Source organism: Bos mutus, chromosome 3 (assembly GCF_027580195.1).
Source record: "Bos mutus isolate GX-2022 chromosome 3, NWIPB_WYAK_1.1, whole genome shotgun sequence".
Lineage (NCBI taxonomy): Eukaryota > Metazoa > Chordata > Mammalia > Artiodactyla > Bovidae > Bos > Bos mutus.
In genome coordinates this window covers 63986080-64130258 of record NC_091619.1, presented here as the reverse complement: position 1 = coordinate 64130258, position 144179 = coordinate 63986080, and the positions used below count along the sequence as shown (strand labels likewise).

Here is a 144179-nt window from a genome sequence, read left to right as displayed (position 1 = left end):
AACTTCCTTATTTTGTAATTAAAACCAAAAATTTGCTAGCTTTAATATTTTAATTACTTTGGGGGCATAAGTTTGGGGAATAAGGAGAAGCTTTAAGTAAATTCAAAGAAAAAATTGCCTATTTATAGGAAAAAGGCTTTAAAAATTATTAAACACTTTAGATCATTTATAAAATGCTTCTGTGGACATCAAATGGTTCTACAAAACAAAATTTTGATTATTTGTACATAAATAAATCAGAAACATATGAACTAAATTTCACATAAAATACACATGACTTCAAAATTTAAATGTAAAAAAACTCTTGGCAACATTTATTTTGGGTTTGGTAAGACACAAAATGTGTTTTGGCTTTGGTAAAACCGCAGATATTTGAAAAATATTTTGAAGTAATCACCAAACCCAAAGTGTTCCTAAGTTAGCCTAGTGTTTAAAAACTTTTTACTGTGATGATGCCTGATGATTGATCATTTATCTCTTTTACTAAAGAAAAAAGATTCAAATATAAGAACTTTAAGGAAGTTCAAATTTTCCTTTCCTGGTGAATTGCTAGAATTTGAAAGCCCAATAATTTAACAGGCATGCTATTTATTTAAAAGAAAAAACCTGCAGCAGCACTATTATTGCAGTTGAGCTATAACATTCAAGGATAAGCTTCTTCCATTCATACCTCGTATTTCCTCTTAACATTTGAAGAGAGCTTGAAGGTCACCTCATCTGTCTTGGATCATTCCTGATTCCTGCTCCTTTCCCTCCTCGTCTTTTTCTGCTCCTCTTGCTCTTCCTTTGGTATTTCATTGTTTTCCTTGGGTATATCTCAGTAATCATATCCTTGGTCCCATGTTGGCAATTGCAAAGTAGGCAAATGTCAATCTTAGTTCCCTTCCATTCCAGCAAATGTATTGCTCTTCTATAATCCTTAGCATCTCTCCAGATGTTCAGTGTTCTGTAGCTGTGCACAATCTGCACTCTTTTACTTAAATCCCCCACTGTGGAGTTCCCAAATCATCCTCTCATCAAAGTGTACCTTATGGACAGTGTTGGAAATATATTGCATTATTTAATTACAGTTTCTCAGATTACTTTGGTAATGAGATGGTTGGATGGCATCACTGATTCAATGGACATGGACTTTGGTGAACTCCAGGAGATAGTGAGGAACAGGGAGGCCTGGTGGGCTACAGTCCCTGGAGTCTCAGAGTCGGACATGACTTAGTGATTGAACAACAAAAACAACATTACTTTGTTGAAGAAAAATGGCATTAGACTTTAGTTGGAGAGTTTCTAATAAATCTCTCTTATGACTGTTGGTACAAGCAGCAGAATTCCATTTGAGCTAGGATAAAGCAGAAAGAGGATATATGCATAACTTACGGTGCCTACAGATTGCATAGTAGTTACAACTGGAACCAGGGGATGTAGTGCTATCAGGCCTTTCCTGTGTCTGTCATTAACTACTCTTTGGATGAGTTTGTATCATTTTTCTCTCCTACAGACAGGTTTTTACTTCTTTAGGCTACAGGGAAGAACATCGCTCATATAGCTTCTGAATTTACTTGTAACAATTTCAACCACCAAAAGACAGACTAAATTTTTCTTTTGTTCCAAATTCTAAACTTTAGAGGCAGAACTTTTTTTGATCAGCTTGTTTAAGGTACTTACTCTCACGCTAGTCAATTTTAGGGTATGGGAATCATACGCATAACTGTGACTCCCAGAAGCTATTCTTTTTATCATGCAGATGAGGCTAGGTGGATGTGAGGAATCATGGTGCTTGGAAAAAGAGGGGCTGGGGAAAAATCCTGAAGATACACACTGTAAAGTTTGCTCACATTTAAGTATTAATATTCTTAATAAAGAAAATTAGGGTATATCTTATTTATATATTATTTACTTGAAACAATGGATTTCTAATATAGATTTTATTAGGCAATCCAAGCTGGTAGAGTCAAATAAAGAAAAAAGGGGATATATAATACTGCTCTTCATGTCATACATGAACATAATGACATAGTCCATGTAAAAACTCTTTTGTTAAAAACTTGTTCAGGTTTTAATTTTCCTTGTTGGAGGAAAGATTCATAAATGTTCTGATATTCTCATTAAAGGTAGGACATTATCCATTCAGTTCCTTGTATAAATCTTTAATGAATACCTCAGACAATGTGTTAGGTAAGAACCCGGATATAATTAAGATAGCATTTACTCTGAAGTTGCCCATAGTTTATTAGGAAGTCTAAAGCTCAATATTCAGAAAATTAAGATCATGGCATCTGGTCCCATCACTTCATGGGAAATAGATGGGGAAACAGTGGAAACATTGGCAGACTTTATTTTTGGGGGCTCCAAAATCACTGCACATGGTTATTGCAGCCATGAAATTAAAAGACACTTACTACTTGGAAGGAAAGTTATGACCAACCTAGATAGTATATTCAAAAGCAGAGACATTACTTTGCCAACAAAGGTCTGTCTAGTTAAGGCTATGGTTTTTCCAGTGGTCATGTATGGATGTGAGAGTTGGACTATGAAGAAAGCTGAGCACTGAAGAATTGATGCTTTTGAACTGTGGTGTTGGAGAAACTCTTGAGAGTCCCTTGGACTGCAAGGAGATCCAACCAGTCCATCCTAGAGGAGACCAGTCCTGGGTGTTCATTGGAAGGACTGATGCTAAAGCTGAAACTCCAATACTTTGGCCACCTCATGCGAGGAGTTGACTCATTGGAAAAGACCCTGATGCTGGGAAGGATTGGGGACAGGAGGAGAAGGGGACAACAGAGGATGAGATGGCTGGATGGCATCACCAACTGGATGGACATGAGTTTGAGTGAACTCTGGGAATTGGTGATGGACAGGGAGGCCTGTCGTGGTGCGATTCATGGGGTTGCAGAGAGTCGGACACGACTGAGTGACTGAACTGAACTGAATATTAAAAATATCACACTGTATCATGCCAAGTACAATAATAGAAGTCTGTATCAGGGACAGTTCAGTTCAGTTCATTTGCTCAGTCGTGTCTGAATCTTGGCAACCCCATAGACTGCAGCCTCCTGGAGTTTACTCAAACTCATGTCCATTGAGTCAGTGATGCCATCCAACTATCTAATCTTCTGTCATTCACTTCTCCTCCCACCCTCAATCTTTTCCAGTATCAGGGTCTCTTCAAATGAGTCAGTTCTTTGAATCAGGTGGTGAAAGTATTGGACTTTTAGCTTCAGCATCAGTCCTACCAATGAATATTCAACATTGATTTCCTTTAGAATTGACTGGTTGGATCTCCTTGCAGTCCAAGGGACTCTCTAAGAGTCTTCTCCAATACCACAGTTTAAAAGCATCAATTCTGTGGCCTTCAGCTTTCTTTATAGTCCCACTCTCACATCCATACATGACTACTGGAGAAACCATAGCCTTAACTAGAGGGACCTTTGTTGGCAAAGTAAAGTCTCTGTTTATAAATATGCTGTTTATGTTGGTCATAACTTTTCTACCAAGGAGCAAGCATCTTTTAATTTCATGGCTGCAGTCACTATCTGCAGAGATTTTGGAGCCCCAAAAATAAAGTCTCTCACTGTTTCCATTGTTTCCCCATCTATTTTCCATGAAGTGACGGGACCAGATAACAAGATCTTAGTTTTCTGAATGTTGAGTTTTAAGCCAACTTTTTCACTCTCCTCTTTCACTTTCATCAAGAGGCTCTTTAGCTCTTCTTTGCTTTCTGCCATAAGGGTGTGTCATCTGCATATCTGAGGTTATTGATATTTCTTCCAGCAATATTGATTCCAGCTTGTGCTTCATCCAGCCCAGGGTTTCTCATGATATACTCTGCATGTAAGTTAAATAAGCAGGATGACAATATACAGCCTTGAAGTACTCCTTTCCTGATTTGGAACCAGTCTGTTGTTCCATGTCCAGTTCTAACTGGACAGAAATCTGTATGCAGGTCAGTTACTTCCTGACCTGCATACAAATTTCTCAAGAGGCAGGTCAGGTGGTCTGGTATTCCCATCTCTTTCAGAATTTTCCACACTTTATTGTGATCCACACAGTCAAAGGCTTTGGCATAGTCAATAAAGCAGAAATAGATGTTTTTCTGGAACTCTCTTGCTTTTTCAACGATCCAATGAATGTTGGCAATTTGATCTCTGGTTCCTCTGCTTTTTCTAAATCCAGCTTGAACATCTGGAAGTTCACAGTTCATGTATTGTTGAAGCCTGGCTTGGAAAATTTTAAGCATTACTTTACTAGCATGTGAGATGAGTGCAATTGTGTGGTAGTTTGAGCATTCTTAGCCATTGTCTTTCTTTGGGATTGGAATGAAAATGGACCTTTTCCAGTCCTGTGGACACTGCTGAGTTTTCCAAATTTGCTGGCATATTGAGTGTAGCACTTTCATAGCATTGTCTTTTAGAAATTGAAGTAGCTCAACTGGAATTCCATTACCTCCACTAGCTTTGTTCATAGTGATGCTTCCTAAGGTCCACTTGACTTCGCAGTCCAGGATGTCTGGCTCTAAGTGAGTGATCACACCATCGTAATTATCTGGGTCATGATCTTTTTTTGTATAGTTCTTCTGTGTATTCTTGCCACCTCTTCTTAATATCTTCTGCTTCTGTTAGGTTCAAATCCTTTCTGTCCTTTATTGAGCCCATCTTTGCATGAAATGTTCCCTTGGTATCTCTAATTTTCTTGAAGAGATGTCTGGTCTTTCCCATTCTATTGTTTTCCCCTATTTCTTTGCACTGATCCCCGAGGAAGGCTTTCTTATCTCTTTTTGCTATTCCTTGGAACTCTGCATTCAAATGGGTATAGCTTTCCTTTTCTCCTTTGCCTTTTGCTTCTCTTCTTTTCAAAGCTATTTGTAAGGCCTCCTCAGATGACCATTTTGCATTTTTGCATTCATTTTGCTTGGGCATGGTCTTGATCCCTGCCTCCTGTATAATGTCACAAACTTCCGTCCATAGTTCTTCAGGCACTCTGTGTATCACATCTAATACCTTGAATCTATTTGTCACTTCCACTGTATAATTGTAAGGGATTTGATTTAGGTCATACCTGAATGTTTAGTAATTTTCCCTGCTGCTGCTGCTGCTGCTAAGTTGCGTCAGTCGTGTCTGACTCTGTGTGACCCCATAGACAGCAGCCCACCAGGCTCCCCATCCCTGGGATTCTCCAGGCAAGAGTACTGGAGTGGGTTGCCATTTCCTTCTCCAATGCATGAAAGTGAAAAGTGAAAGTGAAGTCACTCAGTCGTGTCTGACTCTTAGCGACCCCATGGACTGCAGCCTACCAGGCTCCTCCATCCATGGGATTTTCCAGGGCAGGCAAGAGTACTGGAGTGGGGTGCCATTGCCTTCTCCAAGTGGTTTTCCCTACTTTCTGCAATTTAAGTCTGAATTTGGCAATAAGGAGTTCATGATCTGAGCCACAGTCAGCTCCCCATCTTGTTTTTGCTGACTGTACAGAGCTTCTCCATCTTTGGCTGCAAAGAATATAATCAATCTGATTTTGGTGTTGACCAACTGGTGATGTCCATGTGTGGAGTCTTCTCTTGTGTTGTTGGAAGAGGGTGTTTGCTATAACCAATTCGCTTTCTTGGCAAAACTCTATTAGCCTTTGCCTGCTTCATTCTGAACTTCAAGGCCAAATTTGCCTGTTACACCAGGTATTTCTTCACTTCCTACTTTTGAATTCCAGTCCCCTATAATGAAAAGGACATCTTTTTTGGGTGTTAGTTCTAAAAGGTCTTGTAGGTCTTCATAGAACCATTCAACTTCAGCTTCTTCAGCATTACTGGTTGGGGCGTAGACTTGGATTACTGTGAATTTAATGGTTTGCCTTGGAAACAAACAGAGATCGTTCTGTCATTTTTGAGATTGCATCCAAGTACTGCATTTCAGACTCTTTTGTTGACCATCATGGCTACTCCATTTCTTCTAAGTGATTCTGTCCCTGTACCAGCGACAATAGTGTATAAAGGATGGAAAAATACAATGATTTTTTGTGGATCAGGGGAAGCCACAGAGAATGGAAAAGAGTTCTGCCAGGAAACTGAGAAGAAAAGGCACTTTAAAGCAAAAGAAATGTGATCATAGGCATAAATTTCTGAGACAATAAAGTCTGTGAAGAGACCCCAGACAAGATCCTGACTCTAAAGAGATGGAAGTTACTTATGAGTATTCATTCTCATTCTTTTGTGTTGTTGTTGTCCCTTTAAAAAAAATCAACTTCTGGACATATGTACTAGTTTGGTAAGTTTGTCATAACAAAATACCACAGACTGGGTGGCTTAAATAACGGAAATTTATTTCCTCACAGTTCCGGAGGCTAGAAGTCCAAGATCAAGGTGTAAACAGGTTTGGTTTTTCTTGAGACTTGTTTCCTCAGCATGAAGACAGCTATCTTCTCACAGTGTCCTGGTGTGGTCTTTCCTTTGTGCATCTGTGATGTCTGTTTGTGTCTTAATCTTGTTTTCTTATAAGGATGCCTGTCAGATTGGATTAGGGTCCACCCTCATGGCTTTGTTTTAATTTAATTAGCTTTTTAAAGGCCCTACTTTCCAATACCGTCATAGTCTGAAGTACTGAGTTTGGGCTTTAAGCATATATATTTTGGGGGGATATAATTCAGCCATAACAGCACTATTTATGAAGAATGATAGAGATAATTTGAACCTCTGGGTAATGTTGTCTTCCTTCAGAGTGAATTTACTTTCACTTCAGGGAAGCAGTTGGAACAGGGGCAGACCTCTTTAATTCAGTCAAGGGTTGAGCTGAGTAGGAGCTGCTCTTCAGCTGTAAGTAGTTCCACTTCATTTCCACTTCTAAGGTACATGCTTCCAAGGACCCACTTGAAAGCTTTGTTTTCCAAGACCCCTCCTTCTTAATGGGTCCTGGGTTTCCATTTTTGTCCCTTCTGACCTTTAGCTGCAGGTTTTGAATCAGTAAATGACTCATGAGGAATAGTAAGAACAGATTTCAGACTAATTCCTCTGTGTTTTCCTTCTCTTGAACTTCCACTGCTGCTAACTTACTGATACCCTCAAGTAGATTTTTAAAAAATAATAATGAGTCATATGGAAATATACACATTACCATATGTAAGATAGATAGCCAATGGGAATTTGCCTTATGACTCAGGGAAATCAAACCGGGGCTCTGTAAACCTAGAGAGATGGGATGGGGTGGGAGGTGGGAGGGAGGTTCAAGAGGGAAAGGACATATGTATACCTATGCTGATTCATGTTGATGTATGGCAGAAACCAATACAATATTGTAAAGCAATTATCCTTCAGTTAAAAATAAATAAATTTCAAAAAAGGAAAAACAAAATAATATGCCAAGTTGTTTTTTTTTTTTTTTTTTTTTCTCAGCAAGAAGATAGAAATTAAACAAGCCAGTCTATGTTTTCCAGAAGGAGAAACCCCATCCAAGTCCCTGAAATCAATTATTTGAATACCTCTTAACCAAAAAATCAACCAAATGATTGGTTTTCTAATTTATCTTTTACCAAATGCCTGTGTTTCTTTAATATTTATAAAACTTTATATTGGATAAGATAATATTAATACTTTTAATTATGGTTAGAGGTTTTGAACAATGTTAGATGTTGATGAGTTTTCATTCTTTTTTTCATAACAGTTTTTAAAGGAATGTTGAGTTTGTCTCTCCCTGAACTCCATGATTAAAAAGAGCCAAGGCAAAGGTAGGGACCCTCTACTAGAAAAAAGAAGAAGAGTCAATCTGAGCTCTATTTCAGCTGTCTATGTAAAGAGCAATATTGCATAGGAACCTGGAATGTCAGGTCCATGAATCAAGGCAAATTGGAAGTGGTCAAACAAGAGATGGCAAGAGTGAATGTCGACATTCTAGGAATTAGTGAACTGAAATGGACTGGAATGGGTGAATTTAACTCAGATGACCATTATATCTACTACTATGGGCAGGAATCCCTCAGAAGAAATGGAGTGGCCATCATGGTCAACAAAAGAGTCTGAAATGCAGTACTTGGATGCACTCCCCAAAATGACAGAATGATCTTCTGTTCATTTCCAAGGCAAACCATTCAGTATCACAGTAATCCAAGTCTATGCCCCAGCCAGTAACACTGAAGAAGCTGAAGTTGAACAGTTCTATGAAGACCTGCAAGACCTTTGAGAACTAACACCCTAAAAAGATGTCCTTTTCATTATAGGGGACTGGAATGCAAAAGTAGGAAGTCAAGAAACACCTGGAGTAACAGGCAAACTTGGCCTTGGAGTACTGCCGGGAGCCGGTGAGGCATTCCGCTCGTGACAAAGGTCATGAGGAAGGAGGCTCGGCATACGCAAAGGCGGGATCGAGGCTCAGGAGTCCGCCCGGATATTCTCGAGCATTTTCCCCCCAAAAAACCAGAGTCTGCCTACTTTATTGCTTTGTGCTCTCACCTCTGACTGGGGGCTGTCCCCTACCACCATCTCGCTCTCTCTCTGTTGACAGAGTTAACTTACAGCTCCAATTAATAAAGTTCCTGGGCAATTAGGAGTGTTTAAATCCAAACCCCTCAGATGGCTCTCTAACTCGCCTGACAAGTTTACCCGGACTCCTGCAGCTATGCATACGATTGTTTACAGTCTCCTAGCCTCCAGAGGCACGGGAAGCTTAAGATATTCAAATAGCTTAAAGCCTCTCAGAGAGTTAAAAACTGTCAGAATAAACTAGTAAAGGATTTCATTGATGAGTCAATGCTTGTTGCCAAGTTTTCACATCCCCTGAATTGTATCCTTGAATGTGTATTAATTAATAGTTGGTATATGGAAAAAAATAAGTAGTGGCCTTGGTGTTAGTAACTTTAGACCCTTAAGGTAATAAATTCTTTCCTTTGTTGTAAACCCATTACACATCCGCCCTATAGGAATGCAATTTTATCTTTGGAAGATGGTGCCAAACCTTAAAATAATTACTCTTAGAGAAAATAAGTCTTTGTTGATAAGTCCTTGTCAAGAGTCATAAAATGTTAGTAGGCCTTCTGGCCAGAAGATGATGTAAATCACCTAAACCATTTGTATACGATAAATTTGCAGGAAAGAAACCTTGGTTTTTGATAAGAATCAAAGACTGCTGACTTTGCATCCCCTATTATCCTCTATGTGTAACTTAGGGTATAAAAGCCCCTGTTAAAAATAAAGCTATGGGCCTTGCTCACCAACGCTTGGTCTCCCCATGTCATTCTTCCCTTTAACTTCCAGCTGAGTCTCCATCTGGAGCGCAGAACCCACCACGCTTACTAATTATGCCTGGGCTTCTAAGACCCACTCGAGAAGGTGTCTAGGGTGAGGCACCTTCCGCTATTCGAGAGGGCGCCTGCAGCCTACGTAAGTGGTGCAAACTTCTTGTCTTGAAGTTTTATTGGTCTCCCATGTAAACCAAGCTACTCAGCCTCTTTTCTCCACTGAATTTTCCTACTGAGCTATCCTCATTCTATTATTCTTTATATCTCTAATTAGCATATAAATAGTCGCCTAGGCCGTCTCTCCTTTGAATACCCTGGATCAGCTGGGGCTGGTCCCCAGCAGAGTACAGAATGAAGCAGGGCAAAGACTAATAGAGTTTTGCCAAGAAAATGCACTGGTCATAACAAACACCCTCTTCCAACAACACAAGAGAAGACTATACATGGACATCACCAGATGGTCAACACCGAAATCAGACTGAATATATTCTTTGCAGCCAAAGATGGAGAACCTCTATACAGTCAGCAAAAACAGGATCAGGAGCTGACTGTGGCTCAGATCATGAACTCCTTATTGCCAAATTCAGACTTAAATTGAAAAAAGTAGGGGAAACCACTAGACCATTCAGGTATAACCTAAATCAAATCCCTTATGATTATACAGTGAAAGTGAGAAATAGATTTAAGGGCCTAGATCTGATAGATAGAGTGCCTGATGAACTATGGAACGAGGTTCGTGACATTGTACAGGAGACAGGGATCAAGACCATCCCCATGGAAAAGAAATGCAAAAAAGCAAAATGGCTGTCTGGGGAGGCCTTGCAAATAGCTGTGAAAAGAAGAGAAGTGAAAAGCAAAGGAGAAAAGGAAAGATATAAACATCTGAATGCAAAGTTCCAAAGAATAGCTAGAAGAGATAAAAAAGCCTTCTTCAGCGATCAATGCGAAGAAATAGAGGAAAACAACAGAATGGGAAAGACTAGGGATCTCTTCAAGAAAATCAGAGATACCAAAGGAACATTTAATGCAAAGATGGGCTCGATAAAGGACAGAAATGGTATGGACCTAACAGAAGCAGAAGATATTAAGAAGAGATGGCAGGAATACACAGAAGAACTGTACAAAAAAGATCTTCATGACCCAGATAATCACGATGGTGTGATCACTGACCTAGAGCCAGACATCCTGGAATGTGAAGTCAAGTGGACCTTAGAAAGCATCACTACAAACAAAGCTAGTGGAGGTGATAGAATTCCAGTTGAGCTATTCCAAATCCTGAAAGATGATGCTGTGAAAGTGCTGCACTCAATATGCCAGCAAATTTGGAAAACTCAGCAGTGGCCACAGGACTGGAAAAGGTCAGTTTTCATTCCAATCCCAAAGAAAGGCAATGCCAAAGAATGCTCAAACTACCACACAATTGCACTCATCTCACATACTAGTAAAGTAATGCTCAAAATTCTCCAAGCCAGGCTTCAGCAATATGTGAACCATGAACTTCCTGATGTTCAAGCTGGTTTTAGAAAAGGCAGAGGAACCAGAGATCAAATTGCCAACATCCGCTGGATCATGGAGAAAGCAAGAGAGTTCCAGAAAAGCATCTATTTCTGCTTTATTGACTATGTCAAAGCCTTTGACTGTGTGGATCACAATAAACTGTGGAAAATTTCTGAAAGAGATGGGAATACCAGACCACCGGATCTGCCTCTTGAGAAATTTGTATGCAGGCCAGGAAGCACCAGTTAGAACTGGACATGGAACAACAGACTGGTTCCAAATAGGAAAAGGAGTATGTCAAGGCTGTATATTGTCACCCTGCTTATTTAACTTCTATGCAGAGTACATCATGAGAAATGCTGGACTGGAAGAAGCACAAGCTGGAATCAAGATTGCCGGGAGAAATATCAATAACCTCAGATATGCAGATGACACCACCCTTTTGGCAGAAAGTGAAGAGGAACTAAAAAGCCTCTTGATGAAAGTGAAAGAGGAGAGTGAAAAAGTTGGCTTAAAGCTCAACATTCAGAAAACGAAGATCATGGCATCCGGTCCCATCACTTCATGGGAAATAGATGGGGAAACAGTGTCAGACTTTATTTTTCTGGGCTCCAAAATCACTACAGATGGTGACTGCAGCCATGAAATTAAAAGATGCTTACTCCTTGGAAGGAAAGTTATGACCAACCTAGATAGCATATTCAAAAGCAGAGACATTACTTTGCCAACAAAAGTTTGTCTAGTCAAGGCTATGGTTTTTCCTGTGGTCATGTATGGATATGAGAGTTAGACTGTGAAGAAGTCTGAGTGTCGAAGAATTGATGCTTTTGAACTGTGGTGTTGGAGAAGACTCTTGAGAATCCCTTGGACTGCAAGGAAATCCAACCAGTCCATTCTGAAGGAGATCAGCCCTGGGATTTCTTTGGAAGGAATGATGCTAAAGCTGAAACTCCAGTACTTTGGCCACCTCATGTGAAGAGTTGACTCATTGGAAAAGACTCTGATGCTGGGAGGGATTGGGGCAGGAGAAGAAGGGGTCGACAGAGGATGAGATGGCTGGATGGCATCACTGACTCGATGGACCTGAGTCTGAGTGAACTCCGGGAGTTGGTGATGGACAGGGAGGCCTGGCGTGCTGCGATTCATGGGGTCACAAAGAGTTGGACACGACTAAGTGACTGACCTGAACTTATCTGAATCTTGAGAGTGGGGAGACTAAGGAGCAGAGGACCCAGGAGGGGACAGGAATAGGGAGAATTTGGAGGTCTAAGGAGGTTAGAGTCAGGCTTCCCACAGTCTCTCATTGGAGGACCATATATTTCTGACAACTGTATAAAAATGTTTAAGAAAAAGTTTTTGGTTAATAGATGCATTTGGTTAATTTGACAAATTGGCATTTAGCAGATTGATCCTCAGGCGGAGTAGCCGTTTGCAATTATTGATATTAATTAGGGTGCAGGATACTATAAATAGACTCCAAGATATGGGAGATTAATAAGATTGAAATGGATATTTCTTTCATTTAACACTCTGAGCCCAATGTTGATAGAACAGCTCCTTGATATTCAGAAGCCAGGCTTTGCCATCCCAAGGTTTTGGCCTTGTGTAAATGGTCAGAGAAGGGCCAAATTATAATCATGGTGTTCATATCACAGTGGGGAGGACAAAGCTGGGACAAAGGAGAGTACATTTATCTATTATAGGGACATGGAGTGATAGTTGCATGTATCACTTTTGCTGTAACATCCCCCTGACCAGTACTTGGTCATATGGCCACAGCTAGGGCCATGGTAAGCTGAGAAATGTAGTTTCCTTTCTGTATGGCCATGGGTAGTGACCATGGGTCCAGTTAAATGCAAAGATGTTTTGAGTAGAGAAGAGGGGAAATTGTTATTGGAGACACTATGCAGTCTTTGTTACTCTTGACCAAGAGCAATCTTTGTACAACTTGGTTCATATTAATGTTTATTCATTATTTTGGTAAGACTTTATTGACAGCCTGTACTGAGGGACACATGCATACAGCCCATGCCTTAAAATACTTACGGTTGGTATGTGAAAATAACTATAAAAAAGTAAGTGTAAAACAGTGTCTTAAGTTAGGGCTCCTGGGAAATACACTCCAAGGTGGAGTTAGCTGGGGAGTGCACTGGTCGGTCTCTGTGGGGAAGTGGGAGAAGAGAATCAAGCAGTGAATGGAGTTGAACTGTTTTATGTCCTCCCAGGAGCTCAGGAGCAGGAATGGACATCAGAATCATCTCATGTTGAAGCAAGAGGTGCTTTGTATCCTATTTTTATCGACTCATCCTGGATTTGAGCTGGCCTAGGCAAATTTCGCTGGGGGCATTCAGCTGAGACTCAGCATCTCAGTTCTAAAGTGGCGATCTGGACACCATACACTACAGCGTGGTGCATGGTATTATGACTCAGTGGTGGAACTGGGTTAGGGTACCAAGAGTGAAAAGGCACATGTGTGCATGTGTGTGTAGCACGTGTGTCTGTCAGTCAAAGTTTTCATAGAAGAGATGATGAGGGGAATGCCTTCCAAGATAGGGGTTTATCAGGTAGAATAGAAGCAATGGCATTCTAATCAGAGAGAGACACATAAGCAACGACAGGCACCTTTAAGGAAATGTCTGTCACTCATGTGGCTGGGAGTATAGGTTATAGGAGGAAGAGAGGAGGAGAAGAATGGTGAGGTGATGATAGAGGATGAAGCTGCAGAAGTAGTGGGAACTAGATTAGGGTTGGCTGTGGTATGCTCAGCTGTTTGCATTTTATTCTAACAGCAATGCAGGCTTTTAAGTAGAGAAGTTGTTGTGTCTTATGAAGTTGTATTAGTCACAGTCGTGTCTGACTCTTTGTGAGCTGTAGCCCACCAGGCTCCTCTGTTTATGGAATTTTCCAGGCAAGAATACTGGAGTGGGTTGCCATGCCCTTCTCCAGGGGATCTTCCCAACCCAGGGATCAAACCCAGGTCTCCTGCATTGCAGGTGGATTCTTTACTGTCTGATCCCCTGCTGCTGCTGCTGCTAAGTCGCTTCAGTCGTGTCTGACTCTGTGCGACCCCATAGACGGCAGCCCACCAGGCTCCCCCGTCCCTGGGATTCTCCAGGCAAGAACACTGGAGTAGGTTGCCATTTCCTTCTCCAATGCATGAAAGTGAAAAGTGAAAGTGAAGTCGCTCAGTTGTGTCCGACTCTTAGCGACCCCATGAACTGCAGCCTACCAGGCTCCTCCATCCATGAGATTTTCCGGGCAACAGTAGGGAAGCCATTTAAGCAGAGGAGTCTCAATCAAATTGACTTTAGAAAGATTATCCAGGCTCCTGGATGAATTGGAAGGCAGCAAGAACAGAGGCAAAGAGTTCAGTTAGACACAATTACAGTAGCTTGAGTTCTTTTCTCTAAATTTTGAGCATCTTGAAAGCAGGAACTATGATTTTATATATATATATATATATATATTATATATATATATATACACACACACACACATACATACATCTTACATACATATTTCAAGATATATGTCCTTCATGCTTTCAAGATATATATATCCTTCCTTGTGCGTGTGAAATAGCTTCATTATTTTATATGCTTAAAAGTAGTAAAACTGCAAGGAAAACTCTTTAATTCAGATGTTCATTGTTTAGACCAGCTTTTTAATTTGCAGATTTCTATTCTAGATGAGGTCAGAGTAGGAGCAAGTATAGAGAAGAGAACTCACATTTGCTATTTTTCTTTGCAGGAAGGATGGGGCCTTCTCTCTACCAACTCTTTTGAACAGCCGAATTCCTGTTGCAGGGTACTTTACTTGGCTTCTCCCCGCCGTTTCTGTGTTAACTTAGGGAATGGTATGCTTTGTTAGGAGGCTAAAATAGATGATAAATTCAATTTGCCTAACCATTCAAGGCATTTAATCAATAGAGGCCAGTCAATGCAGTAGTTAACTAAATTTTTTAGTTTTTATTATTTTTATGGGGATTATAAACATTCCTACTTCCCTTTTCTGAGTTCACATTACACTGTGATTACCTGTTATTTCTCCCTCTGTTGCCAGTTATAAGCCCTTTTTGAACACGATTCTTGTCAATATTGTTCGCCTAATGTTTTCTCAGTGACACCTCAGGCGGTGTATCATTTACTTGCTGGACTCTATAAATATAAGAGAAATAAAAGTACGAATTCTCCAGAAAACCTAGTAATAATAGAAAATGTTTGTGTGGATCTTACCTATGTGCCAGGAGCTGAGCTAAGTATTTTAAGTAGATCACTTACTTTCAGCTTTGAAATAAATCTTTAACACAGTCTATTCGGTTCAGTTCAGTTGCTCAGTCATGTCCAACTCTTTGCAACCCTATAGACTACAGCACGCCAGGCTTCCCTGTCCATCACCAACTCCTGGAGCTTGCTCAAACTCAGGTCTATTGAGTCGGTGATGCCATCCAACAATCTCATCCTCTGTTGTCCCCTTTTCCTCCTGCCTTCAGTTTTTCCCAGCATCAGGGTCTTTTCCAATGAGTCAGTTCTTCACATCAGGTGTACAGTTTTAATGTACAACCAGGGAAAATAAGGCACTGAGAGGTCTGATAACTTGCCCCAAAGTCCCACAGTGTAATAGACAAGGGGCTCAGAATTAAAACCTGGGGTCTCTGTCTGGGGCTCCACCTTTAGCTCTCATGCTATTCAACCCTATTTTATGAGTTGCGTTTCTGGTGTTTATATTTCTGGTGTTTAGACCCTTTTTGTTCAGCACTATTTCTAGGTTGCTGAACTTTCTTCTAAAAGGGAGGATATTTTCTCATATATTCAGCATTGTTTTCTTAAGGATAAGTCTAATTTCTCGACTCTGACATGGTGCAATTTTCTTTATGTTCATCTCTTTTTATTAGCTTTTAAAATTTTGACCTTCTTGAAATTTTTTCAATTGGTGATGGTGAACCCTTTATTCACCATCATCAATTTACTAGTGTTTTAAAGTTCCCTGGTCCTTTGTAAGCTCCTTTCTAAGGGTTGAAGTTAAATAAAACACATCCTCATAGTACATACACGTTCCATCATTGTATATATAATATTCTGAGTTCATAACTGTGTTTCCGTTAGACTGTGAGTGCCTTGAGGGAGTGGACATCATGCTGATGTCTCTCCAGGGATGAGCGTCTAATAAATAGTGCATGACAACCAGTGTTTGGTTATCGAATGGAAGAGTGAGTGCTGCTTTTGGAGGTGTAACTCCTTTGGGTCCCCATTTAGATTGCAGATCGTCTATCCCAGAACTTACTTGATATCTGATATGACAATGAATTGGAATGAATTGCTAAGGTAGACTATGAATAATTTTATTCTGTGAATACTCGTAGGTGATACTCTTGATTTCCTCAAAACAGTAATTCATTCTCCTGATGCTGAGAATATATGACATTAAACACTTGTTTGGACACATTATTGGTTAAGTATTGTTATATAGACTCAGCTTCAAAATAAATGAATTTTCTGTAACTCAGGGAGAGACACAGATCTCAAACTACACAATCACATTATCTTCTTCAAAGAGGCTGATCACTATCATGAGCAGTCTGATCATGATAAAAAAATTTTTTTTAAGACTTGAGTTCATTTGACATGGAAGACAAGAATTAATGGATACTTCATTGATTTTATGTGACTGTTCAGCCCATGTGTTCTCTAGGTCAGCAATTTGATTTCAGCATTGCATCTCACTCAGTTGGTTCTAGCAGTGGGACTGATTTTCAGATAAGAAGCCCAGAGGATCTCCTATGATTTTTTTTGCATTTCTTAAAACAACAGAAAATTCAAGGAATGAGCTTCTTTCTATGGATAATGAAGAAAAAAACGGTTGGATAGTTACTCTTTGGCTTTTGACAAAGAAGTGCAACTGGAGTAAAGTTTATATGTGAAAGCTGATTAGGAAAAGGAGCCCCTGGCACTGCCTGTGTCACCCTAGCTGGAGGCAGCCAGGCTCACTGTGGGTCCTGTAGGACCTCTGCAACTCCTGGCTGTCTTGTCTGAACCATTCAAATTTAGGACTGAAGAGCTGATCCATTGTTATGAAATAATCTATCGCTGTCACCATGCTGCATTATGATTTTAAAAAACACTCAAACTTTAATAAGACACTCCTTTCTTCGATTTCTTCAAAGGACTGGGGGAAGCCTCTGACTCTAATCTCTTCTTAGGTTATTTCATTCATGCCCATGGCTTTAAAATCACCTATACTATGACTCATAACTCTTCCTTGATCTCCAAACTTGTATATCCAACTACCTACCCTCCTAATGACCCACTTGGATGTTTGTTGGAGTGAATGGGTAGTTGGAGATGAAAATCAATTAAATTTTGAACATGAGAAACATGATATTTCTATTAGATGTCAGATAAAGTTTGCAGAGGTAGAAAAGTTTAAAAAAGCCCAAGGCATCCAACGTTTAAGGGTCAATAGGGGAGGGGGCCAGTAAAAGAGATTGCAGAGACACCCAGAGAGATAGGAAGAACACCAGGAATTGGGGCATCTCAAAACCAAGTGAAGATTGAGCTTTAAGAAAATAGTCACCTTTCATACTCTACCAGGAGCCAGGGCAAGGTGAAGATTACAGATGTGACCATTGTACTTAACAGCATGGAAGTACTTACATTGTTGTACTTGACAGGGGTGGTGATGGTGGTGGTTCAGTTGCTAAGTTGTATCTGAGTCTTTGCAACCCCGTGGACTGTAGCCTGCTAGGCTCCTCTGTCCATGGGATTTCCCAGGCAAGAGTACTGGAGTGGGTTGCTATTTCCTTCTCCAGGGGATCTTCCCAACCCAGGCATTGAATGTGGGTCTCCTGCTTGGCAGGCAGATTCTTTACCACTGAGCCACCTGAGAAGCCTCAACACAGGGGTAATACAGTGAGACTGACAAACAATTTCAGGGTTGTGGGAAGACAGAGCCAGATTGAAGTGGATTCTATCATGAATTCTCAAATCAGTAAAGCAAATGGCAAATTCTTTATGCTGTGCAATTTCAGTTTGTTAAAACAAACAATGATAACAAAGTTTCTTCATAAATGCATATATGTTTGCATAGATGGAAGGGGATGTGGATCAATATAAGCCATGTTATTAACATTTGTGACCTTACAGAAGACATCCTTAGACCATTGCATTTCTTTACAAGGTACAGTGAATACGCATATTTATTTAATTAAAAATTAATAAAAATGTTGAAAAGAAAAGGGAATGGAGGATAACAAAGTGGTGACAGGGTACTTTGAGACTTTTTGCTAAGCGTTGTTGTCAAGCAGAGCAAGGATATGGGACCATAGCTGAGGGTGGGTGAGGTCCAGGAAGGAAGAGCTTAGAGCATGTCCAAAATGCTTCAGGATGGTTGAATAGAGATGGTAAGATTGAAAACACAGAACAGGGATAACTGCAGAATAAGGTTTGGGGACGATGCCTGTGTCTTAATCTCCTAGTTGAAAAATGATCACAGGAAACAAGACAATTCCAGCCCTTGCTTTGTGGAGTCGTCTTCCCTATACTCTACAGTGTTTCAGTGACAGAAAGTTGAGGGCTTTGAGGTGAGCTGAGAGAGGAGAGCTATGCTCTCCTCCTTCCTCCTCCAATGGCTCTCACTCATCCCTTGGTCCAGACATGTGACTGTGGTAATGCCTTTAGTCTTTATCATATTTGAATGTTACCACATTTCCCTCAACCCCGTGTTTCAATTCCATACTTCTGTTTTCCCCTGTCTGTTTTCTTTATACTGTAAATCTGCTTGTATGACTAAGTAGGTTTTACAAGCTTTCATGGATGATTTATATACTTTTGTTTGCTTTTATTGGAACTTTTCTGTTAAGATATTCTGTTATGAGGAATCTTTATAAATCCTTGAGGGCTAAGAAATTTCTCATCAATAGTGTGTCTCATTCTTTCCGTCTCTCATCTCTCATGTAGAAATGGGTGGGAGAGTTCTTCCTGGTGACTCTTTACCCAACAGAAGGAATCATTATGAGAGTTCTTGATCAAGAGAACAGAATGACAAAGGTCTTAGTCTTCACTACTTGAACAACTTTCAGGCCGTGACATACCCTAACCCCTGCTTAAATACTTGATAAGCAGACATTGATTCTTTAAAAAACAGATTAATAATTTGAACAACATGTTTAAAAAAAATTTGCTGTTTTAAATTAGCAAAGGCAGTGTAGCAAGAATGCTACATCATTAAGTGACACTCCAGCTATTATTTTTACGATGCCTATTCCGGTTGGGGAAACTGGCTAAGGCTATGTTGACTTCTTTCACACTCTATATACGTTAAAAGATCTTTCCACACATTGACGGAAATATTACAAATCTATGCCACTAAGAGGAAGAGTTGTAAAAAATTGGATTATCTGGAGAAAAGAAGAATAAATGCTACATGCTTGATATCTTAAAACGTTGGAAGAACTCTTGCTTATAATAGGAATAAACTTATTTTGCATGGCCACTGACTGGAAGTTACAGGGAATCAGATTACAGCTCAACACAAGAACAAATTCTCTAACAATATCGAAGTCTTCAAAATCTTCCTGGGAATCTTTAGGTCATATCATTGGAGACATTTGAATATGGAATGGTAGAAGGCACCGGGAGGAGTATAATTCAAGAAGACTAAGAACAGGCTTTGTGGTTAACCTAGAAAATTAAAAATGCTATTTGTTAAAATTTTTTGGTTACAAAGAATTGTGTAGACTTTGCAGATATGGGAACCCTAAGAGGAAAATACAAATCATCTTAATATAATCTTAGTACATGAAGATAAGAACCAGTAATATTTTGATCTGTAGGGTATCCCTATGTGGCTGTTTTGGTTACTTCCTGCTTAAAAGGGGCCTAAAAAAAGAGAACAAGTGAGGCCCTAAGTGCAAAGTTGCGGTAATAACTGTGTACTGTTTTGTAGATTACTTTTCTCTTGTGCTGCTTTGCAAACATTTCTCATGTGGTCATGGGATTTTTAAGGCCAGTGTAGTAAACATAGTTTAGGTACACAGTGTGAATGTACTGTAATTTCTTTAAGAAAATAGCCTTTTGCGTGCACTGAAGTTTGTGATGTTGCGCTCTTAAAATGTGATCTGGGCATTGTGCATATTTTTGACTTCTTTCTAATGATAAATTCTCTGAAGTGGCTATGCTATATCAAGGTAAATATTTATAAGGTTTTGATCCGTATTAGGTGATTTGTTCCTGAAATTCTGCTAGAAAAGTTAACTTGTCAAAGTTTACACAGCTAATTATAAGCAGATTTACTTTTAATTGTATTATCCACTATCATGTGGCTTGTTTTAATTTTTCTTGAATACAAAATTCAAAACAAAGGAAATGTGTTTTTCCTCTAATCTTGTTGCTATTCTTGAGATAAAATGGGGAAATTATTAACTAATGTATTTTATGTTCAGTGATTTTTTTTTCCCCTTTCTAATCTTTATTTTCACCCCTTTCTGACTGCATATAAATTCTGCCTTTTGAGTTTATTGAATGTGGAGGCCAGTTTCTACACATACTTACTTTGTATCTAAAAATATATCTAAGTTATTGTCATTTTAAGACAGTAATTTGATAGGCTATTTTGCTCTTGAATTTTCTATGTAGGTCATCATATCATTTACAAATATTGTTTTTTCTTCCTTCCCAGTATCAACCTCTATTTATCTCCTCTTATGCATTGGCTAGGTTACTGGAGTAATCGTGAATAGTAGGCCTCAGAATGAGAGTCCTTATTTTATTAGTAATTTTAGTGCCAGTACCTTCAGCACTTCAGGCTTCAGAGCCGTGTTTTCTCAACTGTGTAGGTGTGTACCCTAGGTCCCAGTGGGGAGAGCAAAGGGTTCAGTAGTCTTAAGAAGCTTGGGAAACATCACAGCAAATTCCATTCCAGAGGAGTCACGGAACGAACATGTTAGCATATTAAAGCCATGAGAAATGCCCCAGTATAAAAGAAACCCGTTTAATTTGCTTAATAGCTAAACAAACCAACTTATTTGTTATGCAAAAGATGTTTTTTTCTAAACTTAACTGGGCACATCTCCTCCCTTCATAACAGTTTAAGGATCTCTGCTCTCTTGTTTCAATTTTGAGTATTGTGTCTGCTGGTGGTTTCTGAGAAATACTTTTTTATCCTGTAATTGATGTTAAACATTTCTATTTAAACTCAGGAATAGCTTTTACATTTTATCAAAACCTTTTCTACTTTTATTGAAATGATCAGTGTTTTTTCTGTATCTCTTAAAAATAATACCTTGTTTTCATGTGAAATCACTCTTGCACATAATTTAGAGGTCAAGATGTTAGGCTTTGTGGTCACTACATACCATGTAGTGTATGTGTTTTTGTCTGTGTTCCAGTCTTGGGCAAACTCTGGGAGTTGGTGATGGACAAGGTAGCCTGGCATGCTGCAGTCCATGGGGTCGCAAAGAGTTGGACACGACTTGGCAACTGAACGACTGTGTTCCAATACCAGGTCTACCCCCAATAGCTGTGTGAAAGCTGACAAATTACTTTGCCTGTCTCTGCTTCTTTGATTATAGAAAGAAGATTGTAGTCAGTCACCTAACAAATAAAGTGCTCAAAACCATGCCTGGAAAGTGCTAACTGCTAACAATCCCTCTTGCTTATGTTGAATATTAATAATGGTAGCTTTTGAAGGCCTGGTGACTTTTCAGATCAGATCAGATCAGATCAGTCGCTCAGTCGTGTCCGACTCTTTGCGACCCCATGAATCGCAGCACGCCAGGCCTCCCTGTCCATCACCAACTCCCGGAGTTCACCCAGACTCACGTCCATCGAGTCAGTGATGCCATCCAGCCACCTCATCCTTTGTCGTCCCCTTCTCCTCTTGCCCCCAATCCCTCCCAGCATCAGAGTCTTTTCCAATAAGTCAACTCTTCGCATGTGGTGGCCAAAGTACTGGAGTTAGCATCATTGCTTCCAAAGAAATCCCAGGGCTGATCTCCTTCAGAATGGACTGGTTGGATCTCCTTGCAGTACAAATTTGACAGATTTTTATTTTATTTTTTAGAATTAGCTCTCTTAGGTCATCTGCCTCTTCTTGGGGTGATTTTGATAATTTATATATATTTTTAAGAGTATCACATATTTTATCTAGATTTTCAAATTTCACCTGTATCTGTGACTGTATTGGCTTTCTTATTGCTAATTTTGCATATCTTTTGTTCTTTCCATTTTTAATTTTTATTCAGACTTGCTAGATCTTTGTCTTATTTGTGCTAGCAAAGGTTTTTAATGCCATTTCACAATTTCTAGAAATATTACATTTCTAGTTTGTTAATCCCTGCTTCTATCTCAACAGAGTCTTTCTTTTGACTCCCTTTTGGCTTACTTACTTATTCTTTCACTAGCTCCTTTAGAAGAATAATGAAATAACCTGTTTGATATTTCTTATTTTCTAATGAATGTATTTGGAGTTATATTATTTTTATTCCATACTCTTTGATTTCATCTTATAGTTTCAATGTGTTATCATTGCCTTTCCCTTTAAAAATTCTATAATTTCAGAATCAATTTCCATTTAACCTAAATTATTTGGAGGAAGATTTTTAAAGTTACAGATAATTAGCTGGATGGTGGGAGTGTGGAGGATACCTGCTAGTAATAACTGCTTTTATAGCAGTGTGGTTAGTGAGGCACACTGTAATATTCTTACTTTTTGGAATTTATTATGATTTCTTTTATGGTTTACTGTATTATTAATTTAAAAGATAATTCTATGATATCTGAAACTAATGAGTATTTTATTGGGTATAAAATTCTACATGTTAATAAATAAAACTTATCAAGTTATTCTAATTTACTGTTATTTTATTGTTTTTCTCTCCTTGATCTAGAAAATATGTCTAAGGTCACAGTTCTTTTGTTCAGAATTCTATTTTTTTTTCTAGTAATGGCTAAGAGATTTACTTTTTAAATTCTATACTCAATAATATAAGATAGAAATCTAAAACTTTTGATTCTTATTTGGGGATAATCTTGTAAAAATTATTTTTTAAGCATGCAGCACTTTCTTTATACCTGTGGAATTAAAAAATCTCACCAGAAAATGTCTAGGTATACTCCCTGACATTCAATAATCAAGCCCTTTTTGGGGAAGGATTTTTCTCTTATGTTTTCAAACTGGCAGTCCAAAGAGTGTATGTGCAAACCTTGGATACCTTTGTGTGTTTGGAAAACTGCAACTGGGCCTGTGTGCTTGGAAATGTGTGAGCTTGGGGAAGAATGACAGAAGATGCCAGCTGGGAAGTAGACAGGGCCTGGATTATGCAGAACTTTTGGAGGAGAGAGGTTGGTTTTCATTTAAGTATATTTGAAAGTTGTTGGTGCATTTTAGGTAAGTTGGTGGCATTAATTAGGTTTATATTTAAAAAAAAAAAAACTGTTCTGGATGTGGTATGTCTGGAACATTGGAGGTAGACAAAGTGGAAGCAGGAGCCGAACAAGAAAGCTGTTTGTAGTGTTTCCGGTGAGATTTAGAGTGTGGCTTGGGCTAGGTTGTGGGTCAGAGGAGAGGAGAGGAATAGATGGAGTCAGGATTTATAGTGGAAGTAGGACCAATTAAATTTATCGATAGATTAGGTAAAAGGGATTGGGGAGTTAGAAGAATTAAGGAAACAGACTTTCAGATTATTCAGTTGATGGAAAGGAGGTACAGAGTTACAGTTGAGTTTTAGAGACACTTAAATTAACCCAGCCTTCTTATTCTTTACCCTTGTTTCATTCTGCAAATATTTGCAGAAAACCTTGTGCACCGAGAACTAGAGTTGCAAAGATGACTGAGATCCCTTGCCAGTTCTCAGCTGAGTCCCAGAATTATCCTTGATCTGGTGAGCATAATCTGTGGGCATGCTGTTCATGAAATGATGTGAGCATGACAGTAGAGCTGTGCTAGAGGCTTTTGTTGTGAGTGGCTCTCCAGCATCAGGAGGAGCTCAATTGCTGTTCAACTGATTGATAAAGTCTGGCAGCATCTCCCAGTCAAGGAAGATGACAAGTTTTGGCTGTTCAACAACATTCTGTTCATATATAGGAACCTAGTCTCTGAATCATTTGGGAATAACAAATATTCTTGGAAAATAATCCAACATATTGAATTGATAAGAGTCTGAAATCTAAATCAAGGTAGAACAATACAGTTGCTCTAGTCCACTAACAATATTTACATAAATATATAATTATATAGTAAATTAGTGTATATTCATGTAATTTAAATTAATGAATATAATTTAAACTAACTTTAAATAAATATAATTATATATAACAGGAGTATAGCATATTTCATTTATATATATTATATATATATACAAGTGGACAGAGAAGGCAATGGTGACCCACTCCAGTACTCTTGCCTGGAAAATCCCATGGATGGAGGAGCCTGGTAAGCTGCAGTCCATGGGGTCGCTAAGAGTCGGACATGACTGAGCGACTTCACTTTCACTTTTCACTTTCATGCATTGGAGAAGGAAATGGCAACCCACTCCAGTGTTCTTGCCTGGAGAATCTCAGGGACGGGGGAGACTGGTGGGCTGCCCACAGAGTCGGCAGAGTGGGGTCACACAGAGTCGGACACGATTGAAGTGACTTAGCAGCATATAAGTGGATTGTTCTACTCTGATGTAGAGTTTAGATTCTTATCAACTTTATATTGAATTCTTTTCTGAAAATTTTTGTTATTTTCAAATATGTGTCAGAGAACATGTGCTATTCATAATGATAATAATATTATTATTAACATAAATACTATTATTTACTATTATTAACATAAATACTATTATTATTAACATAAATATTATTAACATGAATACATAACATGTAATTCCTAACTGTTGAGTGGAATTGAATACACATGCACCGTATATTACAGATACTATTTATAAGTACACATAGAGAATTCTCTAGTTTATCAGTCCTGTCGTAAATCACTTGTAGAGAATTTGGGAAGCAATGCGGTATAAAAACCAAGCATGAATCTTAAGAATTTGGCTGAAGTTAACCCATGGAAAATCCTATGATAAAATGAAATCATCTGGAAAAACACTAGAGCAATGCAAGGAAAAGTATAAAAATTTACAGGTGTATTTAATAAAAGAACTTTATGATTTTGATTGGTGTAGAATAAACGACACATTATAGTATGGTAATTGCTGGAACAACTTAATACTGAAGGAAATTCTTCTCAAGAACATAGGAATGGATATAAAACACTCAGTTATACACCTCTTAAAATCCACATTGAAAAGTCAAGACATAAGAATCATTTACTCTTAACATTGTGTTACTACATATTTTATAACCATATGACCTGTAAAGTCATATTCCAGACCAGCCAGACATATAGGCCTAATATATGTGATTTACAAGTAATCAGATTATAAAAGAGAAAAATGGATAAACAGTGTTGAAACCTTAACCTTTCACAGTTTTAAAAGTGCCCGGAAAATAAACTAGACTTGAGTATTTTAAAATGAGTTTATAATAGCCTTGCAAATATCTCTTTCCACTGTCCCACATACTAATATCAGCAAATTCTATCTAGATTACACACAGTGTGATGACTTGGTTCATCATTTTATCAACCCATTTTACCAAGTGGGTTCAGCTGGTTGAGAACAGACAAGTCTTATACTTGGTGTTACCTCACCATTATCTTAAGTACATAAGAAGTGATGAGTGAATATTTGAGGAATTTATTAACATTTCATTCCTCTATTATAAATACCAGATTTTGAACACAAAATCTAATTTTTCACATATTAGAAAATTGCTTCTGGGTTAGATAAACGTCTAAGAATTTATTGTGTGATTTAACTCTTATTCATTAAATGAATGAATCAATGAATATCAAAATCTATACTTTATCCTGTGCTATGTATCTTGCCATATTGAATAGCAGTTAAGAGCATGGGCTTAAGAATTACAGTGATCTGGGTTCAAATCCCAACTTGAGCACTTAGTAGCTGTGTGACTTTGGGCAAATTACTTCATGTGTAAAATGAGAATAACAAGAGTACCTATTCCATAAGGCTGTTGAGAGAATAAAATGAGTTAATGCGTGTAAAACAACACTCTCTGAAAGACATCTTTACACATGTTGTTCTTCCTTCTCACTCCATTCACTCTTAAACCAACTCCAATCTGGCTTCTATAGACCCCATCACCCCACTGAAACTTCTTTTGTTAAATTCATTAATGATCTCCATGTTGTATTTATGTTGCTTTTTCTTTGGTTCTCTTATGCTCAACATCATAGTGGACTTCCTCTTTTATTTATTTTTATTTCTCCCAAGATCATTTCACTCTTACCTAAGTTTTAAACACTGTCTACACGCCAACAATGTCCAAGTGTGACCACATGAGAAATGCTTGCAATGTGGTACAAGAGAAAAGTAACTTATAAAACAGTGCACAGTGCGTTCCCATCTTCGCAAATTCACACACTTTGGGCCCCACTTGCTCTCTTTGCTAGACACCTTTGAGCGAAAAGTAACCTAAAGAGTCATATAGGGACTCCCTGCAGATCACAATATTACTGAGATTTATCTCTACATTATATGAGGGCTTCCTTGGTGGCTCAGACAGTAAAGAGTCTGCCTGCGGTGCAGAAGACCAGGGTTCAATCCCTGGGTCAGGAAGCTCCCCTGGAGAAGGAAATGACGACCCACTCCAGTATTCTTGCCTGGAAAATCACATGGGTGGAGGAGTTTGGCAGGCTACAGTCCATGGGGTCACAAAGAGTCAGACACGACTGAGTGACTTCACTTTCACTAAGATTATATAAATTATATAAACATAAAGGTGAGGTCTGAGGACCTTTTTTTGAGACCTGACTTTATAACTCACTTTCCAAACGTTCTTATAATACAGTACAAATCCAAACTGTAGAATTTGGTATTTAATATATGTTTATTAAACATATAGTATATTTGTTGTTTAATTTCTAATTCATGTTTGACTCTTTTGTAATCCCATGGACTGTAGCCCACCAGGCTCCTCTGTCCATGGGATTTCCCAGGCAAGAATACTGGAGTGAGTTGCCATTTCCTTCTCCAGGGGATCTTCCCAATCCAGGGATTGAACCCTGGATTATATCTTGCATTGGCAGGCAGATTTTTTACCACTGAGCCTTAAGCTATATACTATAAACTGTATACTGTACACTATATTGAACTTCCCTGATAGCTCAGTTGGTAAAGAATCTGCCTACAATGCAGGAGATCCTGGTTCAATTTCTGGGCTGGGAAGATCCACTGGAGAAGGGATAGGTTACCCACTCTAGTATTCTTGGGCTTCCCTTATGGCTCAGCTGGTAAAGAATCCACCTGCAATGCAGGAGACCTGAGTTTGATCCCTGGGTTGGGAAGATTCCCCTGGAAAAGGGAAAGGCTACCCACTCCAGTATTCTTGCCTGGAGAATTCCATGGACTGTATTAAGGGGTCGCAAAGAGTCGGACACAATTGAGCGACTTTCACTTTCTTTCATTTTCACATATACTATATATTAGGTTTCCCAGGGATTTCTTGGTAAGGAATCTGCACCTGCAGGAGATGTGGGTTTGATCTCTCAGTTGGAAGATCTCCTGGAGAAGGAAATGGCCACTCATTCCATTACTCTTGCCTGAGAAATCCCCTGGACAGAAAAGCTAGGTGGGCTACAGTCCATAGGATTGCAAAGAGTCGGACATGACTGAAGTGACCTATCTTGCACGCATGTGTAGTATTTAATATAGCATTCAGTTGGTTTTGTTGTCAAAGTCACCATATATTTCCACTTTCTTAAGCATCACTTCTAAGGAATTTATTTGACCTCCTGGTAGCACTTGTCATAGTTGATTACTTTTCTGTCCTTTACCTGTTTTCTTTACTTTTGCCCCACAGAATATCACACCTATCTGATTTGCCTTCCACCTACCTGCTACTTCTTAGTCTTTTGCTATTCCTTTGTCATCAGCCTGAACTCAACTGAGAGTCCTCCTCTTCTTTCTTCTATCTATAGTTGCTCCTTTAGTGATCTTTCAGTCTACTATTTTAAAAAGTCATCTATAGGTGAATATTGATAATTCCCAAATTTACATCTTCTGCTTGATCTCCAAGCTTATATATACAATTGCCTGCTCAACGTATCTACCTGTAGTTCTAACAGGCATCTAAAACTTACCACATCTGCAACTGAATTCCTATCTACCTCACCAAACCATCCCTACACCTATTCTTACTCTTCTCAGCTATTAGGAACCTCATCCTTTTCATTGCTTTGGCCAACATCTGGGAGGCAGCTTGACTCTTCCTTATACTCCGTGTCCAATCCATCAGTGAATCATATTGACTCTACCCTCAAAATATGTTCAACCTCTTTTCACATTTTCACACCTTGGTCCAAGCCACCATCATATCCTTTGTGGGTTAGTCTGGTTACCTCCAAACTGGGGGCCTGAAATATGAGAGGAACTTGACAGAAGTAACAGTAAGAGCAGCCACCCCAGAGGGAACAGCTAGTGCCAGGAGCCAGGTCTCCAGGTCTTTTCTCATTAGAATGAAAGGTTTCCAAGGGAAGGGATTTTGGTGTTCTGTTCACTACTATGTCCTCAGAGGACTTCCCCGGTGGCTCAGCAGTAAAGAATCTGCCTGTAGGACAGGAGATCCAGGAGACATGGGTTCTATCCCTGGATCAGGAATATCCCCTGGAGGAGGGCATAGGACCTGACTCCACTATTCTTGTCTGGAGAATCCCATGGGCAGAGGAGCCTAGCAGCCTACAGTCCATGCGGTTGCAAAGAGTCAGGCATGACTGACTGACTAACACACACACACACATATCCTCAAAGTGTCATGAAATGCCTCCAAAATTATTTAAGTTAATAAATTTTTACTGTTAATGATATCTCATGACAGGGAGCCTATGGATTTCTGTTGTACAACTTCTCATATAAAAATTGTAAAACTTTTTATATTATTACTGGCAAAATTATGAAGATTTTGCAAGTAATAATAATTGTTTTTGTCCACTGTTACTCCTCTCTGCCTTGACAATCTTATTCTTTTTTATTCCACCTTCAAGTTGTGCTTTATATTTTTAAGATCTTTCCACAACTATGTTTATTCACTTCAAAAAGGGAAGGAGAGGGAAGTAGGAGAGTGGTATCTTGTGATTCAATAATTTTTGCAATGATATTTTATTCTTAAGCATATAAGCATATTAACATTTGTAATATTCATTAAAACATAATAGAAAAATTACAAAAGTTTATTTCTATGAACATATTTCTTCATGAACATTAATCTTGCCATTTCTTGGGAAATATTTTCTAATCCTGAATATGCATTCTTATTTTGAAGTTTTTTGAACTTCTACTTATGAAATAATAAGAAAACTATACCGCAATTAGCTGAAAGTCTAAGACTACATTGAGTGTGTGCATGGGAAGCCCAAAACGCCATTAGCCATGGACAAACTGTGTTTTTTAAACAGGAAAAATGAAAATCTAATTTTAATAGTACATATTTTCAGATTTTCCTCTGATAAACAATGAAAAATGTCTATTTTTCAAATGGAACTTTTTGACTCTTCCCTTTTTTAATGAAGGAAGTGGTACTAAGACCCAAGCATTTATTTGGAAACTTCTTTGCAAGTCAGTTCAGAGTAGCTTAACACTCACTTCTCCCTTGGAGGACTTCCCAGGTGGCACTAGAGGTAAAGAACTTGGCTGCCAGTGCTGGAGACATAAAATGAGGGTCTAATCCCTGGGTTGGAAGATCCCCTGGAGGAGGGCACGATAACCCATTCCAGTATTCTTGCCTGGAGAACCACATGGATAGAGGAGCCTGGCAGGCTTCAGTCCAATGGGTTACAAAACGTTGGACATAACTATGCGACTAACGTTTTCACTTTCTCCTCTAAAGGCTCTGCAAGTGGGGAGAACATTCAGTGCCAGACTTTTGCCCTGACAGTCCTCAGCTGCTGTTGTTCAGTTGCTCAGTAGGGTCTCACTCTTTGTGACCCCATGGACTGCAGCACTCCAGGCTTCCCTGTCCTTCACCATCTCCTGGAGCTTGCTCAAACTCATGTCTATTGAGTCAGTGATCCCATCCAACCATCTCATCCTCTGTTGTCCCCTTCTCCTCCTGCCCTCAATCTTTCCCAGCATCAGGGTCTTTTCAAATAAGTCAGCTCTTCACATCATGTGGCCAAACTATTGGAGCTTCAGCTTCAGCATCAGTCTTTCCAATGAATATTCAGGACTGGTTTCCTTCTGGATTGAATTGATGCTTTTGAACTGTGGTGTTGGAGAAAACTCTTGAGAGTCCCTTGGACTGCAAGGAGATCCAACCAGTCTATTCTAAAGGAGATCAGTCCTGGGTGTTCTTTGGAAGGAATGATGCTAAAGCTGAAACTCCAATACTTTGGCCACCTCATGCAAAGAGTTGACTCATTGGAAAAGACTCTGATGCTGGGAGGGATTGGGGGCAGGAGGAGAAGGGGACGACAGAGGATGAGATGGCTGGATGGCATCACCAACTCGATGGACGTGGGTTTGGGTGAACTCCGGGAGTTGGTGATGGACAGGGAGGCCTGGTGTGCTGCGATTCATGGGGTCGCAAAGAGTTGGACACGATTGAGTGACTGAACTGAACTGAACTGAACTGAACATTTTTTAAGTGGTGCATGTATTTGTCACTACTTATTATTTTTCAATAGGTTAGATCAGAGTAATAATAAAGTTTTCTTGAGCTTTTCCTATAATGTGTGAAATTTATTTGCTCCTTGTAAGAACCCTATAAGGTAGTTTGATATAAAGCATTTAGCAACCTATAAGGCTTGGTTTCTGGCCATTGGAATGAATTTGGGGTACAGAGCTGGATCATGGTTGTCAGATTTCTGCTGTTCAGAGCATTAGATTTTCAATATTTAAATTTAATGTTTCTAATATAGAGGCCACACAGGGGCTGAGACCTGGGTGGAGGCTGTGTGAGTGGGCACTGTGATGCTTGAGATGGCAGCAAGTTATCTACTGGCATAAAAATATTTCAGTGTTTTAAGGAGCCAGATCTCTCATCCTGGTGCATGTTGAAGAATATTAGTACTAGTGGTGGCACTGTTATCCCCAATTTGTAGGAAATCAAGGCATAGAGGGATCAAATACCTCACCGAAGTTCATAACTAATACATGATGAAGATGGAGTTGAAACAGGAATGTTGGCGCCAGGACCTGTGCTCTTAGTGTGTAATACCACTTCAGAGAGATGTGTGCTGCTTGTCTTTTTTTTAAGTTTAAAATTTCATTTTATTTATTTATTTTTAAAATTGAGGTATAGTTGATTTACAGTGTTGTATTAGTTTCAGGTGTACAGCAAAGTGATTCAGTTATACACACACACATGTATACGCATGTATATGTTTTCTTTTTCAGTTTTTTTTTTTTTCCTTATGGGCTATTCTATGGGTATAGAATGTAGATCCCTGTGCTATAGAGTAGGACCTTGTTTATTTTATATATACTAGTTTGTATCTGCTCATTCCAGACTCCTAATTTGTCCCTTCCCCACCTTCTTCCCTGATTGGTAACCGTAAGTTTTCTAAGTCTGTGAGTCTGTTTCTGTATTGTAAGCAAGTTCATTTGTATTATCTTTTAGATTCTACATATAAGTGATATCATATGATATTTGTCTTCCTCTGTCTTACTTAATATGATAATCTCTAAATCCATCCATTTTGCTGCAGATGGCATTATTTCATTCTTTGTTATGGTTGAGTAATATTTTATTGTATGTATATACCACATCTTTATCTGTTCAACTGTTGAACATTTAGGTTGCTTCCATGTCTTGCTGCAGCTGCTAAGTCGCTTTAGTCATGTCCGACTCTGTGCGACCCCATAGATGGCAGCCCACCAGGCTCTCCTGCCCCCGGGATTCTCCAGGCAAGAACACTGGAGTGGGTTGCCATTTCCTTCTCCAATGCGTGAAAGTGAAAAGTTAAACCGAAGTCGCTCAGTCGTGTCAGACTCTTCGCGACCCCATGGACCACAGCCTAATATAAATAGTGGTTGCTAAAAATATGTATCTTTTTGAATTAGACAGTTACTCTTTTCCAGATGTTTGCCCAGGAGTGGAATTGCTAGATCATATGGTAACTCTATTTTCAGTTTTTTAAGAAACTTCCATATTTTCCATAGTGGCAATTTATATTACCACCAACAATGTAAGAAGGTTCCCTTTTTTTTCTGCACATTTGCCAGCATTTATTATTTGTAGACTTTTTATTGATGGTCATTCTGACTGGTATGAGGTGATACCTCATTGTAGTTTTGGTTTGCATTTGTCTAATAATTAGCGTTCTGCTTATCTTAAACCTCAATGAACGGTATAGAAATTGAGTGGAAGGGAGACAAGTGAACTCTAAAATGGATATCAAGCTGCTTGATCCTCTATCACAAATGATATCCATAAGAAATTCAGTTGTGAAATGAGCTTGAGAAACCATAAAGGAGAAAATTGCAATAGAATGTGTCTGGTATATATTTTTTTAGTTTTCAAAAGTATGGAAAACTATGTAAGTCCATTTTAAATTGGAAATGGGTTGATTTAAAAAGAAATGAAAAGAATTTATTAAAGTGTTCAATTAAATTGTGATGTGAGAAATGTTGCAAGTATTTAAAGTATATTAAATATAAACACATGTATTATAAATATACATTTTATATACTAAATCATTAAAATTGTAATGTGAGAAAATATTATGAACTCATAAGGTGTTGCCTATCATAAAATGGATAAAAGCATGCAGTAATTGTGCTCTAAGTTTTTCTAGATCCTTTAATTCTTACCCTTCCTGACCTTCTATTATTTTAGCCTTGATCCCTTGTTGGTTTTATTAGGGAGGATGAGAGCATGGCTGCTGTGTGTGGGGTTAAAATCTGAGTGAGCATGAAGCAGTGTTCTAGCTTGTGGACTCATCAGTATTAAGAGGACAAGATCGTGTCCCATGTCTAGCACAGCACTTAGTTGGTGGGTGCTCTAGGCAGCTGAGTCTGCCTTTCAGGGCACAGGCAATGTACAAATTCTTCAGTGAGAAGAGCTCCATTCTTACATATTGCCTTTTCCTCTTTTGATCACTTCAGTTTTTGTAGAACAAAATGACTGTAATAATATATTCCAGTTTCTTTTTGGCATCTTCGCTGTGGGGTTAGCAAAGTTTGATTCAGAGTGCGGACTCTGGATCATTACTGCTTGAGTTTGTCTCTCAGCCTACCACCTACTAACTTTGAAACCCTGGGCACATTCCTTATCCTTATCCTGGACACATTCTTTATCCTCTTTGTATGTTACCTCATATCCAAAATTGGGATAGTAAGAGTACCTGCCTCATAGTACTGTCCTGAGAATAAAATGTGTTAGTGAGGTTAATACAAATAAAGGACTTAAGAAAATTCTTTGAAGCTAGAAAATGCTCAAAAATGTTGATTACTTCTGAAAGTCAAAGCATACAGGTGACCACCTACAGTTTACTTATGAAAACCAGCATGAAAACAGACAATAGTAAGAATCTGCAAAGCATATGATACTCTATGAGAACTGTTACTAGATGTCTGGTGAGAGACAGAGAAATAAAAGAGACTGCTCCCATTGAATGAGATTAGTCATGTTGTTAATTGCTGAGCAGAAGTTCAAAACAAGGTAGCAAAACAGAGGTCTGGTTTACCGTGCTCTTGATGATCAACACTGTGCTTCATTACTCATTTTGTGGGGAGAATAAGACAGTGGTCCTGCCTAATGAGGAGATCAAATGGGCCACTAGAACAGAATCATCAGACTTAGTCAAACATTAATTAATTTTAATGAATTTTTTTCACTGATTTTTTTTTTATGAGTGTCAAATGTATGTTGCAACGGAGCAGTGTTGGAGCCATTCTCATCATCATACATTTGAATGCACTCACCAACCACACCTCTCCCTGACAGAGTTATCAGTTACACCTTTCCCACTCTCCCCCGCAGAGTAAAGAGCTTCTTGTGTTAGTTCTGCAATAATTACCTGAGAATTTTGGACAAGTCTGCAGTGTCCTGTGGGACTTGTTTCTCTGTCTTTAAAATGAGGCGTTACATTAAAGGTTCTCTAATTGGACTTTCCAGTCTACTGTTATTATAAGATGGGGATAGTTATTCAATCAAATTTGGAGAGAACTAGAGTTATCAATTACTTCCCTGCTGGGCATAGTTAGGCAAGCTACCTAGACTCCTGGAACTTTAGTTTCTTTATCTGTGCGATGAGGAACAGGATAGTATTTGCAGTGAGGATTCAGTGATACAGTCTGTGTGAATTACTGGGAACAATGTCTGGCTGTATGGCAGGCACTCAATAATTTCAGATATTACCATTATTTACAGCAAAGTTCAGACTCTTTTGTTGACTATGAGGGGGCAGGTCAAGAAGCAACAGTTAGAACTGGACATGGAATAACAGATGGTTCCAAATTGGGAAAGGAGTACGTCAAGCCTGTATATTGTCACCCTGCTTATTTAACTTATATGCAGAGTACATCATGAGAAAATGCTGGACTGGATGAAGCACAAGCTGGAATCAAGGTTTCTGGAAGAAATATCAATAACCTCAGATACCCATATGATACTACCCTTATGGCAGAAAGCGAAGATGATGAAAGTAAAAGAGGAGAGTGAAAAAGTTGGCTTAAAACTCAACATTCAAAAAACTAAGATCATGGCATCTGGTCCCATAACTTCATGGCAAACAGATGGGGAATCAATGGAAATAGTGAGAGACTTTATTTTTTTTTTGGCTCCAAAATCACTGCATATGGTGACTGCAGCCATGAAATTAAAAGATGCCTGCTCCTGGAAAGAAAAGCTATGACTAACCTAGACAGCATATTAAAAAGCAGAGATACTACTTTGCCAACAAAGGTCCATCTAGTCAAAGCTATAGTTTTTCCTGTAGTCATGTATGAATGTGAGAGTTGAACTATGCAGAAAGCTGATCACCAAAGAATTGATGCTTTTGAACTGTGGTGCTGGAGAAGACTCTTAAGAGTCCCTTGGACTGCAAGGAGATCCAACCTGTCCATCCTAAAGGAAATCAATCCTGAATAATCATTGAAAAGACTGATGCTGAAGCTGAAACTCCAATACTTGGCCACCTGGCGTGAAGGACTGACCATTGGAAAATACCCTGATGCTGGGAAAAATTGAAGGTGGGAGGAGAAGGGGAGGACAGAGGATGAGATGGTTGGATAACATCACTGACTCAATGGACATGAGTTTGAGCAAGCTCCAGGAGTTGGTGATGGACAGCGAAGCTTGGTGTGCTGCAATCCATCGGGTTACAGAGTCAGACACAACTGAATCACAACTGAACTGAACTGAATAGCAAAGTTGGCAATACATTTAGAAATCATTAAATTAATTCCACACCATCGTTATTTTATATAAAACAGTACACTAGAGCCTCACATTTAACTTTCAGCTTCCAGTTAGGTTCCAGGTAGGACATTTATCTTAGATGTAAAATGCCAGTGGATGTTTATCATAGCCTACATTGCTTGAACCTTTGGCACAGCGTCTGTTGCTGTGTCTGACAATAATGCATTACTTTGCATCACTTACATTACTTATTCTGTACAGCAGTCCTTTCAAGTAGATATTGCTATCCATGTTAAATTGCTTTGCATATAAGCATAATTTACTCTTTACAATAATGCTATTAGGTAGGTACTTAAAAAATATCTATTAACAGATGAGAAAACTGAGGCTTACAGAGGTTAAGTAGTGGGGCCAGTTTTCAGAGCCAGATCTTTATGATTTTAGTGTTCTTAGTCATATTTTCACATTGCATGTGACATCATATTATGCATCTTCCATCATGATATCTCTCATTCACACGCTAGGAGCAATCCCCTGACCCCCACCCCAAAGAACTGGCATTTCTCCCTTCTTTGTTTGAAACAACTACATGACTTCCTCTACGTGGTTCTTACTAAGAAGCTTAGATCCAAATATGAGACTCAAATGCAGTAATTCTATAATGCTGATAAACTGAATATTTAAGTTTTCCTGGTATTTATGTCTACTCTCTTATTGGTATTTTGCCCAGTCCTAATTTTTAATTCTGAATTTGCATTTTAATTTAACAAACTATTAGATATAAAATGAGCTACAAGGATATATTGTATAACACAGGGAGTATAGCCAATATTTTATAACAACTTTAAATGGAATATAATCTTTAAAAGTTGTGAGTCACTATATAATACACCTGTAACTTATTTAATATTGTATATCAACTGTACTTCAATAAAAATAAATTAAAAGATAAAATAAAAATTAACCATCTGTTTTATTCAAACTATAAGCCATAGTCAGATCTTTTGTGGAGCAAGACAAATGAATAAATAAATAAAGCCTATATCCATAGCTTGATCAATTGCTTAACAAGGTGGATTAAAGATAAGATAGTTATTGACTGACAGTGACCACTGCTTCTGATTATTTCCACAAATTTTATGAATCTCAAATAATCAAATGATAAAATATACATTTTTGAGTGTCAATATTATGGGTTGTTATCTGGAGTTATAATTCCTTTCTGTGAGGTAATAAACATTTAAAGAGCATGCCAAGAGTAATATGTCATTCAGTAACTGTTGACTAATGGTTAGTTAAGCATTATGAATTAGTAATTCTGAATGTATGCACCCTGAGAAGCAGTCCTTCACAGAGAATTGTACAGCACATAAACAAAACAAAAAAGTGGAATAATTTTTTAAAAAGAAACTAAAGAGAGGTCATATTTCAGTCTAATTCAGGGGCAATTCAATTCAACAGAGAATTCATTTATTTTACAAAAAGGAATGCTCTAAGATGTGGCGGAGGTTAAAAGTTATGTGAGTAACACTAGGCAGTCTGGCTTCTTTGGATGCTTTTATCACATTACGAGGTGCTTCCCTGGTGGTGCAGTGGTAAAGAGTCCACCTGCAAACGCAGGAGATGCAAGGGCTGGAGCTTCCATCCCTGGGTTGGGAAGATCCTTTGGAGAAGGAAACGGCAACCCACTCCTGTATTCTTACCTGGGAAATCTCACAGCAAAAGGGATCCCACTGAGCCTGATGGACTCCAGTCTATAGAGTCACAGAGAGTTGGACACGACTGAGCACAACAACAAAAACCACATCTCAAGATCAGATATTATACATTCAAATTCTCAACTAAATAGTTTAAACTATTTGTATGATTTTACCTTATACAGTTTAACTTTTCTAATTGACACTTATTGAGTCCTTACTGTGTCCCAGGTTTGGGTTGAGATAACCTAAGGGAACAAAACAGATCACAGTCCTATTCTCATTGAGGTAGGCTGAGAAATGCCCACCAAAATAGTTGATATCATGGTCCCAGGAACCTGTGAATATGTTACTTTTTGTGGCAAAGGGACTTTGCTGGTAGGATTAAGGACTTTCAGATGTGAAGTTAGCCTGAATTATCCTGGTGAGCCTCTAAATGTGATTAGAAGTGTCTTTACAAGAGGGAGACAGAGGTTTTCCTTCAGTAAAGGAGAAGGTAGAGATTGGAGTAGTGTGCTTTAAAGTTATAGGAAGGGCCCACAAGTCAAGAAATGAGGATGGCTTCTAAAAGTTGAAAAAGAGAAAGAGATGGATCCTTCCATCAGAGCCTCCCTGCTGACACCTTAACGGAAGCCTGTGGAAACTGACTTTGGACTTCTGACCTCCAGAACCATAAGAGAGCACATTTGTGTTGCTTAAGCCACCAAGTCTGTGGTAGTTTATTATTGCAGCCATGGGACACTACGGCATTCATGGAGATGTCATTCTAGAAGATGAGTAGAAAAATGTTATAAGAAATAAGGAAATCATATATTTTGTTAGCAGGCAGAAAGCACTATGGAAAAGAGAAAAAAGAGCACAGAGTAAGAGGGAGGGAGAGGGCCTGATCCACGCAGGGTGCTGGTGAGGTATGGTGGGCTGGTGCTACACTTTACGGCATAACTAGGGAACAGACTTCATTGAGAGGGTGAGATTTGAACAAACACATGATGTTGGAAAAGGAGTTAGCTAAGTGGATATCTGCGGGAAAATTATTCCGGATAGAGAGAACAAGAGTACACACACCCTAAGGCAGGAAAAATAGCCAAGGTGATTAAGGTGAGAGGCAGAGGAATATTAGAGAAGTAGTTTTCAGGCTCTTCATGTAAGCCTTTGTAGAATCTACTGTTAGGAAGAGGAAATCATTAATATCTGTTCTGTTAAGTTAAATAGGGGGATAACCATAGACACACAGACATCTTCTAAATTAGTTTCAAAATACCAGTTTGGGACAATGAAATCAATCAACCGATGATGTGTGTGAGACAATAGTTTTCCATTGCTTTTGAGTGTAAATATATAATGACTGTACTTGAAGTCAACTAAGTTTAGCAGATATCGTTGCCTCTTTTTATTTTATAAATATTTGCTTATTTTAAGGTCAAGCTTTTAATTCTGATGAAGTAATTTCTTCTCAGTTTTTTTCTTCTTCTGGCACATAGTCTTGGATTACATCATGCACTTTTGGTATAGTCTATGTCTAGATTTGTGTTGTCAAGGCTGTATATTGTCACCCTGATTGTTTAACTTATATGCAGAGTACATCATGAGAAATTCTGGACTGGATGAAGCACAAGCTGGAATCAAGATTTCTGGGAGAAATATCAATAACCTCAGATATGCAGATGATACCACACTCATGGCAGAAAGCGAACTAAAGAGCCTCTTGATGAAAGTGAAAGAGAAGAGTGAAAAGGCTGGCTTAAAACTCAACATTCAGAAAACTAAGATCATGCTACTGATCCCATCACTTCATGGCAAATAGACGGGGAAACAATGGAAACAGTGAGAGACTTTATTTTTTGGGCTCCAAAATCACTGCACATGGTGACTTCAGCCATGAAATTAAAAGATGCTTGCTCCTTGGATGAAAAGTTATGACCAACCTAGACAGCAGAGACATTGCCAACAAATGTCTGGCTAGTCAAAGCTATGGTTTTTCCAGTATGGGTGTGAGAGTTGGACTATAAAGAAAACTGAGTGCCAAAGAATTGATGCTTTTGAACTGTGGTGCTGGAGAAGACTCTTGAGAGTCCCTTGGACTGCAAGGAGATCCAACCAGTCCATCCTAAAGGAAATCAGTCCTGAATATTCTTCAGAAGGACTGATGTTGAAGCTGAAACTCCAGTACTTTGGTCAGCTGACATGAAGAATGGACTCATTTGAAAAGACCCTGATGCTGGGAAAGAGTGAAAGTGGGAGGAGAAGGGGACAACAAAGGATAAGATGGTTGGATGGCATCACCATCTTAATGGACATGAGTCTGAGTAAGCTCTTGGTATTGGTGATGGACAGGGAGGCCTGGCATGCTGCAGTTCACAGGGTTGCAAAGAGTCAGACATGACTGAGTGACTGAACTGAACTGAACTGATGTCTGAATTTAATGTATATGGAACTAGTAGAATCTACATATGAGGCAGAGGTAATTAAGTTTTAGTTAGATGGGTCAGCCTCAGGCCTTCCTGACCAAACAGCTAGACTGACCACTCGAGGAGATTTCCTGGCAAGTTGAAGGCATAATGACACAGTGATGGACAGTCTAATCCTAGACCAGTGGTTCATTTCATGTTCCAAGCACCTTCAGGTTATCAGTGGCAGCATGGCTTACAGTGTGTTTTCTATACCACACCCTGATGTGGTTAAATTCCAAGATAACCTGCAGATGTGGTGTGAATTATGAGCTCCACTTCTCTTTCTTCTTCACTTATTATATTTGGGTGGTGACTATCATGCCAATTCTATCAAAGGTCTCTTGCCCACTTAAGTTTTAGCTGTATAACTTGATGGCAATCTCACTCCAGAAAGCCTAAAATCATTGTATCCAGAACTTTGTTCAAGCTAAACAAATAAACGTTTGTTGAATAAATGAGTAAGCCAGTGGTAGAATTAGCAGGGTGTGTCTGTCCTTGCTAGAATCTTCTCTAGCAGATTCCTGGGCCTGTTCTGATGATCAGTGGACTCGGATCACAAGCCAAGGGGAAATGGAGTACACTTTCCCATGGAGTATGTGGGATGAGTCCTAGGCACTTGCATGTCCAGTGAGCTGATTTCCACTAATCCACTACATTCACCTAGTCTTTACAAATGGCTTTCCCCTTAGTTTTTTAAATTCTGTCCTCTAGTTCCCTCTGTGACTCATATTCTGTATGGAGTGCTATCCAGATGCTCGTGTCCCGACCATCCACCTGGTATATGGAATGGTTGTTCTCATGTAGAGGTCAAAGAGTAGGATTAGGATTTTGTATTAGGTTCTGCAGAGAAAGAAAGCCACTAGGCTGTATGTGTGTGTGTATATATATTGAACACCTGAATAGAACAAAAAGGCAGGCCTCCCCAAGCAAGAGGGAATTTTCCAGCTGTCTACCTTTGGACTCGAACTGGAGCATGATTCTGCTGAGTCTCTGCCTGTGGGCTGAATACTCATGTAATATATTAAGTATACATATGTAATATATATTTTATATATGATGTATATATGAATATGAGTGTTGTATATATTTGTAATGTATATATACACATACACACATGTGCACACAAACACATAGATACCTTATTTATTCTGTTTTTCTGGAGAACTAATCCAGAATCCTACAGCTTCCCAGGTGGCTCAGTGGTAAAGAATCCACCTGTAATGCAGGAGATGCGGGTTTGATCCCTGGGTCAGGAAGATCCCCTTGAGAAGGAAATGGCAACTCACTCCAGTACTCTTGCCTGGAAAATCCCATGGACAGAGGAGCCTGGCGGGCTACAGTCCATGGGGTCGCAAAAGAGTTGAACATGACTGAGTGACTAAGCAACAACATAGAATCCTGAAGACTATTCTAGCCCTGCCATGCCTCTTTTTCTCTCTCCCTTGTCTCTTGTTCTCCAGTGTATAGATGAAACATCTGAAGATCAGAAGGATCCAGTGACTTTTCCAAGATAATCAGCAAACTGATGACTAAGTTGGCATGTTGAGCCATTGTTGGAGTAGGGAGAGAGGGGGCATCACTGATGGCTAAAATGTTGACCCACTGGATACTTGGGATTGTTTAAAAGAACAGAGGTATCAGGAGAATGTTCACATTTTGAGACAAAGTTCCAGCCTCATTCAGTTGTGCTTAGACCATCAGCTGTGGTGGAGATGCAGAAGGTGTTCAATGTGTAGGAGAAATACTTCCCCTCTGGAAAGGGATTGTCCTGTTGAGAATAAAGATTTATTCTCAATTATGATGATGTGCAAAGACAAACTCCCAACATGTGTGGAAAAGCTAAGTTTCTGTTTGTCAAGGACACCGCGTTCTGACAGCAGCGTTGTTCCCTCTGGTTAGTGATAACTGGTTCTGGCAGACACTTTCACAAGATGAGAGCCTCTTAACTGTTGGAGAAGTCACATCTGAGAGCCAAGATGTTTTTGAACTAAAAAAAAATTTATGACCACACAGAGCTTTCAACTTTCAATTTGATTTAAAACATTTTTATGATAGAAGGAGAAACAGCATCAACCATGTTAGCATAAGTTCCAACTGGCTTTTAGAAAATGAGACTTGATGCCTCAGCTTTGCCTGGGTAGGAAGCAAGTTGTGGAAAAGATGGCTAATGAGTTGCACAATTCCATCTGAGAACGACTTTTTCCTCTCAATTCTTTTTATGTCTTGTGTGTTGGATAATTCGAGAGTATTTTTTGTTTTTATTTATTCAGCCTATAATTTTGATCTCCACTTCACAATGTCTCCAGAGATACAGTTACTGAGACAAGGGAAAATAAAAGTGTATGTGGTGATTCAATACACTATAATGATCATCAACAAAAGGATTATGCTGAGTTTTAGGGAAATACAAAAATACAAAGGACACAGCTTCACTGTCAGTTTAGCAGGTAGAGAGTTTTTAATGCCATAAGGGAAAATTGTTATAGAAACTTATTCATTCACTTACCAAATGTTTATTGATTGTATGTTGTAGCCTAGAGGAACCCAGAAAACTAGGATCCAGTGTTTGATGTGTGGAAGCTGAGAAAGAAATGTAAAAAGTAGGGGAAAAGTACACTTAAAAATACTACAATATAAATTTTTTCCCTTTTTTGGTCTCTCTCTGGACTTGTCATGGTGTTGTTTATTTGCTACTTGATGCTCTAAAAAAATAGAAATTAAAATGTTAGATTACTAGGATGAATTTTCTTGTTCCTTTCTATGTTGTGCAATGCCAATTCAAATGCAAATATCACATTTCACTTGGGTGCGGAGTCACCAAAATTACACAATTTCTATTTTGTGGCTTGTTGTTCAAGGCTGCCTCTAGCTGGTAAGAGACAAACTCAAGACAGAATGAGAAAGACTTGGAAGGAAGAAGAGAAAATTCCCCAGAGTGGAGCTTTTTGAGGGGCCCTCCAGGAACAGGGGCCAATACAAAACCCTCACAGGTACCCAAGGATCTTTGAGGTGTGTGTGAATTTGCTTGAGCCTGATGGCTACTGGGTTCCTTCTCCCATCAAACTAGGGACCCATGTGTAGTGTCTGTACAGGGTTTGGGCCGGAGGGATCGAGCCAGGTGGCTCCTTATTTCCATGGGCCGACTGCCTCAGTTCATAGTAGATGGGAGACCCTTGAGGAAATGGCAACCCACTCCACTATTCTTGCCTGGGAAATCTCATGGATAGAGGAACCTGGTGGGTTGTAGTCCATGGGATCACAAGGGTTGGACACGATTGAGCTACTGAGCATGTGAAGATCTTAAACCTCTGTGCCCAGATGTGCTCAGTACCTGGATGAAGCAGGGAGAAGCCTGCCCTGCCCAGCCCAGATAAGCTCATCTGGCATGGGAGTGCAGCAGCCATGCTTGGCCCCAAGATGCCTTATCCTTACCCTACCCAAGCTCATGGCCAGGCCTCTTCCTTGGTGAAGAGTGGCCCTTATGCCCACCGTACCCAATCTCATGGCCAGGCCCCTTCCTCGGTGAAGAATGGCAGCAGTTACCATGTAAGGGTGTCGATGGAGGCTGGCTGAGGTCTGGGATAGGTGACTGGGTAGCCAAGAACCCATCCCAGGGAGGCCCATCCCGGGGAGGTGAATGTGTACAAGATTTGGAGGTCTCAGCTGGGGGTGCAGGCTCTATTGTCTGATTGGACTTCACTTAAATACACAATTCAAAGCTAAAATGATTGAGAAATTTCAAGATGGCACTGGCTGCATGCTGAAGCAGGCAGTCCTATTTGAGTTCAGCTTTTGGATATATTTTTTACACCCCCGAGATGGCTCCATCTTTCAGAGAAGGCAATTTCTCCTTTGTGCCAAGTTGGGGGAATAGTGAATCTATCAATATTTTCTTCTTCCAGCAAGGGACTCATTTTTAATATTTTTTTAAAGGGGGATTTTCTTTACTTTGGCAAGGATGGTCTCATGATCTTTGTGGTGGTTTCAGATTTGCTCTGGGTTTGGATGTGGGTGTTTTGAAACTTCACTGAAGTAAAATCCATGAGAAAATTGTAGACAAGTATTGAATGCAGATAAAGAATCAAGATGACCCCTGATAACCACTTAGCCACAAAAGAACATTCTGTGATAGCTGCCAATATTGGGAAACCTTGCTTGTCAAACCACAGCGTGCAGGGGTGTCTTAGCTGCCAGTGAGGCAGTTGCGCCAGGAGTTAGGATCAAGGAGTTGAGCAGACCTGGTACTGAATTCGTTCTCTGTGTTAAGCAGTTTAACGCCTTAATCTTTCTGTGCCTCAATTATCTCTGTGCAAAGTGAGGGTCATGGTTTTGCCTTTTTAAATAGAGTTCTTGGAAAAGTTAATTTAATATATATGTAAAGTGTTTAGCATTGAGACACCATCAGTCCTCAATAGCTGTAAATTCTATATCTTTTCATATGCAAGCATGCAGAAAAAAGTGAAGGTGGTAGTTTCTTTGCAAAACAGTCTTCCTTTGTGGCCCCTGTCTGTGATCCCCAGTGCCTCCAGGAATTTCTGTGATGTTGTGTCTGGTCCATTCTCTCCCCTGGTGCAAACTTGTCCTTGTCACTTCACTTTTGTCAAACACTGTATGTCTTGTGTCTCACCTGCTCAGGGGCCACTTAAAAATAATAGGTTACTGGGTGGATTAAATTTGCTTCTTAGTTGGATCCTAGCTATCTATATGAAATATTGAAGTCAGATAAGACAGGAAGAAAAATGTGAAGAGGGCTAATAGAATCCTAGAAAGGGATGAAGATGAAATGGAAAGAAGAGGGAAAAAAACAGGGGGTCATTAACAAGAACTAGCATGCTAGTGTAGATTTTTAAGCTCCTTGAGGGCAGAAACAGAGGCTACCTGATCCCTACATTTCAAACTTTGTTAGCATAACATGTTGCTCACTTTGAGTCTAGTAAATGTGTAGAATAAATAGTGAATGGTGATAGGCACCCAGAGCTCCAGTGGGAGTAGCTGATAGCAGGGTCCAGGCTAACGGGGAGATGTGGGGATGGATAGGAGATTTAAGAGGATCTGCATTGGCCCCCTATCCCTGAACGAAGCAGAAATTGCTGAGTATTTTATGGTTTGGTTTGCACCTCACTTTCAGCATATGTGTGTGATCTTGGGCAAATAATTTATTTTTGTCTAGGCTTCAGTTTCCTCATCTCTCCTCTGTGCAATGAGGATAGAATAACCACCTGGTAGCATTGATGTGTACACTTAAAGAACCCATCACAGCGCTGGGCAAAGGGCAGAAAATCAGTACATATTCTCTTTCTCTTCTGCTTCCTTCCAACTTTTTCCTTCTTTTCACCTCCTAGATTTTCCATTTTGCCTGTCTTGAAGCGTTAACAAAAGCATCAGTGCTAGAACAGTGGCGCTGTGGGTCTTGGATCTTGTGAAAGAATGTAGATGGATTATTGCAAAACTTCTTGTACCAAAAGAAAAACAATACAGGCATCTGCCCTTCTGGTGGTAGGCTTAGTAGCAACAAACTGTGCATAAAGGACAGCACTTTATGTCTTATTAAACCCAGGGGCAATATGAAGAGTTGGTGAGAGTATGGGTTTTTTGGTCAGATAGATGTGGTTTTGTCACATGTATTTGCCACTCTAATCAGGCAAGTTTACTTCTTGATGCTTGGATTTCCACTTCTGAAGTATGTCACTTAATTCATTCATTCTTTCCTGAGCACCTCCACAGCATGTGCAAAGTGCTGGACATGCAATGGCAATGATAAACGTGCAGTTAGCATGATATACAGAAATCACACTAATTTTTGAACATTGGCGTCTGAATAGGGATCAGGCAATGTGTGAGGGATTGAAGGAAGATTACTAAAGATAACGGTGCAGAAGGCCAAGGACAGGTTGTGGGAACTGAGGATGTCAGTGTGACTGGGGCAAAGAGTTTTAGGGCTGAGGAAGGAGAGTTAAGCCTCACGGCAGAAGTAGGAACATAGATTAAGAAGTCTTGAAAACCACCTTAAAGAATTCAGAGTTTATCCTAAGGGTAACAATAGCACTCCCCAAATAGTACTTTCCAGGGGAACCGGAGTCCAGTGGAACCCAATGAGTATGGTAGGTCTGTCAAGGAATAATTATTTTCCCATGAATTGGATATTGGTCTATGAGAGATATAAATGTTAGATTCATGAGGAAGGGAGGATGTACAAATCTGTTAGGGCTGCCATTACAAATGGGGTGACTTAAACAACTGAAATGTCTCACAGCTCTGGAGGCTGGAAGTCTAAGATGAAGCTGTTGGCAGCATTGATTTGTTCTGAGGGCTGAGAGGGAAGACCCTGTTCAGGGCCTCTTTCCATGGCAGGTATTGTAACTGCGCCATCTTCACGTTCACGTGGGGTTCTCTCTGTATGTGTCTCTGTCTCTGAATCTCCCTCTTTTATAAGGGCACCACTCAGATTGAATGGGACTCATCCCGATGGCCTCATTTTAACCTGGTTACCTCTGTAAAGGCCTTATCTAGAAATAAGGTCACTTTTTGAGGTGTTGGGGGTTAGGACTTCAATATGTGAATTTTAAAGGACACAGTGCAACCCATAATAGTGAGGTTACTTACCAATGGCACCACAAATATTGGTTATCTGTATTGAGGAACTCCCTGGATTCCTACTTCACAAATACTCAAAAATAATTATCTGTAGGATTAAAGACTTAAATGTGGAAGGCACAAATGTTGAAATGTTTTGAAAATATATAGTAGAATATCTTATAATCCAGGTTCTGGAAAGGCTTTTAAAATGTGACAGAAAAAATGCTAAAGTACAGCATAAAAGATGAGGTTTAAGATCTTGAAATTTGATCACATTAAATTAAGCACTGTATAAAACAATGACAGCAAAGAAAGGAGAGTAAGGAAAATGAAGAGGCAAGCTGTGATTTGGAAAAAGATGTTTTCTCTGCAACTGATAGAGAATTAGTATCTAGAACACATAAAGAATTAGTAAAAAGACCCAGAAAAGGCAATGGCAACCCACTCCAGTACTCTTACCTGGAAAATCCCATGGACGGAGGGGCCTGGTGGACTGCAGTCCATGGGGTCGCTAGCAGTCGGACACGACTGAGCGACTTCACTTTATTTTTTCACTTTCATGCATTGGAGAAGGAAATGGCAACCCACTCCAGTGTTCTTGCCTGGAGAATCCCGGGGACGGGGGAGCCTGGTGGGCTGCCGTCTATGGGGTTGCACAGAGTCGGACACGACTGAAGCGACTTAGCAGCAGTAAAAAGACAACAAATCCAGTGAAAATTTGGACAAAAGAGATAAACAGATATTTCACAGAAAAAGAGACAGGAATGCAAAGAGAAATATAATTTAGGTCCCCAATGTGATATTATTTTACAACTGTCTGGTTAGTAATAATTAAAGAGATAGACAATTCCAAGTATTGTCACAAATATGAAGGAAAACTCCTAGGCACAGCCTTATCTTGGAAAGTCGGACATTCTCAAACTCTGTGACCCAGTGATTTCACTCTAGGTATAAGTCCTAGAGAAACTCCTACACAAAGTGATAAATACAAAATTATTCATAGTAGATTATTTCCTAAGAACATAAAACTGGAAATAATCCTAATAACCATTAACAGGATGATATTTGAAAAATTTGGATATCCAAATTTTTGTGACTGCAGAATTTTGTAAATGAATAACTCCTACCGCATACAACAATATCTGTGAATCTTATAAATCTTGTATTAAAAAAACAAGTTACAGGAGGTTAAGTTACAAGACAAGGAAAATTAAATAATACATTGGTTCATATGCATATTTATGTAATAAAACAATACAATGCAAGAGAATGATGACAAACATACAATTCAGGATAGTGGTTATCTCTGTTATCTCCGGGGGTAGGATACAGAAGAATGAAATGGAGACAGAAACATGAAGATAGATGTAACAATGTTAGTAATGTTCTTGTATAGCCTTGCAATGGATTGAATGACTCTTTCCCCCCACACCCCCCAAAATATGTTGAAATCCAAACCTCCAGTGTCTTAGAATGTGACTGTAGTAGGAAGTAGGGTTGTTGCAGATGTAATCGATTAGGATCAGGTCGTACTGGAGTAGGGTGGATCCCAATCCAATATGACTGGTCTTATAAGAAGATGACCATGTGAGGACAAAGAGAGAGAATGGCATGTGAAGATGAAAGCGGGGATTGGAGTGATGCATCTAAAAGCCAGGAATGATAAAGACTGCCAGCAAATCATCAGAAGCCATGCCAGGGATATGAAACAGATTCTCCCTCACAGCCCCTAGGAGGAACTAACCATGCCAGCACCTTGATTTTGGATTCCTAAACTCCAGACTGCAAGATAACGTTCCTGTTTTTTAAGCACCCAGTCTGTAGTACTTTGTAACAGCAGCCCTAGGAAATCCACACAGTCCTTAAATTAGATACTAGGTGCATGGGTGTTTATTTTATAATTCATGACTTACAAATGCATTACATATGTTACTTTTGGTGTTTCAAAGAGTTACATAATAATTTTTTTTTAAAAAGAAGTTATTATTTTAATTACTGCCACACTGGGACATAGTTTCTAGCATGAATGTCAATGGTAAATTCCAGAAAAGTTTTCCTAGACAGTTTTATTAAAACTATAAAAATCAACTTCAACACGCCTGTTAATTTTTATGGAGTTTTTACTTCATCCTCAGTGTCATTGAGTCCCGGTTTCTCTGACTTTAATTATAATGTGCACACTTCTCTGAGCACAGTGTTCAGCATCCAATCCTGAATGAAGGTGATTGCCAAGCACACACCTGTCATGTTATCTCCTGTCGACAGGCTGACATCAGCTTTGGCACCATTAAAGGGAAGCCACCAAATCACATCAAGGTTTCAGACATAGGCTCCACAAAAGTAAGCGCCCTCCTTTACCTCAAAGCCACACTAGAGGAAGGGCTCGGATGCTTTGTCCACACAGCTGTATTTCTGCCTCTTAGAAACAGTGTGTGACACAAAGTAGATGCTCAAGAAATTTGTTGACTGAAGGTGTAAGTTAAGAGTTTTATGTGTGTCTGCTTCTCAGCAGTAATGATACCAACTACTGTTTTTCAGAAGAATTTTATCAGCTACCCCCCTTCTCACCTCCCCCCCCACCATCTCTCACCCCCTCCACCCACCAACTAATTTTTGATCTGTTTGTTTCTATCTGCTGATTTGCCAGTTCTTCTTCCTTATACTCGGGCTCCCCCGGTGGCTCAGCAGTAAAGAATCTGCCTGCCATGCAGGAGCCGCAGGAGACACGGGTTCCATCCCTTGGTCTGGAAGATGCCCTGGAGAAGGGCGGGGCAACCTACTCCAGTATTCTTGCCTGGAGAATCCCATGCACAAAGGAGCCTGGTGGGCTATAGTCCATAGAGTCACAAAGAGTCGGACACGACTGAAGTGACTGAAGTGACACTGGTCATTCAGATATACTATTTCTCTACTAACTAGTACTTCTTTGTATAAGTACTTCTTTATATAAAGTCTTTATGTAAGTACTTCTTTATATAAAGTCAGAGGCTGCCATTGGGACTTTGAATAGGGGTCAGATTTGGGTGTAATAAGGCCAGATATGTATTTTTTTCTTTTAAGAGTAGTTAGTTAATTATTTACTCTTCCATATTAGTTAGTACCTTCTCTACTGATACTAATATATTCTATCTTGAGAAGAGATGTAGGTTCTTTAGAATCCTTTATTGAGATTCAGGTGAAATGTATCTTGATTAAGGAATGGATTCTAAAAATGGAACTCCAAGAATACATGCAAAGTAGACACTTTTTTCCCCCAAAGTAGATACTTTAAAAATAATAGGATTTATCTAGCACTTTGAAAAATAGATTAATAATGTTTTGAATATACATAATAAACATTATGACTTGAAATTGCTTTCATGAGAATTTTCTCTTTTTTACCCAGTAGATTAAGTAGCTGTTGTTTGTGAGATGTGCCAGTGAGAGATTGGGACTTTTAAAGATCTTGAAGTGTAATCCTGGAAATGTTGCTTGTACCACTGATGAATTCAAGCAATGTTAATAAGTGACCAGGAGGATAGTCCTAGGTGAGGATGGAGAGATAATTAAGACCTTTGCAGATATGCAGTTCAGTGGGAGAGGCATAAGAAATAGATAATTGTATCCAATGTGATCAAGTGATATTAATCACTAAAGGATAGAATAGTACTCTGTGTGATTAACATATTCCATGTGGTTTATTACATAGTTGTTTTTTGGACACTGGTCATTCAGATATACTATTTCTCTACTAACTAGAATATTTGGTTAACCAGAATTTTCAAGTGACTCTACCTGAGTAATAGTTTATTTTATAAGTTATGATCATATCATTAAAAAAAATCTATGTCTACCACAGAGAAAAACTGCAATCATTCTTTTCTATAGTTAATGGCTAATTTATTTATCTCACTGTAGCATTTTATGATCCTTTTTAATTTCCAGGAGTTTAGAGACCTCTTCTGATTTTAGAACAGAGAAAAGAGGGTTTATTTCCATGAGGCATTGGTTTTTCACGTAAGTTGTGGCAATATTTTACTGACAAAAAAAGCAAAAGTCAGTAATACATTTCCATAAGCTATGAAAATGAGAGTTAATAGGTTAGGATCGAAACAATATAAGCAAAAAGCGGTTACAATATTAAAATGACTCGAAGTACAATTCTTAATGAAATAGTGGATATTTCTTGATTATAAAACTATTTCAGCCAAATTTATTAGCGTTTCTTTGAGTAAATACACCACTAGAAATTCTCTCACCATTGAGCTTTTAAAATCATTAAAATGTTATTGCTTTATCTGCATTCGTCCTTCGAGAATACGCCTCACCCTTTCCCTTCTCACCTTCTTTAGAAAGCTAGAAACAGTCCAGTCCTGTAAGTGACAGAATCCTAAGGCAGCGACTTCCCATTGACAACACGTGGCCCGAATGTTTTTCACTTCTTGGGGATATCGGCCCCTAAGCCCACCATCTCAAATGCACCATCTCTTTCTTTGTACCTGGTTTTATCTTTTTAAGATGGATTTGGGATGAACTGTCGGCAAACTACAATCTGACAGTTCCAACACGCTGTCACGACTGCTGTCTGCGCGCTTTCCTCGGCTCTCCTGATTGTTATTTTACAGCCGTAGAGATGGCGCCTTTAGCTGGAGAATGAGTTTAAAACAAACTTTTCCCTAATTGCTCGGGCAGCTAAGAAGGCCGTAGTGATGCTGAGGAGGGGGGCTGTAGCATCTGAGCACGGTGCTGAAGTTTCTCCCGGTCAGGCTCAAGGCAAAAGGGGCGGAGAGGAAGGGGCGGAGGTCAACCGCGCCCTCCTCCCCGCCCAGGCGGCGAGCGCTGCTAGGTGCTAAAGGATCCAGCCCGCCGAGCGCACCAGGCAGGTTCCGCGCTGCGCGAGCGCGCGGAAGGACGCGCGGCGAGAGCGAGTCCGGGCCGGAGCCGTGGCGAGGGCGCAGCGCTGCGCTCAGGAGGCATCGGCTGCGGCGGCGAAGCAGAGCAGGGCGCGGGATGGCCCACGGGCTGGCGCGCCCTTCTGCTCCGCCTAGAGCCCTGCCCGCAGCCGGGGATGCCAAGGTCACCACCCCTCTAGCGGCTAGATTCCCGCGCGTTGGTCTCCGGATGCTCAAGCCTACTGAGGTTTAGCCACCCCACTCTCGGACGCCCGGGGCGGCAGCAGGCAGCTGCACCCGAGGGCACCTGAGCCTGCGCTGGCCAACAAGTTTGGAACAGATGCCCCCAGCTGGGGATACAGCCTCAGAGGAAAGACCGACCCGTCCGGATTCTGAGGTGCGCGGCTGGGACCCGGGAGAACGGGTCTAAGAGGAGGGAAACGGGTAAAGGAAAAGATCCTTTTTCGCCCCTCGTTTCCCTGCCCGGGACCCTTCGACTCCCACATCCGGATCAGCTCAGGTCTTTGGCGCCCCCGGGGTGGGAGGGAGACCGGCCCTCTGGCGTTTGAGCAATCGCAGAAAGTTTCAGCCAGTTAAGAGGTTTGGGAAGGATGTTGCAAGCAGAGGCCCGGGGGCGTCGGGGTAGCAGCGGGCGAAAGTAGCGCTGTGAGTAAGACTCGGAGGAGGCGGCCGCCCTGCGGGCAGACCGGGGCGGCCCTTCTTGGGCCGGTCCCAGGAAAGGCTGGCTTCGGAATTCCTAGCCTCCGGGAAAGCTGTTGGGGAAGCGCCGGCCGAAAGAGCTCGGGGCGGGGTGGCGGCGGTGGTGGGCATAGAGGGTCTGTGACTCAGGCCTCAGCTCACCAGGGAAAGAGCTGTGTGTCAGTCGTGTCCAACTCTGCGACCCTGTGGGGTGTTGCCCGCCAGGCTCCTCCGTCCATGTGATTTTCCAGGCAAGAACACTGGAATGGATTGCCATATCCTTCTCCAGGGGATCTTCCTAACCCAGGGTTCAAACCCGGATCTCCTGCACTGCAGGCAGACTCTTTACCGTCTGAGCTACCAAGGAAGCCTTAGGGAAAGAGCTACAAATGAATAATTCGCCTTGGATATTGCTGCCCTGAACCTGTAGCTTAAGATCAGCAGCATCTAGGCAGAACTACCCACAGTGAGGGTGGTCCGTCTCCCTTGCTGTCACCCACCTGCATTTCTGCACAGGTGGTAACCTTCCATGGGTCATTGATGTGTGTGGTTTGCTGTTATTTGAGCTAAATCACATAGTTTTAGCTCGAATTCAGAACTTATTCAGAGAAGCCCATGCAGCGTCAGTGCGCTTGCGGCTCCACCCTGCACCCTTCCAAAATTTGGGGAAGATGATTTTTGTCTGCGTGACAAACAGACATAGCTCCCAAAGGAATAATCTACACGTTTGGGGCAAAGTTCATCAGAGGAAAAAGCAAAAAGTTTAGAAGGTCACTTAGTTATTAGAATAGACTATCATACTTTTAAAAACTCATTTGGGTTTAAATCTAGTCTTGTTAAGTGACTTGGTAAATCTGAAGTTTTAGGGTGTCAGTGAAGTGTCAGGAGGAGATTTAGGAGGTGCTCATTGGCAGAGTAGACACAGAAGTTAACCAAAAGGTCTCAGTTCTGGTAGCTTCTTTACCTTGAAAATGAGATGTGGAACCCCAGGCAGATATGTGCTGTTCACAGCATGATGCAATCTGGCTCCTGATAGGCTGGATAAATATGATTCCCACCATAGGGTGCTGGGGTGCCAGATGAGCAGTTTTCCAGAGCTCATGATTTCTCTGTCTTTATGCTACAGATCTCTGGACTGCAAGCCTAAACTCTTGAGAAGGAGATGACTTGAGTGGCCAGCTCTTATCTCCATAACAATGTCCACGAACAGTTCTATACAGCCAGTGTCTCCTGAATCTGAGCTCCTTTCAAATACAACTTGCCAACTGGAAGAAGACCTTTCAATATCTTTTTCAATAATCTTCATGACAGTGGGAATCTTATCGAACAGCCTTGCCATTGCTATTCTCATGAAGGCATACCAGAGATTTAGACAGAAGTATAAGTCATCGTTTTTGCTTTTGGCTAGTGCTCTAGTAATCACAGATTTCTTTGGGCACCTCATCAATGGAACTATAGCAGTCTTTGTGTATGCTTCTGATAAAGACTGGATCTACTTTGACAAGTCAAATATCCTTTGCAGTATTTTTGGTATCTGCATGGTGTTCTCTGGTCTGTGCCCACTTTTTCTAGGCAGTTTGATGGCCATTGAGCGATGCATTGGAGTCACCAAACCAATATTTCACTCTACAAAAATTACAACCAAGCATGTTAAAATGATGTTGAGTGGGGTGTGCTTTTTTGCTGTTTTTGTAGCTTTGCTGCCCATCCTCGGGCATCGTGACTATAAAATTCAAGCTTCAAGGACCTGGTGTTTCTACAAAACAGATGAAATCAAAGACTGGGAAGATAGGTTTTATCTTTTACTTTTTGCTTTTCTGGGGCTCCTAGCCCTGGGTATTTCATTTGTTTGCAATGCCATCACAGGAATTTCACTTTTGAAAGTTAAATTTAGAAGTCAGCAGCACAGACAAGGCAGGTCTCATCACTTTGAAATGGTCATCCAGCTTCTGGGTATAATGTGTGTTTCCTGCATTTGTTGGAGTCCTTTTCTGGTAAGGATCTATGGTTTTGACATTTTTTTTTGCCTTTTTCAGTTAATCCATGTTCAATACAAGGTTTGTTGTCTTTTTCAAAGATGTTAGTCTTGATGGGCAATGCTGTTTCATCTTTTGAGTGCTGGAATTTACTCCTGTTCGGAACTTACTTTAGTTCTCAGCTCTGGCTTAGAATTAAGCTAACTATGACACAGATGGTTATTTTCCCACAAGCCTGGAAATAAAAGAAATATCTCAGTAAACAATTCTAACCATAGTGTTAAATATTGCAGTGTGGTATAAAGTAATTTTTGCAGAAATGACAGTCTTAATATACTGAATATGATTAGTTTCTAAAATGTGAAAAAATGACTATAAAACAATATTGGAATGGACTCCAGTAAGTCTTGATAGAAAATCACATGGGCTTGTAATTTATAGATTGGCTTCTCAACACACAATGATCAGGTCTCAGTTTGCAAAGGGAAGTGATGAGTTGAGATAGTTGGATAGTGCAGGTGATCTCAATGGGTAGATCAGGTAAGGAATGGGTAGATCAGGTAAAGAAATCTCTAGTTCATTAACCCAGGATGATAGTAATGCAGGGAGGGATATGAGAGCCAAGGAATCTTCTCTTATCATTTCATTTCCTCTTTTTCCAGCGGCTATATTTAACATCTTGGTATTTTTATTTGGAAATGAAGGCTAAGCTTAAAGAATTAGCAACAAATATAAATCATTTATATGACTTTCTAAATAGAAGACAAAAAATACTTGTGATTGATAAGTATGGCCATAACTTTGGCCAACAATTTTTGATAGAAAAGGTGATAACATACAAGGAAAGAGAAAACATCCTTGTGTATGTGGCTACTGATGGCAGTGAAGATTATTTCCATTCCTTTTTCCATTTGCCAAGGGAGAAACAGATTGGTATTCAAAGGTAGTAATACAGGTGATACTCAGGTAGAGGTAAGGCAAAAAAGTTAAGACAGAGGTAGCCATAACACAGAGGTCATGGTCATACCTTGCATAGTGATGTGCAAGTGCTTATTCTTGTTTGTTTTAATGCAGTTCTTCCATGCCCCTGTGGGTTCATTGTCTAAGAACTGTTGCCAGTAGAGCTTTAATAAACAATCCTGATGGTCCTGGTGAACAGAAGTCTTGAGAGTTGCTGCTGCAGATAGATCCTCTAGTAGTCAATTTTATTCTGCAAAAGGATTTCTTGCTTTTAAAATATTTCTTTATTTCTATACCTCTTATTTCCTTACAATTTGCATTTAGCTACTGAAATTGTATCATTTAAGTATTTTTTTACACAGTATTCTGGAATTAGTCTAAGGTGCCCAATCTAGCAGAGGATAGACTACATCTGTCAATGGCAAGTCAACATGTTGAAGCTTCCTTATTGTCAATTTAGGAGGCGTTAGGTGAACCCAACTCGGGGTCTCATCTGAGCTCATAGTTTAGTTGTTTGAATGTGAATAGCTGAGAAAAGTTTGTCAACACTTGGAATCACTTCAGTGTTCATTCTTGGAGAGTTTAATTTATGCTACTTGACAAAGGGAATTCCCTTAGAATAATTCTCCTTTTCTTTTAAACTTTGAAATAGAGTAGCTTTTTGAAATAAAAAATAAGTCTGAGTAAAAATGACTAATTTGAGGGTTGGAAAGGGAATGCTAAGCAAGGGAGAAAAGAGGTAGCTGAAAATATTTAAAGAGAATGTAAAAATGAAGCTCTGGAGAAAGCCTGAAAACCATGAAGTAGTGAACTTAATGAGACACAGGTAACCTTGGATAACTGGGCTAATCACTGGTGTTTTGGTTTTTGCTTTTTTTTTTCAAGTCACCTTTAAAATTCTACTTAGTTTTGGCTTTTGACTTTGAAAAAATAGGAGTTTTAGGTTAACTACTGTCAGGCAATAGAAGGTAACAAAGTTTCATCCTCACCAGGAATATTTTGAATTTATGTTTTTCTCTAATTTCTTTTCCTGAAGTTTTGGTTTTCTTTACTGCTAAAATAGATATTACAATTTAGTTAATATCTTGCATATATATCCTAGTGGAAATATAATTTTATTTTTATGAAATGTTTTCTGAGGTCTGTGTTCTATTTAACTGTGAATTATTGCTACACTTATGACCCCAATGCATCAATACTTCTAAACTGCTTTTTAGTGTGGAAAATTGTTTCTGCATCAGATGGGTAGTAAGTCTACCACAGATACCCCAGGCTGAATTGATGTTTTAAATTGTTTCAAGCATTCTTTGCATTCCTAGTTTCTTTCTCTTGTGAAGTCTTGGGTCTTCATGGCAAGTTCTGGCTAAAGGATTTGTAACTTGTGACTTATAACAAGTGCCTTACTTGCTTTGTTAAGGCCCTCCGACAGTTCTAAATGGAACCTGAGTGAAAAATCCAGGCTTGGAAATGCCAAAATAATACCCAACACTGATTTCCCTATTGAACCATTTTTCCTTTATCCTCTGAATGCCCAGGAGAAACTGCATAGGTGTTAATGACTGAGCCATCATTCTGCTCCCTACATGTTAGAAACTTCTAAATGTTCAAAACATATCTCTGAAACTGAGCTTCTAAATTCCCACAGATGCACTATAATTGTGACATCTTCCAGGTCAATGTCCTACTCTACACTGTGCCTTCTCTCATCCTGATAAGGATGAAATGTTGAATTTGTCATTTGAATGAACATCTGCAGACAGTCTTTGACCTGTGTTCACTGTCCTTTTTCAAGCCTCAAACTGGAATAAGGGTACAGGTGCATGCATAAACTGAAAGGAGGAAGTGAGTAATGCAGGTGTTGATGTCTGGGATTGGCAGGATTTACTGCATCAAAACTTATCAATAGTTTTGGCATAATTTCTAAAACTTTTAAAACTTGTGGCTGATGAAAAAGGGGATACTTTATTAATTTTGATGATTGAGTTTAATACAAAGGTAAGAAGATCATGATATTTGTTAGAAATCTCTTTTGATAGATTTTATTTTTCTTGAGTAGTTGTAGGTTTACAGAAAAATGAGTAGAAAGCACAGAATTCACATACCTCCTCATGTTTCCATCCATTCACACTCAGTAATCCTTATTATAAACATCTTGCGTTGATGTAGTTCATTTGTTACAATTGATGAGCCAGTATGAGTACATTATAATTGACTAAAGTCTGTAGTTTATATCAGGGTTCTCCTTGTGCTGTACAGTGTGTGGGTTTTAACAAATGTATATTGATATGTATCCACCATCACAGTATCATACAGAATAGTTTCACTGCCCTAAAAATCCCCTATTTTTTTCCCCACAAAAAGAGGAATGTATGTGTATGTGTGTGTCTGTATATGTTTATTTTCAGGAATTGTTACTTAGAAACATAGTCATAATACTAACTTAAAGTATAACTTGTTAGTGTCGGAAAAATTTTCAATATCTGAATTTTATAGTTTTAAACATTGTTAATTCATTTAATTACAATCCCAATTGAAAAATACAGGGAAATGAAATAGGTACTGACTGACCTACAATTCCATTTAGCAACAAGTTAATACAAAAAGCTTTGAGAGTCAAATGGCCATTATAAAATTGTCTTGCATGCATCTTAGGTGAACCACTTTTTCCTAATAAATAAACCTTGAAAATACTTTTCTGATGTTTCTAGAGTGATGTGGAAAAAGAAGACACTTAACAGCACTTCTAAGTAACATTTCCTTAATATCTTTACTTTTGTCTTTATTCAGGTAGTGAGTCTTTTTAACATTCCATTTCTAGACTATGTAATCCTAAAAAGAACTTATTATTATTCCTATATTTATTTCACTAGTTTGGCAGAGCAATAAATACTTGTTGACTGGTTGACTGTAACTTAAGTAGTATGAATGTCAAGAGATGGGAAATGATTTACCAGAATGTGGGTTCTGAGTTCTGTAGGTAAGTTAATTAAGCAGATATTGAAACCAAATGGTAATTTTTAATCTGTTCCGTAAGTCAGCAACTGTCGAGTTATGACACAGTTCAACTTTAGCAGTCTTTTACTGGAAGGATCATTTTGAATTGGGAAGTATATGAAGAGCAGAATGATAACTTATATAGGCGAGTTTACCCAAGAAATGTGTTTTCTTTCATACATAGAGTTTGACTTTAATTTTTCTAAGGTTTTTACTCTTCTGCTAGTATTTCTAGTCATGTAGTTAAACATTTGGTCACTAAGATGTTTGTCAGATATAAATCAAATAACTGAATGGTTAATTGAATTCTACTGAATTGCTAAAGGTATTGGCGTCATAAAGACCAGATCTTACAGGGCCAGTGGCAAATGGTGGAACAAAACAACAGAATAGAACATTTTGACTATTAGTAAAGATTGCTTTCTTTGAGAGGCTGGCCCTCATTATCATGTGTAAAAACTGTGTAATGACAACCTGTGTATGTGTCCTGTCCACCTGGCTCTATACCAAAAGGATGGTGAGTGGATGTATATTTACATATTTCAAATGAAAATGTGGAAGTGTGTAAATATATGCATACATAATGTGTAGCTCTTTGAATTATTTCCCAAACTAAAAAAAATAATTAACCAATCCATCATTGGATCTCACTGTACCAAATAAAGGACTTTGAATGAGTTTCATTTTAAAATTAAAAACAAACTGGATTGTTTTATGGCTTTATGTCAGATCTTTTTGACTATTCTTGCATTGCTACTAGTTTAGAGGTGATATTGTTGATAATTGTTTTAGCTGCTTTCCCTTGTGAAGTGGGAGTGCTCCCTGGTTTAAGAATGTGGAAGCTATAATGATGATGTTTGGAGAAAGGACTGATAATACTTGGGTTCTACTTTTATGAAATTCTTTTAAAAATTATTTATTATTGTTTTTGACCGCACTAGGTCTTTGTTGTTACATGAAGCTTTCTCTAGTGGTGGTGGGCAGGAAGTACTCTCTAGCTGCAGTGTCTGGGCTTCCCGTTGCTGTGGCTTCTCTTGTTGCAGAGCATGGGCTCCAGAGCGCAGGCTCAGTACTTGTGGCTCACAGGCTTAGTTGCCTCTCAGCATGTGGAATCTTCCAGGACCAGGGATCTAACCCACATCCCCTGTGCTGGCAGGTGGATTCTTAACTGCTGGACCACCAGGGAAACCCCACTTTTATGAAATTCTTGAACAACTCAGACACATGCAACTCAAAATTCATATCCAGAAAATAAGGCACATTTTAGAGATAGTTAAATATAGTTTCTATGATGGGTATTCAGGCTGCTCTTGTGTTTGGGTGGACATGAAGTATGTGGTGTGAGGTCAGTGACGGGAGCTGGCAGAGGAGCAGTTCTCAGAGATTTGGGAACACATCCTGAGCCTGAAGCCTTGGTGTTCTCTTGCCTGGGGTACTCTCCTCCTGACATCCATGTGGCTCTTCCCTGACTCCTCTCTTAAATATCATGTTGTCTAACCAGGCTGTCTTAGAAAGTGACCCTTCTCTTCTCTATTCCATTCCTCTGCTTTATTTTCTTTCATAGCATTTAGCAGTATCAGATAACATGGGATACACTTATCTGCTTATTTGGTGGTTGTTTGGCTTCTGCCTCTAGCATATAACCTCCTTAAAGGAAGGAACCTTGTTTATTGCTGTGTCCTCAATTCTAAGACCAATGGCTGGCACAGAGTTGGGCCCAATAAGTATTTTCTAAATGAATTTAATGTAAACGAGGGCTCAGTGGGTAGTGGTTCTCATTTCCACTTTGGACTCAGTCTGCTGATGGGGTTAGGACTTGATTGGTCGGCCTTGGGAATACTTCAAAACTGTGGATTGGGATTTGGATTAGAGAGATCCGAGAGGTGAAAGTGTGTTCAGAGGTTTCCCAGGAGTATTAGAATTGGCATCCTAGAGAATCCTGAACATTCGACAATTTGAGTCTGGTGCTAGGATTTAGGAATTTCATCAGCAACCTGGAAGAAGTTCATAGATAAACTGGGATTGATTCTATCTTGTTACATCGTTTATGTGTCAGTTTCCTCTGTTAGTCTCAATGGTTCTTGGCATTTAAGAGCTATTTGCTGGTTTATGTTTTAGTTTCTACAAGAAGTAGGTCATAACCAATGTTTATTGAATGAATGAATGAAAAGGAACCAGGTATCAAATGTGAATTATTGAAGGCAAAGGGAAAAAGCTAGGTGATACAACTTCTTCAAAGTTATTTTTGCCCCATTATTATCTTTAGTGCTGCCTTTTTCTCTACATGCACAATTTTTTTTTTCTCCAAAATGTATATTTATTGGTGTTTTATCTTTGAGGGGATTATTTCAGGACACAGGAGGAGAAAATGTCTTTTGGTAAGACCTACAGACACTGGTCGTACATTGTCATAAATAAAAGCTCCATAGTAAATGTTAAAATTTCTCTATAAAATGAGTTTGCTTACCTCAAGCCTTTGCTAGCTGATTGAGTGAATATATGGCTCAATTTGTATTGCTGCTGCTGCTGCTGCTAAGTCGCTTCAGTTGTGTCCGACTCTGTGCCACCCCATAGATGGCAGCCCACCAGGCTTCCCCATCCCTGGGATTCTCCAGCCAAGAACACTGGAGTGGGTTGCCATTTCCTTCTCCAATGCATGAAAGTGAAAAGTGAAAGTAAAGTCGCTCAGTCATGTCCGACTCTTAGCAACCCCATGGACTGCAGCCTACCAGGCTCCTCTGTCCATGGGATCTGCCAGGCAAGAGTACTGGAGTGGGTTGCCATCGTCTTCTCTGATTTGTATTGCTAATCAGACTGAAATACTGAGTAGGTCTTATATTCACAGAGGATTAATTCTCAGAAAACTCCAACAGCCTTGTTTAGTAGACACTGGTGTCCCACTTGGATCCCTATGGGGTGAGTTTTCCCCTCAGGGAAATTACCCTCAGCCAAGGGAGCTGCCTTGCCGGTGGTTGTGCCCCCCTCTCTTTGGTCATTCTGTGTACAGTGACAGGTGGGTGTGGGGACCTAAAGCACACCTTTGCCTCCTGTGGGACATTTCTGAAGGGTCCTATGCACTTCAGAGCTTATAACTGCATTCCAGCTCTGTGCCTCCTTCTGCCAAATCCTGCTTCCCTCATTGCCTCACACCCTTCAGAAAAATTTCTGCATGTAGATCACTGTCTCAGAGTCTGTTTCCTACAGAATCTGGCTTAGGACCCTCTTCTAGAAGTCCATTTATTTACATGTTATCTCAGTATAAAGTATATTACACATAGGTTTACAGTGTGATTTGGTAAATCTATTGAGCTGTCTATAGGTCTTTGGATTTGATATCATATTTGAGTATAACATCTCCCTTCATGGAAATGAATGGTGTAAAATTGGACCAGCAAAAGTCAATCTAATTAAAAAAAAAGACACTGCTGGATTGAGAATTTACACAAAAGTCTGTTGATTTAGTTGTGCATGGTGGTCTGTAATACTTTGGTATTTTAAGTTTATTTACTCTTGCCAAAGTATGATTTCCTGTTTTTTAAGGAGAAAGACACAAAATGCCAGAGATCTCATAGACGTTGAGACAGCACTTAAAAAACATTACTTGAATGCTTCAAGTGTAAATGAATCAGGCACATGTGGATTAAATTTATACCATCATGGATCTGAAAGTCTTCTGCTTTAATGTGCTTTGGAGTTTTAAGTTAAGACCCAAAACATTTGAAGCACTATTCAAGATGTTTATGTGCCCTGAATCTCTTTGGGTTGCCAGTTCTAACTTTATTTGCTTAGTCTTATGCAGATGACACCACCCTTATGGCAGAAAGTGAAGAGGAACTAAAAAGCCTCTTGATGAAAGTGAAAGTGGAGAGTGAAAAAGTTGGCTTAAAGCTCAACATTCAGAAAACGAAGATCATGGCATCTGGTCCCATCATTTCATGGGAAATAGATGGGGAAACAGTGGAAACAGTGTCAGACTTTATTTTGGGGGGGGGGGCTCCAAAATCACTGCAGATGGTGATTGCAGCCATGAAATTAAAAGACACTCCTTGGAAGGAAAGTTATGACCAACCTAGATAGCCTATTCAAAAGCAGAGACATTACTTTGCCAACAAAGGTTCGTCTAGTCAAGGCTATGGTTTTTCCAGTGGTCATGTATGGATGTGAGAGTTGGACTGTGAAGAAGGCTGAGTGTCGAAGAATTGATGCTTTTGAACTGTGGTGTTGGTGAAGACTCTTGAGAGTCCCTTGGACTGCAAGGAGATCCAACCAGTCCATTCTGAAGGAGATCAGCCCTGGGATTTCTTTGGAAGGACTGATGCTAAAGCTGAAACTCCAGCACTTTGGCCACCTCATGCAAAGAGTTGACTCATTGGAAAAGACTCTCATGGTGGGAGGGATTGAGGGCAGGGGGAGAAGGGGACGACAGAGGATGAGATGGCTGGATGGCATCACTGACTCGATGGACATGAGTCTCAGTGAACTCCGGGAGTTGGTGAGGACAGGGAGGCCTGGTGTGCTGTGATTCATGGGGTTGCAAAGAGTCGGACACGACTGAGCGACTGAACTGAACTGAACTGATCCTTACAGGAGGTATATAAAATGCATTTCATTTATATTTCTTTGGAAGGCATTCATAACCACATCAGATTTTACCTGGTCTATCAATGCCATTTAACTGTATTCAGAGAGAATTTCATTCAATAGGAGAAATTTGCCTTTTGATATTTGCAAATATTACCTTTCAAAGTTTGGGTAAATTTGTTAGTGCTGTGTGTCAGGATGGTGATGCCACAGAGGAGTTGGTACAATTGTGGCTTTATTCAGACAGGGAGGTGGTTTTTCTCACTCCTGCTAAGCTATTGAATCCCCAAATTAAATTCAGACAGTGAAATGCCAAAGTGAAGTGTGGCTTGGTGTGATGGCAGAGGAGACAGAGACAACTGGATTATGTAAAAACAATCATTTTAGATTTTAGTCAGTCAGTTCAGTTCAGTTGCTCAGTTGTGTCTGACTCTTTGTGACCCCATGGACTGCAGCACTCCAGGCTTCCCTGTCCATCCCCATCTCCCAGAACTTGCACAAACTCATGTCCATCAAGTTGGTGATGCCATCCAACCATCTCATCTTCTGTCATCCCTTTCTCCTCCTGCCCTCAATGTTTCCCAGTATCAAGGTCTTTGCCAATGAGTCAGTTCTTCCCATCAGGTGCCAAAGTATTGGAATTTCAGCTTCAGCATCAGTCCTTTCAATGATTATTCAGGACTGATTTCCTTTAGGATTGAATGGTTGGATCTCCTTGCAGTCCAAGGGACTCTCAAGAGTCTTCTCCGACACCACAGTTCAAAAGCATCAATTCTGCGGCCTTCAGCTTTCTTTATAGTCCCACTCTCACATCCATACATGACTACCGGAAAAACCAAAGCTTTGACCAGACGGACCTTTGTTGGCAAAGTGATGTCTCTGCTTTTTTAATATGCTATCTAGGTTGGTCATAGCTTTTCTTCTAAGGAACAAGCATCTTTTAAGTTCATGGCTGCAGTCACCATCTGCAGTGATTTTAGAGCCCAAGAAAATACAGTCTCTCATTGTTTCCATTGTTTCCCCATCTATTTGCCATGAAGTGATGGGACCAGATGCATGATCTTAGTTTTCTGAATCTTGAGTTTTAAGCCAGCTTTTTCACTCTCCTCTTTCACTTTCATCAAGAGACTCTTCAGTCCTTCTTCAATTTCTGTCACAAGGGTGGTGTCATCTGCATATCTGAGGTAATTGATATTTTTCTCGGCAACCTTGATTCCAGCTTGTGCTTTGTCCAGCCTGGTGTTTCACATGATGTACTGTGCATATAAGTTAAATGAGCAAGGTGACAATATACAGCCTTGACGTACTCCTTTCCCAATTTGGAACCAGTCTGTTGTTCCATGATTTTAGATTTTGGTGCATAATCCCCAGTCAAACCTTCCTTTTAGAATACTCTAGTTACTTAAACATAGACTGGGTCCCAACCCCACCACCTGTTAGCTGTGACCTGTAGTTACTCTAAGCCAATTTCGTACATCTGTGAACTGGTTATGATAATAGTACTTACTGACAAGTACTGTCAGTAGGTATGATCTGCCCTGTTTACAATCTCATAACATGGTGATTGGTGCATCGTATGCTCAACACAATCCCCAAATCCTCAAAAATCTTTTGCTGTCATTACCACCCCTCATCTCAATTAGAAATAATCATCTGTGTTTAGTTCAGATGTTTTCCATTTTTCCTCTGTTGAGAAGATTTGGTTACATTAGAAAGGAACAGAGGGAGCTCATAGCTACAGAGAATGTTCCTGGACAATTTCACCCAACGGTTCAGATTATTGTGCCCATTTCACTGCCTTACCAGAGGTAAAGATGTTTCATGATAATCTTTCCCATTTTATTTGAATTCAAATTTTTATTATTATAGTATAATTTATTAGATATTAACTTATACATTATTAATCAGTGCTAAAATTAGCAAAAAATTATTGAGCCTATGACATATAAGGCACTACTCTTGGGGCTGTGACTGATTCCAGAAGGTAAAAGATTAAGCTCTTTCCTTAAAGAGCTTATAACTTACTTGGAGTAAAAGATACACCCTAAGAATTAAAATACTAGGTCTTGGAGAGTCATTATCACGTAGTGGTTAAGAGTCTAGGTTCAAGTCCTATTTCTTCCACTTTCCTTAACCACTCTGTGATCAGTTTCTTCATATGTAAAATGGGTAGAGTAATAGTATCACTTCATTGAGTTGTTTTTGAGGACTAAATAAATTAATATATGTGAATTAAAATAATTGGGCTTCCCTGGTGACTCCACGGTAAAATAATCCTCCTGCAAAGCAAGTGACATGGGTCCATGGGTTCAGAACCTGGGTCGGGAAGATACTCTGGAGAAGGAAATGGCAACCCACTCCACTATGCTTCCCTGGTAAATCCCATGGATAGAAGAGCCTGTTGAGTTACAGTCCATGGGGTCACAAGAGTTGGACACGACTTATCGTCTAAACCACCACCAAGTTAATATAGTGCTTGACAGAGTAAATACCATATACTTCGGTTACTATGCTGTTATCATTATTGTTGCTATTACTGTTAAATATTAATGCTGCCGACCAGTAAAAGCCCACAAAAGATCATTTGTCAACAAGATGATCAAAAGTACTTTTTAATTAGTTGTTAAATGAATAAGGGTGCTATAGCAGGAAGCTGTTACCCTCAAACTGGTGGTCCGCAAGGAATTATTTGTTTACTCATTTGACAAGTGGTTATTGAGCACTACCAGGTGCCAGGAAGTATTCTAAATGCAGAATAACAATCTCTGTGATCTAATTGGTAATGATATCTATGACCTTAATTAATAGTATTTATAGAAAAGGAAAATGGAGGACATATATAGAAAATTGAGATATGAAGATATTTGATTATACTTTATGTTATAATAAAATAGCAGATACAATAGCAGGTGCAGTCAAGTTTGGACCCCCTAACTATCCCTCTGCTGTATTTAAAATGGATAACCAAATAAATGCTTTTGCTTGAAAGAAAAAAAAAAAAAACTATGGCAAAAAGGAATAGCAGGTATTCTGTTATGAATGTAGTGGATGAGACTGTTTTGGTAACATAAATATCTATAGCATATCATTTACAAAGAAAAATTACTGGAAAAAATGTGATCCAAAGTCAAGTGATATAAATTGTAATGTAAAACCAGGAGAAAAGAGATAATGTATATAATTACTAGAGATATAAAAGTGTACAAATAAGAAACTCTTTAGTATTTGGAACAGGCTTGAACAAGATTAGAGTACAGCAGTTTACTGTACTGAACAAGATTAGAGTACAGCAGTAATAAATTAATATTAAAAGCTAAGATGATTTTTCAAGTAAAATATGACTAGCAGAAAAATTGAATCAGGTAATAAAAATTTAATAATTCAAATTAGTATTTTTAGATTATCTTTTGATAAGGAAAGTGACTCAGGATATGGAAGAGAAATAAATGTTGGTGAAAGCATTACAAAAGCAATTAACTCTTTCCAAGAAGTTAGGTTAAGAAAATGTTAGCAGGGACTTAAAGAAAAACAAGTTGCTGTGAACATTAATAAATATAAATGAAGGAAATTAAATCATTTATGCTTCCAGTCTACTTGTTAACTTATTCACTGATTTATTTTTTCAGCAGCTTTTTGTTGAGCAAAAGGCTGGGTATCTCTCTAGGTGAAGAGTAAAGCATGGAGATAAAGACATGACCTGGGAAAATATTCCTGAGCCAAATTCTAGAAATCATAATTTCTAGCTCCTTCAGTTTATCTATGAGCTTTGTACTTGTTCTTCCAATCTCTCTTATGTGCATCCTCCTTTTCCTTCTTTTTCTTTGTTTAATATGACATAAATATAACTATTTGTATTTTTCTGGCCCTTCCTGGGAGCACAGCAGAGGGTTAATTGCTTTAGTAATAGTGGAGGAACCTCTGGGCCCAAAGGTGCATTAGTATTAAATAGCAGCAGCTGGTAAAGAATCCTGCAATGCGGGAGAGCTGGGTTTGATCCCTGGGTTGGGAAGATCCCCTGGAGAAGGGAATGGCTACCCACTCGAGTATTCTGGCCTGGAGAATTCCATGGACTGTATAGTCCATGGGGTCACAAGAGTCAGACATGACTGAGTGACTTTCACTTCAAGCAGCAGCAACAGTAATTGTTATTGTTATTACTATGGTTGCATCTTTCCTTATTTTGCTTCCTGCATTTATGTTCATGACGGAGGACCAGAAAACAAGGAAAATAAAAACCATATGAATGACAGAGAGACAGAATACGGGATGGGGAGAGGAGCAGGGAAGAGGCAGTGAAGGCAGCAGAAAACTGGCTTATGTGGGTGTGAGGGTGGAGAGGTGCTCTCTTGTAGGAATTCTGCTGGAAAGAAAAGACCTCCCGTTATTTCCATGGGTATCTTCTCCTTACTGAGGAATATTGACTTTCATGTGTTATAGTCCCTCAAGCTACTCTAAAAAAGGCAAGGTTTTCCTCAACCATAAAATTTTATTGTAAGAAAGTAAAGTACAAATTAAAGTTTAAAAACATCGTTCAAATCTCATTACCCGGAGATAAACACTGTTAGCATACTGGGTGCATCCTTTTACTCATCAGAAACAGAATTCATACTGGTTAAGTTCCTTGATTAACAGAGTGAGCTTTTTTCTTATGCTATTGGGCATTATCTCCTTTCTTTTGTGAAGGTATGGTTATCTGTGAATGATTTACAAGAAGTCTTTGGATGACAAAGATTAGATAATGCTGATATGTAAAAGTAATTATAAAATCAGTTTTTACAAAAGCAGTTGTTTTTCCATGTTCGTTGTTAGCTTTTTAATGTAGTATTTTCCTTATAAGGAGTGAATGTGTCAATAATTTTTTTGTAGTTACTGCTTTCTGTTTCATGTTAAGAAGTACTTTCTCCGGCTAAGATGATATTGGTGTTCATTTCTCCTAGCACTTTTGCTTTTTCATTTTTTTTTCTTTTTTTAATACATTTAAAGTTTATGTTGGTTTAATTTGCAAGTTAATAGCATGACTTTTTTTTCATTTTGAATGGTTAGCTTGTTATCCCAAATCATTTATTAAATCGTCTTTCTGCAACTGTTTTAAAATTTTACCGTTATTATATATGCAGTTCTTAAATGTGTTTGAATTTTTCTATGCCCTTTATTTCATCTTACTGACCTAACTTTAACTTTTCTTCACATTTTATTTACACTTGTGTTCAGTTTATCAATTACAGTATAAGAATATTTCCTTTCATGATCATAATCATGTTTTGAATAATAATTCTGTAGTTTCTTCATAACAGTGCTTCACATCATTTTTATCCTGAGATTTTAAAATGTTTTCCTATCATAATAATAAAATCTTTTTGTTTTATTATTTTATTTTATTTTTCATATCATTATATAAGAAAGCACCGATATTGATACATTTATTTTTCATTTTTACTGTGACAGTATTCATATAGTATAAAATTCACTATTTTGACTTTAAAAGATGCAGTTCAGTGACATTTAGTACATTCACAGTACTCTGCAACCATTATCCCTGTCTTGTCCAGAAAATTTTAATTTCCTCCTTAAAAAAAACCCAATACCCATTAAGTGATCATTTTCCCGTTTCCCATTCTTTGTGATCCCTGGCAACCACTACTCTTTCTTCTGTCTTTATGAATTTGCCTATTCTTGATAGTTTATGTAAATGGAAGCTTATACCTTTAGTATCTGGCTTCTTTCACTTACCATAACTTTTTCACAGTTCTTCCATATAATGGTATGTATCAATACATTATTCAATTTTTTGGCTGAATAATATTCATTCAGATAAATGGACCACATTTTGTTTATCCATTCATTAGCTGACGGGTGTTTGGATTATTTCCATCTTATGGTTGTTGGGAATAGAGCTGCTATGAACATTTGTGTACAAATTTTTGTTTGAACATTTATTTTCAGTTCTTTAGAGTTTATACTTAGGAGTGGAATTGCTGGGTCATATGGTAATTCTATGTTTAAGTTTTTGAGGAACCACTAATCTCTTCCATATGGTGTACCATTTTACTTTCCTGTCAACAATGTATGAGGGTTCCAGTATCTCCACATTTTTGCCAACACTTATTTTATTAAAACATTTTGTATTATGGCTGTCTAGTTGATATGCTAAGTCATTTCTAGTTTTGATTTGCATTTCCTTAAAGGCTAATGAAGGGCTTCCTGGATAGCGCAATGCGGGAGACCTGGGTTCAGTCCCTGGGTTGGGAAGATCCCCTGGAGAAGGGAATGGCTACCCACCTCAGCATTCTTGCTGGAGAATTCCATGGACAGAGGAGTCTGGTGGGCTACAGTCTATGGGGTCACAAAGAGTTGGACACAACTAAGCGACTAACACACACACAGACTAGTGATGTTAAACACCTTTTTCATGTGCATTCTGGTATTTGCATACATTTTTTTTTTCTTTTTAAAAAAATTTTATTTATTTATTTTAATTGGAGGCTAATTACTTTACAGTGTTGTAGTGGTTTTTGCCATACATTGACATAAAATATCCATGGGTGTACATGTGTTCCCTATCCTGAACCCCCTTCCCACCTCCCTCCCCATCCATCCTTCAGGGTCCTCCCAGTGCCCTGGCCCTGAGCACCTTGTGTCATGCATCGAACCTGGACTTAAATTAAGTCTTAATTTAATTAAGTCTTCAACTTTAATCTCAAAATATGAAATTATTATGATTGGTCACTCCAGAAATAAGATGTTTTATGAAGAGGTCTTTAATGCATGTTTTTGTGTTTATAAAAGTTTTATTGGTCCATACTTTTCATTTGTTTTATTCTTTTGCTTTTAATACTAGAATTATGTTAGTTTTGAACAAGAGTAGGAAAAATTTTTTCTGTGTTCTGGAATAATTGAAATAACTTGGATGTCAACTGTTTTGTGATGATATGGAATCATTTCAGTATTATTTTCATAAAGTTTTAGTTTTTTCTATTGGTTTGAGGTTAATACTTTTTTTTGATCCAATATTGGTACATTTTAGTGTAATTTAATCAATTTTTGAGAGTATAAATTTAGTAGCAAATTTTTGTACTGAGAATTTGCTTATTAAGATTCTTCTGTACTAATATATATATTATATATATATATACAAATATGGATATATACATTTATATATGTGTTTATTTTATGAATATTTTGTATGAAACTTGAAATTTTTCTTTTTTTAAGTTAGTCTTCCCAGAGGATTGTTTAATAGTTTAAAAATGTTTTATATTAATTTATAAATCTTAGTTAAGCTCTTATTATCAGATTTTATAAATATCCATGGGCATTTGAAAAGAATTTATACTATTTTTTAAGTTACAAATTTCAATATACAGCTATTAAATCAAATTATTGTAGAATCTTATTTTCTTACTTCTCTTTCTAGTTTCTCTGTCAAATAATATGTATGAGAACTTAGAATTTCATTATATTTATGTTTTGTTAGTTTGTGTTTCTAATGGTTTTCATTGGATTTCAAAGATTTAGATTTCAATGTAATGTCATCAGGGGTTAATTCATGTCTGTTATATCTTTGTTTAAATTATTCCTTTTATAAATATAAAGCAATCTTCCCTCTCCCTTTAAAAACATTTTGCTTTAAATTCTTTATCTTATACTGAAGGTGAGCTTTATTAGTGCAAAGATAGCAATAGACTTTTTGACTATTTTGGATTTTGTTTGTGCATTTACTATTGGAATAGTCTAAGAATCTTTTCATGCCATTCTTGTTAATGGAATATAGCATCATCATAACATTCAAACAGAATAAGAAGAAGTTTTCTTTCTCTTTCTGTCATGCCTCCAATAACTCTTGGTTGGGTGCTAGAATTCTGATATTGAAAAAAATACAACATGGGGAGTAAATTTTTGTGTTTCCTGTGGTCCGTATTCTGGTGGATGCTTTAGTTCTGCTAATTTGGGGAATATGAAGTTAAATCAGAAGGGGAGCAGGTCAGTGAAGGGAAGAGCATGGCTAATTTCCAGTATAGAAAGTAGGTCAGTTCTGCCTCATCCCACGAATTTGCTGCAGACCACAGTGGACCCTGGGTCTTTCCTGGAGGCTCAGATGGTAAAGAGTCAACCTGCCAACGTGGGACACCCAGATTCGATCCCTGGGTTGGGAAGGTCTGCTGGAGAATGGAATAGCTACCCACTCCTGTATTCTTGCCCGGACAATTCCATGGACAGAGGAGCCTAGCGAGCTACAGTCCATGGGGTTGCAAAGAGTCGGACATGACTTAGCACTGAACAATGACAAGATAGTATGGTACTGACACAAAGACAAAAATATAGATCAATGGAACAAAATAGAAAACCCAGAGATAAATCCATGCACCTATGGACACCTTATCTTCAACAAAGGAGGCAAGAATATACAATGGAGAAAAGACAATCTCTTTAACAAGTGGTGCTGGGAAAACTGATCAACCACTTGTAAAAGAATGAAACTAGAACAGTTTCTAACACCATACACAAAAATAAACTCAAAATGGATTAAAGATCTAAATGTAAGACCAGAAACTATAAAACTCCTAGAGGAAAACATAGGCAAAACACTCTCTGACATAAATCACAGCAGGATCCTCTATGAACCACCCCCAGAATATTGGAAATAAAAGCAAAAATAAACAAATGGGACCTAATTAAACTTAAAAGCTTCTGCACAACAAAGGAAACTATAAGCAAGGTGAAAAGACAGCCTTCAGATTGGGAGAAAATAATAGCAAATGAAGCAACAGACAAAGAATTAATCTCAAAAATATACAAGCAACTCCTGCAGCTCAATTCCAGAAAAATAAACAACCCAATCAAAAAGTGTCCAAAGACCTAAATAGACATTTCTCCAAAGAAGACACAGATGGCTAACAAACACATGAAAAGATGCTCAACATCACTTTATTATCAGAGAAATGCAAATTAAAACCACAATGAGGTACCATTTCACGCCAGTCAGAATGGCTGCTATTCAAAAGTCTACAAGCAATAAATGCTGGAGAGAGTGTGGAGAAAAGGGAACCCTCTTACACTGTTGGTGGGAATGCAAACTAGTACAGCTACTATGGAGAACAGTGTGGAGATTCCTTAAAAAACTGGAAATAGAACTGCCATATGACCCAGCAATCCCACTGCTGGGCATACACACCGAGGAAACCAGAACTGAAAGAGACACATGTACCCCAATGTTCATCGCATCACTGTTAACAATAGCCAGGACATGGAAGCAACCTAGATGTCCATCAGCAGATGAATGGATAAGAAAGCTGTGGTACATATACGCAATGGAATATTACTTAGCCATTAAAAAGAATACATTTGAATCAGTTCTAATGAGGTGGATGAAACTGGAGCCTATTATACAGAGTGAAGTAAGCCAGAAAGAAAAACACCAATACAGTATACTAACGCATATATATGGAATTTAGAAACATGGTAACGATCTCAGCATTCAGAAAACTAAGATTATGGCATCTGGTCCCATTATTTCATGGGAAATGATGGGGAAACAGTGCAAACAGTGTCAGACTTTATTTTTGAGGGCTCCAAAATCACTGCAGATGGTGATTGCAGCCATGAAATTAAAAGACGCTTACTCCTTGGAAGGAAAGTTATGACCAACCTAGATAGCATATTCAAAAGCAGAGACATTACTTTGCCAACAAAGGTCCGTCTAGTCAAGGCTATGGTTTTTCCACTGGTCATGTATGGATGTGAAAGTTGGACTGTGAAGAAGGCTGAGCACCGAAGAATTGATGCTTTTGATCTGTGGTGTTGGAGAAGACTTTTGAGAGTCCCTTGGACTTCAAGGAGATCCAACCAGTCCATTCTAAAGGAGATCAGTCCTGGGTGTTCTTTGGAAGGAATGATGCTAAAGCTGAAACTCCAATACTTAGGCCATCTTATGCGAAGAGTTGACTCATTGGCAAAGACTCTGATGCTGGGAGGGATTGGGGGCAGGAGGAGAAGGGGATGACAGAGGATGAGATGGCTGGATGGCATTACCAACTCGATGGACATGAGTTTGAGTGAACTCCGGGATTTGGTGACGGACAGGGAGGCCTGGCGTGCTGCAATTCATGGGGTCGCAAAGAGTCGCACATGACTGAGCGACTGAAATGAACTGAACTGAATGATAATCCTGTATGCGAGACAGCAAAAGAGACACAGATTATAGAACAGTCTTTTGGACTCTGTGGGAGAGGGCGAGGGTGGGATGATTTGGGAGAATGGCATTGAAACATGTATATTATCGTGTGTGTAATGAATTGCCAGTCCAGGTTCTATGCATGAGATAGGGTGCTCAGGGCTGGTGCACTGGGATGACCCAGGGGATGGGATGGGGAGGGAGGTGGGAGGGGGGTTCAGGATGGAAACATATGTACACCCATGGCAGATTCATGTCAATGTATGGCAAAACCAATACAATATTGTAAAGTAATTAGCTTCCAATTAAAATAAGTAAATTAAAAAAAAAAGAATTGCTGTTTTCAGTCAAAAACAAACAAACAAAAGAACTAGGCAGTTTAAAATGCATGGCATTTAGAGGAGATCTTCGCCTTTTTAGTACATCTCTCTCGTCTCGTAGCAGGCTAATCCGTGATTATGGATGCCAGAACTACTTGCTAAAAGCTCTCCTGAATGGTAGAGAAAACAGCAGTCTGTCTAGGCGTAATTTCCATTGTGTGCTCTTGGCCTTCTGATTGCCCGCTTTAGGTCTGTCTAAGATAAATGGTAGGAATGCAAAAGCTACTTTGCTTATTTCTATGGTTTTATATTGATGTGGATTTCATGGTTGATTTAGCAGGCCATTTTATATTTGGCTATTAAGATGAATGAATAACCTGGTTCACCTGTATCAGTGCCCTTGTCTTGAATATCTGCTTTGAGTATGAATTGATGTAAGCTGAACCATGGCATTGGTGTCACCTTTCTCTTGGACTTCTTGCTTTGTTTTACATAGCTGCTGAAAACTCAAATACATGTCAGTTCAAATCACCCAGAGATTATTATATGCTAAACAGGATAATGAGACAAGCAAACAAGCAATTAAAATTCATGCATCAAAGTGATTTCTGAAGGATTCCCTGTATATTCATGTCTTGAGCAAAGTAATAGAACCTAATGAGTCCAGAGGGGTTTCTTGGTCCAATGCCCCTCCCCTCCTCCCTCACAGCCAAAACAAAAGTGTTTCAGTTTGAAGGATGAAGGTCTATATTTTGGAATTAGCCTCATTTTTCCTGTCCATAAAGACCACTGAGATCTGTGGGAAACAAGAGCCTTCTTTGCGGTAGGTAGAGGGAGAAGTTTGGTCTTAGGCCTCCCTGTTCAGAGACAGACCTAACCCCAGCTTGAGGAGGGGAGGGAGAAATTAATGTGCTAGCATGACTTTAAGAACAGGTGAATATGTATCATTAAATAATGCTTTTATAATTAAAATCAGAACCTTTTTCCAGGGGATCTTCCCTACCCAGGTCTCCCACATTATAGGCGGATTCTGTACCAGCTGAGCCACAAGGGAAGCCCAACAATACTGGAGTGGGTAGCCTATCCCTTCTTCAGTAGATCTTCCTGACCTGAACCAGGTCTCCTGCATTGCAAGGGGGTTGTATACCAACTGAGCTATCAGGGAAGCCCAAAATCAGAATGCTCATATACAAATGTTGATTAAGTAATGTAATTTTCCTTCCAAAATTTATTAAAGAAAATCTAAATTTCATAACTAAAATGTCCAAATTGCATGGTTTAGAATGAAGTATATGTGGCTGTTGGCTAAAGATTATCTCTCTATGAGAATATGTTGTTATACCCTGTTACACTGATGCAAATCTGATTTTCTTTTTATTAGAGAATTACAGTTCTGGAAGTCTTGATTTGTTTTTTATATCTGTAATAATTTTCTTCATGACCTATTCTGATTATTATAGCCCATATTTATCTCTCTTTCTATGGGGAAAGTATAGCATCAAATTTCTATATAGTTGTAAATTTACACTACTTGTCTTGTGACTGTCTAATCTCGCAAACAAACAAGGAGCCCCTGATGACATAGTCAAGGCCATATTTTTCTACTCTATTTATCCTGCAGTGCCTGGTACACTACTTGCAGAGGTTCAAGGAAAATGCAGCTCATCTCTTAGAATCTTTTCATCACAAATGAAATTAGTGAATGAAACAGCATCCTTGTAATGATGGTTATTAAATTCATATAATGTCACCTAAGGATTTTATTTTTAAATGTTAGTTTTGAAGTGAAAGTGTTAGTCACTCAGTTGTTTCTGACTCTTCGTGACCCCATGGACTACAGACAGCCAGGCTCCTCTGTCTATGTGATTTTCTAGGCAAGAATACTGGAGTGGGTTTCCATTTCCTTCTCCATGAAATATAACTGGAAACTGTAATTGTTGTGATGATTTAAAATGTAAAGTTTTTGCCTAGACATTTTGTTTTGTAGTATAAAAATCAATTAATTACAACTCCTCATATATAGCTCCTGACATATGCCAGACAACACTCTTAGCACTTTACAATGTTTGTTGTTGTTGTTCAGTCAGTAAGTCGTGTCTGACTCTTTGCAACCCCGTGGACTGCAGCACACCAGGCTCCTCTGTCCTGCACTGTCTCCTAGAGTTTGCTCAAATTTATGATCATTGAGTTGGTGATGCTATCTAACCATCTCATCCTCTGCCGCCCTCTTCTCCTTTTGCTTTCAGTGTTCCCAGAATCAGGGTTTTTTTTCAGCAATTGATTCTTTGCATCAGGTGGCCAAAGTATTGGGGCTTCAGCTTCAGTCCTTCCAATGAATTTTCAGGGTTAATTTCTTTTAGGATTGACTGGTTTGATCTCCTTGTAGTCCAAAGGACTCTCAAAGAGTTTTCTCCAGCATCACAATTTGAAAGCATCAATTCTTCAGTGCTCAACCTTTTTTATGGTCCAACTCTCACATCCATACATGACCACTGAGAAAAAACCATAGCTTTGACTATATGGACCTTTGTCGGCAAAGTGGTGTCTCTGTTTTTTAATATGCTATCTAGGTTTGTCATCACTTTCCTTCCAAGGAGCAAGTGTCTTTTAATTTCATGGCGGCAGCCATTACAGATGTTAGTGCACTGAATCCCTATTGCCTTTTTAGTTATATATTTCCTCATACAAGGAAACTATAATTCTCTATGTTCAGAAGGTTTTCCCAAAGAGTCCAATCATATAAGGCTGGACGTTATTTGCATTTAGCATCATGAGCAGTTGTAACATCACTGGCCATATGTTACAATGCAAAGTTTAGTTAAAATACCTTCAGATTTAAGTCAGGATTCACAGATAAGAGCTCTGACATGAAGACAGCTGAAAGACACTGATCAGGTTGTGATTTGTAGAAAAAGGTGAACAGGACAAAAAGGAGGATTATTTTGGTACTCCACTGTTATCCTGACGTAGGCCTGACTGGGAGTAAATCTTTGAACAAATATGCTAACAAGTGTGCCTTCAGTAATTGGAAAAAAAATTGCTTCTCTTCTCCCTTCCAGAGCACTGACAATGTCCTTAGTCTTCTAGCTTTCTCTGCTGTCCTCAACCTAAATGGGTCCTAATTTATCTGGGTAAATTAAAAAAAATAATGGCAGCTTTGTTAGTTGGTTTTAAATATCAAAAGTAGCCTGGATAATGTACAGTTTTTTTTTTTTACCCATTGAGAAGTGTTTTTCTCTTCTCTTCCACCATTGAAAGTTGAAACCAGAGGAGACTGTCCTTGCTAAATGTTTGGAGGGACCAGTGAGGCTTGATTAAAACCAGAGGGTTCCATGAGGAGCCAGTTTCAGAATTTTGATTACTACAAAACAAACTTTTATCTTGAAAATGTGTTCATCTGTCACTGAACAGCCTGTTTATTCCAAATGTCTTGCAGTCAGTCATAGCCAGGCATATTTGCAGTTGGAGGAAGCCATTGATTGTCCTTGATTTTTAGACAGTTGAAGATAGGGCCTTAATGAAAATTCACTATTAAAAACAACTAAACTGCATCCATAAATATAATATGTTTAGAAATGTTCATTTATTCAATAAATATTTTTCTTAGAGCCTTCCATGTGTCAGGCATTGTTCTGTGTTCTAGGACTATGGTGCTAGACAGTGAAGTGAAAGTCGCTCAGTCATGTCCTTCTCTTTATGACTCTATGAACTATACAGTCCATGGAATTCTCCAGGCTAGGATACTGGAGTGGATAGACTTTCTCTTCTCCAGGGGATCTTCTCAACCCAGGGATTGAACCCAGATCTCCCGCATTGAAGGAGGATTCTTTACCAGCTGAGCTACCAGGGAAGCCCATGGTGTTGGACAAGACAGGCAATATTCCCTCTGTCATGGAGGTTTCGTTTTTCTAATGGTGGTGGTTGCCAGGGATAGGGACTGATTGGACAGAGAGATAGAGAGAGAAAAGTAACCAAGGAAATTAACAGAATAACTTCATCTAGAGGTAAGTGCTGTTACTCAGGGTGGATCTGGGGCTCTTTTATGTTGGGTGGTCAGGGAAGGCCTCATGATGAGGTTAACCCTAGATGATAAAAAGGAGCCCACCACAAGAAGATATACTGGCAGGGTGGTCGGGTAGCGGGAACAACGGGCACAAAAAAGTTAACAGTGAGGATGAGCTTCTTGTATGAGAAACAGAGCAAAGGCCATTAACTAAAACAAAGGGTGCACAGACGAGGGTGGTAGGATTTGAGGATGGAGAGGAAGGCAAGGGTCAGATTGTCGGTGACCTTTGATTGTCGAGGATGTTTTCGGTCACTCTGAGTTTGGATTAAATTTGGTTGAAATGCTTTCTTAACAAGATAAAGATATGATCTGATGTATGATTTTAAAAGATAACTGGCTGCAACGTAGAGGATGGATTACAACAGAGCAGGAATATAGCAGAAAGTTGTTTGAAAAATTTCATTTGAAATATGTGGAATGAATACAATACTTTTCTAGAACTTATGTTGGGAGATAAGGCAAATAATAAATCACTATTTAGCTTGTGAGTAACAAAGGAAATACTTTGAAAACAATTCTTCTTAAGGCTTAGTGTGCAATTATATTGTGTGGCAAAAATTTTAAAGAAAAACAGTTAATTATATCTTATCTGTTTTACTTGGTCGATAATCTCAGTATGTCTTCTCTACTGACTTACCAAAGGGCATTTTGATGATCATTTGTTTGGTTGAAAATATGCAATTATCCATCTTGTTTTGCTTTTGAGATGAGGTTGTTTGACTCTTTTTTGATTCCCTTTATTATGATTTATTTTTTTGGTTTCGGTTTTACACGGCTACACACATACTCACAAATTACATAACTCCATTCTTTAGTTACAAGTGATTTTCTGTTTCTTGACTCTAGAGACATCAGTTTTGAAATGCCCTACTAATTATTTGACCACAAAAGAGAAACATTCAACCATTTCCGTGTCTGTGACTACAGTGTGAAGAATGAGTATGTACATGTATTTCTAGGAGAGTGTATATTCCATGTCAGATAGACCATGAGCCAGGCATTTACAGATCCCTTGTTTGGGGTTCGCAGGCTTTGATTCTGGAATAAGAAACATTTTTTTATTTTACTATTTATTTTATTACTATAGTGCCCACTGTTTAAATTGTGTGAAGCATCAACGGGGCATATCATTTTATTTTATAGACTTTTTCTACAGGGGCTTAAAGTATTTAAGGGCAGAGGAAAAGAACAAGCCCCCCATAAAAAGCCTCAGCAAATTCTGACTTGTGTAGATACTATGCCTTCTAAGTCAAAGTGCTTGACTATTCTTCAGCTTCCGTCACTGGGAAGAAAGGATCAGCATTCATTCCCAACCTATGACTAGCCACATCTCCTTTGGCAAATTATTGAGGATCTTTGTGGGCTTCAATTTTAGTTTCTGTCAAATATGGATAACAGTACTGACTATATCACTGATTAAGTTACCTGTAAATCTTCACATAACACCTGGTAAGCATCCAGTGGAGGTGCCGTGTGGTTGTTTTGATGATTATTATGACCATTATTCCATATGATACTCTAATAAAGTAGCAGTTTGAAGAACAGTCACTAAGTGTCTACCATGAGCATTTGCATGTGTGCTTCATGGGTATATAAACATGAATAAAATGGGATCCTAACTTCAAAGGAATTTGTGGTTTATTTAAGGAGGCGTGAGCAGAACTGACTGTATTACAGAAGCACCCTGTGAACAAGTGCCCATGACCTTCCAAGGAGCAGCTTTGCTGGAACCTTCATCTGTATTTAGTCTACACTTCACAGTGGAGGGTAGAGAGTTCTTGACTAAAGCTCCCTTGAGTTCAGGCTTATGTGGTTTCTGGTGGTCTTTAGGCTTAGTGAAGTAGGCTCTTAACTACAAATCATGAGATTGAATTCTTGTCTAGAATTGCAATTCTTGTTTTTTGATTCAATCACTGATTTATAAACTTTTTGTTTTCTTTTCTTCCTTGGGGGTTAAATGATCTCATCTTTTCCCCACATGGATTTCTTTTCCATAAACTTGTTGTAAATATCATTTTTCAGTTTGTACTGCCTCCTTTCTTTTCATGATGTGTTTCTTAATATGCATGCATTTAATAAGGTCAGTTCTTCTCAGAGATGCCAACCGCACACCATTTTACCTTTTGGGATTTTGGACCTTTGCAAGTCAGGGTTTTGGATCTTGTGTCTTTCACTGGTTAACCCAAGCAGAGGAATCTGAAGGCCAGTGCAGTCCTTTATCAAAACACTTACCTGAATGCAAAGCCTGATTTCTTGTTGATTACATATCTATATTTCCTCCTGTTTATTTCTGGGAAATATTTTCTTTTAAGCAAGACCATTTTTGTGGTACTATTTGCAAAACCTCTTAGGAATACGATATTTTCTATATAGCCACAGAGGAAGGTCTTGGCTTTCTGGTTTCACAAATAATACCAGAAAACTTGGTAGCTTGATGGAAAAAATAACAGGGAATTTATATACTGGAAAGAAGGGAGTGGCATGGAACCACAATTTTATAGTAGTGCAAGAACGAAATTTCCAGAGCATTTGTTGATAGTCTCCTAAGGGAAGAATGGTCTTGATACGTTTGGTGATCATTTTCAGGCTTACCAGACCTTTCTGAGTGATATGAATTAGTGCAATTTGGCAACAAACTGCCTTCAATTTGGGATCAATTGTTGTTAAAGTATACAGAGGGTGTTTCTCTCTGGTGCTCCTTGAATGTTTTTGTAAAATGAAAACAATTTGACCTCATTGGTTATCTGTTTTAAATATAGCAGTGTGTACATGTCAACCCCAAACTCCCAATCTATCCCTTCCCCTCTGGTAGCCATAAATTCATTCTCTAAGTTTGTGAATCTGTTTCTGTTTTGTAAAGTAGATACGTGCATTTTCTCAGTTTTAAATATTTTATGGCTTTGTGCAAGGCCAACTACTGTTAGGCACCATTGATGTTTGATCGTGAACTAGTTGCATGAATAATATTTTGGAAACTATCCAAAGATGGAAAGGAGTAAGTGCAAAATTCTAAGATGGCATGTTTTTAGAAGTCATGTGTTGACATTCTAAAACAATTTGAATTAAGAGAAACAAGTTATCTGTTGGGGATACCAGCATTGTGATAAAAAGAAAAAAACCCAATTTGACCTCTTAAGCTGCTTTTTGTTACACTTACCACTCTGGTGGATTTGATAAAAGTACTTACTTAATATGCTCACATGCTTTAATTACTACCTTTTGCTTTCTCCGGGGTCTGAACATCAAACTCCAAGGATTTTTAACCTGGTCATTTCATAATTTGAAGGCAAGTAATGGCAAGGTCCTTTGTTTGCATTTCTGAATGACTGGATTCATGTGGGGACATGTAATCTGAGCCATATGTTTTTACTCTGTTCCCTCAGGCAGGATAAGATGCTCAGCTTGCTGATCACTTGCAGGCCACATGGGCTGATTTTACTTTTTTTTGTTGTTGTTGAGCAGTGAAGCCCGTGGGATCTTAATTCCCTGACCAGGGCTTGAACCCAGGCCACTACAGTGAAAGCACCGAGTTCTGATCACTGGACCGCCAGGGAATTCCCTGGTTTTGCTTTCTTACTCTTTCATTCTCCATCCCATGTAAAACCATGTAAACATATCCTTTTCCCTTCTATGCCAGCTGTGTTTTTTTGTTTCATGTGTTTTTAAAGTAAGCCAGCTTGCCTTATTGATTTAATTGTCCTCTCTTTCTTTGTGAGTACAGGAAAAAATAATTAATCGAGAGAAATTTTTCAAATAAAATGTAAGGCTGAAGTTTGTTCTTCCCAGCCAATTCAGGGAGAGAAATATAATAATTAACAATTAGAGGTTGTGAGGCTCTTCTTCACCTGGCAAATACCTGAATGGCTGAGCGACTTCTTTATTGCCCATGCAATTCTGATTGGTACCAATGTTCTAAATATTTTGAGTATCACCATTGACGTGGTGTATTTTTATTAGCAAAGCCATATGTGTTCATTAAATAAATTTTGGAAAATACAGAAAAGAAGAGGTGAAAAATATAAGAGCCCTTATTGGGCTTGTTTATTTCTTAAGTAAATTTCTAGATAGTTTATAATTTCTATGCTGTTTTGAATGAGTTTTATCTTATATTTTGTGATTGGTAATGTCAGTATAGAGAAATGTTTTCTATCTTTCTGACTTGGTTGTGTATTCAGCAACTTTGATAAACTTATTGCTTCCAATCACTTATTGATTCTAATCATTTCCAGATGACAAAGTTTGATCTCTTCTTTTCTAATTCTTATATACCTCATTTAAAAAATAGCATTGGCCAGGAATTACAATGCTTAGTTAGGCAATGGTAGTAATAACAGATGTCTTTATCTTGTTCCAGATCTTAAAAAGTGTCTGCACTTGATTTTCTCCTTCAACTATAATGCTGTTGTAGGTTTTTAATATATAAATTTTATTGTTTCCTAATTCTAAGTCCCTTGTGAGTACTCTATTAGTTTTCTATTGCTAGATAACAAGTTCACGCAAACTTAGCCTAGTGACTTAAAAAGCAGAGACATTACTTTCTCAACAAATGTCCATCTAGTCAAAGCTATGGTTTTTCCAGTAGTCATGTGTGGATGTGACAGTTGAACTATGAAGAAAGCTGAGCACCAAAAAATTGATGCTTTTGAACTGTGGTGTTGGAGAAGACTCTTGAGAGTCCCTTAGACTGCAAGGAGATCGAAACAGTCCATCCTAAAGGTAATCAGTCCTGAATATTCATTGGAAGGACTGATGCTGAAGCTGAAGCTCCAATACTTTGGCCACCTGATGTGAAGAACTAACTCATTTGCTGCAGTCCATGGACTGAATCAGACAGGACTGAGTGACTGAACTGAAATGAACTCAGTTCAGTTCAGTCACTCAGTCATGTCTGACTCTTTGAGACCCCATGGACAATAGCATGCCAGACCTCCCTGTCCATCACCAACTCCCGGAGTTTACTCAAGCTCATGTCCATCGAGTCAGTGATGCCATCCAACCATCTCATCCTCTGTCGTCCCCTGCTCCTCCTGCCTTCAATCTTTCCCAGCATCAGGGTCTTTTCAGATAAGTCAGGTCTTCACATCAGGTGGCCAAAGTATTGGAGTTTCAGCTTCAACATCAGTCCTTCCTAGCAGTGTGAAATTGCCAACATTATTACCTTGCAGTTCTGGAGACCAGAAGTCTGGATGAGTTCACCTGGGCTCTCTGCCCTGAGAATGACATCAAAGTAAGAGTGAGGTTGGGCTCTAGCCCAGAGGCCTGGGGAAAGAATCCTCTGCCAGACTGATTCCGGTTGTTGTCAGAGTCCAGTTCCGTACAGCCATAGATTTGAGGTTCCTATTTCCTGGCTGTCAGCTGGGGGCTGCTCTCTGGTCTTAGAGGCAGCTGACCTCTCTTCTCATGTGGTCCCCTCTGTCAATAAAGCAGAAATTGTGCACTGAATCCTTGGGGTCTCGCTGACTCTTTCCTACCTGCTGAAGAAAGTTCTACGCTTTTAACGGACCTCTTGTGGCTATATTAGGTCCACCTGGACAATCTCACTGTGTTAATATGGTCCATGTACCTTATAATATAGCATAATCATGGGAGGTTCATCTCATTACATTGGATTGGGTTGGGATATCTTTAAGGGTCAGTCTAGAAATTCTGCTTATGGCAGGTACATACCCAACCTCTGTTAAGTACTGTTATCTTTCTGTTAAATTCTTCCATGCTTTTCTCAAAACATATAAACATGTATTAGAGAGGCTGTATTATGGGTGTGATTTTGGGAGCCGGATTGTCTTTACTAACCATTTGACCTTGGGCAAGTTAATTAATTTTATTTTGTCTCTTTTTCCTTGTAGTTAAAATGGGATTATTAGTAGTACCTATTTCAGAAGGCATGTAGTAATTATGCAGTAAATTTTAGCTATAGTCATTACTATTGTAATCAAACTAAAATGCTACTATTTTGTAATCTTCTTTATTTTCTTAACTACAATGTAAATATTTTGTCTTTTCTGTAAGCGTTCTTAGGCAACATCATTTTAATGGCTGCACACTGTCCCATTTTGTAGCTATCCTATAACCTATTTTACAAATTACTACTTATTAGCGATTGCTTCTGTTTTTCTAGAGGCTGCTTTCTGTTTACAAACAACACCGAGGTGAGAATCCTGTGGATTTTTGCACACTCTTCCTATTTACTCCCTTAGAATAAATTCATAGACATAAAATTGATAGTTTCAAGGGAAAATATCTTATAAAGACATATGATGATGTATTTTGCCAAATTGTCCTACAGACAGATTAAACTAGTTTGTAGACTTCCCTCTCCTTTCTCCAAGAAGTCACACTTACATCTTTAAAAAGTTGTAAAATTAGGGATTAATATCTTTAGAGACTGAGTCCAAGGTGGCCAGTACCTTGAAGCAGTCGAAGGAGGAGAAATAGTTCAATTCAGAGCTCATGGGAAGGTGGTCAGGAATAAAAATTCTGCATTGGAGAATAGCATCTGGGGAAAAGGAGAATGTGAAGGACAAGTATAAGTGTCTTTGGATTAACTAGAATATCGGGACTCTAAGTGTCAGAACCCAGGGATGGAACCCAGGTCTCCCACATTGCAGGTGGAATCTTTACCAGCTGAGCCACAAGGGAACCCCAATAATACAGGAGTGGGTAGTCTGTCCCTTCTCCAGTAGATCTTCCTGACCCAGGAATTGAACCAGGGTCTCCTGCATTGCAGGTGGATTCTTTACTAACTGAGCAATCAGGGAAGCCCTCAGATATGATATAAAGTTCAATTTATAAAATAACTTTGTGTGTGTGTAAGGATTACTAACATTGCAACAGAATTTTATTTTAGTTAATATTTTGTGTCAGTGCAAAATATTTTAAATTCGATTCTGCATTGTTATGTGAGCTGTATTCTGTACTCTAAAAAGTAACTGATAAATGAGTGATATTTCAAAAGTTTGTAAATCAGGGACTGTCTATGTTTCATTGTTTAAAGAATGGGTCCAGAAGGTTTTTAAAGTACTCAGTCACGCATTTGTTCAAATGCTGTCCTGATACACTCTTAACTCTTGGGAACTGTACTCCTACTATGTCTAAAAGCGGCCTCCAATTCAGCAAAAATATCAATACCAGATTTCTGAAGACAAAATCTCATCAGCTCTTTGGAACACAAAGATCTGGTTGTAACTGACAGTTTACAACAGTTCATGGATTTCTTAATCTTGATGGTACCTTTCAGGCAGCTGGTGTAGTAGCTTATTGAGGATCATAATCTGTTCATTGAAAGAGACTTATATAAATTGATAAGGGCATTTCTTATAGGCTGGTGAAGCCACTTCCATCCATGTACTTGTCCACTTCAGCCTCCACCCCTTTCACACCACACTCAGCAACGGTATATATCCTGGTGCTGCTGCTGCTAAGTTGCTTCAGTCGTGTCCGACTCTGTGCGACCCCAGAGATGGCAGCCTACCAGGCTCCCCCGTCCCTGGGATTCTCCAGGCAAGAACACTGGAGTGGGTTGCCATTTCCTTCTCCAATGTATGAAAGTGAAAAGTGAAAGTGAAGTCGCTCAGTCGTGTCCAACTCTTCACGACCCCATGGACTGCAGCCCACCAGGCTCCTCCGTCCATGTGATTTTCCAGGCAAGAGTACTGGAGTGGGTTGCCATTGCCTTCTCCAGGTACATACCCTAGACTTGATTAATTAATTTACCCCAGAAGATACTGGAGCCCGTTTACTCCTTCTGACTCCTACAGAATGAGCAAGAGAGTAAATGTATGCTATCTATACCACTGCCCTTTTATCAGTTCTTGAAGTGACTCCAGAACCAGAAAATCCCAATAACAACAACAAGAATAATGGTAAATTTAATAATTATGGTGATGTTCATTAGCAAATACTAGATATAACTTTGTAGGAATTTATGTACCTGACACAATACTGTGTTTTTTATTTAACCTTATTCACTTACAAATATGTTTTTATTATTCCCATTTTCAAATGTCAGATTGGATTCTTGGTTATGTCCGACGCTTTGCGGCCCTATGTGTTATAGCCCACCAGGTTCCTCTGTCCATGGGATTTCCCAGGCAAGAATACTGGAATGGGTTGCCATTTTCTTCCCCAGCAGACCTTCCCAACCCAACAATGAAACTCACCTGTCCTCGTCTCCCGCATTATAGGCAGATTCTTTACCTTCTGAACCACTGGGGAAGTCCATTCCCATGGGCAGAGATTAAAGGAGATTAAGGAAGTTGCCCAAGGCTACATTGCTAGTAAGAAATAGAACTGAGTTTTAAACCCAAGACTTTGACTCTAAAACCTATATTCCTTTAAAAACAAAACACAACAACAACAACAGGAAGCTAAAACCTCCCCAAACAAAACAACCACACACAAAAAAACAAAAAACCACACAAGCTTATTTTTTTTTGAAAAAATATAGATTTACTATAGTTGCAAAGATATCCTTTACCTTGCTTCCCCTAATGTTAACCTCTTGCTTTACCATAGAACAATTATCAAAACTAAGAAAATCACATTGGTATGATATAATTAACTTAAATATAGGCTCTATTTGGAGTCTCCTTAAGACCATCTTCTGTTCCAGGTCCAATCTGAGACCCAGTATTACACTGCTGTGACTCCGTAGTCATGTCTCCTTAGTCTTTGTGACAATTTCTTAGTCTTCCCTTGTCTTTTGTGGCTTTGACACTTTTGAAGAGTTCTTGTCATTAGTTTGTACCATGTCCCTCAGTTTGGCTTTAGCTCTGGATCATAAACTGATAGTCTTAACTGCTAGGCCTCTAAACCAATGAATTAAGTTTTCATGTAAATAATTTATACTTGTGTGTTTGTTTTGATGGACTGTATCATTCTTCGTCTCTGGAATCCTGAGGAGCTCCCCAAGGATTCTGCAAACAGCAGCATGCCTCCCACTTTTCCTTATGGAACTGGAGAGCTATGTATTGGAAGGTCTTCTGCAACCAGAAAATCTCTTACTTTGTTTCCCCCTGGACAGTGCCGTGGAGGCTCAGTGGGCCACAGGTGTGTAGGGGCTCTAGAATGTGTTTACACACTCAGGTAGGTAGCTGATTCCTTTACTGTCTGCCTGGTTTAGATTCCATCATGATTCTCACTGGAGCCAGGAATTACAGAACTGAGTTTTAACTGTTCAGACAAGGAATTGGTTCTACCTTGTTTATTATAAGACTTCTATGATAGAGATTGAACAATACTATGTTAGAGTATACCTGACTTTCTTCATTGTTTTAGCAAAACCACTGTGGTTGTTGAGCCATGTGGAAAGAAAAGTAACAAGATAAGAAAACATGTCTATTGAGAGCTTCAAGCAAGTTGGCAGTCATATCCCATGTATACAATAGGGAAGTATGCAATAGGGAAGGTTTTTTTTTTCCTACTTAAAAAAATTTTTTTTTGTTTGTTTTTTGTTTTGCTTAAAACCCTTTAATGGCCTGTCAGGCTTATAGAATAATGGCCAAACTCCTTGGTTGGCCAGAGAAGACCCCCTCATGATATCCCCAACTTTCTTCTCTGTGCTTTCTCATGGCCTTCACCACAGGACTTATACAGCTGTGTTTATTTTTTAATGAAGGATCAAGTTCTCCTCACTAGAAAAGAGGGGCTTAATAATTAATCTTGACATCTCTAAGTACCTAGTACAGATTTATAATATATAATTTATAATAGATGCTTTATAAATGCTTATAAAATGAGTGGGTTTCTGCATTGGCTACCTTTTTTGTTATGTAAGTCAGCAGAAATGCAAAGAAGCTATGAAAAGTGATACTTTAATGATCAACAGAAGAAAGACAAAGCATGTGATTGTATCCCACATAGCTATTTTTCGCTCTCTCTCACTGGCAAACAACTAGAATACAATTTATCTGCCTTGGTAACTGAACATGTTTCACCACAAGGAGTTTGGATATCACAGTGTAATTTGAGATATTACAGATCTAGTCCCAGCTCTGATGTTAAATAGCTATTGGGCAAATCCCTTAATGTCCTTTTCCTTAGTTATTTTATTCCCTGTGAAACAAACAGCCAAGGTATATGATTTTTAAGGTTCTTTCTGATTCCATCCTTTATACTTTTCTAATAAAGTATTTATCTTATGTCAATCAGAAGGGAGTCATAATAACTTTATCTAAAACTGTATACTTTGAACAAATGTAAGAATTTTTTTGCTGGTGATTATGCCTAGGGTGGGCTTCCCAGGTGGTCAGTGGTAAAGAACACCTGCTGATGCAGGAGACGTAGGAGACGCTGGTTCAATCCCAGGACAAGAAGATCCCCTGGAGTAGGAAATGGCAACCTGCTCCAGTATTCTTGCCTGAAAAATCCCGTGGATAGAGGAGTCTGGCAGGCTACAGTCCATGGGGCCACAGAGTTGGACATGACTGAGTGACTGAACCTGAACGAGCACGATGCCTGTGGTATCCACCATGACTTAGTTCACATATATCCTCTGACTGCCTTTTAAAGGTATGAAAATGGTATCTTGGTCACCAGTTCCAACATGTGTAAGATCGATATCAGGATGCCTAAACTGAAGCAGTTCAGGACTACTATAATATTTCCAGTCTTACTTAACCTTTATCACACGTACATGTGCAAAGATGTAACAAGGGACCTGTAATAGAATTCTGATGCTAACTGGTCACAGTTATTTCAGATTTTACAGATTAAGGGCACAGTCTCCCGTAAGACTGCCCTCACTTTAAACACTAACTGCAAGTTTGGAGATTCTTAGGCCACCTGCATTTCTGACCAACTGGTAATAAATTCAGACATTCCTCCTACCTTCTCAGGTTTGATAATTCTCTAGAGTGACTCATAGAACTCAGGAAAGCATTTTCTTTAGTGTTTTGCTGTAGGGTGGGTATACAAATCAGCCTAGCCAAAGGAAAAGACCCATTGGGCAAGATCTGGGAGGGTCCCACAATATCGAGTTTACATGTCTCCAAGATGTTTTACCCTCCCAAAACATCAATGTGCAGCATCAACCAGGAAAGCTCAGCCAAGCTTTCAGTATTCAGAGTTTTTAATTAGGTTTCATTACCTAGTCATGATTGATTGAATTACTGACCATGTTAGCCTCCGGGAGGTCAGGCTGATCTCATGTGGTTCAAAGCTCCAGCCCACTAATTACATGAATGGTCTTTCCAGCATGGCCTGTCCCCATCATGAAATTATTTAAGGGACCACCATGAGGCACCTCATTAGCATAAACTCAGGCCTGATTCCAGGGGCCCACCATGAATAATAGACACATCTATCATTTGGGAAATTTCAAGGGCTTAGAGGCTCCTGCCCAGGAACCAGGGTACAATGGCCACCCAAATTCTTTATTATACTCCAGGACCAAGCGTGGTGTCACAGTATTTTGTTTGGTGCTTAGAAATCTTTGAAACTGTTTGAATTCACTAGTTATAAGCAATCTTCTAAAATTAGTGATAGGCTTGTATAATATCAATACATGTTTACATAGTGCTTGCACCAAGGAGTACTCTAGTTGACTTTAATCTATTACTGAGACTTACTTATATTAGATTGGCAATATGCCTTTAAGAGCAAAGCACAAACAAAAATTCCAGGTCCTGCCCAATACTGCAAGAACCATACACAATATGTTATTCCCCGAAACTAAAAACTTTATTGCTAGATCTTTATTTCAAAGTGGTGTCCTATGTGGTGGTAAACAATTGAAGACAACCAATACATTTCTCTGAGAGGCTGTGGGAGTGCAGGGTGATGTAGCATCAAGTGTAATACCACACTGAGAGTAGATAAGGCAGGAACGTTCCTGCACCTCCATCATAGGCATGATACATTTCCACACCTCTTAAGCAAGAGGACTGAATCCTGCTCCATGTGTCCTGGTGCTCTTGGCTTTTGCTTTGTTTGGCATCATTTGTCCTTGAGGTATGATCAAAATGTGTGGTGTTAGTGAGTAGCGCTAATATCCAGTTTGCCACAGACATCCAAGGTCCCAAACAGTTTCAGCAACAGTTTTAATAGAGGGGCAGGACAGGAACACCAATAATTTTATCAGAATGAGGTTGGGTCACCGGCATTTCTGCAGACTCTTGAAAACACAGATTCTCATTTGGGACAAATGAAAAGAATGAGATCACCACCTGTGTCCCTGTGTGGCAAGAAGTAGTCGTGACAGACCCTGTGATTTGTGATAGTAGTAGGAGTGAGGTGTCTGGTGGAGCAAAAGTATGGGGTCAGTAGTGAGTCAAGGAGGTTTTTAATGGATGGGTTTCAGTCACTCATTAAAAGGAATAGAATGCATTTGTGTGATTTGTAGAGACAACCATAACTTATCCATGAAATAGGTAGAGCATTCAATTTGCTTCATAAAAGGCAAATCTCACAAGGCTGTGTAACTCTTGTTAAGGATGAATAAGAGTTCATCAAATAGCAAATAGCATGATTGATATTTCCTTTCTAGTAGACCACTTTGGCAAATTCTCAAAGTCTTCTTCTTATACTTTCCCACAAGACATACAATTCATATCAGCTATGAATTTTTAGGTAAGATAAAATGCTGTATAAAAGACAGAGCTCTTGCAGTCAGTACTTTATTTACTTTATTTTCAGAAAGAGTATCAACTCAACCTAAAAACTGTATATACTGCATTGTAAAGTTTTTATTTTTATTTAAAAGTTAGATTTTTTATGACTTTTGAGAAAGCTATGGGATAAAAGGTTAAACCTTTTTACTGGCATAAAGCAATAATTTTTCGTATTGTTGTAAACCGGTTTAATTTTTAGACAATGGTTGCTGGCCTCTGAATCTTAACTGTATTTTAAACTAACAAAAGATTTTATTGTAATTTTTGATGATGGTGATGCTAATACACCAGTAAATGATAGCCTTTCTGAAGTCTTAGGGAAGTAATGATTAATGGGATGCAAAATGTCATTGTAATTGCATTCCCTGAAATCATGCCGAAGAGACACATCAGTGACATACTTACGCTAGAGTTCCAAGGTCCAAGTTTACCACTTCAAGTAACTTAGTCTCTTGCCAAAAATAAATAAAATAAAATAAATATTAAAAGATCCCCTCTTCCCAAACACTGCAACTCATTAACTCTGCCTTCTATTGGATATTGAACATAACAATATCATAAAGTTGATGAATGCTGGCTACTCGTTTATTTATGATGCTGATGTAACCATTGAAGCCAACTGGGATAGTTCTCAGCATTACTGAGAAGTTTGTATGCCAGTTAACAATTAGGCAGTACTATGTGCCCAGTGCAGTGTAAAGTAAGAGTCGTGGTTTGTGTGGCTTCCATGGACCATGAAATTTCTTCTCATTCATTCCTCCATTTGGTATTTACTGGGCTTCCCTCATGGCTCAGCTGGTAAAGTATCTTCCTGCAATGCGGGAGACCTGGGTTTGATTCCTGGGTTGGGAAGATCCCCTGGAGAAGGGAAAGGTTACCTACTCCAGTATCCTGGCCTGGAGAATTCCATGGACTGTATAGTCCATAAGGTCGCAAAGAGTTGGATACAACTGAGTGACTTTCACTGTTATGTATTGCACACTGAGCAGGGCAATAAGGATAAAGATTTACAAAACAGTCTTTTTCTTTGCAGAGTTTATGGCTTAGTGGAGCCATGGTATATGCTTCTGAAATGGTTGATGATTGGGTAATACAAAACAAAGTATCAAGGGAAAGAACCACAATTGCACTAGATTGTTTCATAGAGGAAATGGATTTGGAACAGAGCTTTGTGGCTAAGTGTTGAAAATCACATGGAAAAGAGTGAATTTTATTGGATTTAGGCCAGTAGCCTGTTGTCAAAAGAATGCTAGTGTATTCACAGACTTACAACTAAGGAAGCTGAATTTCAGTTTTCTACTTAGATATCCTGAAGAAAAATAAAAAGTGTAATTATGTAACTCTAGAAAATTAAGATCAGAAGGTAAAAAATATCTCAATGATTAATATTATTGTTAATCATTTATCAGTAAATGACTGATAATTCATTTTTATCTTACCTTTGTGACTAAACAACCAGACTCAGGTCAGACACATGACTTAAGTGCTGCCATGAAACAGAATTATTTTTAACTAAATTGACTTGGATAATCTGCAAGGTCTGTTTTATTTCTCCTGAGCAGATGCATATGTTGATTTCATTTTGACCTATACTTATATTATGCTTTCAGTGAAATAGACATTGGTTATAATCCTGACTCACAGTACCTAGTTATGTGTTGCTGCTGCTGCTGCTGCTGCTGAGTCGCTCAGTTGTGTCCGACTCTGTGCGACTCCATGGACTGCAGCCTACCAGGCTCCTCCATCCATGGGATATGCCAGGCAAGAGTACTGGAGTGGGGTGCCATTGCCTTCTCCGAGTTATGTGTATGTGTCTCGATTTGTTCATCTATAAAGAGTATGTGACAAACATACCCGTAAAGTTGTTGAGAGCCTTTGCAGTTGGTTTGTGGGTTTAGATTGACTTTTTCAGTGACCAATTTTCTCTTAAAAATGGTGGATATCTTTTCTCTTTAAAGGTACATTCATTTCATTAAAAATTCCTGCTACATAATGAATTATTGTGCTAGAGCCTAAAAGAGGCTTCAGAAAATCTTTCCAAACTTCTGCCATAATAAACCAACTTTGCCTGTTGTAAATTTCTCTTTGGAAAAACATTGTGTTTCAGGGTGGATGTTTTACTGAAACACCCTATCATCCACTATGGAACACCTTACTGCTACAATCTACTTTTGCTATTAAAACAATGTTGCCAGCAGTCAAACAAAGTCTTTTGTTCCTCCAATACTACAATTGATTTCCGACTAATTGTTTTTCTGACTAATTGTTTTCCCTTTAAGTCATAGGTGACTTGCTAATAATTACTTTAGTCATGACATTTAAGATAAACATTTCTTAGGATGAAAATACCTTATGTATCTATCACTGCTAATGTTTAGAGCATAACCATTTTTTTTTTTTAAAGTCTAATTATGGGTTTGAGGTAGATGATCATAGCTAGAAAAAGCCAGAGTTTACAGTACTGCTATAGCATAGTTTAAAGTAAAATAGGACATATAAAGAAACATATCTATTTTCATACAGATGTTTTCTTTTTTTAAGGCCTGAAATTTTTGCCTACTAATTTTTAATTTTCATCATTGCCAAAGAACAAAGATAATCAACTAAGGATAACAATTTAGGAGTGTGGATTTTAAAAAAGTAAATTGAAAGAAAAAAGATCCTAAAGGATATTTGAAGACCAGTCAAAAGGATGAGAGGAAAGAGACTAATAAAATAATAATCATGCCATCCATCATGGAGTAGATATGAAAAAGGAATAAAAAAGATTCTGAGCTTTAATTCCTGGGTTGGAAAGATCCCCTGGAGGAGGGCATGGCAACCTACACCAGTATTGTTGCCTGGAGAATCCCCATGGACAGAGGAGCCTGGTGGGCTACAGTCCATAGGGTCGCAAAGAGTCAGACATGACTGAGCAACCAAGCACAGCACACAGCAGAGCTTTGTCTATTCTATCACTTTACATCTCTTCAGTTCGGTTCAGTTCAGTCACTCAGTCGTGTCCGACTCTTTGCGACCCCATGAATCACAGCACGCCAGGCCTCCCTGTCCCTCACCAACTCCCGGAGTTCACTCAAACTCATGTCCATCGAGTCGGTGATGCCATCCAGCCATCTCATCCTCTGTCGTCCCCATCTCCTCCTGCCCCCAATCCCTCCCAGCATCAGGGTCTTTTCCAATGAGTCAACTCTTCACATGAGGTGGCCAAAGTATTGGAGTTTCAGCTTCAGCATCAGTCCTTCCAATGAATACCCAGGACTGATCTCCTTTAGGATGGACTGGTTGGATCTCCTTGCAGTCCAAGGGACTCTCAAGAGTCTTCTCCAACACCACAGTTCAAAGCATCAATTCTTTGGCTCTCAGCTTTCTTCACTTAGTATACTTAAAAAATACCTTTCCTTTCTGAATAGATAGCTCTCCTCTGCTCTTGCATTTTTTGACAACCATCCTTCTGAAGAACACTTCAGTTGTGTGGTACTCAACTCATATGACTTACCTGTCAGTTGCATGTGTTATTTCGGGCACAAGAGATTTGGAGCAATGCATTTATAAGCATATGTTCCTGATTTAAATAAATGATACTAGTAAAAGTATATGAATAGAAATACTGGATGAGAGAGTGCTAGAATCAGCTAGAAACGCAACTAGACATAGGCAGACGGAAATAGAAACCTGCTGCTGCTGCGTCACTTCAGTCGTGTCCGACTCTGCGACCCCATAGACGGCAGCCCACCAGGCTTCCCGTCCCTGGGATTCTCCAGGCAAGAACACTGGAGTGGGTTGCCATTTCCTTCTCCAATGCATGAAAGTGAAAAGTGAAAGTGAAGTCGCTTAGTTGTGTCCAACTCTAGCGACCCCATGGACTGCAGCCCACCAGGCTCCTCCGTCCATGGGATTTTCTAGGCAAAAGTATTGGAAACCTAGAGATTTAAAAATGAGACATACCAATGCCAGGCAGACTAGTAGATGAATCCTTCCTCATCATCTCCAGTTTCTCAAATCCTGACTCAACCATATTTTAGTTGCATTACCTGAGTCAAGTCACCTAACTTCTCAGTGCCTCAGTTTCTTTATCTTGATATAGGAATAATACTGGTTTCCTCAAAGGATTGTTAACAGGCTTAAAGATGATAATAGATATAAATTATTAAAACAATGCCTGGAACATAATAAGTATTCACTAAATGTTATTTATTTTCTTTTTATCATCTTGTTTGTGAACATAATATACCACTACTGGTCTCATTACTGGGAATGGTATAGTGAAAGGTCATGGGCTTTGAAGCCAGGTAGACTTGGATTTAAATCCTGCCTCTGCTGTTTACCAGCAGAGTAAACTTAGGCAAATTAATGTCTTTGTGATTTGGTTTTCTTATCTATAGTATCAGAAAAATAGTCCCTATTGACTATTTGAGACTATTGAATATTTGAGACTATAAAAATAGTCTCAAAACTCCTTGGGAGTTTTGTCAATATGTATCAAGTGCCAATATGATTTTTCCTTTCCTTTTCTGCCCTTCATTGAAGACAGAGTGGAGTAAAAGAATTCCATTATTCCTACTATGCCCAAGCCACCCCAGCAGATCTCGTCTTCCTGCTCCACTCCTGTGACTGGAAGTGTCAGACAGTGAAAGAAAGGAATATCCCATGGCTTAGTACCAATCCAGTGGTGCTAGGTGGCTTCTCTAAAATTAAATCAACCTAAGTGATTACCAGTGAGTTTGATTTAACAGTGGTTGAATCTAACAATGTATTATGTAGAAGGTGCATAGCACAAGCTCTTTTTTTTTTTTTTTTAATGGTAGCAAACGCTACAGTCTTGTTCAAGGAATGATATAATTTTTAGACAATTTAAAAATCTTTTCAAAGTTGTTGATGTTCAATATTATATGTTACAGGTGTACAGTATAGTGATTCCCAATTTTTAAAGATTATTTAATTTTTTTTATCTTAATGAAGTAAGAATTATTTTATCAGGGTTTTTAAAAAGTTTGTTTTGGGGGGTTTTCAGTTTTATTTGCCTCCATTGGAATTACTGTTTGCATTATGTTTTGATTTGGTTCAAAGTTCAAAAGCTTTAAAAAGGTAAGTTGTTTCACTCTTGTCCTATCCCTGACAGGCAGTCACTGATATTGGTTTCTTATTTGTTCTTCCAAAGACATTTTATGAATATGCATGCAAATGCAAATTTATATGTATAAACTTATTTCTCCTTCATAACAAAATGTAATGCTTTTCTGCAACCTTGATTCTTAATTTTTTTTAAACTGGAGTGTAATTGCTTTACAATGTTGTGTTAGTTTCTGCTGTACACAGAGTGAAACAGCTATAGGTATACATATATCCCCTTCCTCCTGAGCCTCCCTTCCACCACCCCCATCCCACCCCTCTAGGTCATCACAGAGCACCAAGCTGAACTCCCTGTCCTGCACCTTGCTTTTATCCTTAACAGTGTACCATGGAGACCACCCCATTAGGATATGCCGAGTGTCCTACATCTTTTTTTTTTTTAGTACTTGTATAGGTATGCGGTATTTCTTTTTTGTTGCTTGTTATTTATTTTTTGGCTTTTATTTATTTAAATTGACATATAGTGATTTACAGTATTTTAAGGGTGCAGAAAAGTGATTCAGATATTCATTATATATGTGTATATGAGGTTATTATGAGATTTTGAATTTAGTTCTCTGTGCTATACAGTAGGTCCCTGTTATTTATCTATTTTATGTATAGTGGTTCAGTTCAGTTCAGCCGCTCAGTCCTGTCTTACTCTTTGCGACCCCATGAATCGCAGCACGCCAGGCCTCCCTGCCCATCACCAACTCCCGGAGTTCACCCAAACTCATGTCCATCAAGTCGGTGATGCCATCCAGCCATCTCATCCTCTGTCATCCCCATCTCCTCCTGCCCCCAATCCCTCCCGGCATCAGAGTCTTTTCCAATGAGTCAACTCTTCGCACGAAGTGGCCAAAGTACTGGAGTTTCAGCTTTAGCATCAATCCTTCCAAAGAACACCCAGGGCTGATCTCCTTCAGAATGGACTGGTTGGATCTCCTTGCAGTCCAAGGAACTCTCAAGAGTCTTCTCCAACACCACAGTTCAAAAGCATATGTATCTGTTAATCCCAAATTCCCAATTTAACTCTCCCCCTTTTCCCTTTAATAACTAAGTTTGTTTTCTATGTCTGATTCTATTTCTGTTTTGTATATAAGTTCATTTGTATCATTATTTTAGATTCCACATGTGACATCATATGAGATTTATCTTTCTCTGTCTGACTTATTTCACTTATGATAATCAACACAAACTTTTTAACCTGTAAGACAGAGAGGTCTGTGTTATAGCACCTTGATGATCCCATTTCCCCTCCTCCCATTTCCAAGCTCCTTGCTGCTAAGTTGCTTCAGTCATGTCCGACTCTGTGCGATCCCATAGAGGGCAGCCCACCAGGCTCTGCCGTCCCTGGGATTCTCCAGGCAAGAGCACTGGAGTGGGTTGCCATGTCCTTCTCCAATGCATGAAAGTGAAAAGTGAAAGTGAAGTCGCTCAGTTGTGTCCAACTCTTCACAACCCCATGGACTGCAGCCTACCAGGCTCCTCTGTCCGTGGGATTTTCCAGGCAAGAGTACTGTTTAGTCCTTCTGGAATCTGGCCAGTTGGAAATCTCCGATCCATATCTCTCCTCTTCACCCTCCTAAATCATTCTCAGTTTTGACCTGAGATTATGACCCTTCCCTAAGGACAAGAAAGGTTTCTGAGAAGATGTTTGATTTCTAACCTTAAAAAATTTAAGTATTTAGAACTCACTTTAACCAAGTCTCTTTAAGTAAATAGACACTTTTGGGCAGACTAGAAATTAATGGTCTCAAAGATCTGAGGTAATCCTTGAAACACAAGTCCACATAAGCTTTCTTTTACATCTGTTGTTTTTCACCTTGTATCCCTGACTTGGATCTGGGGTTGCCAGGCCTGCTTTCTGCTTGAATCTCTGCACTTCTGTTCTTGAAATTGCCTGTTTCTTCTTATCTTTCTTACCTAAGCTATGAGAGTCCTTTCCCTGTTCTCCTGTGTATCCTAGAGAGAGGATTTGAGAAAGTATAATTCCTACTCAAAGCTTTTACAATATAGGGAAGGATTAGTATACATATACTGTCATTATCTCTTTGCAATATATCTTTTCATATTATACTGATACTATGTCTGTCAGTGCTTATGAGGTGGTGCCAAGCATGATGGGACTCTAGAAAGAGAGGTTACCAAGCTATAGACAGCTTAGGTAAGGCTTCTTAGTGAGGATGGAGTAGGAAGTGTGGAAGGATAGGTCATTCCCAGGGAGGAATTAAATTTCCTGTGATATACTAGGAGTTAAAGTCAATTCATGCATGCAAAGGAGAAACTAGCCGACATAATACTGGAGGCACAGATAGGCAGTTTATTCAGATCCCAGGGAATAATTGTTCCACTGAACTTTGTACCTGTTAGATGATACATAGAGCATTAATTTTATTTCTGACTAGTGAGTTATTTAAAAGGAAGCTTTAGACTAGGGTATAAGAGGAAGATAGTCAGGAGTTTGCAAACCATGTTGTATGAGGAATAGTTGAAGAACTGATGAAAATGTAATACCAGTGTTATTTTTCTTTTTTTTTCAGATTTCTTATTTTTTATTTCTTTTTTATATTAGGGTAGACCAGTGTTGTTCTTAAAGTAAAGTATGTGAGAGGCTGACATTTAGTAAGTGGACTTAATCCATGATGCTTTGGAGAGCAAAAAAATAAGATACGTAAATTTTAACTTGTGATAATAGGGAATGTTCAACAATCCACACAGTTAAAGTGGAGGAGGTTCTTTCATGAGTAATATGCTGAGTCTTCTCACAGTTAATTAAGGAATTTCTGCTTTGTGGAGAAGACTGGACTAGATAAAGACTTTCCTGTGTTGCCTAAGATTTTGTGATTTTTTTCTTTTCAGGTGAAATGATGGAGACAGTTCCATGTGTATATAATAAATAGAGCACATTTTGTTTTTTCCTACTCTTGGGATCAATTAAATTCTATCTTTGAAACATGAACATGGGTCTTAGCTGTAGTGGCTAAGCTAACATGGATCCTAGAAACACATAATCATTGACTCATGAGTGGATTTGGGTCACAAAAACATTAATATAGTTCTTCAGACCCCTCTGACTCAGAGACATCAATCCTAAACCTTATTTTGTAGCCTCTGCCTTATTCTTGACCTCTTTCAGTGGCAAGTTGGATATATTTGTGTTAATCTGAAGGGAAAAAGAGAAGGGCTTCTTCAGGCATGTTTACAACTCTAGCAGGACTTCAATCCTGAACCTGTTTCTCCTTTTCTATCCCCACCACTTCCTCAAGGTGGATGGAAACATTGGCTGGAGCAATAGATTCAAGGGGCCTCCTTCCCTAGGCCTGGTTGTGGTGAGAGCTCTGTTCCCTTAGGTAAGGGTCTGTCCCAGTGTCTCCCTCTCCCTCAGAAGGTTTCTTTACTCTCCTGAAGTTTGGCGAGAATATTGAGCAGGTAAATTGCAGGCCCCCTAGGCAGTCTAGTGTAGCAATTAGGATAGGCCCTGAGTCTGCTTTCATTCAAGCCCAACACTTCACATGGACTGGTCCCGTATCTTATTGAACCTCAGTTCTCTTATCTGTAAAGTGTAGATGACAATACTACATAGTCATAGGGTCATTATGAAGATCATTTGACCAACTATATATAAGAGCTTTCCTAGTTGTTATTATTCTTGGCCGTATCTCTTGCTTTAGGTTCTATAGCATGTTCCTCTAGTTTACAGCAGGCTTTCTGTCTTTCCTGAAAATTAGTATCCCATAACTACCAGTATGACCAGTTCCTATGACTGGATCCTGGCATGTATTTTGATGCTGGTCCGGTTCTGTAGTAGAGTCTGCAGTTGGTAATAAATTTTCTTTTAACTGTAGAGTTTGTTCTCATTCAGTTATGAGTAAGTTGCTTTCATTGTAACTCAGTACAATCTCTATTTGATTCATGGAACATATCTTTTGATTTATTTTGTTTCAAATTTCTTATGTTTTTTTTTTTTTTTTTTTTTTTTCCCCCTGGATAGCTCAGTGGGTGAAGAATCTGCTTACAATGCAGGAGACACAGGAGACACTGGTTTGATTCCTGGGTTGGGAAGATCCTCTGGAGAAGGAAAGGGCAGCCCAATCCAGTATTCTTGCCTGAAAAATCCAATGGACAGAGGAACCTGGCAGGCTACAGTCTATGGGGTTGCAGAGTCGGACACAACTGAGCAACTAAGCATGGTACATATCCATAGCCTTCCTTCTCCTAAGATGTACTGTGCTTAGTTGCTTAGTCGTGTCAGACTCTTTTGGGACCCCATGGCCATGGAATGTAGTGTGCCAGGCTCCTCTGTCCATGGGGATTCTCCAGGCAAGAATACTGGAGTGGGTTGCCATGCCCTCCTCCAGAGGATTTTTCTGACCCGGGAATTGAACTGGGGTCTCCTGCATTGCAGGCAGATTCTTTATCAGCTGAACTACCAGTGAAGCTCATCACTTCATGGCATAAAGATGGGAAAACAATGGAAACAGTGACAGACTCTGGTTTTTTGGGGGCTCTATAATCACTGCAGATGGTGGCTGCAGCCATGAAATTAAAAGATGCTTGCTCCTTGGAAGAAAAACTATAACAAGCCTAGACAGTGTATTAAAAAGCAGATACATTACTTTGCGAAAAATGTCCATGTAGTCAAAGCTGTGGTTTTTCTAGTAGTCGTGTGTGGATGTGACTGTTGGACCATAAAGAAAGCTGAGCGCTGAAGAATTGATGCTTTTGAACTGTGGTGTTGGAGAAGACTCTTGAGAGTCCCTTGGACTGCTAGGAGATCCAACCAGTCCATCCTAAAGGAAATCAGCCCTGAATATTCATTGAAAGGACTGATGCTGAAGCTGAAGCATCATTACTTTGGGCACCTGATGTGAAGAGCCAATTCATTAGAAAAGATGCTGATGCTGGGAAAGAATGAAGTCAGGAGGGGAGGGGGATGACAGAGAATGAGATGGTTGGATGGCATCACCGACTCAATGGACGTGAGTTCGAGCAAGCTCCAGGAGATGGTGAAGGACAGGAAAGCCTAGGATGCTGCAGTCCATGGGGTCACAGGGTCAGACATGACTGAGCAACTGAACAACAATAGCCTTCCTTAGAGAAATGATCACATGTGATATATATCTATGTATATATGTGTGTATATATATATATAGGCTTCCCAGGTGGCACTGGTGGTAAAGAACCCATCTGCCAATGCAGGAGGTGTCGAGACACAGGTTTGATCCCTGGGTCGGGAAGATCCCCTGGAGGAGGGCATGCAACCCACTCCCATGGAAAATTCCATGGAAGAGGAGCCTGGCAAGCTGTGGGTCCATGGGGTTGCAAAGAATTGGACATGACTAAAACAACTTAGCGTGCACTATATGTGTGTGTGTGTGTGTATATATATATATATATAAACATTTTGCTGAAGAATTTTTTTATGTTTGGTATTCTAAAATGACTATATTTTATTCCTTTGAAAAGTGTCAGAAAATTACAACTTTTGCAGGGGTAAAGACTAGCAGCAGGGGCCTATGTGGACAATTATTCCTAGAAATTATGGCATAAATTTTCCTTCTAAACAGACTCAAAAAAAGTACAGGTCTGGCAGAAGGTACTGGAATACAAAATGATAATACATGTATTCTACAAATTACCCTTGTCTGGAAAGATTAATAGTTTTGTTTTTCAAGTATTATACTTATTTTTCTTCTCTACATAGTGTTCAGTTGAAAATTTTTCCTGCTCTTTGCTTTGTACCTCATTTCCTCAGCTGTCAGGAAGGAGCAAAGATATATATAAAACATTATAATTTAGGACAGTCCCATTCTAGGGGGAGCTGTCTTAATGCAGTATGCCCTATTTTCTCACTTCTTTGTAACTGTCAGAGTCTGTAGACAGAGACAAAAATGCACTGTTGATTGGAACATTGATTAATCTATCAACAAACCAAACAGAAAAAAAAATTATTTGTACAAGTGTTTGTATTATGCAGCATAAATGTATACTTAGGAGGTAGGCAACATTTCACAGCTGTTCTTGAGTTGTGTTGTAAGAAATAATATATGTTTTTGTCTGTTTCTCCCAATACTGTAGTATTTCTGTTTTACTTATCTCTACATCATTCACCAAGTACAAATATTGTCTTAATTTTAATGAGTATTCAATAAATAGGAAATTATTGAAATATTACCTTCTATATTCAACATTATGGACATTTATAACATTTAGATATGGAAAAAGTTCGTAGTTGAAAGATATATCCTGCTAGAGCTTCTACATTTCAATTTGTTACTTTAAAAAAATATTATGTAGGAGTTAAGTTTTTTAAACTAGAGTCAAGTTTTTTTTCTCAAGGTTCTTGTAGTCACTGTGGCAGAGATAAGCTATTCTATTTTAAGCATAAATGCTATAGTTAAATCACCATAAGTATATTTAACTTTAAAAGTTACCTGTTCTAGTGAGATAGATTCAGTGATTATACTCAGTGATTATATGCCTTTTAAAAATTGCCATTATGGCAATATAAATGAAATTAAATGAAAATTTAATTTTTAATTTTTGAATTTTTGTAGGTACTATGACATTTAAAAATCACTCATCTATGCATCGTTCTTTACCACTAGTTGTCCAAATTAACACATTGATTGAACTTCTTAAACATGGAGGTGTAAGGACGTGGTTCTTTGGTAAAACTTCCAAATGGACTTTTATCATCATCTGGTAAGACTGGATTGTAGTTGCATAATCAGAATTAGCCCTCATTTCTGTGGTTATTTAAGTGCCAAACCTAAAGATCAGTCTTTGGATAACAATGTTATAAGGGACAATAGCTTGAAAATCAGTGGGCTGTACCTCTCTGTATGCTTTTATTCCCTAAAAAGGTGTCCCTGAACTAAGTCTTCTCTGATGATGGAAAGGAGGAAGGGATGGTATGCTTCTTGGAGTGAGATAACTATGTATAAAATTACCTGTGTTAGTGACTAGATGAGACTGACGTATAGTCGTCATAGGCACTGTTCATTTGAAGACAGATGTTGATAAAATTCTAAGAAATGGCTTGGTATCTAAAGAAGCTGAACATTCTATCAGAAATTGGTTTTTAATTACATATTCATTTAAATGTCCTTAAAAAAATGGTGCCAAGGAGAAATATAAACTGCTGCAGAATCACCATAAATGCAAAATTATTCAAGTCTGACTAAATGAAGTTTCTATGTACTAGAAAAACTACAAAAACTCACCATTTTAATGACTGCATCTGTGATCATGTACTAGCAAATAACTCTGCTTGTAGCACCTTTTATATGTCTCTATTATATTACTTACAATAATATAACTGTTTTCTTTCTTACCAGTTTCTACTCATAGGGATTTCATTCATTTAATTCATTCAACTAATATTGACCTGTCCTATGTATGCCAGCTGCTGGGTATACAACAGACAACCAGATAAAAATACATGCCTTGAAGATGATATTTTAGTTGCAGAGACAGAAAATCTAAATAAAGGAGCAAAATATATCATATGTTGAGATTTCTCTAACTATTGTTCTTTGCATCACTAGCATCTACTATAAGGACTGGGCAGAGTATACACTAAGAAACTATTCACTAATGGATTGATTTACTTTCATGATTACTCAGAGGAACGAAAGCATAATTCTTAATTTAACATTGCTTATAATTGTTAATAGCCACTGGAGTGCTGATACCAGTCAACAGAAAAACAGACAGGGTAGGGGATGATGGCGTAACTTCCAGAATAAAACTTTAATGAATGTGAGCTCTATGAGTATGAGTAGAGTGGCCTGGAAGATTGATTAATTGGGTGACCTTAATGTTTGATACGGAATTGTTGTTTAGTCTCTGTCATGTCCAACTCATTTGCAATCCCATGGACTGTAGCCTGCCAGGCTCCTTTGTCCATGGGATTTTCCAGGCAAGAATGCTGGAGTGGGTTGCCATTTCCTTCTCCAAGGGATCTTCCCAAGCTAGATATTGAACCCACATCTTCTGCATTGGCAGGTGGATTCTTTAGCACTGAGCCACCGGGGAAGCCGAGATAGGCAGCTGTTGTTGTTGTTCAGTCACTGTCATGTCTGACTCTTTGTGATTCCAGGGACTACAGAACACCATTGAGTTGGTGATGCCATCCAACCATCTTAGCCTCCATTGCTCCTTTCCCCTCCTGCCTTCAATCTTGCCCAGCATCAGGGTCTTTTCCAAGTAAGTTGGCTCTTCACAACAGGAGAACAAAGTAATGGAGCTTCAGCTTTAGCATTAGTCCTTGCAATGGGTATTCAGGGGTGATTTTCTTTAGGATTGACTGGTTTGATCTCGTTGCAGTCCAAAGAACTCTCAAGAGTCTTCTCCAGCACCACAGTTCAAAAGCATCAGTTCTTCAGTGCTCAGCCTTCTTTATGGTCCAACTCTCACATCTGTACATGATTACTGGAAAAACCATAGCTTTGACTGTGCAGACCTTTGTCTGCAAAGTGATGTCTCTGCTTTTTAATATGCTGTCTAGATTTGTCATAGCTTTTCTTCTAAGGGGCAAGTGTCTTTTAATTTCATGACTGCTGTCACTGTCCACAGTGATTTTGGGGGCCAAGAAAATAAGATCTGACGCTGTTTTCATTTTTTTCCCATCTTTTTGCCATGAAGTGATGGGACTAGATGCCATGATCTTAGTTTTTTGAATGTTGAGTTTCAAGTCAGCTTTTTCATTCTTGTCTTTCATCTTCATCAAAAGACTCTTTATTTCCTCTTTGTACCCTGTCATTAGGGTAGTATCATCTGCATATCTGATGTTGTTGATATTTCTCCCAGCAATCTTGACTCCAGCTTGTGATTCATCCAGTCTGGCATTTTGCATGATGTACTGTGCTTATAAGTTGAATAGGCATGATGATAATATACAGCCTTGACATACTCCTTTCCCAATTTTTAACCAGTCCATTGTTCCTGTCTGATTTTAATTGTTGCTTCTTGACCTGTGTACAGATTTCTCAGGAGGCAGGTAAGGTGATCTGGTATTCTCATCTCTAAGAATTTTCCACAGTTTGTTGTGATCCACACAGTCAAAGGCTTTAGTGTAATCAATGAAGCAGAAGTAGATGTTTTTCTGGAACTCTCTTTCTTTTTCTATGATCCAATGGATGTTGGCAATTTGATCTCTGGTTCCTCTGCCTTTTCTAAATCCAGCTTGAACATTTGAAAGTTTCGGTTCATGTACTTCAAGCCTAACTTGAAGGATATTGAGCATCACCTTGCTAGCATGTGAAATGCATGCAATTGTATGGTAGTTTGAACATTCTATGGCATTGCCTTTCTTTGAGATTAGAATGAAAATTGACCTTTTCCAGTCCTGTGGTCGCTGCCAAGTTTTCCAAATTTGTTGGCATATTGAGTGCAAGACTTTAACAGCATGGTCTTTTAAGATTTGAAATAGCTCAGCTGGAATTCCATCACCTCCATTAGCTTTGTTCACAGTGATGCTTCCTAAGGCCCACTTGACTTCACACTCCAGGATGTATGGCTCTAGGTGAGTGACCACACCATGATGGTTATCTGGGTCATTAAAACCTTTTTTTGTACAGTTCTGCTGTGTATTCTTATCACCTCTTCTTTATTTCTTCTGCCTCTGTTAGATCCCTGCCATTTCTGTCCTTTATTGTGCTCATCTGTGCATGAAATGTTCCCTTGTTACCCCTATTTTTCTTGAAGATATCTCTAGTTTTTCCCATTGTATTGTTTTCCTCTGTTTCTTTGCACTGTTCTCTTAAGATGGCTTTCTTATCTCTCCTTGCTATTCTTTGCTGCTAAGTCACTTCAGTCGTGTCTGACTCCGTGCGACCCCATAGATGGCAGCCCACCAGACTCCCCCGTCCCTGGGGTTCTCCAGGCAAGAACCCTGGAGTGGGTTGCCATTTCCTTCTCCAATGCATGAAAGTGAAAAGTGAAAATGAAGTCGCTCAGTCGTCCCCGACTCTTAGCGACACCAAGGACTGCAGCCTACTAGGCTCCTCCATCCATGGGATTTTCCAGGCAAGAGTACTGGAGTGGGGTGCCATTGCCTTCTCTGTTGCTATTCTTTAGAACTCTGCATTCAGATGGGTGTATCTTTCTATTTCTCCATTTCCTTTTGCTGCTATTCTTTTCTTAGCTATTTGTAAGGCCTCCTCAGACAACCATTTTGCCTTTTTGCATTTCTTTTTTTTGGGGGGAATGGTTTTGGTCACCACTTCCTGTATAATGTTATGAATAGTTATTCATAGTTCTTCAGGCTTTCCATCAGATCTAATCCCTTGAATTTATTTGTCACTTCTACTGTATAATCATAAGAGATTTGATTTAGGTCATACCTGAATGGTCTAGGGTTTTCCCTACTTTTTTCAATTTGAGTCTCAATTTTGCAATAAAGAGCTGATGATCTAAGCCACAGTTAGGTCCTGGTCTTGTTTTTGTTGACTGTATAGATCTTTTCCATCTTTGATTGCAAAGAATATAATCAGTCTGATTTTGGTATTGACCACTTGGTGATGTCCAAATCTAGATTTGTCTCTTGTGTTGTTGGAAGAGGGTGTTTGCTACGACCAGTGTGTTCTCTTGGCAAAGCTCTGTTAACCTTTGCCCTGCTTCATTTTGTATTCGAAGTCCGAACTTGCCTGTTACTCCAGGTGTCTCTTGACGTCCTACCTTTGCATTCCCATCCCCTAAGATGAAAAGGTCATCTCTTTTAGTGTTAGTTCTAGGAAATATGCAGTTACCATAACAGTTAATTGTACTATGTGGCCCAAATAAGTGGAGGTCTTATCGTATCATCTGTCTATTTTGCTCTTTGCAACTAGCAATGCACACAAACATTCTGGCCCACATACTTCTTTGATTTCATTATTTCTCTATTGTCTTAATGTTGAATGTCTGGAGAAGTATCAAGTTAATTCATTTGTTTTTCCATAGAACATCCAAACACTTGGCCTTTACACTTCTCAGTTAGAATTCTAATCATTAACAAAGATGACTGAATATAACCTGCCAAGCTCTAAAGGAAGATATTTTAGAAAATAACAGCATAGTTATGTGTCAAGTAGCTCTTGGAAACTAGATAAAAGACTGCACGAGTGATGAAAATCTATGCACAACTCTCTGGAATCCAAGTTCCAGTGAGCCAGCCAGAGAAGAATGCTTTCAAGGTTTGTGAAGTGACTTTTGATGGAGCCTGGGGAAAATGGTAGACATTCCTGCTCTCACCCCAACTCCCAACCTTCTATCAGGCTTATCAGGGCTGAAATTCTCCAGCAATTCTGTAGTACCCCACTCACATAAACACAGACATTCATAAATGATCAACATTAGTTCTGAGTCTTTAGCACAATAGTACAGGCCTACTTTGGGGATCAAGGGCTGTCCTGATGGCTCAGTGGTATAGAATCCACCTGCCAGTACGAAAGATGCAGATTCAGTCCTTGGGTTGGGAAGATCCCCTGGAGAAGGAAATGGCAACCCACTCTAGTATTCTTGCCCAAAATCTCACAGACTTAGTACCTTGGTAGTCTACAGTCCATGGGTTGCCAAGAGTTGGACATGACTTAGTAACTAAAACCTCAACAACAACAACCTCGGAGATATCATGAGTTTGGTTTTAGACCACCACAGTAAAGTGACTATCACGGTAGAGCAAGTCATGAAATTTTAGGTTCCCAGGGCAAACACAATTATATTTTACACTGTACTGTAAGCTCTTAACTTTGCAATAGCATTATGTTTTAAAAAAATGTGTATACATACCTTAATTAAAAATACTTTATTACTAAAAAATGCTGACCGTCATCTGACAACACAAGGTTCCATAAACCTTCAATTTGTAGAAAAAAAAAAATACAGTATCTGCAAAGCACGATAATAAAGCTATGCACAATACAACAAGGTATGCCTGTATATTTCAACAAATTACTTGAGGGAAAAAAAGTACAGATTATAAAGCAATTCATAATCTAACAAAGAAAAAATTAGAGACAAAGCACAGGAGAAAATCAAAGTCCTCTGCAATTCTACTATCTAGAGTTAACCAAGAAAATCATTGAAATACACTAGTTTTTTTTCTATGTGCGCACAAAATTACATAAAGTTTTTCAGAATTGGGATCATACCGTCAATATATTTGGTAACTTGCCTTAAAAAATTAAAACTGAGAACTTACCTGGTGGCTCAGTGACTAAGACTCTGAGCTCCTAATACAGGAGTCCTGGGTTAGATCCTTGATTGGGAAACTAGATCCCACATGCCACAGCTGAGAGTTAGCAACTAAAGAGGATCCTGCATGCCACACCTAAAACGAAAAGGTCCTGTATGCTGCACCTAAGACCCAGTGCAGCCAAATAAATAAATAAAAATAAATATTAAAATAAGACTGAATCACAAACATGAAAGCTTACATATCTTCCACTACATGAAAGTACCATAATTTATGATTTGTTGCATACTTGAGTTGTCCTGAATTTTCAACAATATACTATTGTCAACAACATACTAATGATCTTTCTTTTATATAAATACTCCACCCACTTGGTGGGTAACTGTTGGTGCTTCTCCCAAGCTAGGTTCTAGAGCAACCTCGCTTCCAGGCTGGGGCTGGGGTCATAGGAAGGGGAGAGTGAGGAGTGTCTGGCCACTACCCTGGTATTCTGGAAAAACCCTCGGTGCTGGAAGCCCTGGGTACTGGCTGCCCTCAGCAGAGGACTCAATGTTTTTTCATGGCTGGTGACCACATTGGTGTTTGCAAGGGAAGGAGGAAAGTCAGAGAAGTGAATGTCATGTAACTCAAGCATTTTAAGCTTGTATGTTTCTAAACTAGGCCCAGCTGTTCCATCCAAGTGCACCAAGCATCTTTGTTCCCAGCTACAGAGAGCAATGTCTTGGCTGGGCTCTGAGATCTCTAGGAACACATGTAGTCATTAACAGGAACTGCATTCACTTAGTATTTATCAGGCAAGAGACCTATTGCTTCTTTCATTCTTCAACCCACTCCTCCCCACCCCACGTCCAAAAAAAAAAAAAGAAGGCAAAGAAAATAGATTGTAAGTTTCGTAAGGACAGGCAATACTTGCTTCGTTTGCCGCTGTGTCCTCAGAGCCTAGCACATTGCCTGGCACACAGCAAATGAACAAATATTTGATAAGTAAAGAAAAAACATAAAATGAAAGTATCTCAAGTCAATTGCCAATTGGGCCTTGGCCCTTCTGTCTTTTAAGAGAAACAGGGCTCATATAGGCTTATTTCTTCAATCCTGTTAGCTAACTTGGGGAGAAGTGATAGAAGAGTCTGGAAGTAACCCAGGGACTATTGTCTGAGGACTAATTATCTGTGCAGTGAAACTTGGTCAATTTTATTAGCTAGAGAATCTTTAGACCTGCACTTTGATCACTTTTTCCCCTACAAGAGGAACCATAAAGGAAAGAATCATTTCCCAAAGGGTCTGCATGGACTGCAAGATCTTGTTTCTTTTAGTGGCAACAAACCGCCTTGGAATCCTTTACTTTTAGAAACATTCTAGGCCTCAAAATACTGCAAGAAGATCCAACCAGTCCATTCTGAAGGAGATCAGCCCTGGGATTTCTTTGGAAGGAATGATGCTAAAGCTGAAACTCCAGTACTTTGGCCACCTCATGCGAAGAGTTGACTCATTGGAAAAGACTCTGATGCTGGGAGGGATTGGGGGCAGGAGGAAAAGGGGACGACAGAGGATGAGATGGCTGGATGGCATCACTGACTCGATGGACGTGAGTCTGGGTGAACTCGGGGAGTTGGTGATGGACAGGGAGGCCTGGCGTGCTGCAATTCATGGAGTTGCAAAGAGTTGGACACGACTGAGTGATTGAACTGAACTGAACTGAACTGAGGCCTCAAAATATCAGACCACTGTGATGGATGAGCAGATGTTTCTCTGATGACTAGATGCTGTTCTTCTAGAAACAGCCTCAATGAATAAAATATAATATAATTTTGCTCATTTTACCATTTACTGAGAACATCTTAAGTACCAGCTTTGTACCAGCTATTAGAAATAAAAATAAAAAGAAGAGATGATCATAGATTTGCAAGTAAATAATACATTATCATGCAGTGTGGCATGTGACACAGCTGAGTAGGGACAGGGTGCTGGAGCAGCACAACTTGCTAATTCATCTCAGAGAAGTTGGGAAAAGTTTCATGGAGGTGAGCCCATTATGACGTGGGGCTTGAAGGATGGATAGGAGTTTTTCAGGTAGAGAAATGGCGAGTGGAGGTTCAAAATGAGAGCCATACAAGCCAAAGCTCAGAAGGGCCTGGTGGATCTGGGACAGTTGAGGCCTTTACTGTGGTTGGAGCGTAGGGTATTGGCAGGAGAGATGAGGTTATAGAGATGGATGTCAGATGCATCATCAAGAAGGCAGTTAAGGAGTTTGTTGTGTAGACAATGAGGGTTTTGGTAAGGGACATTTCTCCTTTAACCATAAGTATCACCAGCCACATTGAAGCATTTTATTCTTGATAATGACCCATCAAGAAGACCAAGAAGACTTGATTTTTTTGTTGTTGTTGTTTCCATTTGGGTTTTAGGTTTTTACATTGTCTCTCAATCCTGCTGACATAATAGTGTAATCCCCCTTAAATTTTCAGTTTTACCTTTTGTTCATTTATTCGTTATTTGTTTTTATAGCCAAGATGTTTTCAAAGACATTTTGTTTGTTCTGCAAATGTTCATTGAGAAGTAAAACCTAGGCTCAATGCTTAGACCAGTTCTAATCTATAGCTAGGGCTTCCCTGGTGCCTCTGTGGTAAAGAATTCACCTGCCAGTGCAGGAGACATGGATAGCATCCCTGGGTTGGGAAGATCTCTTGGAGAAGGAAATGGCAACTCACTTCAGTTTTCTTGCCTGGGAAATCCCATGGATAGAGAAGCCTTGAGGGCTACAGTTCATGGGGTGGCAAAGAGTCAGATGTGACTTAGTGACAGTGTATAGCTGTTCTAAATAAAATTTTAAAAACTTTTATCTATAGTTTATATAAACTTTAGCTTATCTATAATCTATTTGCATAAATAAACTTTAGTTTTTTCATCAAGATTTACAAATATGTTGGCTTTGAATTTTCTATTCCCAGAAGTAAGAAGAGGTCTGTAACTAGGATCAGTGTTTGTCTGCTCTTCGGTCATTCTGTTTGTGCACATTTGACTTGCCGTATAAGTTGTCATTTTCGTAGTTCTGGTGTCAGTTTGAATTCGAAGGATTCAGATGTCTATGTCAATGTTTCTGCTATTTCTGCTATTCTGCTATCATTTCTTTTTCTCGGTGTTTTGCAAAATAACATCACTTTGTGGAAAGTGAAATAAATACCATGTAGCAGTTTGTTAAGTTAAAAATCTGTCTATCAAGTGATTTCTCTATTTTGTTTGTTTTGCAGGTGACAATGGCCAGCATTGGAATGAATATACAAGATTTTAAGGATTCCTGTGAAAGAACCCTTTTTACTCTTCGAATGGCAACATGGAATCAAATCTTAGATCCTTGGGTGTATATTCTTCTACGGAAGGCTGTCCTTAGGAACCTCTATGTGTGTACCAGACGCTGTTGTGGAGTACATGTCATCAGCTTACATGTTTGGGAGCTTAGCTCCATTAAAAATTCCTTAAAGGTTGCTGCTATTTCTGATTTACCAGTTACAGAGAAAGTAACTCAGCAAACAAGCACCTAGTTGAATAGGATGGTAAATCAGTGTAGGTCTAGGACCAAATTTAAAAAAAAGTGTTGGCAATACTTCAGTTAATTGTGTAAATAGAGAAAGTCTAACTGGAAAAATCAGCCCTCACCCAGATAGTATGGGGGCACTTTTGTCAGACTTGGCTTTTAAATTTGTTAAATTAGCTGTTTAATTACATATTTTAACACGCTTTTGTCAACTGGAGGTAAATGTGATAAAATAATGCCATAGGAGTCAAACGAAAGCAGTTTGGGCCTTATCTGTGCTATTGTTGCTTTTGAAATGAGTGACTCTCTTGAAGCCTGAAGCCTGTATTTGGTCTACTACCTGAACAGTGAAATGGCCATTTAGGGGGTCACTGCTCTATGCAGACCAGGCACAGTGAAATGGGGCACCCTTTTTTGATCTGGTCTGTTTTACTCCTCATTACGTAGCCTCAGTTAATACGTGCGTTGTCATGTCACAGGGGATTGATTGTGGCTTCTTATAATGACTTCCACATACGTGGTTGGCTGTCAGATTGCCTGGTCTTGTGAGCCTGTTTAGAATGAACCTTTCTTTGTCATATTTGACAGATACAACTCTTGCATTTATTGATATGAAGGTCAGTTTTTGTTTGAAGATATTCTTGTTAAGTCATAGATTTGCACAGTTTTCAAGTAATCACCATTTCCTCTGAAAATGCTTATGTATAGTCAATAGTTTGTAGAGAAACAAAGTCTGTGTGAGCAGGTGTAGAGGTGACTTGCACTGTAGCGGTTCCTAAGGAACTCAGCCATGGATAATGCAAACAAGCAGAAGTTAAACCCTAAGTGATGGGTGCAGAGAACATTGGTAAAGGTGCTTTACCTAAGAACCATTGACACAGTGTCATTTCTGTGTCAGGGAACAAAAGAAACACAGCCTCTAGAGAAAAATATTCAAAGACTATCTGCAGCTAGTGTGTTTCTTTTCACTTATACACGCACATATACTCACACACACACCAAGGACATCAGAAATTTAAGTTGAAAGGAATTCTTTAAATCTGTAAGATGGCATCTTCCAAAGCCTGTACTACCAATGTCAAGGGGAACTTTGGCAATTAGCCAGGTATTTTGAGACCCTTATAATGATTAACCAAAAGATAAAAATCTCTCTCCAAATTTCCAAATAATACTTACATTTTTTTCTTTGCTTGTTTGTGTAATTGAACTCAAAGAATTTTAGTAATCATTCAAAATGTCCTGAGTCTGTCAGAGCAGAGGATAGCTAGTTCTGCTTTATATTCAGGAAATGCATTTCTATAAAAAACTCATTTTTTCATTAGTTGGGGTCTGTTTTAATATTACTCTTCCTTGTGAAACTGACTAGATTCTCTAGGAAATCTGTATAGATCAATTAGACTTAAATTACTATTTTTACAAATTTTTGCTTTTGACTGGTAATTTAAAAGTTCTTGTTCTTGTTTACTTTGGTGAATGTTGGTAAATTCTAATGAATACATTAAAAGAATGTATGCTTAATGTAATGAATACACTGGAAGAATGTTTGCTCAAGCAAACAGCCTCAGTGAAGATTTAAAGACAACTGTTTTGTTCCCCAATGAATTTAAAGTAGGGCAAGATGCATAGACACACTGGTGTATATGATATTCTTAGTTTATGACCAGTAAATGATGAATCACACCAAGTTAGGTCATTCACATATAGAGCACATAGTAGATGCTTGATACTTGCCAAATTGAACTACTGGAAAGGATATCTTGGTGCAAATGAGCATGGAAGTGCAAAGGTTTTGTGTACTTTTAGTTTAAGCTGACAACTACATGTTGGTTATTTTAAGATCTATCTATCTATCTCCAGTGTATATACTTTTTAAAAAGCCATTGCAATTTGTGATTGCTGTTATATTACATAAATGTTCTCACATGTTTTAGGAGCACTTAAAGACTAAAAGAATTAATTGATGGTTTAGAGGAGATACGTATTTCCTAGAGTTCCTTGAGAGAGTGTTGGTGTTCTGTGAGCTGAAGTAGAAGGAAGCAAAGTTCCATCCTTTCTCCTCAGGCTGGTTGGGATACTGCAGTGACTAGTGCCCATAGAGCCTGATCTAGGAGATCTGTGGAGGAGAAAACCTCAGTTTTAGGCCTTTTCTCCTTGAGAAGACAAATGACAAAATTGTTTCTCTTGCTATGATGTCACTCTGGTCATGCGTGTCTGTGTTGAGGAGATATTGTGACATGGCCATGTATAGGACTGCATGAGCTTAGCATGCAAGATTTTGGGGAGTGACAGGGCAGTCATTCTCTGCACATCCTGGAAGGGTTATCTCTATTATCTGAGCTTAGGTTTAGAGCAACTAAATTGGTTTCATGATGCTGTTAAACTCAAGAAATAAACACCAAAAATTGGGGGAAAAAACAGTCAAAGAATATGTGTGCTTACATAGTGTTAGGCTTTTTTGTCCACAGAAAATGAAATGAAATGAGCACAATATGCATATCTGACTTCAGAATTTTATTTCTGTTATTATATGTATTTCCATGTGGTTTGACAATTTATTGTATAATGAATAATAAAGTAGAGCATCTGCCAATAACTTTCATATATTTGTTCAAAGGGGAAGGATATTTGTTCAAATGACTGGAAATAGTGTTCAGGAAGCTTACCACTTTTAAAGTTTTACAGTCTACTTTAAAATTTATCATTAGACCATCAGAGTAACTGAATTTCCCTTCTCATTGGATAAAATAGTATCCAAGCAACTTCATATACAATTTGATTACATTATTTCTAGGGGATTATATTTTTCTAGGCAGATTACTTGAAAATAGCAGGCTTTTTCTAATGTTAGTGAACTTTTAAAAAATGAGACTACAAAACCCCAGCAGATGTGTTTAGGGGTACAGAGAGATAGTGCTGTTCCATAATTAGCTTTAAGTATATCCTAAAATATCAGACTTTTTACTGATGGGTTTAACTAGGTGATAGAAATATGTTCTTTAAACATTTTTTTTTTTAAGAAAAGCAGAAAGTTGCTTCCAATTATCTGTTGTTGCTGAAGTGAAAAATACTAAGTTAACACACACACATATACATAGATATATCTGTCTTATAAAACAAATGATCTTGTTTGATCATTTTCAGTATGAAAATGATAAACCTGCTTTAGTTTTGTGCCTAACCTGAGTTCAGAGTCCAAGTAAGATCATTTAGTAAATGAAGTGAACTTTTTGTGAAACTTGGTGCAAGCTTCACATATATATTATCATTATTGCTCAAGACTAATTGTCTAAGGTGAGACTATAAAGGATGGGAGTGTATATTTTTCTGCTTCACTGGGGGTCAGACTATTGTACTGCCTGGTAAATAATATTGTTGGACTTCAACTTGTCATTGACATATTTTAACAGTTGATGAAATGTGTTATGTGAATAAATGTATTTTATGCTCTTCATACTTGTTGAGTTGTATAAGAGAGTAAATAGTGATATGTATATTTTGTGTCTTCCATCAGCATGTAACTCATGTCATTTTAGTGCTTTGACTAGTTTAAAACTTCAAACAAATGATTTCTAAAAAATAAACTTTTGGTGTTTATCAGGACTGGTTATTTTTAGGAAGATCATATAAAATTTGGAACTCTGGAACCTAAATTTTCGGGTTTAGGTTCCTGAAACCTAAACTAAGGATTTCAGCTTATTTTCCTTTTGCTATCTCTTTCCTGTCCACTTTTCTGTGACATCTGCCTTGTTTCTTTTTCCTGTGCCTCATCTTACACAGGTAGGTTATAATTCTGGTGGGAATTTGATCATCTCCAAAACACACTGGCACAAGTATACCTATAATAACAGCCCCCCAGTCCCAGTGCCATAAATCCAGAAAGGTTTGTATCTCACCCGTGGATACTGTCCACTCAGAAGGGGAGCTCTGCCCACTGTGAGCACTCAGAGACCTTGGGACAAAGCAGCAGTAATCTTAGATGTTGCTGTTTGTGGTGCTAAAGGGAAAAACAACCTGATGAATCATGCACTGGCTCTAAGAGCTTCCACCTTGAGCGACACATATTACTTTTGCTCACACATCTCTGGCCAAAGCAAGTAAAATGGCCCCACTAACTTCAAGCAGGGCAGGTAAGTGTAATACTATGAAATATCACAAAGGAGGGCTGAAAAAAATTGGTAGATAGCAGTAGTGATTTCCATATTAGGTAATTGTTTTTTGTTGTGTTCGTTATTTACTTCTTGCTGCTGCTGCTGCTAAGTTGCTTCAGTCGTGTCCGACTCTGTGTGACCCCAGAGACGGCAGCCCACCAGGCTCCCCCGTCCCTGGGATTCTCCAGGCAAAAACAATGGAGTGGGTTGTCATTTCCTTCTCCAATGCATGAAAGTGAAAAGTGAAAGTGATTCAAACTGGAACCAGGTTTAAATTAAAAAAAAAAAAAAATGTTTTTAGAAACATCACGGGATACAAATATTTAGGTCTCATTTATTTAAGAATCTTGTAATCTACAAAGATAAAGCAGAATGAATGCCATATATATTCCACAAGCTTTTCGCAATTAATAGAAATTTTAGATGACACCATAGAATAAAAAGTGAAAAGCCTGGTTTTTAAAAATGCAGGGAGTAAAACATTCTGTACAATGCCAAGAATAGCCTAGTTGCAGCATTGTCTGAAATAGTTGTGTTTCTAATAAATGAAGATGTTTGAAATTTACTTTTACCTTTGCATTAATGGCCAGACCGTAAAGCATCTGCCCACAAACCAGGTAGACCTGGGTTTGATCCCTGGGTTGGGAAGATGCCCTGGAGAAGGAAATGGCACCCTACTCCAGTACCCTTGCCTGGAAAATCCCATGGACGGGGGAGCCTGGTAGGCCTACAGTTCATGGGGTCACAAGAGTCGGACATGACTGAGTGACTTCACTTGCGTTTTCAGTCTCTTTAAAATATTTTGATACCTTAATATACTCTTTGCTGTTGAATTTTATCAAACTGTTAGAAAATCCAAAGTAGGAAAACAGCACTAGAACAAGATTAAACTATATTTCTTTTCTTTTTCACCAAGTCGCTTCATTTTGAACCCAAACATGACAGTATATGAAATGAATCAGAAACCTGGCAAAATTGAAATCTTAGGAATCTTGAGATATAAGTTTATGTATACTGAATGTTAGCACATTCAAAAGCAGAGACATTACTTTGGCAACAAAGGTCCGTCTAGTCAAGGCTATGGTTTTTCCAGTGGTCATGTATGGATATGAGAAGAAAGCTGAGTGCTGAAGAATTGATGCTTTTGAACTGTGGTGTTGGAGAAGACTCTTGAGAGTCCCTTGGACTGCAAGGAGATCCAACCAGTCCATTCTGAAGGAGATCAGCCCCGGGATTTCTTTGGAAGGAATGATGCTAAAGCTGAAACTCCAGTACTTTGGCCACCTCATGCAAAGAGTTGACTCATTGGAAAAGACTCTGATGCTGGGAGGGATTGGGGGCAGGAGGAGAAGGGGATGACAGAGGATGAGATGGCATCCATCCTCTGGATGGCATCACTGACTCGATGGACGTGAGTCTGAGTGAACTCTGGGAGTTGGTGATGGACAGGGAGGCCTGGTGTGCTGCAATTCATGGGGTCGCAAAGAGTCGGACACAACTGAGCAACTGAACTGAACTGATACCAAATGTTTTGTTCAAAGATTCTGTAGGAAGTTATTGTAAAGAATTTCCGGCAGGCTCTACTACAAAGCCACAGTTATCAAGACAGTATGGTACTGGCACAAAGACAGAAATATTGATCAATGGAATAAAATAGAAAGCCCAGAGATAAATCCACGCACATATGGACACCTTATCTTCGACAAAGGAGGCAAGAATATACAATGGATTAAAGACAATCTCTTTAACAAGTGGTGCTGGGAAATCTGGTCAACCACTTGTAAAAGAATGAAACTGGACCACTTTCTAACACCATACACAAAAATAAACTCAAAATGGATTAAAGATCTAAACGTAAGACCAGAAACTATAAAACTCCTAGAGGAGAACATAGGCAAAACACTCTCCGACATACATCACAGCAGGATCCTCTATGACCCACCTCCCAGAATATTGGAAATAAAAGCAAAAAATAAACAAATGGGACCTAATTAAACTTAAAAGCTTCTGCACATCAAAGGAAACTATTAGCAAGGTGAAAAGACAGCCTTCAGAATGGGAGAAAATAATAGCAAATGAAGCAACCGACAAACAACTAATCTCAAAAATATACAAGCAACTCCTGCAGCTCAACTCCAGAAAAATAAACGACCCAATCAAAAAATGGGCCAAAGAACTAAATAGACATTTCTCCAAAAAGACATACAGATGGCTAACAAACACATGAAAAGATGCTCAACATCACTCATTGTCAGAGAAATGCAAATCAAAACCACCATGAGGTACCATTTCACACCAGTCAGAATGGCTGCGATCCAAAAGTCTACAAATAATAAATGCTGGAGAGGGTGTGAGAAAAGGGAACCCTCTTACACTGTTGGTGGGAATGCAAACTAGTACAGCCACTATGGAGAACAGTGTGGAGATTCCTTAAAAACTGGAAATAGAACTGCCTTATGATCCAGCAACCCCACTGCTGGGCATACACAGTGAGGAAACCAGAAGGAAAGAGACACGTGTACCCCAATGTTCATCGTAGCACTGTTTATAATAGCCAGGACATGGAAGCAACCTAGATGTCCATCAGCAGATGAATGGATAAGAAAGCAGTGGTACATATACACAATGGAGTATTACTCAGCCATTAAAAAGAATACATTTGAATCAGTTCTAATGAGGTGGATGAAACTGGAGCCTATTATACAGAGTGAAGTAAGCCAGAAGGAAAAACATAAATACAGTATACTAACGCATATATATGGAATTTAGAAAGATGGTAACAATAACCCGATGTACGAGACAGCAAAAGAGACACTGATGTATAGAACAGTCTTATGGACTCTGTGGGAGAGGGAGAGGTGGGAAGATTTGGGAGAATGGCAATGAAACATGTAAAATATCATGTAGGAAACGAGTTGCCAGTCCAGGTTCGATGCATGATGCTGGATGCTTGGGGCTGGTGCACTGGGACGGCCCAGAGGGATGGTATGGGGAGGGAGGAGGAGGAGGGTTTCGGGATGGGGAACACATGTATACCTGTGGCGGATTCATTTTGATATTTGGCAAAACTAATACAATTATGTAAAGTTTAAAAATAAAATAAAATTAGAGAAAAAAAAAAAAAAAAATTTCTGGCAGAGCTGTGTTTCTGCCCTGCAAAAATATCAACTGAAAGTAAAATAATAAAGATATGATATGCAATTATGAAAATGTATTAATAATTGGATGGTTTTTACATTATCAAAAATCTCATATTTACTAAAGTATACTTTTTAGTTACTCATCTAGATTGTGGAAGAATAGTGAAATTACACATCTTTTTTTTTTTTTTTTAATTTAGAAGGAATAGCATTTCTTTTTTGCTCTTGGTTCCACATTTCAGAAATTACATTGTCCGCATTTTGAATTAAGTGAAAAAGTTGAGAAAGGTCACTTTTTCTCTTTTATATTTCAAAAATAAGCCAACTTATAGTATTCAGAGGCAAAACTAGAGGTCCACCACAGACATTTATTTCAACACACTGAAAGTGCTCCAGGAATCAGATGGGCAACTCTGGGCTAACATCATCTTTATCAAGTATTGGCAAAGCTTATAGCTGGGAAAGCCTTTGCTTGTTGAATGGAAGAGATATCATAGAACTGAGTAACTGATAATACTTCGATCTTGAATTAGGTTAGGTCTTAATCTGCTTCTAGCCAGTTGATCTCTTGAAATATGTGGGTTGTGCTTTTTGGTTGCTCTATAATTTTCTTCTTGCTTCTAGATGTAACGTATTCCTAATTTGTTTTACAGATCAATCTGTTTTCTTTGGAATAAACCAGTGTGGATGAGGGAGCCCAAAAGGGAATTAATCAGTTTTGGTGCATATTTTGAAGACACCTTCACAGAACATACTGCTCAGAAGTTAGGGTTAAAGTGAAACTTTCCATTAGGATAGTGCGGAGGACAACATTCTCTCAGGGGAAAGAAAACATTCTAAGCTTTCCTCTCCCAGGCATCTTCCCTCAGGCACTGAGACCACAGCCATCCAATACATGGGGACAGGCAAAAGAGACTTCAAAAGTCAATATATTTCAGCAGCTAATTTTTAGCAAGTCTGGCAACGAGATCTTTCTATTCTTCTCTCTTGTTTGTGATGTATGTAGGAGAGATTTAGCTGCAATAGTGATTCTGGCTGTTGTCTAAAGGAGTTCTGACACAAGGCCTCAGTGTTACATATCACATACATCCCACAGTCACAGCTATTTTTGTTGAGCAGGGGCTTTCTCTTCCACAAAGGCCAGTTTGTTTCCTTTTCTGCCTGAGAAAGCCTCTAGTTTTTCTGCCACCTGCTCTGCATGGAATGAGTTGCTAGCATAAGAATCATAATGAAAAAAGCCATTTTTACCTTGCAGATAAACCAACAACCTCCAGTGGGTTCCCCCACCTGTATGTTTGGAATTATCATTGATGGCTAAAAATACAACTCTCTTGGGGAGATCCAAGAGTTCAAGGAACATGGTAATCTCTGCTGGGTTGACAGCCACTTGATGAACTGAGTAAGTTCGGGGCTGATGAAGCAGATGCAGTCAGAGCAGTCATGAAATTGACTGTTGCCAAGGTACTCAAAGGAAAACCCAGTAACATGGTCATTGAGCCAGTTTGGAGGATCCAGTAGTGAGATGACTTTGCAGGAGCCTGTTCATGTAACTCAAGACTACTGGGTCCATTTTGTACTGACCAGGGCTGCTCAGAAATTCCAGAAGCTGCTTCAGGCCTCACCACCCCTACCAGCCTCCAATCGGTTTTATATGCATCTTAGTCATAAAAAAGAGACGTAGAATTACTGAAATCAGAAGGAACTGTATTTTGGATTTGAATGTAAACTCAATCTTAGAGTTTCATATTTAATTTCATCTGAATTATTTTTAATGTCTGATTGGTAAAACTCCAAATTAGCAAATTGCACCTGTTGTTATGTTGCTACCTTTCCCATGTTAAAGGAGACAATTTTACACTAATACACACCTACGTCATTTTAGTTTTAACAAATGAGATCATACAAGACATGCTGTTGTGTTCTTCACTTTTTTATTTCAATTTGTCGTTCAGTTGCTCGGTTGTGTCCAACTCTTTGCAACCCCATGGACTGCAGGATGCCAGGCTTCCCTGTCCTTCACTGAATTCTGGAGCTTGCTCAAACTCATGTCCTTTGAGTCAGTGATGCCATCCAACCATCTCATTCTCTGTCATCCTCTTCTCCTGCCTTAATCTTTGCCAGCATAAGGTTTTTTCCGAATGAGTCAGCTCTTCACATTAAGTGGCTAAAGTATTGGATCAGGATCAGTCCTTCCAGTGAATATTCAGGATTGATTTTCCTTGACTGGTTTGATCTCCTGTAGTCCATGTCAATATATTCAGAATACTGTTAACAGCTAAATAGTATTACATAATATAAGTGTGCTATAATTTAAATTAACAATTTTCCTATTGAGGGAAAGTTGTTTTTGTTTTCAGTTATTTCCCTTTTTAAAATGATGTTATTTTGATATGCACACCTTTATATTTTTGTGTATGTGTGTTTTGTGGAATTGCTAGCTTAAGACCTGCTCATTTGCTAAATTCTGGAGTGTACCCCTATCCTCTTTTAAGAGAAGATGCCCTATTCGTGACATCAGCTATTTTGTATTACAGCAATCTTTTTATTGTCACCAATCTGATTGGCAAAAAATAAATTATATTTAAGTCATCCTTGAGGTTACTTGCATTTTCCATTGCTAATGAAGATGAGCAACTTTTTATACGTTTATGAGTCATTTGCGCTTCCTCTGTAAATTTCCTGTTCCTGACCTTTATCCATTTTTAATATGCTCATTTTTCCTTCTTGACTTGCAGGAAGACTGTGTATATTAAGGATATTATCTTTGTCAGCTTGGGCTTCTCTAACAAAGTACCATAGACTAGATGGCTTAAACAATTGAAATTTATTTCTCCCTGTTCTGGAGGCAGGAAAGCCCAAGATTAAGGTGTTAGACAATTAACTGGGAAGGGCTCTCCTTCTAGGCATCTTCTTGCTATATCCTATATGCTATGTCTTCACATGGCAGAGAGAGGAAGCAAACTGTCCAGTCTCTTTTTCTAAGGGCACTAATTCCCTTATGAAGACCTTGCCCTCAGGACCTCATCAAATGAGAACCTACTGTTATAGCACAGGAAAGTCAGTGCTCTGTGTGACCTAAATGGGAAGGAAATTAAAAAAAGAGGGGATATATGTGTATTATAGGTGATTCGCTTTGCTGTACAGTAGAAACTAACACAACATTTTAAAGCAAGTATACTCCAATAAAAATTAATTAAAAAATAAAAACTAAATTACCTCCCAAAGGCCCCATCTCTAAATACCATTACATTGGGAGATAGGGCTTAAACATAGGAATTTGGTGGGAGGGAGACACAATTGTGTCCATAGCCTGTATTGATACTTTTCTATGTTCGCTACAAATGCTTTTCTACCAGGCTGCCACTTTCTTCTGCACTGAAGGTATCTTTCAGCACATAAGAGTTGTACATTTTCACTTAGGCAGAACCTTTAATGGATTCCTTCTTTTGTTTCTTGTTTAGAAAAACTTTCTGTCCTCAAAGATTATAAATATATCTCCTTATGTCATTTTCTACAATTTGAGTTTTGTTTGTAATCTTTAAACTGTGTAGTTTTCATGGAATGTATGTTTGTGTGTCATGTGAAATGGGTCTCTAGCTTTTCTTTTTAAATCCCAGATATATAACTAATAGATCCCACATCATGAGAGTAATTTCAGAATTTTGTTTCTAAGTTATGTTTTTGAAGTCTTATCTTGGATATTTCCACTAGTCTTTTTGAAATATTGCACTTAGCTCACCTGGCCTCTATTATTAACTCAGAATGGGAAACAGTGGTCTAGACCACACAATAATAAAAGTAATACTACCCTTAGTATTCAACAATGCCACTATCACTAGTCGGACTCAGCCTTTGAATTGTTTTTTGAGTAAAGATATTTATGTAATGCCATTTTTCCTGTTTGCCATATGTCTTCTATGACCATCAGTAGTTTCCAGGTGGTTAAGTGGGTTAATTAGGAGGTATATTATTTTGCTGGGGCTGTAATAAAGCACCACAGACTAGGTGGCTTAAACAACAGAAATGTATTTCCTCACATTTCTGGAGGCTAGAAGTTTGAGACCAAGGTGTCAGTAGAGTTGATTTCTAATGAAGCCTGTCTCCCTGTCTGTTTCCTTTATCTTCATGTGGTCTTTTGTCTGTGTCTAATATCTTCTTCTGATGAGGATAATATTGTAATATTGGATTAGGGCTCATCCTGGGGATCTCATTTAACCTTGCTATTGTTTACTTGATATGTTATGTCTGACCCTTTTGAGACCCCATAACCGGCCAGGCTCCTCTGCCCATGGGATTTCTCAGGCAAGAATACTAGTGTGGGCTGCCACTTCCTTTTCCAGGGGATCTTTCTGACCCAGGGATGGAAGCTGCATTCAGGCCTCCTGCATTGGAGGTGGATTCTTTACCACTGTGCCACCTGGAAAGCCCTTTTTACCTGAGCGTCTTGCTGAATCAGATTGCTGGACTCTATTCCACTGACTGATGCGGGAGGTCTTGGGAGGAACCACTAGATTTACATTTCTAACAAGATGTGGCAAGATGGCGAGTAGGAGCATGTGCACTCATCTTCTCCTGTGAGAACTCCAGAACTACAACTGGCTGCTGAACCCCATAGACAGGAGAATGTTGGGTCCCCCCAAGGAAAGATATCACACACCCAAGGGCAAAGGAGAAGTCCCAGCAAGATGGTAGGAGGGCCGAAATCACATTTAGAATCAAACCCCATACCTGCCAGAGATGCTTGGAGGGCTCAAGCAAACCTTGTGCACACTAGGACCCAGAGACCCCACAGAGACTGAGCCAGAGCTGTGTCTGAGGGTCTCCTGTGGAGGTACAGGTCAGAAGTGGACTGCTGCAGGGACAGGGGCTCCGGGTGCAGTAGACCTGGGTGTGGCATAAGCCCTCTTGGAGGAGGTTGCCATTAAGCCCACCAGAGAGCCACCAGAACTTAAATAGGACTGAGGAAACAGACTCTTGGTGGGCACAAACAAAAGCTTTTGTGTACCAGGACCCAAGAGAAAGGAGCAGTGACCCCAGAAGAGACTGACCCAGACTTGCCCGTGAGTGTCCAGCCATGTCCAGTGGAGGCGTGGGTTGGTGGTGGCCTTCTGCAGGCTGGGGGCACTGAGTGCCGTAGTGCCTGCATGGGACCATTTGAAGGAGGTCGCCATTATCTTCATTACCTCCACCACAGTTTGGCCTCAGGTCAAACAACAGGGAGGGAACAAAGCCCCAACTATCAACAGAAAATTGGATTAAAGATGTACTGGGCATGGCTCTGCCCATCAGAACAAGACTCAGTTTCCCCCTCAGTCAGTCTCTTCCATCAGGAAGCTTCCATAAACTTCTTATCCTTCTCCATCAGAGGGCAGACATAATTAAAACCACGATCACAGAAAACTAACCAATCTGATCACATGGAACACGGCCTGGTCTAACTTAATGAAACTATGAGTCATGCTGATGGACGGGTCGTGGTGGAGAGTTCTGACAAAACGTGGTCCACTGGAGAAGGGAATGGCAAACCACTTCAGTATTCTTGCCTTGAGAACCCCATGAACAGTATGAAAAGGCAAAAGGATAGGACACTGAAAGACGAATTCCCCAGGTCAGGAGGTGCCCAATATGTTATGGAGATCAGTGGAAAAATAACTCCAGAAAGAATGAAGAGATGGATCCAAAGCAAAAACAACACCCAGTTGTGGATATGACTGGTGATGGAAGTAAAGTCCAACACTGTAAAGAGCAATATTGCATAGGAACCTGGAATGTTAGGTCCATGAATCAAGGCAAATTGAAACTGGAGCCTATTATACAGAGTGAAGTAAGCCACAAAGAAAAACACCAATACAGTATACTAACGCATATATATGGAATTTAGAAAGATGGTAACGACAACCCTGTATGCGAGACAGCAAAAGAGACACAGCTGTATAGAAAAATCTTCTGGACTCTGTGGGAGGCGGGGTGGAGGGGATGATTTGGGAGAATAGCATTAAAACATGTATAATATCATATAAGAAACGAATCGCCAGTCCAGGTTCGATGCAGGATACAGGAAGCTTGGGGCTGGTGCACTGGGATGACTCAGAGGGATGGTATGGAGAGGGAGGTGGGAGGGGGGGTTTAGGACTGGGAACACGTGTACACCCGAGGCGGATGCATGTTGATGTATGACAAAACCAATACAATATTGTAAAGTAAAAAAAGAAAGAAAGAAAGTGGTCAAACAGGATATGGCAAGAATGAACATTGACATTTTAGAAATCAGTGAACTAAAATAGACTGGAATGGGTGAATTTAACTCAGATGACCATTATATCTACTACTGTGGGCAAGAATCCCTTAGAAGAAATGGAGTAGCCCTTATAGTCAACAAGAGTCCAAAATGCAGTACTTGGATGCAATCTCAAAAACGACAGAATGATCTCTGTTCATTTCCAAGGCAAACCATTCAGTATCAGAGTAATCAAGTCTATGCCCCAACCAGTAATGCTGAAGAAGCTGAAGCTGAATGGTTCTATGAAGACCTGTAAGACCTAGAACTACCACCCCCCAAAAGATGTCCTTTTCATTATAGGGGACAAAAGTAGAAAGTCAAGAGATATTGGGAATAACAGGAAATTTTGGCTTTGGAGTATAAAATGAAGCAGGTCAAAGGCTAAAAGAGTTTGCCAAGAGAATGCACGGGTCATAGCAAACACCCTCTTCCACAACACAAGAGAAGACTCTACACAAGGACATCACCAGATGGTCAATATCAAAATCCGACTGATTATATTCTTTGCAGCCAAAGATGGAGGACCTCTATACAGTCAGCAAAAATAAGACCAGAGCTGACAGTGGCTCAGATCATGAACTCCTTATTGCCAAATTCAGACTTAAATTGAAGAAATTAGGGAAAACCATTACACCATTCAGTTCAGTTCAGTTCAGTCTCTCAGTCGTGTCCCACTCTTTGCGACCCCATGAATTGCAGCATGCCAGGCCTCCCTGTCCATCACCGGACTTCACTCAAACTCACATCCATCGAGTCGGTGATGCCATCCAGCCATCTCATCCTCTGTCGTCCCCTTCTCCTCCTGCCCTCAATCCCTCCCAGTATCAGTCTTTTCCAATGAGTCAACTCTTCGCATGAGGTGGCCAAAGTACTGGAGTTTCAGCTTCAACATGAGTCCTTCCAATGAATATTTGGGACTGATTTCCTTTAGGATTGACTGGTTGGATCTCCTTGCAGTCCAAGGGACTCTCAAGAGTCTTCTCCAACACCACAGTTCAAAAGCATCAATTCTTTGGTGCTCAGCTTTCTTCACAGTCCAACTCTCACATCCATACAAGACCACTGGAAAAACCATAATCTTGACTAGATGGACCTTTGTTGGCAAAGTAATGTCTCTGCTTTTCAATATGCTATCTAGGTTGGTCATAACTTTTCTTCCAAGGAGTAAGTGTCTTTTAATTTCATGGCTGCAGTCACCATCTGCAGTGATTTTGGAGCCCCCAAAAATAAAGTCTGACACTGTTTCCACTGTTTTCCCATCTATTTCCCATGAAGTGATGGGACCAGATGTCATGATCTTCATTTTCTGAATGTTGAGCTTTAAGCCAACTTTTTCACTCTCCTCTTTCAATTTCATCACGAGGATCTTTAGTTCTTCTTCACTTTCTTCCATAAGGGTGGTGTCATCTGTGTATCAGGGGTTATTGATATTTCTCCCAGCAGTCTTGATTCCAGCTTGTGCTTCCTCCAGGCCAGCATTTCTCATGATGTACTCTGCATAGAAGTTAAATAAGCAGGGTGACAATATACAGCCTTGACGTACTCCTTTTGGAACCAGTCTGTTGTTCCATGTCCAGTTCTAATTGTTGCTTCCTGACCTGCATATAGGTTTATCAAGAGGCAGGTCAGGTGGTCTGGCATTCCCATCTCTTTCAGAATTTTCCACAGTTTATTGTGATCCACACACTCAAAGGCTTTGGCATAATCAGTAAAGCAGAAATAGATGTTTTTCTGGAACTCTCTTGCTTTTTCTATGATCCAGTAGATGTTGGCAATTTGATCTCTGGTTTCTCTGCCTTTTCTAAAACCCGCTTGAACACCTGGAAGTTCACAGTTCATGTACTGCTGAAGCCTGGCTTGGAGAATTTTGAGCATTACTTTACTAGCATGTGAGATGAGTGCAATTGTGTGGTACTTTGAGCATTCTTTGGCATTGCCTTTCTTTGGGATTGGAATGAAAACACCTTTTCCAGTCCTGTGGCCACTGCTGAGTTGTCCAAATTTGCTGGCATATTGAGTGCAGCACTTTCACAGCATCATCTTTCAGGATTTGAAATAGCTCAACTGGAATTCCATCACCTCCACTAGCTTTGTTCATAGTGATGCTTTCTAAGGCCCACTTGACTTCACATTCCAGGATGTCTGGCTCTAGGTGAGTGATCATTCAGGTATGACCTTAATCAAATCCCTTATGATTGATTATACAGTTGGTGTGACGTATAGATTCAAGAGATTAGATCTGATAGAGTACCTGGAGAACTATGGATGGAGGTTCACGACATTGTACAAGAGGCAGAGATCAAGACTATCCCCAAGAAAAAGGAATGCAAAAAGGCAAAAGGGTTGTCTGAGGAGGCCTTACAAAGAGCTGAGGAAAGAAGAGAAGCAAAAGGCAAAGGAGAAAAGGAAAGATATACCCATGTGAATGCAGAGTTCCAAAGAATAGCAAGAAAAGATAAGAAAGCCTTCTTTAGTGATCAATGCAGTGAAATCAATGCAATGAAATAGAGGAAAACAATAGAATGAGAATGGTTAGATATCTTTTCAAGAAAATTAGAGATACCAAGTGAACATTTCATGCAAAGATGGGCACAATAAAGGACAGAAATTGTATGGACCTAACAGAAGCAGAAGATATTAAGAAGAGGTGGCAAGAATACACAGAAGAAGTATACCAAAAAATCTTCATGACCCAGATAACCACAATGGTGTGATCAGTGACTACAGCCAGACATCCTAGAATGCAAAGTCAAGTGGGCCTTAGGAAGCATCACTATGAACAAAGCTAGTGGAGGTGATGGAATTCCAGTTGAGCTATTTCAAATCCTGAAAGATGATGCTGTGAAAGTGCTGCACTCAATATGCCAGCAAATTTGGAAAACTCAGCAGTGGCCACAAGACTGGAAAAGGTCAGTTTTCATTCGAATCCCCAAAAAAGGCAATGCCAAAGAATGCTCAAACTACCGCACAATTGCACTCATCTCACATGCTAGCAAAGTAATGCTTAAAATTCTCCAAGTTAGGCTTCAACAGTATGTGAACTGTGAACGTCCAGATGTTCAAGTTGGATTTAGAAAATCCAGAGGAACAGAGATCAAATTGTCAACATCTGTTTGATCATCAAAAAAGCAAGAGAATATCAAAAAAACACCTGCTTTATTGACTATGCCAAAGCCTTTGACTGTGTGGACCACAACAAAATGTGGAAAATTCTTAAAGAGATGGGAATACCAGACCACCTGACCTGCCTCCTGAAAAATCTGTATGTAGGTCAAGAAGCAACGGTTAGAACTGGAACAACAGACTGGTTCCAAACTGGGAAAGGAATAAGTCAAGACTTTATATTGTCACCCTGCTTATTTAACTTCTATGCTGAGTACATCATGAGAAATGCTGGGCTGGATGAAGCACAAGCTGGAATCAAGATTGCTGGGAGAAATATCAATAACCTCAGATATGCAGATGACACCACATTAATGGATAAAGTGAAGAAGAACTAAACAGCCTCTTGATGAAAGTGAAAGAGGAGAGTGAAAAAGTTGGCTTAAAACTCAACATTCAGAAAATGAAGATCATGGCATCTGGCCCCATCACTCCATGGCACATAGATGGGGAAACAATGCAAACAGTGAGAGACTATTTTTGGGGGGCTCCAAGATCACTGCAGATGGTGATTGCAGCCATGAAATAAAAAGATGCTTGTTCCTTGGAAGAAAAGCTATGACCAGACTAGATAGCATATTAAAAAGCAAAGGCATTACTTTTCCAGCAAAGGTCCATCTAGTCAAAGCTATGGTTTTTCCAGTAGTCATGTATGGATGTGAGTGTTGGACTATAAATAAAGCTGAGTGCCAAAGAATTGATGCATTTGAACTGTGGTGTTGGAGAAGACTCTTGAGGGTCCCTTAGACTGCAAGGAGATCCAAACAGTCTTTCCTAAAGGAAATCAGTCATGAATATTCATTGGAAGGACTGATGCTAAAGCTGAAACTCCAATACTTTGGCCACCTGATGTGAAGAACTGACTTTTTTGGAAAAGACCCTGATGCTGGGAAATATTGAAGGCAGGAGGAGAAGGGGATGACTGAGGATGAGATGGTTGGATGGCATCACAGACTCGATGGACATGAGTTTGAGTAAGCTCCAGGAGTTGGCGATGGACAGGGAAGCCTGGTGTGCTGCAATGCATGGGGTCACAAAGAGTTGAACATGACTGAGCAACTGAACTGAACTGAACTGAACAAGAACCTGCCTATCAATTCAAGAGATGTAAGAGACAAGGGTTTGATCCCTGCTTGGGAAGGTCCTCTGGAAAAGTAAATGCCTACCCACTCCAGTATTCTTACCTGGAGAGTCTCATGGACAGAGAAGACTGTTAGCCTGTAGTCCATGGGGTCACAAAGAGTCAGACACGACTGAAGTCACTTAGCAGCAGTAGCAACAAGATCCAGGGGAAGGTCCCTAGACAATGCTGGTCTGGGGACCACACTTTGAGAACCACACTGGTCTATCAACTACTCACAATGAACCAAGAAACAACTTTTTGACAGGGCAAAATGGTATCACTGTTTTAGTACAGGTAATTTAATTCCTTTCATAAACAGTGTTTTCACTCCAATACCCAAAAATTTGCCTTGAAAAATTTAAGAGCTATCTAGCAAGAGACTAGGAGAATATGGGATGATATACATTGACAGTAAAAATCATATTCAAAAAGACAAAGCAGGCATAAGTGAGGCCACAGTTTAGCTGGTGATAAATTTCTTTCTGGTGTCAAAGGAAGTTTTGTGTTGTACACTGGCAAAATTCCCATAGTAGTCCAAAAATATTGCTTACCCTTTATAACCCTAACCAGAAACGTTTTACAAGGCTATTTGGATAAATTTTGTATTTTCCTGCCTACACTTTCAGTGTTTACAATCTTCTTTGATCCTCACATTTTCCACTCTTGCTTGAGTTCAGTTGATCTTAAAATAATTTGCTGCTTTTGTAAAATAAATCTTTAGTCAGTTTTTGGCTTCCCAGAGGGGTACTGAAATGTTTCAGTTTCCAAATAAAATATAATACTAATGCTTTTGGGTCAAGTTAATTAAATTAGATTAACTGTAGACAATAAACAGACCAAAACTAAATAAAAATACTTGAACACAAAATCTCATTCTAAAGGCGTTAAAATACAAGGTCTTTTATGCAAGACCAAATAAATGGTATTTCTAAGGTAAAGGGAAAAAAACTACAGAAGCAAAGGCCTAGGCTGTGCTTTTTAATGCAAGGTTCTACCTGGGAAGATGCTCTCCCTCTCAAGAATAATGTATCATTGGTTACTGGGAGACTTACAAAGTAACATAAACACAGATAAACATGTTTTAAGTAGTCACTTCTTTAAATAAATATATCATTCTGAAATCTCAGTGCCAAATACACTAATCTGTAAAACATGGCACTATTAAAAGAGTGGAAAACAGCAACTGGATGCAGCTTCCTGAAGATTGTGACATTTGTCATCACTCTATGATTTTATTTTATAAGATTAGTGATTTCCTCACAGCAAAGCTCAAGAGAAAATGCTACACAGAGTAAAAAGGTCCCGAGAATTAAAGACGCTAAAATTAGAAGCACTACATAGCTACTTGCTTTCCAAATTGCGGTTAAGCAGATATTAAAATTGTCATTGAGTGATGCTTTCAGTGATGCCTTAAGAAACAGTGGCATTTCCCATGAGGAAGCATGCTCCAGATGATCTCACTGTGGCTCCTGTGGGTCTTACCCTCTTTCTGGTGTGTGGCACTCATCTCCCAGCCTGTACTAATTGCACTAATCAGAAACTTGTGGTGATCAGGAAGGGTGTTCCAAGAACTCCACATGCCAAGGCCTCAAGGTGAAGAGCAGCTTGGATCTGTGCGGCGGTTGTGGTGTTGTGCTATCACAAAGAGGTATCAATTGGCTTTTTTTCTAAACATGCTAGTCCATCCTCCACGCCTTTGATGATAAATTGTTGGCTCTCTATTGATTTAAACCCAGTTTGTGTCTGACTAAAATAGAAATACATTTTGTACCAGCTTGCCTTTACCTGTTAAGAGAACCTATCATGGGTTGTCATTCAGGTCAGAAGTGAGACAGCAATTCATTCTGACCTAATGAAGCTGCATCAATTGCTTAGCTTATGCTCTGGCATTGCGGTCATTCGCCTGTAGGTATTTAGAAACTTTTCTGAATTTTAATTTGTGAGAAGTAAGCATCAGGGGAAAAGAATTACCTTATTGTCTCTAGCCTCAGAAGAAAAACGTCTGCAGATCTGAAGAATAACAAAGCAGAAATAGAGACACAGACACAGAGAACAAATGTATGGATACCAAGAAGGAAAGTGGGGTGGTGGGAGGAATAGGGAGATTGGGATTGACATATGTGTATACATACTACTGGGCTTTCCAGAAGATGCTAATGGTAAAGAAACTGCCTGCCAATGCAGGATACATAAGAGACATGGGTCAAATCCTTGAATTAGGAAGATCCCCTGGAGAAGGGAATGGCAATCCACTCCAGTATCATTGCCTAGAAAATTCCACAGACAGAGGAGCCTGGCGGGTTACTGGGAATTTTACTTTTAATGCACTGTGGTGAACTGAATGGGAAGAAGTCCAAAAGGGAGGATATATATATAGTAGAGACTATAGTAGAATATATACTATATATAGTAGAGAATGTAGAGTAGAAACTAAACATTGTACAGCAACTATAATCCAAAAAAATTAATTTAAAAAAGAGAAATGGATGATGATACACCATCATATTACAACACTGCCCTTGGAAATAATTCAACTCTCATAAGCAATGCCAGTAATTCTTTATAAAATGATGACCCCCTGAAATTCAGCATTTCAGTTGTAATTCTGAAAAGTTTTGCAAGTCAGTGAGAGTCTCATGGTTAAATTTCTAACTATTAATACCATCTGAGCTTGTGTGGTTTGACCTTCACTTGCCCATTGACACATTTCTTTGTGAATACAGTCATTCTTTGCTCTGATGATTAAGAAAGGGTAGTTGGCTCTTGAGTTCCAACATGTAAGTTTTTCAATTTTGCTCTTCATTATAATTCCCACTGCAATCAAGCATCACGTTTCACCTGATCTATGTCTGCCTGTTTTTTATAACCACTTTGTTCACAAAGAATAACCACTTTGACCATTTACATTGAATGTGGAATTTTCCTCCTAAAAATATTTCTATTTTAGTTACCTTTGTTTTTTTGATGTGGACCATATTTAAGGTCTTTATTTATTGAAGTTTTTACAACGTTATTTCTGTTTTATGTTTTGTTTCTTTTGGCTGCTAGGCATGTGGGATCTTATCTCCTGACCAGTGATGGGACCTATACTCCCTGCATTGGAAGGCAAAATCTTAATCACTGGACTACTAGGGAAAATCTCTACCAGGTAAAGCTCAAAATCCTTCAAGCTATGGGATTCAAATGTACTTGAACCAAGAACATCCAGATGTACAAACTGAATTTAGAAAAGGCAGAGGAACCAGAGACCAAGTTGCCAATATCCACTAGATCATGCAAAAAGCAAGAGAATTCCAGAAAAACATATACTTCTGCTTCATTAACAATGCTAAAGCATCTGACTATGTGGATCACAAAAAAACTGTGGGAAATGCTGAAAGAGATGGGAATACCAGGCCTTCTTACTTGCCTCCTGAGAAACCTATATGTAGGTCCAAAGGCAACAGTTAGAACTGGACATGGAAAAACAGACTGGTTAAAAATTGGGAAAGAAGTATGTCAAGGCTGTATATCGTCTGCTTGCTTATTTAGCTTATATGCCTAGTACATCATGCGGAATGCCAGACTGGATGAAGCACAAGCTGGAATCAAGATTGCTGAGAGAAATATCAATAACCTCGGATATGCAGATGACACCACCCTTATGGAAGAAAGTGAATAGGAACCAAAGAGCCTCTTGATGAAAGTGAAAGAGGAGAGTGAAAAAGCTGGGTTAAAACTCAACATTCAAAAAACGAAGATCATGGCATCTGGTCCCATCACTTCATGGCACATAGATGGGGAAACAATGCAAACAGTGACAAACTTTATTTTCTAGGGCTCCAAAATCACTGCAAATGGTGACTACGGCCATGAAATTTAAAGACACTTGCACTTTGGAAGAAAAGCCATGACAAACCTAGGCAGTGTATTAAAAAGCAGATATATCACCTTGCCAGCAAAGGTCTTTCTAGACAAAGCTATGGTTTTTCCAGTAGTCATGTATGGATGTGAGAGTTGGACCACGAAGAAGGCTGAGCACCAGAGAACTGATGCTTTTGAACCATGGTGGTAGAGAAGACTTGAGAGTCCATTGGACAGCAAGGGGATCAAGCCAGCTAATCCTAAAGGAAACCAAACCTGAATATTCACTGGAAGGACTGATGCCAAAACTGAAGCTCTAATACTTCGGCCACGTGATGTGAAGGGCTGACTCATTAGAATAGACCCTAATGCTGGGAAACACTTTGAGCAGGAGGAAAAGGCGACAACAGGGTGACATGGTTGGATGACATCACTAACTCAATGGACATGAGTTTGAGCCAATTCCAGGAGATAGTGAAGGACAGGGAAACCAGGCCATGGGGTTGCAAAGAGTTGTATACAACTGAGTGACTGAACAACAGTTACAAAGTGATTTTAAATTATTTCCAGTCTTCATTACTATCAAATTTGTCCAAATTACTTAGCATGACAAACAAAGTTCTTCATTATCTTGTCTTTAGTGGGTCCTTTCTGGAGAGTCTGGGTAATCCAATAAACCATTTTCCCTTCTCTGAGATTTCTGAGTCCCCTTCTATTTTTCAGATGTGGTTACCAATAACTACGCTTGTGAATGCCTGCATACTCAGTCATGTCCAACTCTTTGTGACCCCGTGGATTATAGCCCTACAGGCTCCTCTGTTCGTAGGATTTTTCAGGCAAGAATACTGGAGTGTATTGCCAGTTCCTTCTTCAGGGGATCTTCCCAACCCAGGGATTGAACCCACATCTCCTGCATGCAAATTCTTTACCTCTGAGCCACCAAGGAAGCCCCTAATTATGCTTGTACTCTGAGACTAATTGAATTTGACCACAAGTAGGCCTCTTAATCAGGTTCTGAAAATCAAATTCTCTTGCCTGAAATTTTAGATTTATAAGCTTATCAGTGATCTAATTTGATCCGTACTTGGTAGTATTATTCCATTATACTATTATGTTATTTTAAATAGACAAAATCTATAACTTGGAGAAAATATTTGCTTAAAAGCACAGAGAGAAGATTAAAACACCAGTCTCTTAAGATCGAGGTTACCCTGATGCTATGAAAAGTAATTTTTAATGTGGTGGTATAATTAAAGAGCTGTGTAAATTACATAGTTTATAGGACTGGACATCGATACCATGATGAACAATTCCATTGCTCAGTCACTCAAGTCATGTCTGACTCTTTGTGGCCCCATGAATTGTAGCCTGCCAGGTTTCTCTGTCCAGGGAATTCTCCAGGCAAGAATACTGAGTGGTTGCTGCTTCCTACTCCAGGGTATCTTCCCAACCCAGGGATTGAAACATGTCTTATGTCTCCTTCATTGGCAGGTGGATTCGTCACCTCTAGCACCACCGTTACTCTGGTGTTTTTTAAAGGATTCTATTATGTACTCCATGTACTCCAAATACTACTCATTATTTTACCACTTTCTTTGTTTTCTTCTAGAAATATACTCAACCATCTTTTTTTTTTTTTTTGCTATGCCTATGTTTTAAATGTTTTTTTTTTTAATTGCAGTAGTCACATAACATGAAGCATAATATTAATATTTTAATCATATTTAACCATACAGTCCAGTGGCACTGAGTACATTCACATCGTTGTGCAACTCTCACGAGCATCCATCTCCCAAATTCTTCACCTTCCTAAACTGAAACTCTGCATTGTAAGTACATTTAATGAACACATTTTATTTGTGGTTTCTAGAAAACAACAATAAATACTTTTTATTTATGTACAGGATGAATATACCTTTTAAAAAAGAAATATTCATTTCCAGTTGATAATTGGCTCTTAGAAATTTAGGGCTAATAACATCCTTTGACATTACTAATGTTCATATACTTCTACACCAATTGCAAGTGGGCAGTCGGGTAAAGGGGGATATATGTGTGTGTGTGCAGAGGGGTGGGAAACACATTTTTTGGAGTATTCTTCATTCTAATAGTTGAACCTGATGGACATGTTTTAGCCCTCAAAAAAACCCCTTGAGGACTTCCCTGGTTGTAGAGTGGTTAAGAATTTGCCTGCCAGTGCGGGGGACACAGGTTCAATCCCCGGTCCAGGAAGATCCCACGTGCCATGGAGCAACTAAGCCCCTTCTCCACAACTACTGAGCCGGCAATCTAGAGCCCATGCTCTATAACAAAGAGTAACCCCCACTAGCAACTAGAGCAAGTTTGTGTGCAGCAGTGCAAACAAAAATAAATAAATAAGAAAACCCCATGAGACATATATTACTGTCACTATTTTACAATGAAACTGAAGTAAACAAAAAGTGCTTTGTACATCTCCAAGAGGCTTTATGTATTTATCATACCATAACATTACTATTAAATATTAATATAGTGGGGAATTATGTTAGTGTCCCTCCCTCCAAAACCTCCCAGAACTAGTAGGAGAATTGCACTAACAAAGTCGTAGTTGTCAGGTAAGAGAAATCTAAAGATAGTCAATCTGCCTGTGAGATCTAAGTTAATTTTTGTCATGGTAACTTTGTTCAGTTGCTCCATCGTGTCTGACTCTGCAACCCAATGGACTGCAGCACGCCAGAGTTCCCTGTCCCTCACCATCTCCTGGAGCTTGCTCAAACTCATGTCCATTGAGTCAGTGATGCCACTCAATCATCTCATCCTCTGTTGTTCCCTTTTCCTCCTGATCTCATTGTTTCCCAACATCAGGGTCTTTTCTATTGAGTTGGCTCTTCACATTAGGTAGCCAGAGTATTGGAGCTTCAGCTTATCATCAGTCCTTCCAATGAATATTCAGGGTTGATTTCCTCTAGGATTCATTGGTTTGATCTCCTTGCAGTCCAAGGGACTCTCAAGAGTTTTCTCTAACACCACAGTTCAAAAGCATCACTTCTTTGACACTCAACCTTCTTTATGGTCCAACTCTCACATCTGTACAAGACTACTGGAAAAACCATAACTTTGACTCTACGGACCTTTGTTGGCAAAGTAATGGGAACATTAAATGACTTTATTCTGAGAATTACCAAACTGTGGCAAACAATGAGATGCTAGAAGCTTGTAAACCCCCAGTTTTAAAAATTATTTTACTACTTTCTTTCATTGGGGCAGATAATGGTTATCTAAAGAAAAATCACAAAGAATTGACCATGTTAGCACTTGGGGCAGGACAGCAAGATGCTGTTATAGGAATCACTCAGTCCTAGAGATCTGGAAACTGCCTTGTACACTGAGAAAGGCTGTGGTACAATATCCATGTTTTATTTCTGACTTTGGTGTTCTGTGCCTTCAGGATTTCTAGGTGAATATACTAGCTTCTTCAAAAGTTAACACATCAAAGATCATTAATTGATATATAAACAAAGGTCCTTGGTCCAATACATTTGAGAAACTCATTCTGAATTGTTTCCACAGCAAGTTTAAATCTACAGAAGGATAAAAACCTATTTAATGGTTTGCAAATTGTCTTAGCTAGAGACAAAACTTCTTGCATATTGTACTTACTGAAATCATTTAATATCTTTTTGGGAAGCTAGGATGTTGATAAGCAGAACATAGTTTCTTGTTGTTCTTATAATTTGTGACACTTTTCTGAGTGTTACTATTTTAGATACTAATTACATAAGGAAAATTCTAGATATGTAAGTCATAAAATAATGCAAATTCTAACAATCATCAATGCTATTCTGTATCCTTGGTCTTTGAGAGAATAAATCAAAATGGCTTACTGACTTCTTAAATTCATATTCATCAAAAAGGAGGATAACCAGGAAGGATCAAATAAAATTATTTAGGGGACTAGACAAAGTAACACATAAATTTGGTGCTCTATTTTCCAGTGTTTACTTGTTTGTTCCTTAAGAGAAATATGTTTGTTACTCTCACATTCCAAAGAAGTGCTTGGATGTGGTTTCATCCTTGAATGCTGAGACAGTTGTTAATTCAGTGAAAAGGTGTTAGGCGGAAACTTGTTGAGAAGGAAAACTATCATTCTTTGACAAGGATTTAAGAAATTTCTTCTGGCCTATAGAAAATTATTCTTTAATACAAAGTTTGTACTGTCCTGGGTTCTCTCTTAGCTAGTCCCAATTCTTCCAATTGCTTTTTTCTACAGCAAATTAAGTAAATCCAAGACTTAGTTAATAGTGAAAATGTGTATGATTAGTCCATGAAATCAGGTTCCCAGGATTAGCTCTATTCAACCATAACTCAGTGGAAAGGCACAGTGTGTCGAGTGTATCTTCTACTAATAAGATATAAAATAGAGCAAAAGAAGTGAAGAAAGTAATTTAGGTGTAGTATGTTTCTTTCAAGCTAATGAGGTGGTTTCTCTTTTTTTAATTTTAATGTTTTTTATTACTGAAGTCTAGTTAATTTACAATATTGTGTTAGTTTCAGGTATGCAGCAAAATGATTCATATATATATATATATATGCTCTTTTCCAGATTCTTTTCTCTCATAGGTTATTACAAGATATTCAGTATCGTTCCCTAGTTTATTTCTTGTAATTGCCTATTTGATTTCTTTCAGGATATGAATCTCTGGAAATATTGAAGATTAACTTTTACAGAAAGTCAGACACACAAGAAAATAATCTAGGCCATCTAAAATAAAACCTTCATCTTGGTTGTAATATCATAGTTTTGGTACCTTGCTATTATTGCCAATCACTTGGAGAAACAGAATGACTGATTTCAGACTATCATACTGGGGTGTTTGAAGAAACAACATTCTGCTCTGTTTTGCAGAAACGGCTGCTGCTCTTTCTCACATCTTTTGACTCTCCTCCATGAGGCTGAAGCAGAAAGAGAATTAGTCTGTCTGTCCTTTACTGATTTGCAGGTTTCAACCTTTGGCATCCACTTCCTCCTTTCTTTTAAGAAGAAAACCAGAAATGCTTTGCTATTCTTTCTCCATGTTCTTTCTCCTCCTTTCTCTGCTTCATTTTCCTAGAATGCCTTTCTTTGATACTGGTTCAATTTTCAGATAATGTATGTTGCCGGAAAGAAAAAAAGTGAATTGTGTGTCTGAATATGTAATTTTCTCCTACTCTATGGCTTATTTATCCTACAAGTAATATTCCAAGAATATCTGCTTTGTTCTTACAGTTTTTCTCATTAATTTTTAAAGCAATTGGTTTTATTAAATGCTTTTGGCAAATAAAGGGTTACCAAGCCCCCTCCCCTAGCTCTTGCCCATCCCATCCTGCAACTAGCAAAATAAAATCCATGATAGGAACTCTTTTGCTAAAGATTTTTAATCATTGGGCATTCATCTCTTGAATGCTTCAGTAATGTATTTCTGGAATCAGAGTGATATTTTCGAGATATTGAATAGGCATATGATGTTTTAAAGATGTTTTAAAAATACCAGAGTCCCAAAAGGCCTATCCTTTATAGGGTAATAGAATACATTAATCATTAATAGAATCAACCTAATATTGTTGGTATGTACCTTTTCAATGTCAGTTAATCATCATTATGCATTACAGAACTCACTAGGTGAAGAATATTGTACTGAGTACTTTAGAAATCAGTGTGGAAACCTTAAAAGTGGAAATGAAGGCAGCAAATCTACTTGAAGTGTGTGTGTGTGTGTGTGTGTGTGTTTAATACATCTGGAATCTTGTGCAGTGATAAGATGAGTGAGAATTTAGGAGTAATAATTATTTAATAGATTAGGTCAGGGATGCTATTGCATTTGGGATAACTCAAGGTGTTTTGATGAGCATAAATGCTTATTAAATCCTAAGTTTTGGCTTAGAATCCTGAGTTCACAAAGTTAGGAGTGAAGCCATGTTTGATCTGAGGAAATCAGCGTGGAAACCAATCAAGTTCAAGTATAAGGAAGAATCCACAAATCAGACAGCATAGTGCCTGGCACATATTACATACTCGATTCATGTTACTGACAGCTACTAATTATTTTTTCATGCATGGTCCTGTTTTATCATCATAACTGTCCTGTGGCAAGTATTGCTATTATCACATTTCTGCTAATAGAGCCCCAAGAAGGCTGTCTCATTTGTGGAATCCTCCATATACTTGTATCACCAGAGATCAGTTTGCCTATTCTCACAAAGAACATGAAGGGAATTATATATGTATATTCTTGTGTCTGCCTTCTTTCACTCAGCAAAATGTTTTTGAGATTAACTCACGGGTTAGTAATTTGTTTGCCTCACCTTCTATTTTTGAACTGAGTAGTATTTCTTTGTTTGAACTTACCACAATTTGCTCATCTGTTTTCCTATTGATGGATATTTGGTCTGTTCCATGTTTGGGGCTTATTAAAATAAAGCTGCTGTGAGCATTCAAAGCTAAGCTTTTCTGTTGATGGACATGTATGTTTTAATTTCCCTTAGGTAAAAAGGAGTAGAAGTAAAACATTAAGCATCTTTATGAGCTTGTTGACCAATTATATATCTTCTTTTGTAAAGTGTCTGTTCAAGTGTTTTGACTGTTTTCTAATTGTGTCATTCATCTTTTTTATTGTCACTTTAGTAGTGTCTTTGGATTGAAAAAACTTTAAAATTTTGATGAAGCCCAATTTATTATTTTTTTGTGTGTGTGTGTTACCAGAAAAATTCTTGCCTTATAAAAGGAAAAGAAGATATTTCTTTACATTTTATTCTAAGAACTTTTGGTTGTGGGTTTTATGTGAGGTACATGGACTTTATTAAATTAATTTTTGTATATGGGATACCTTAGGTTTATTTCCATATGAATATTCAGTTGTTCCAATGTCATTTATTAGAAACACTGATGCTATTGAATTGTCTTGGCACCTTAGTTGAAAATCATTTGAATGTGTATATGTGGGTCTATCCCTAGATTCTATTATTTTTTCTATTGGTCTGTCCTCATATTTTTGAACTGTGGTGTTGGAGAAGACTCTTGAGAGTCCCTTGAACTGCAAGGAGATCCAACCAGTCCATCCTAAAGGAAATCAGTCCTGAATATTCACTGAAGGACTGATGCTGAAGGTGAAATTCCAATACTTTGGCCATCTGATGCAAAGAACTGACATAGGGAAAGACTCTGATGCTGGGAAAGATTGAAGGCAGGAGGAGAAAGGGAGGACAGAGGATGAGATGGTTGGATGGCATCACCGACTTGATGGACACGAGTTCGAGTAAGCTCCGGGAGTCGGTGATAGACAGGGAAGCCTGGCGTGCTGCAGTCCATGAAGTCACACAGAGTTGGACATGACTGAGCGACTGAACAGAACAGAACAGATCCTCATATCAATAGCATTATTTTTTGTATCGAAGTAACTTCACAATGAGTCTCACAGTAAATCTGAGATTAGTACTTCAAAGTTCTTTTTTTTTTTTTCACATCTTCCCTTTAAATTTTTATCAAAGTAATATGCATGCATAGACAAATACTAAGAAAACGTTTAACAGCAGTCCTGTTTCATTTCCCTCCCCACCCCCACCCTAGTGTACATTTTTTAAGCTCATATTACTTCTTGACTTATACATTCTGTGAGTCTTTCAGAAGTTTTATTTATTTATGGCTGTGCTGCGTCTTCATTGCTGTGCACAGGCTTTCTCTAGTTGAGGCACATGGGCTCAGTAGTTGTGACGCATGGGCTTAGTTGCTCCAAGGCATGTGGATCTTCCTGGGCCAGGGACTGAATCCATGTCCCCTGCATTGACAGGTGGATTCTTAACCCCTGGACCACCAGGGAAGCCCTGATTTATGCATTCTAGACATTGTTTATTGATTTCCAATTTTGATGGATGGATTTACCTTTTCTCCACCTCCCCTAAACTCTTAGGATTTTGGTTAAGAAAATATAGTACTTAGCATTGACATTTTGACTATAAATGTTTCCAACTTTTCTTTCTGGCATTAATCATTGCCTTGCTCTTGCATTTGCTTTTTTATGTAGTGTACTTATCATTAAGTCTTTCCACATAATCTAATAGCTTCTCAATTCATATTTTACTAATTCAGTTAAATGTACTAGATAACCCATTGGCTTTCTTTTCTGGACCCTTCCATTCCATTGCTCTGGTCCGCACTGCTGGCTGTCTCAGTCTGTGAACAGCTCTCAGCCTTGGACTTCTTTGCATCATTCTCTGAACGCTCTTTACCTCTCCTCTGTGTTGGATCCGTTTGCTCAATAATTTGCTCCTCAATAGTATTAAAACACATCCTTTGGTAGTTTCCCTTGAAAGCATGAGAAATAAAATTTGGGGTGAACTATTATGGAAAAGAATCTGAAAATGTATATATATTAATATGTATAAAACTGAATGACTTTGCTGTACACCTGAAACTAACACAACATTGTAAACCATCTATATTTCAATAAAAAGTTTTGAAAAAAAGATTTTTAATTGGGGAGAAACTTGAAAAGATGAGAGTATGATTCTGCATTTCAAGTATTAATAATTTTCCTTCAGAATTCTGAGTCACTCCATTGTCTTCTAGCTTCCAGTGTTGCTATAAATGATCACTTTGATCTCTTAATTTTTCTTAAGCATTTGTACAGGACTTGTTTTTAACTCTCTTTGCAAGTCTTTAGGAAGTACTCTTTATCCTGGGGATTCTCAAATTTCTTGGTGATATGCCTTGGTGCTATTCACTGCTAGGCATTGGGTGAGCACTTCCCATCTAGAAGTTCAACAATACTTTCTTGAATTATTTAGTAACATTACTACCATTTTTTTCCTGTTGTTTCTGCAACTCCTGCTAGATGTTGGACCTTCTGGATTGATCCTTTTTTATCATCCATTTTTATTTATTTTTTTTTCAAGATCATGTTGGTAATTCTGGGTCCTTTATGCTTCCATATAAATTGTAGAATTAGTTCATCAATTTCTCACTACTAAATCAAGTTTGGTAATAATTATGTTGACTCTGTGATCAATTTGGAAGAACAGACATTTTTAATAACAGTGAGTCTTTTAACCTATGAACACAGCATGTTTATAATATAGGTCTTCTTTAATTTTTCTCAACAGTGTTGTGTATCTTGGCCATTTTTGACCTATTGGGTAAGTGGCAATATGTTCTAACCTTAGTAGATCAATCAATAATAAGAGGCTAGATTCTAAGAATACAATAAATAAGACAACATTCATTTCTTTGAGGGATCTCGCAGTAGAAGAGAAACAGGTATTTAAACAAATTATGATGATATATTGGGATAAACATTATGTTAGAATAAGCTATAAGAAGGCAGATTAAAAAAAACTGCTGAATGAATTCTAAAATTTATAGGGAAATGTAAAGGATCTATAGAACTGCCAACACTATCTTGAGAAAGAAAAATTTAGTTGAAGGACTTAAACTCATTTCAGTTCAGTTCAGTCGCTCAGTCGTGTCAGACTCTGTGACCCTATGTACTGCAGCATGCCAGGCTTCCCTGTCCATTACCAACTCCTGGAGCTTGCTCAAACTCATGTCCATCGAGTCAGTGATGTCATCCAACCATCTCATCCTGGGTTGTCCCCTTCTTCTCCTGCCTTCCATCTTTCCCAGAATCAGAGTCTTTTCTAATGAGTCAGTTCTTTGGATCAGGTGGCCAAAGTATTGGGGTTTCAGCTTCAGTATGTCCTTCTAGTAAATATTCATGACTGATTTACTTTAGGATTGACTGGTTTGATCTCCTTACACAAGTGACTCTCAAGAATCTTCTTCAGCACCGTAGTTCAAAAACATAAAATCTTCCGCGCTCAGGTTTCTTTATAGTCAAATTCTCACATTCATACATGACTACGGGAAAAACCATAGCTTTTATTAGAAGGACCTTTGTCGGCAAAGTAATGTCTCTTCTTTTTAATATGCTGTTTAGGTTGGCCATAGCTTTTCTTCCCAGGAGCAAGCGTCTTTTAATTTCATGTCTGTAGTCACCATCTGCAGTGATTTTGGAGCCCAAGAAAATAAAGTCTCTCACTGTTTCCATTGTTTCCCCATCTATATTGTATGCTGCTGCAGCTGCTGCTAAGTTGCTTCAGTCGTGTCCGACTCTGCGCGACTCCGTAGAGGAGCCCACCAGGCTCCGCCGTCCCTGGGATTCTCCAGGCAAGAACACTGGAGTGGGTTGCCATTTCCTTCTCCAATGCATGAAAGTGAAAAGTGACAGTGAAGTCGCTCAGTCGTGCCCGACTCTTCGCGACCCCATGGACTGCAGTCTAGGAGGCTCCTCCGTCCATGGGATTTTCCAGGCAAGAATACTGGAGTGGGTTGCCATTGCCTTCTCTGATACTGTATGGCTACTGTAATGCAAAATGTGCGTATTAACACAGGAGAGGGGCTTCCCGGGTAACTCAGCTGGTAAAGAAGCCGACTGCAGTGCAGGGGACCCCAGTTCAATTCCTGGGTGGAGAAGTTCCCCTGGAGAAGGGATAGGTTACCCACTCCAGTATTCTTGGACTTCCCTGGTGGCTCAGACAGTAAAGAATCTGCCTGCAATGTCGGAGACCTGGTTATTGGATTGGGAAGATGCCCTGGATGAGGGCATGGCAACCAAGTCCAGTATTCTTGCCTGGAGAATCTCCATGGACAGAGGAGTCTGGCTGGCTACAGTACATGGGGTCGCAGAGTTGGACACAACTGAGCGACTAATCACAGCAACACGTGAAAGAAAAAGTATTTCTTTTTGTAGAGTTCTTTAAACACTGAAAATGAGATAACACATGAAAAAAATTCAGCATAGTGCCTGGCATATATAACACACTCAATTCATGTCTGACTGTCACTAATTATTTTTCATACGTGGTCTCCTTTTATCATCATAATTGTTCTGTGGTAGGTTATTACTGTTGCTGATTTCTGCAAATGGAGGCCAAATGATACTAAGTTTATTGAGAGTTAGAATTAGAACTTAAATACTGATTATAGTACATTATTAATTCTTATATAATTTTTGCCACAAATGTAAAGAAATAGAAAGCAACATTTATCAGCTCCTCTGCCCCTGTCACCTTGTTATCGATATCCTTGTTGCCTGCCACATTGTTATTTGGAATAAATACTTAATGAGATAAAAATGGAAGGAAGACTTCAAAAGCAAGAGCAAAACCAGTTTAAATAACTATGCTGTTTTAATACATCTGTTCTAAAAGCTTAAAATATGAAAAATGTCAGTTATATCAGATATTATGTGTCATTATCTTTATAAGGTGAAATAAAATAAATTCCTCTTTAAAATTCCTATCCTGGCTTGTTGCTACATATAAATTTCTCACAGGAAGAATCATGCTGATAGGGGAGATCTATATCACAGTGATGCTGTAGACATTTTATGGCATTTATTTATTTCATAAATAAATACTGTATGATTACTTATTAGAGTTGTATCTGTGTTATCAATTTAATTGTCTGAAAAATATTTGTAATTTGTTAGATTTTTCCAGATTTGGAACAAGTTTCAATTTTATCCTTTGCTACTTGCATATTCTTGTTCTCTGATTTTTTTTCCTACTGCCAGCTTTCCAGGATAAAATTTCAGTAACTTCAGAAATTGAAGAATCACAAAGCATACCTCAGTGGCCGGAGGCAGTAGTTTGTTGCATTGGTATTTTGTTAACAGAGATGTTTTCCTAAGAGCAGTGATGAAATTTACTTCTGTAAATATCTTTAAAAACATAACTGATATCCTTTGATCAGGAATGGTTTTAGCGAAGTCCTACCCTGAGACAGAGAAGAGGCTTCTCCAAATTGAAAGAGCTTTATTTAGCATTTTGCTGTCATCAGAAGTTGTTTTTCTTAACAGGCTGCTTGTTTGATGGCCAGAGAGATTTTATTTTCTTTGACTTTGAAATTTAAGGAAACTTTAAAGGGGAGAAAAAGCCAACAAAAAGCTAATTTGTTTTATTGTTTGATGACAAGACCAATTACTGTCTTGTCTCCCTCTGTTTTGATTTTAGAGAACATCCAGCCACTTACAAAATGGTAATAGGCTACGCACAGCCTTGCAAACTTTTGTAAACCTCAGGAAAGGCCTGCTGTACATCATGTTTTAATGAAATAATTCACTTTCTTTGAAGAATTTTAATAAGCATTCCAAATCTGGGAAAGAGGAAGAGTTTAGAGATTTCAATGCTGCATTTTTGTAGTATTCCCCCCCACCCCACATATTAGTTAAATAAACAAATCATTCAGCTAGTGAAATGTTAAAAAATGCTAGCATAGTGGTTGTCATACCAAGAATAATAGATTTACCACATATACCATATATATTGTAAAGAATAGAAAGAATCCTGAGTTTTATCTATTGGAGACATTTCTGCATTCCCTTGTTGGCTACTGGAGAATAAAAAATTTTCAGAACAAAACAAACAAAATTAAATACAATTTGCCAGGTTTTTAGAGCTTGTTATAAAAAAAACGTAGAAACACATGTATGTTGATCATTTTATTAAATTATACATTACAGAGAATTTCACATGTGAAACAGCTTTTAAAA

General features: G+C 38.9%; 1 protein-coding gene and 1 pseudogene across 2 annotated transcripts; one reads left to right on the top strand and one right to left on the bottom strand.

Moving 5' to 3' along the window:
• The first annotated feature begins 50665 nt into the window (after positions 1-50665).
• PTGFR (prostaglandin F receptor) lies at positions 50666-113520 on the top strand. Of its 2 annotated transcripts, none has more exons than XM_070367806.1 (3): positions 50666-51164; positions 52546-53413; positions 109637-113520. In XM_070367806.1, exons 2-3 carry the CDS (start codon positions 52616-52618, stop codon positions 109925-109927), a joined length of 1089 nt encoding a protein of 362 aa, XP_070223907.1. In that variant the 5' UTR covers positions 50666-51164; positions 52546-52615; the 3' UTR covers positions 109928-113520. The 2 variants fall into 2 exon arrangements, with proteins under 2 accessions (XP_070223907.1, XP_070223906.1); XM_070367805.1 differs by having other exon boundaries at positions 50667-51117.
• A 3695-nt stretch (positions 113521-117215) lies between these two features.
• On the bottom strand, positions 117216-119734 carry LOC138986058 (sentrin-specific protease 8-like; annotated as a pseudogene).
• Positions 119735-144179: the final 24445 nt, after the last annotated feature.

Coding starts and splice junctions, on each gene's coding strand:
- PTGFR (XM_070367806.1), top strand. CDS start 52,616: ATGTCCACGAACAGTTCTATACAGCCAGTGTCTCCTGAATCTGAGCTC. Junction 53,414..109,636: donor TTTGTTGGAGTCCTTTTCTG/GTAAGGATCTAT, acceptor TTTGTTTTGCAG/GTGACAATGGCCAGCATTGG.